Source organism: Ursus arctos, unplaced genomic scaffold (genome assembly GCF_023065955.2).
Source record: "Ursus arctos isolate Adak ecotype North America unplaced genomic scaffold, UrsArc2.0 scaffold_10, whole genome shotgun sequence".
NCBI classification, from domain to species: Eukaryota; Metazoa; Chordata; class Mammalia; order Carnivora; family Ursidae; genus Ursus; species Ursus arctos.
In genome coordinates, this window is record NW_026622764.1 from 58,396,074 (window position 1) to 58,540,252 (window position 144,179).

Here is a 144,179-nt window from a genome sequence, read left to right on the forward strand (position 1 = left end):
CAGACGGGCACAGACGCTCAGCACCCACACAGAAGCGCGCACCTACAAACATCCACCTACCGTCCACCTACATCACCACCACAACACAGGCGCACGCGACCTCGCGCACCTCGCCCACTCGTGCACTCAAACCACACACCGGCGCGCTACACACGAGCTAGCACATGCTCGCGCACAGCTCACTCCCCGCGCATACACCCTCTTGCGCGTCACCATGGCCCTGCTCACCGGCACGCGCGCGCGCGCACCCGCTCACGCCCCGTGCACACACCCTCTTGCGCGCGCCCATGCCCTGGCTCACGGGCGCACCCCGCGCGCACACGCACACGCACACGCTCACACCGCCGAGCGGCGAGGGGCGGGGCGGGGCGGGAGCGGCAGCCAGTGCCCGGCCGGGCGCGGCCAGGAGAGGGCGCGGCGCGGCGCGGGGGTGCGCGGCCGGCGCCCGGGCAGCGAGACGCTCCGAGGGAGCCCAGCCAGCTCGGGAGGGGCTGGGCTGGGCTGGGCGGGGCGGCCCTGAGGGAGCACGCCCCGGGTCACGCCAGCGCCCGCGAACTGAGCGCGGCAGGGAGCGCACCATGGACCCCAAAAAGGGCGGTGGCGAGGAGGATGACTGCGTGGACTCGGGCGCAGAGACCGGAGGGTGAGCCGCGCCGGGCCGGGCCGTGGGCGGGGGGCGCTCTCGGAGTTGCGCTGCGGCTGCTCCCCGGCCGGGACCTTCCTGGACCCCGCGGCGGAGCCGGAGCCGCTGTGGCCGGATGGGGCCGCGGGGGGCTCCCCCTCCTGCCGGGTACCCGGTGGAGGCAGAGGGGCTGTGGCGGACCGGCTCCCTCCTGGGCCGGCCCCGAGGGCAGAGCAGCGTGGCCCGTAGCTGCCCCGGGTGGGGCGGGCCCCATCCCCGGGGGGAGGAAAGTGGAAGGACTCAAGGTTCGGAGTAAACCCCGCACACCACCACACACCCCTTCTTACCCCCCCCCCCCCGTTATCACTGAGATGATGTGGAGTACCAGGTGAATGCAGTGTCCCCCTGAGATCATCGCTAGAGAGACAAGAGATGCTCTTGCACTTGTTTCAACCTTCCGCGAGGACTTTGTTCTTCTAGCCCCGCGGCTCCCTGGAGTCCCGGATGAGGGGTTGGGGATGAGAAAAGGATAGGACACCTGGCACCTAAAAGTCTTTTAGAAATCAGATAAGAGGATGACATTTTTTCATTTCATGCCTTTATTGTGCTTACTGAGACCCCCTCCTCAACTCCTATTTCTCCACCAAACTTCTCTGCGCACCTGTCCTTGGGTACAGGTGGGATGAAGTTGGTGCTATGATCTAGCCCAGCTGAAAGAAATGTCCTCATCGCTTCAACGGACTCAAACAATTAGCCCAAACCTTTACCCCTGGAGACTAATTAGCCTTCTCCCAGCGACACCATTTTCCTGAGTGGGACAAAAAATGGAGTATCTTGTAGAAGATGAATGTCATTGTAAATGCTTCCACCCAACTCCTATCTCTAGAGGATTTTCCTGTGCAGAGTCAGCAAACGTCCAGGATGCGGGTACTGATTCAGGAGGAAAGGGTGTCCTTTCCTCTCTGGAGAACCCTGGGGAGAGTCTGGAGCTTCCGAGATTACAGAAAGCCTCATTCCTGGAAAGTTGGGGAGATTTAGACTAATCTCGGGGCTTGGCAGCCTTGTGAGGACAGGATGGGAGTCCAAGGCCAGAATGGGCGCACGGGGCTGCCCTGGAGGAAAGCTCCCTACACAGTCACTTCTGCCCGCCCAACCCCACACTTCCTTGCAGCCTCCACGCATTCCTAGCCCGAATCTTGGACTTTACACCCTACGGCATGTTCTCTGCAATGGGCTTTCCCTGTTTTCCAAACTTGTGATCATTTATGGTTCACTGTAGAACCCAGTTACGTTCTGGAGAGGTAGCCTGATTTCCAAATACAGAACTCTTGTTTTTTTCCCCACACTTGGTGTACGTGGCATTTATCAACTGTAATTGAAGATCCTTGACTTTTTTTTTCCTGACTCTTGTTAGCTAGGCCATGAATAGAAGAAACAAAGCAAAATTAACCAGCTCATTTTCAGCTGCAGTAAATAAGGCACCGACTGGTCCATTCATTTTCAATTTGCAGAGCTCACCTAAAACAGGTATTTTTTTCCAAGGGTTCTGTCTTGGAGAAGTGGAGGGGAAGCCCTGACCAAGGAGCGATAGTACCCTGGGATCCCAACAAAAAGCATGACAGCTGCCAGCGTTGCTGGTAAGGGCTTGCTGAACACTCTGACACCAGAGCCGCTATTCACCGCCTTTGTCACTAAAGTGTGTAGTTGTGACAGAATAGAATTGTTTAAAGAATTCTTAGTGCCTCAGTAGCATCCTTAAGCTAAAGATGAAGGTAAAATGGCATGCACTTAAGGAGTTTCAGTGTATAGTTAATCTCGTATTTACCACATAGTCTCCTGAAGTTTGGTTTGGTTATCAAAAAGCTGCGCATAGTTTACTTGCTTTTCCAGAACTCACCCCCGGCTTCCATATAGCTATCTGTGGAGACTTAATACGTGTTTGCTATCATTATTATTTTTAAAATATAAATCTGATCACGTCTGTCTCCCAAACATTTAGTGGTTCTGTCATCACTAACATACGAAGAGCTTGGAGTGGCCTACAAGTCCCAGTGTTCTAAGGTCCCCTCTGTGTCTCTGCCTTTGTTTCTCAGCACGTCCACCCTTGCACCCTGCATCAGGCCACATCAGCAAGGTGTTTCCGATTCTTCGCCTTTGTCGAGCTGCCCTTTTCGCCAGCTCTGCCCTTCTCCACCTGGCATGCCTGTCCACCAGGTGAAACTCTATCTTCTTTCAGGATTCATCTCAGGTGACACGTGCTAGGGCAAGGAGCCTCAGTTTGAGGTCCATGAATGGCTTGAAGTCGTCTGCAAAATGACGTTCTTTGTGAATTTTTGTCAGAAGAGACTTATTTTTCATCAGATTCTTGAAGTAGCCCGTGATTCCCCTCCCAAGCAAGTCTGGGCAGGGTAGGAGAAGTTTCGTTTTCAACATGTTGTGTCCGAAGTATTGGGAGACAGCCAAGGAAGGATGAGGAGCCAGCGGTTGAGTCTGCCTGTCTAGAGGGAAGGTCAGAGAGGAGGTCGGCGTGATGACACTGCATTTGGGAACGGTCAGCCTAAAAATGGCAGTTGCAGCCCTAGGAGTAGATTAAATCAACCAAAGGCGATAAATAGTAAACACCTAGCATTTTACTCTGTGCCAGGACTGCCCTGAGCCTTTATGTATTTCGTTAACTCATTTCATCCTTCAGCTGTGAAGCAGGTACTGTTTAAGACCAGGCTTGAGAAATGACAACACTTAAATGCCAGGTGAAGGCAGAGGAGCTGATTAAGGGGCCTGAGGAAAATGAAACACGGCTACCAAGAGGAGGAATGTGGTGTTCCAGAAGCCAAGGCGAAGAAGGGAAAGGCACAGGCTGCGCCACTGGGAAACTCACTAAGATGAAGGAATGTGAAGTGCCCTTTTTTTCAAGTGGAGATAATGAAGGAAAGGCGGAGCCGTGGGCAGTGGCGGGGTGGAGGCAGAAGCCAGGTCCCCGTGGCTCCAGGAGGGAGTGGACGGTGTGGAAGAGGAGGTAGCTAGAGCCCTTTGTCTGAGAAAGAGAGGGGTGAGGGGAGGCAATAGCTGGAGGGGAAAGGGGGTGCAGGAAGGAGTCCCAAAACCTAGGCGATAATTAGGCTCCTATAAAGAGGTGCTTATAGAAGAGACTCTATAAAAAGGGAAAGGATAAACTGATGGTTTGTAATGTCCGCTTTCTGAGAAGGCGGAGGCAGATGGACTTCAGACCTCACAGTTCGATGGGCTTTGGATAGAAGGAGGGACATCTCTCTTCTTACACCTTAGCAGGGAAGATGGGTTTCGGTTCTGGGCAAATGCAGCCCCCTCCCCTAGGAAAATGGAGATTTGAAGTAGTTGCTTGGGCCATGTTGAGTGAGGATCCAACTGAGATTAGTGATTGTAAATGTACGAAGGTCCCAGTCTAGCTGGCTAGCTGTTTTCCTGCAGCAGTCCTCAGCGACCTTAGGGGCAGGCAGAGGGAGATGGCGAGGTGAGTGGTTGAGACCACCAGGGTTTGGGGGAGAGGGACTATTGCCAGGCAGGTGTGAACAAAATGTAGGAGCAAGGGATTTGTGGGTATGGGTGGAGCTATGATCCTTTCTCGGCAGTGTGATCAAAGAGAAGGTTCCAAGAACTTTTGGGTCCCACTGCCAGTGGGCAGATGGTGCTGATCGCTTTGAAAGTGACAGTCAGGAGAGTCAGGCTGTGGGGTTCAACTCTGTGCCCTGACTTTTCTGTAACATGGGATGCCAATCATAGTACCCACCTCACAGGGTGGTTGTGAGAATTAGTCTATACATTGAAAGCCTCTAGAACAGTGCCTGGCATAAGTGAACCCTCAGTACATTATTTCTCATCATACTATTAATATTGTTATGAAGAACACTCAAAATGATAAACTTAGAGTTTTGTGTAATAAAAATGTATATTTCCAGTTGCACTCAAGATCCTGTGTTCCTTATACTCATCATAGTAGATGCTCTGATGTTTTTAAATGCCCTAAGCAATTTGATCATCTTTCAGAACATCTGCGAGACGATAGGACTCGCCTCAATATTATTATTCTACAGATGAGGACATGGAAGTTCAGAGGTTGTACGACTAGTTAGTGGCCTAAATTGAAGCCTGAGCCTCCAGGGTCTTCCCACCTAGCAAAGTTGCCTCTCAAAGAGCCATTAATTGGCAATTCTTGATTCCTGCTCAAACATTTTCTTTTGCTTGAAGCGCCATCTTTGCTGTCTGACCCACCCAGTACAGGCCAAGCCAAAGCAAACTAGTATTCTTCTGTGGCAACCGATGTCATTTTGAAGCTCCCCTTTTCCAAATGCACTTGAAGGCAAGCTTCGTGCTTCTGCGTATTTTTCATTAGAAAAAAAAACTGGCAAGCCAGCTACTGACCATGGTAAACTATCTTAAACAGAATTCCTTAACAGAGGGACAGGCAGTGTTTTTGCAAACTAAAATAAAATGAATGCTTTTTAATGGGTGTTTCATTAGTGTTGTTTCCTAGATATGGCGTCTGAGCCGCTCTTTCAAATATGACCGTATCTGATGCATTATTTTAATTCAAAAGTTTGGCACTAATGAACCTCCACCCCCCTGTCAGCTGTCACTGAGCTTCTGAAAACAGTCATACCAGACCCTTTGGGTGACCTCCAATTGATACTTCACTGTGATTTAGAGATAGCAAACAATTCACAGGGCTAGAGTTTATAAGCAGGTGAGTGGGAAAGAATGGGAATAAATTTGAAGATGGGACAGGTTTAGAGAACAGTAGAAGGGGAAATCTTGCAGAGAAGACAGGGTGGTCTGTTAGGTACTCTATTATCTTTGGGTTCAAGGTGGAGCTAGTTAGCTCTAAATTACCTGGCATCTAATTCAATGGACTGAGAGTTAACAGATGAGGTCCATGATGCATTGAGCTGATGTTTTACAGAAACGTCAAGATCAATATTACCGAAATGCCAAGATCAATTCTTATGCCAAGATTTTCCCGGAAAAGAGAATTTAAGAAGGTATCCTATGTTTATATACAGGCAAGTAGGCTGCTGACAGTGATAAACTGTCTTAAGTGCAGACCCCTTTACACTTAACCCCTGTATGTATAATTGTAATTAAAATACAGTCAAGGGACTGCATCTTTCTGGTCATTATTGGAAGAGATACCAAATACATGTAATATTTGTAAATGTGTCTGCTCTATGTGTCAGGTGTGTGAAAATACATAATCCTTGCATCATTCTGCTTCTCCGTATCATGTGCCCATGCATTTTTCTTCCTAAAATTCATGGATTCACCTCTCATGCTTCATTCTCGCAGAGTTGAATGTCTTGTTCAGAGCTAGGTGGGTAGATTCTTAGGATGTAAGACGAATAAACAGGATTTACAAGACAGGCACCCCATTGCTGTTGCCTCCTATCCTAAAAAAGCTGGGGATAATGTACCCCTCCAGAGAACTATAGTCAATATCTGAAATCGTTTGAACCTGTTTAAGTACAAAATTGTTTTAAGCTTTACAGTTTGTCTTTCGCCAGTAATATTTCCAGTAAATAATCTTTTGGAGTTATTTAGAATGTATCTTATGGGCTATAAAAGTGTTTGTACCTGACTCAGTTCCTGTTTCCCCTCATGATCATTTTTCTAAGGAAAAGAAAGTAAATATCAAGCCAGATATAGATATAGATATAGATATAGATATATATCATCACTGTGTGGTTTGCAAAAGAGAAGAATCAGAAACAATCATATAGCAAACAAAAGGCAAATGGTTGAATAAATTGTAGTACTTCCCTTTATCTAAAATTATAATTTCAGGAACTATGTAGCAGCATGTTGTGATGGTGTGTAGTGAAAAGAGTAGCTTAAAATTGTATCTCCATCATTATGGCAACTGTTACAAATTACATAAACAGGATCAGAGGCTGGAAAGCAATGTGAGGTTTTAGGAAACTTTTCTTCCTATTTGATTTCTGTTTTGTTGGTGGACAGGGATGGAAGTTGGGGTGATGGATGAGACTGCAGAGACCATCATTCACGAAAAGAGGGGTTTATGTCGTGCTTGAACTTCATCCAGAGAGTGACATGATCAGATCTGTGCTTTGCAAAGATTGGCTGTTGTTTGGGGAAGGAACTGGAGTGGAGCAAGAGTGACAGTCAGGAGACTGACCAGCTGGCAGGCTTGACCCAGGCAGTGCCTTTAGTCACAAGAAATACATATGCAGAGATGCATGGCAGGGACATTCGCTTTGCTAGCACCTGTCCTAAAATACTACCGTTACACCTTAAGATTCTCAAAATAGGTTTCATGTGTAAATTTCATTCTACATTCATCTCCATCTGTATGCAGATCTTTAAAATATATGCGTTTGTGAAACCCATCTGCCTCATCGTAGCTGAAAATACTGACGGATTTCTAATAAAATGAATAGGGGCACCTGGGTGGCTCAGTCGGTTAAGCGTCTGCCTTTGGCTCAGGTCATGATCTCAGGGTCCTGGGATCAAGCCCCACGTTGGGCTCCCTGCTCAGCAGAGAGTCTGCTTCTCCCTCACCCTCTCCCTGCCTCTCCCCCTCCCTGCCTGCCCCCTGCTTGTGCTTGCTCGCTCTCTGTCAAATAACTAAAATCTTTTTTTAAAAAAATGAATACTCCAATCACACATTCCCAGCGAACATTTTATTTGAATTGTCATGAAATTTCTTTAAAGCCTGACCATCTTAAGATGATCGTATTGGAATGGGGTTGTTTTGTCGTTGTTTCTACCACAGTGGGTGTTCGTTGAGCATTTGTTGCATTCACACACAGTTACATTTCTAAGTTTCTTCCTAAAGTTAATTTACATCCTGCCTGGTTCCAGAAAGAATCGAATGCACCAACGCTGGGGGTGACTGATCCTGGCCATCCTCTCTTGCGTCTTCCTTAGCCAGCATGTCGCCATGCTCTAGGCAGTTCTCCCCTCCAGCTCCAGCCTTGCCATCACCCTGCACTCCTGCTTCAGGTCCACTGTTCACCTCCTGGGCTCCTCACCAATAGTTTCCCTTTAGTTTCCTAACCAATACCATGAAAAAGCAGATTAGATATAGGCGGATGCAGTTTGTAATACATAAAGGGATATGCAAATGTTAATAGTTACTATTCTCTCCAGCCTTAAGATTCAGTGATTCTGTAACTACTAAAGCGTTTCATTTGAAAAGAGAAAACTGCATGCTGTTTTTCTTCCATTTTGTTCCCCTGCCAATAAATCAGCGCATCATTTTGCGGGAGCGATGTAGGTTATTTTAACTAGTCAGAGGTGTGCTTTTTATGATTTTTTTTTTTTTGAAGTTTTGTATATACTTTTTTGGTGTGGTAACAAAGTCAATGGAGTGAAAATTGGGTGATTTAAGGAAGGCAACATGAGGCTAAGTAAATAAGAGGAGTGTATATGTGGGAAATTAAACATAATTAACTACTTTCTTTGCGTAACCGTGTCCCCTGACTACCACCTTGCAGAATAAATCCCTACCTGCCTGAGAGATGACTTCCCTACTGAGAATGACTTTGGGACAGTGCGGGGAGAAAACCAAGAGCTTCTATAACCAAATATGTTGCCAGAGACGGGAGGCTTCCCAGCCACACAAGTAGAGCAGAAACTTAGAAGACATTAAGCAGGCAGATCCTTGGCCAGGTGCCCATTCTCACAGGGGCTGCATGCCAGCAGCTGGTTTTTCAGCCTAGAAACTGATGGGTAATTTCACCCTGGCCCTAACCCTGCCTTTTCCCTTTCCCTATCACAGCCCACATCCTGTTACTGTAATGTGCAGCAGGATTTCTTCTCAGCTGGAACTGAAATCAGTCAAACAACATTGTGCCTTTGTGTTTCCTGATGGCCAGGCAGACCCCGCATGTGGAGGCAAGCCCTCACAAGCCAGGGTCCCCTCACACTGCCACCAAGGTCCATCAGCACTCTGCTTATGTCAGCACAGAGACATTTGCCCACGATGCAGTGCTAACTCGAAGGGTGCTCATTTGCAGTGATTTCACCTTTGGGGGATCTCATGAACCCCTTTGAGAATCTGTTGAAAACTTCAAGCCTTCTCCCCAGAAGAATTAGCTTCCATTCAAGAATTTGCCAATGAATTTAGGTGGTTCGGGACCCAGCTGGTTTCCCATCTTGGAGATTCACAGAGCCCATGTGAAGGACCCCCGATTTCTAAAGTGCCTTGAACGTGTTGCCTTCAGATTCAGACGTAACTTTATTTTGCACAAAAGCCCTCAGCACAACGGTTTTTAATTTGTGGCATGTCCTTACCATGTAAATGCTACTTACCGCTGTTTTTAAGATTTTAGCTTGAAGAACTCATTTGGATACAGAAAAATAGTGTCTAATCCTACTAATACTAAGGTTTTGTGTTTCAGGTCTGACTACAGCCACATGTCCTCCACCAGCAGTAAGTATGGTTTAAATGTCCTTCAGCCCTGGCTGCTCAGTCCCGTCTATGCGTAGAGCCCCTGCTTTAACGGAAGAATCACCCAAGGGATACTTGCCAAAGTGTGTGATACAGGATCCTCTGACCCTGAAAGTTGGGGCTTTTCCTGGAGAATTTAACTGTCCTTTGATTTCAGAACTAGCTATGCCACTACTTTCCCTTTGGAAATTGAACCTAGAGGATCTAGCCCGGGCTTTGTTAGGACAGAGGCTTCTAAAGCAGCTTCTCCAAATAATCGGAGGCAACTCATTCATTCACCAAACATTTATCAAATACCTGCTGCCCGAAGTCTGACAGCTCAGAGCACATTCCTTAGACCCCCGGGAGGCTCCAATTCATCTGTTGGGCCAATGTCCTCCCTTGTATTTCTGCATCGGTAGGCAGATATCACAGGCAATTATCAGATACAGTTAAAGGTGATCAGGAATATGTTTATATACATACTGTAAGCACAGAAAAAGATGTCTGTATTAAAAACTAATTGACAAGTAAATCTATGCATGGGAAATTAGGCCTTATATCTCGAAACAATGCAGCGATTAAGATCGCTAGGTAGATGACCAAAGCCATTCAGGTTAAACACCTATTTTAAAATAACAAGTTGTCTTACAATGAAAGCGCTGATTATGTGAATAAGTAAATACTGAATTGTTGTTTCTATCTTCCCGGTTAAACTGTCAATTCTAAATAGTACCCAAACGGAAAGACACTTAATTGGATTATTCTATTTATTGATGTTCTGGTTTAGTTTTCCTCTGCAGTAAGAGACTATGCAGAAAGCTGTATTTCTGGAATTGTAATTTAGTGTCGAATTATATGCAGTTATTAGTGTAACTGCAACGAGTAATCTCTGATCATTTCAGCCACCTGGAGACCCAACATTGCCCCTTAGTTATTAAGAACCATTAGTAATAATGAGAATAATGCTCCAGTGATTTGCATTCCCTCCCTGAAGCTTCTGCATTCCTAAAAATCAGGGAAAGCTCTCTTGAACTCTCTCTCTATGCTGCCATTTTCATCCTACTCAGTTTTGCCCAGAAGCTATATTTCTTTAAGAATGATTTTTATGAAATACTTGCCCAAAGCCTTTGCTCAATTTGTAGCTCTCAAATCAGTCCTCTGGGTCACAACAAAGCACCTCTCTTGTCAGCGAAACTGGTAATTTGGTTTGGGAGGCTTTCCTCTCCATTATTTTAATTGCGATCTCGGAGTTGGTATTTCTCTTAGTGCAACTGGGATCAATAGCCTTTTATTGCTCTTCCTTTTCTCTTTAAATATTTTGTGATTCCTGCATCAGTCTTCAGTGTTGGGACCTCTTGGTGAGGATGCATATGTGTTTCATATTTGAGTTAGGAAATGTATTTGGCTGTAAATAATAGAGGAAAAAATAATGATTTAAGTTGGCGTTTGTTTTCCTCTAACATTAAAAAAAAAAAAAAACTCAGAGAAGGCCATGCACGTCTGATGTGGAAGCTCCTTTCATCTTCTGCTTGGCTTTTGGCTTCTGTCCTTAGAGTTGCCTCAGAGTTACAAAATGGCTGCCTCGACCACAGGCATCACATCCTTGTTCTGGGCGGGGGGAAGGGGTGAGTGGGTACTGCTGGGCCCCTGGCTGTCTTTGCCTAGTGTTTACCTGGCCTGCCTCTCCTCCCAACCAGGAGCATAAACCCTGACCACACCCAGATGCAGGAGAAGGCCCCTGTAGCAGTCAGTAAAGGTAACAGAGTGGACCCTTTCTGAAAAAGAAAAAAAAAAAAAAACTTAAGTCTGAAGTCTTAAACCTATCCTTTAAAACAAAGGTTTGACAGTGCTACAGTCATAAAAAGTATTTTCCCAGTAGATTTTAGAAACAGCATTTCCCCACAAACTAGACAATCATACTCAGAGGAGTAAGTAGAGAGAAGGTTAATAAGCTTACGATCCATCCTGAATGATGCAGTTCCAGGGTCACTCTCCTTGTCACGTCCAGCTGTGCCAGCTCCCTCTGTGTGACCAGCAGGCCCCACAGAGCTGACTGGTCCCAGTTGCCCCTTGTGGGTCATCCCCTGCCCTTGGGCAGCTGCCCTGAATGGCTTGTTCCTGAATGCTTCCTGGATGGGATCTGAGCACTGGTTCTAACCACTTGCTGTCAGGAAATGGATTTTTCTGCCTATTAGTGGTTCCTGTTCAGCATTCCCATGATGCTCTTTTACCTGTTTGTGCCTGAGTTCACTGGGACATAAGCCCATCCTTGGGTTGAGCTGGGGTTGGAGTCTGTCCACGGCTGGAGTTTGTCACTGCTAGAGCAGGCAGGAAAGCTTCCTCCCCAAGCAAGAGTTGCTATTTAGGTGTCTTTTCCCTCAGAATGCAGGGGCTGCTTCCTCATGCTGCCTGCCCCTGTTGGGAGAAGAGAGGTCATCACCAAGAGAAAGTACAAGAGCAGCGGTGTGGGGATTAGGTCTCCTAGGTCCTAGTCCTGGTATGGAGTCCGGGACGGCATGGCGGTCCTTGGGCATTCTGGTTTTCCTTGACCTCCTGGGTCCCAGAATCACATTCCCAATGATTGTGTTTGATATCACTTTCAATTCCGGGGGAGGTGGCTGAGGGGGCTTCTTTAATGGATGGTTGTGTTCTATAAATTGGGTAAATGTAAATTTGGGTAAATTTTTTTTTTTTCTACTTGCCCTGAGTCTGTTTGCCTTTTTGAGATCGACAGGGCTGACAAGCTTTTCCCTTATTTTTTCTGCAAACCTCAATACACTGTCAACATTCAGTCTCAATAAATCATAATACTTCCTAAGAAAGATGAATTTAATTTATACTCTCAGAATTTTAGGTGGTTTTTCCAGAAACCTGCATAGAAGATTATCAAGGCACTATGTACAATTTGCATTCTTAAGTGATTTAAATAAAAAGGAGAAATCTTATAAACAGGATAAAAGAAAAACAATAATTATGCCAGGGGGAAGAAAATCAATTGTGCCACGTAATGATAATGAAATTCCCGTCATGTATGATTGAATATTTTCATTCAAATAGAGATTATAATCATACTTGGAGAATTTTTCTTGGAAGATGCTGAGAGCTTAAAAATGACATTTTTAGGACAGTGTCACATTCCTTGAGGGTCTCTAGCCCCAGGATAATGCCAGTAGGAGGGGGTCAGAGAATTAACTAGTTCTCTTTATTGGAGACTGTTCCTCTATTTGCCCTCCTAATTTGTGCCTTGAAACCGCGCCTTCTTGAAACTCAGGTACAATCGTTAACTCTTTACCTGGCCCTTACAGACAGCCAGTGGCAGCAGGAATGCCTCGCAGTTTTGTGCCCCTTCGTACTTTTCAAAATGCAAATGGTCAAAGATGAGTCAAAGTGATACAGGACCCTTGGCAACGCCCTGAGGAATTCCCCGTATCTGAAATTACAGAGAAATGGCCATGAGCAGTGTGTTCTGCTGATTCAAGCCCAGGACCGTGTACCAAGCTATGCAAAAGAGGGACACCTCCTGGTGGGCAGGGTCATGGAATCTGTTCTTTCACCCACCCAGGCCTCAGATTCCTGCCCTCCTCTTGTTTCCCTGGCCTTCTTTTCCTCACTTTGTGCTCTGTCCTTCCAGTGATTCTGGTAGCTTCCCGGTGTCCTGCCTGCATTCTCCTTGCTGGCCCCAAGCTCCCCCCAGGCTGTAAGGCCACTGGAGTTCTATCCCCTCAGCTTTCCTGGGGCCGCCATGTCTGTGACCTGCCCTTGAGGGCAGCCCCGAACAGGCCCAGCTGATGCTATGGGCCCCTGGACACCCTCTCTTCTTGAGAGAAAGGGGTCAAGTGGATTGCAGGTGTTTTTCAAATAGGAAAACAGGTGTCTTAGTTCATTGCAAGGCCTTGTGGCTGGTCTCGAGCCACCACAGGAGCTTCGGGTCCTGCCTCACTGCTGTGTGGGAGGACCTCTCATCCCTCCCCAGGGCTGCCTCGTCTCAGCGGTGTACCCTTCCACATAAATGCCGTCGTCTCCCCTTCCATTTCTCCACAGTCTCATCATTTCCTTGAAGTTTTAGGATATTGAAGCATCATACGCTTTTAATTTTGTCTTTGGCCACCTCTGTGCCTCCCCTCCGTGTGGAGGGAAAGGTAAGCTCCTTGTGGTTTAGTTAATAAACAATGGTGAGGAGCTCTGAAAGCAACACATTGAGAAGACATGACCGCGCTCTGTCGAACTCGTCGCTGATGGGGAATGTTTAAATAAAAATGACCTGTGTCTCCGTATCCAAGAGCTAAATTCAGACAGGATAAAGAAATATTCATTATTTTCTCTCTGTTTTCGTGAGACGAGATAACTTATTGACAGATTGACGTTTTAAGGCCAATTGTCCAAATAAGGAAGGTCGATATCTTGGAAGAGGTGGTAGTAGCCAATTTAACTTTGATCTGTTCATAAATTTCATAGTTTTCATCTTTTTTTTCTTCGGTGTACAATACTTTCTTCATTGTGATATTCGGAGTAAGTGTTCTTTTACGGCCTTATTTCATAAGATCTAGGCAAAACCCAGATCTATTCGTTAACCCTTATGAGGAACAATTTTAACCATTGCATGTGTATAATTCTGTGACCAGTATGTAGTTGGCAGTGTACACAGGTTTGCAAAAAAAACCAAAACACCCACCTATCCATCCCCAGCTTCACACTCCTATTGCAGTTAAAGCATCACAAGAGAAGTCACCAGTTTTCTCTAAATTAGAATACAGCCTTTTAGGCAAAGTTAGTTACGGATGGTAATATGGTCTGTGAGGCTGATCGAACAAATCTTAAGGAGCTCTGGTCAGGCCTGTCACTACTAACACCCATTTCCTACTTCCTTAGTTTCCAGAGGGCTCCTTAGTGATACTAAGGATGTTTGATATCCTTTCGTAAACCCAGCAGTTGACATAAAACAAATCAAAGCATGGGGAGACACTAATTTCCAAGTGGAGGAAGATCAGGGTTTCGAATTTCCGCTTGGTCACTGCATGAGCCAGGAACACTACATTTTGCAGCATCTAGCAAATGAAGCCCAAATAAGAACGACTTCCACTTTTAGTATGTTTAAGAGCATGTTCTGGCACAGCAGTCACGTTCATGTGTAGACCTGCCCTCAAAGGAGACTCAGGGTGACCTGTTGCACAGCTAGAATGAATCTGCAGCCCTGGGCAAGCTCTCCATGAGTGGCTCGTGTTGGACCACGTGCCCCTGATAACGCAGCCCTCCTCGATATGTGGTCATGGCTGCAGAGAGCAGCCAGAAATCATTGAGATGTTTTGCATGTGGAAAGATGAGTCTGATTTCATTGTCCATTCTGTCCTCCTTTTTGGCTCTGCCTTCCATAGTGACTGTAGGATTACAGCTTCGACTCAGAAGTCCCTATCATAGTCCCTGGAAATAGGCATCTGGTATACCTACTCCCTGGTACAGCCGCTGCTCCCATCGCTATGTGGGAAATAACCCTCAAGGCTTGTTCCCTCTTCCTTGGAATGCACTGGCCTCATGCCAGCTTGCCCTGACTATTAGAGAGAGGGCCTTGGTGCTGGTGGCTCTTCCCATGCCCCCAAGCATTGAGGCTTTCTGTGGCTAGTATGGCTTCAGGTCTGAGATAGTCATTATGTTCCTGGACTTTCCACTTAGAGCTGCAGCCACTTCGCATGTAACTTGTAGGTAACTCTAATAAAAGGCCACGGTTGGGGGTGTGTCATTTTTTGGCAAGTCTGGGTCTTGAAGCCACTCAGGTAGAGGCTTAGCCACGGCCTGAGAGCCACAGAATGCCAGCCGGTGCAGCTTGAGGTCCACTTACTCTGCATTTTGGCAGCTGCCCAGGGAAGGTATTCTGGGCCTGGCAGAGCACATAAATCACCAAACTAGAAAACTTGCTGCTCAGAGTATGGTCCACAGACCACTGTATCAGCATCACTGATACTTGTTAGAAATGCAGAATTCCAGGCCCCACCCAGACCTCCTGGCCCCACCCAGACCTCCTGAGTCATGTGAGCTGTTGCACTGAAGTTTTGAGGAGCACTAATCTAGCTCATCTCCCCCATCAGCAAAATTGCTCTTAAATCCCTAGTAGATATGTTCTATCCAAATTTCTTTTAGATTCTAATTTTTAAGGGCATAATCTGTAGGCCCTAGGGTTTGCATAATGTCTAGATGAGAAAAAAACTTCACTTGACAAATATTTAAATTATGAATTATTGATCATTTAAAAGAAGAAAACTGTGTTCCTCTACTGAATGGTTTATTTGAAAACACAGAATTTGTCCTTTATCAGGCAAGCTAGAGGTGTGTTTGGGGTTTTTTTGAGAAGCAGGCAGCAGCCTTATCTGTAAGATCACAGAGTAGTGAATGAAGTCTGAGATTAATGAGCTGAAAGCTAGTGTACTTAGACAGTTATTTGACAGTGTGGGTTCTGTATGGCCAGAATCCTCTGCACAGGAACCTGAAAGGGTGAGCGGTATTGGTATTTGGCAGTTGATAAGAAAAAAGCAATAACCAAGGATACACATCAGGAAATCAAAGGGTGAAGACATACCATACAGACAACTCCTTTGATGCTGTTACACTGGCATCCGTTCCCCAAAAAATATGGTGTAGTCCTACTGGTTCCAAAGATAAGTTTTAATTGTGTGATTTCAACTACATAGAGAGTGTCAATTTCTGTCCAGGATCCCAAAGAAAAATGAAGGCGGACTTCTCACAACCACATTTTCCCTGAGAAGCTGATGTGACACTTCAGGGACAGCTGGTCTACCAAGGTCATTGGGACACCTCCCACCACCACCACCACCACAACCACCAAAGGAAGAAACACAAGTGAATAGCTTCCATCCCACATTCCTGATGTGCTTGGTGCTTTTCCCAATTTTAAAATAATTATTATTACTCAAATAATATATAGTCATTGTAGAAAAATCAGAAAATACAGATTAGCAAAAAGAAGAAAACTCTGATTCCTGCCATCTAGAAACAGTCAGTAGTCATAATTTGTTTTCTGCCTTTGTAGATTTTTTCTGAGCATCTATATTACTGTAGATATATATTATTAGCAAAAATAGTATTGCATAGCTTTATAGTCTCATTTTCTAATTAAGCATATGTGAACTTCTTCAATATCAGTAAACTTACTTCTATAATAGTTTGAATCTACAGTATTCCGTTATATTCTGTATGTTCCCCAGTGCCCTGTTGTTGGTACTATTGGTTATATTCACTTTTTTACTAATATAAACAGCATTGCCAGGATTATTTTTATACCAAGTCCTTGTGTGTATATCTTTCATTATTTCCTTAGGATAAATTCCTTCAAGTGGAATTGGTACAGTAAAACAGGTTGTTTACTTTTTAAAGTTTCCGGTGCTTGCTGCCAGGTCATTCTCTAGAGGTACCATTTCACTCTCCCACTGGCATGGATGAGAGCACCAGCGTCTCATAAAAATGGTGATCTTTGTGAACGGAAAACAGTATGGATGGATATGCACACACACACACACACACACACACAATAACAATGGGCAAAAGTGCTCTGAAAAGTAGGTGATAGACAGGGAGACTCTCAGGTTTTGGAGACCCACAACTTGAAGTTTTGTTTGTGTTTCTCATTAAAAGTGTGGTATCGGTTATACTCCTACTGTGACCTTAGGCAGCGGTACTCTGCACAGGCTTTATGGAAAGTATTTCCCACTCCGGTGGACATTCTCTATCTTTATTCAACCTCAGTACTGTTGCCATTAACTTCTGATGAGGTAACAAGTTGGAACTATTTGGGGAATAATCTGCAAAAAGCCAGGTCGTACCCACTAAACGTTACAATATTCAGAATTAATTAGAAAAGCAAAGAGGATCCCACCAGTCTTCCTTCCATCCTTCCTTCCTTGTAATCTTCTCTCCTTCCTCCGTGTCAATCAAACTTCTGCTTTGTACAACACACTGGTTATGGAAGAGAAGGAATATTCCGCCCGCCCGCACTCCCCCCTGTGTTTTTATGTCACCTGGCATCTTCTGACGTTACTGTTAGCGTTGTTAGTGCCGCCAAGCTATGCAGCCTGTGCCCAGAAGGCTCCTCTGTCCTTTGTAACAAGAGCAGTTGTGAGAAGTCTTCCCTTTGTCCATTATGGAGAGAGCTGGGCCTCCTCTGTGATTCATTTTTACTGTTTTACAGCCTCGAGCTGGAGCCCAGTGAGGCTAAAATGTGTGTGGGTCACAGATAAGCTGGACTCAGAAGTTGGACGCGTCTTTCTATGAGCTGGCATGCTTACGGAGTCTAACACTCTCTACTATCTCTGGAGAACTCTGTGGGAACCTCCTATTATAGTAGGAATTTTCCCAGTCGCATGCTCAGGCCTAACAGTAGAACTGCTGTATTTATGATCAAGCCGAACATCACTCCTGAGCTGCCCTCACGCCCAGCGAGTGAAGGCCCAGGTGTGTTCTGCTCTGGGACCCCCGTCGCTGCGGCGCTCAGCCCAGGACTGTTGGAACATGATCCTTTCTTGGGAACCTTCTGGCACTCAGACTTTGGTCAGGTCCCTTCTAGTCTTCTTCCTTCCACCAGAAGCCCAAGCTTGGCATCTTCCGAGCTGGAAAGGCCATCCCGCAGCATCACACGTTCTTCTGTACTGTGATTCATGGGGCAAGCCCTCTGCTTTAAGTTTTTAGCTTTTCTTAGCTCAGAAAGCCTTTTCTGTCTCCAAAACCCCAGCCCTTGCAATGGAGAGCCTTGTCCTTCAAGACTCTTTTCTCTGCTGTGATCTGAAAAATATATATGAATTCAGAAACTTGATTAGTGGATCTGTCTGTCCCCACCCTCCCTGAAGCAGTGAACAGCCCAGACTGCAGGTGAAGGGCCGCAAGGCAGTAAGAAAATTGTGGGAACGGGGAACTTTGGCTGTCCTCTCTGAAATTCATCTGCTATGTCATTTAGTACATATCTCCCACTTCATGTTTTTCTTCTATCTGTCATGTGTGAACACCTTGCTACCTCAGTTAGGTTGTGAGCTCTGGAAGGGACCATGTCTCCTGCTTTGCAGTCCTCGGGGCTGTTAGCAAGAGGAGGCACGTCAGAGGTAAGGGAGAGCCCCAAATGGGGCATTTGGGAGATGTTTGTTCTCGTTCTAGATCTGCCATTGAGTCGCAGGTTGACTAGGGCAAGTCGCCGGACCTCATCTGTGACATGAGGAGGCTGGGCTAAATGCCTCAGCCATCTCTAATTTTCTAGTCATGTCCACTAAGCTTGCTCTTCAAAGGGCTATAAGGTACATAATTTCTAAGGAAACAGAAACAAGGACCAGGAATGTGTCAGTGTCCTATTCAGATTGGTCAAGCGTTTGAATATCTTATTGACTTTAAGCCAAAAAAGAGTCCATAGGCTCCATTTCCTGCATTGCTAGTTTGATCATGAGCAAAACCAGCGCCAGATCTCATCATTGGCTTTTCCACTGTGGCATTCAGGATATATTTAATAAGCACATATGTAGTGCTTTTTCCTAGAACGGTTGTTAATAGCTAGTTGCTGTTTGATTTCTCAACATCCTGCCAGAATAAATCCCTTTGTAAAATAAGTGTTAATTACTATAATTGGGAGGAGTCCTCCCACCAGCTCCAGTGGTGTCAGAGGTCGGGGGTTCATGGATGAACACATCCTTGGGATAGCTTTTGGTTACCATCCTCCTCTTTTGTCTGTTTTGTTTTGATCGATATATTTTATGTCTCACAACAAGATGAATATTCTAATCCTGTTGTTTGCAAGCCCTGCTGCCTCATCTCCAAATCTGTAGAATTTTATTGAAGTCCTGGCATGGCTTTGCTACTGGTGAAAATGACAAGATATGTATGAAGTGGTTGAGAAAGCATGGAAATTACTGAGTAGAAGAAAGGATTTTGTGTGAAATGCTAGCATCTCTTCTGCCATTTTGAGCCCTTTAACTTTATAAAAGTTGTTATTCTTACATACTTAAGCATTGGCCTTTGGTGTTCATCAGCCCTATGTTACCTTCTCATAAACTTCCAAAATCATTACAGTCCTAAGGACTTTGATAACTATGCTAGATATGTTAAGCCTTTCTAGCTGCTTTTATACCTTCTAATTACATATCAACCTTCTGGTCCCCTTCCAGAATTTATGTCAAGCTGTGTCCTTCCTCTCCAGCTAGTGGCTGGCCTTGCCTTCCCCCTCCTCTTCCCACCTGGAGGTTGTTTCAGAATGAAACTTAGAAAGACATACAAAATAAAATGAATGTCGCATTTTCAAGTGGAAATAAAAATGCAGGCTATCTCAAGAATCTGCCTTCCTTTCTCTATTATTTCTTTCTCAATAGTGTCCTGGTTTCAAATGAGCTCAAGAGTATGTATCACACATCCAGATCCCCGACAGTGTCTCTGCCACAGATGGTGAGAATGGAGCGAGCAGTCGAACAACTATAGTTAGAGCTGTAAAAGGCCTAAGGATCAGAAAGAGTCCGCACTGTTTTCCTCTGCCAAATGAAAATAGAGGTTTTGGCTTAACCGCGTCAGCCTGTATTCCGTTCTTCAATTATAAGAAAGTACTGTGGATTCGGGCCGAGAGAGGAGAAGCTTTTTATTTATATTATGAACGCAGTTTGGATCCCCTGCGTTAAAACTCCACCTGTCACCCGTGTTGCCATCAGAGTGTCACTACGCCCACCCCACATCTACTTTTGGCTTTAGCTGGGGCTGGCGCTGGGACCAGCCTTGCCACTTCACAGCCCAGAGCAGCAGGTCAGCCGAAAGCCTTGTCAAAATCATAAAATCACCAAGAACTGAGAAAGTCTGAGATCTTGGGTGTGGGCAGGGGCAAAGGGAGTTGCTTCAATTTGCTCATCAGTTCAGAGGTTCGAGGAACTAGCTTTAAAAAAAAAAAAACTGTAAAAAAAAAAAAAAGAGAGAGAGATGAAGGCAGGTTATTCATTACATTCTGTGTGAATAGACTCTGGAGAAGGAATTTGGAAGCCCCTGTCTGAGAGCATTTACTTCAGGCATTCTGGGAAGACCGGCAGCTTAATGACGGTTGTTGGCCCTTTTGTGGCATTTCACAATGCTGTGGGGTTTGTGTTCACCACTCTGGAGCCTCTTTTCCTCCTGCTCGCTGCCCTAATTTTTCTTCACAGCGGCAGCCTGTGCCTGGCACGTCTGTGTGGCATACCCGACCCACCACCTCACCTGGCTGTTCTGCCACTTGGTCATGAGGGCCGCTTGACCAGACCTAGTATGCAAGTTCCTGAATTGCTCCATGCCAGACCGCGGGGCTTTAGAAATGCAAATAAGGAGTCTATTCAGCCTCGTGCATGTGCAGTTAGAGAATCTCAAGCCAAGCTCCAGGGCCAAATTCCCTACACCAAGCGCCTACCGCAGCTGGGGATGCCCTTGGTCTGACTCCCTTAGCCTCCCAGGGGCTGATGGGGGCACTGGTGCTGGCAGCGCTCACTGCCCTGGAGTGGTGCCTAGCAGTTTATCTGATGGTCAATGGTTATGGCTGCCGCCTTGGAAATCTGTTATCTACCACATTCAATACGGGTTTGGTCAGTGAGGTGTCTTGCACTACCTGACTTTCTTAGATATTTGCCTATCCTCTGACTCCCCCACTAGATTATAAGTTCTAGGAAGGCAAAGATTCTTTTATTCTGCACTGTATCCTACAGTGCCCAACACAGAGTAGGTGTTCAATAAACACTGCTTGATCGAGTAAATGATTGCAATTGAATTACAGATTGTCTGGGATACATTGTGAATAAAATGGCAGAGACGTCAGCCATTGCCCAGAACTTCTAGAAAGAGGTCTCAGAACTTGTGGTATCCTAAGAGTTGGCCGGCATTCCATTTGAAATGAGAGATCCAGACTTTCAAGAGGACATACCTGCTGCTGGGGAGCAAGTGTTCTGGAGACACGCACTAGTTTGCCAGTTCTGGGAGGGCCAGCCTGACAGGCATCGGGCAGTGGGAGACCGCACAGGAAGGCTGGTGTGAAGCCTGGGGGTGCAGAGAGCGGCGGTGAGGAGTCCCGGCTCAGGCAGCTTTGAGACAGCCAGTGGGAGGTCTGGCAACCGGATGTCTGTCCACAGGCAGAAGCACCTCAGTCCCCACCCACACCTTTACCAGATGGAAGCTTCGATGTCCCTGCAGATCAGGGATTGCCAGAAGCTGCCCCAGCATATTGGTCATCCACTCACAGTAGACGCTCCTGCCCACATGGGCTGAAGGAGCTGAGCCACAGTGTCAGAGCCCAGCCACGCAAACCAAGGATGGCGGGCTAGAGAGCAGGAAGGCGGACTGTGGAGACCCCACTCTCCTCGAGCTCCTTGGCCCTTGTCAGATCTGCTAATATTTCCCCTGCTACATGGGGCGAATACACCTTTATCACAGTGTTGTTTAAAATTAAACGAGGTAATATCTGTTGAGCTTTTAGGACAGTGTCTGGCAAATAATAAGTGCTTAACACATGATTATTAGTGTCTAAATTGTTTTCTTTTAAACTTAAGAGACCAAAAGAGGGCTATACAGGAGAGGCAACACTGGGGAGAAATGTAACAAATATTCAGGTTCATGGTACACCTGTCTCAGAGAAGGCCTGACTCATGCAGTGCTTTACTTGAAGTTGGTTTTTGTTTTACATTATCAAAGGAAAAATCTAGTTGTCTCTAATCCCATGGGAAAGAATCTTCCTTCTCAGGAAGCACAAAGTAATCTTGAGAGCTTTGTTAATCCTCGTAAATTTGTGAACAGCTCCCCTCTTATAACCAGCCCTGGGGAAGTCTGTCTGTTGCCCGGTTCGTTTTTGGTCTGTGTCTTGCCCTAAGGGAACAGGTGCTCTCTGAGGTCCTTCGAGAAGGCGTGTAATAGATATGATAAAGGCAGAGCACATCCCACAGTCACGGCGTCTCTGCTTCTCCGGGTAGACAGAGAGGCTTTCCATGACAATTAATTATTCACATTTTCTCTCCTTCCCGTCAAATACTTGGTTTCCTAGCTAGCTCCAGGAGGCACATTTTCTTTGGGGTGTGTATAAGCCTAGCACCCAGTGATGGCTTGGAGCTGCATGCTGGGGTTCTTTGAGCCTGTTGATTTTAGGGCCTCGTGCAGTGGGCACATGCCGGCGATGGCTGGAGCATATTAATGCCACCACTTATTCTCCTTATTCTTCTCAGTGTCGGATTTTAGCCACTTTGATCGCCCCGGTTCAAGCGGTGCAAACAGAGCTCAGGGGTCGAGTCTTCCTCTTCCTTCCTTGCTTGCTCTTGGCTGCATCCCAAGCTGCCCGGGCGAGCTGTGCTTGGTCAGACGCCTTTCTCCGTGTCCACCCCCTGCGCGGAGGCTGGGCGTCTTGCCTGTCTGCAAAGCTGTACACGTTCACTCATCCACACAGGCTTCAGCCTGGCCTTTGTTACTGCTCTCTGGGAAACCTTTGTGTGGCTGATAGAGGTGTCCTGACACCAAGCACCCTGACGACTCTGTCTTAGAGACTCAGAAGCTACCTCGCCTGGGACCTCTCCGCACCAGGTCTCTCACGCTTGTCGGTGAGCATGAGAGGGCAGCGCTCCCATAGAAAGGCCTGGGCATGTGCCGTCGGGGAGGCGGTTTCCGGGTTATTCTTCCTCAGATGCCCAGGGCCAGGCCAAAGAGATGTAAAAGGGTGTCCAAGACAGGGAGCTATCAGCTGGTGGCTGAGAAGCTAGACGGGAGGAGGCAGGAGAGCAGCAGCGAGCGGTGAGGTAGTAGCAGCCTGGCCAGAAATGATGGGCTGGGGCAGCTGCTCGTTCCGCCCAGAAATAACTAGAGACGAGAGGGTTAGCACACTTCTCTGCAGAACCATGGTGATTGTGCACACAGACCTCAGAGGCCGTGTGACCTCGGCAGATTACTTCCCCTTTTTGTGCCTCGATTTTCTGCTCTCTAAAATGGGAACAATCATAGCACCCCTTCCCCAGGGTGGTTCTAAGGATTCAATGAGTTCTTACATGTAGAACATGGAGAAAGTGCCAGGCCACAGAGAACATCATGCACATGTTAGCTGATGTCTCTCCTTGTACACGGCCACACGCACACCCCGAGAGCAGGTGCAGGGTCTTAACGGACTGCCTCGCTGCTCTGACAATGTCTTTTCCCAAACATTCTTTTGACTCTGTATGTCCTTTTTTCCTCTTACAGAAATCATCTATAATTTTCTCAAGTGAATTTCTTCATCCCCCAAGTCCTTCAAAGCCTTTCTACCTCTTTCCATTTGTACTGAACTTTCCTTAATGTTTAGTAAAGTCACACGTCCCCACTGTTGGAAGATCAGGCTACCATGAAAGAGTGAAATACGCATTTTATTTGATTGTGGTACTTTCTCCTACCTTTCCTGGAGTTACTGACTGGTGGAAAAACTGCATTGGTTTGCCTTGTCGCTATTTTTCTTTCAACTGCACTTCTGCTGATAATGGGGCTAATGTTCAATGAAACAGAAAGTAGTAAGGTGAGCAGAAGAGCAAACAAAGGACCACAAGCGTCTGTGAATTCCGATTGTTTATTTAAGCCATCGTGATGAATTTTCCCTGATTCGAATTGTGTGGGGGCACACATGTATTAGATAACCACGTAAAAGCAAGGATACAGTCTAAAGGTAACGATCCATCCTTAAATTCAGCTCATGAGCTCAGCAGGGCACAGGTCCCATTGCTAACAGGACATCCCTCCTGGAAGTCATTCCGGCATGTCACGCCAACATGGCCAAAGTGGAACTCCTTATCTTTACCCACAAATCTGCCCTTCTCCCTCTATTCCGTATCTCTTACTTAAGCATCGGTATCTGACCAGAAACATCAAGGTACCCTCTTCTCCTGCTTTTCCTGCTCCCCACCCCAGGCCGGTGGGCTCCGAGGCCAGTCGCCGGTGGCTCCTACATAGCTGGTGAATCCATGCCTTTTCTATATGTCCCCTAACTCCTCCTGCACCCGTACGTATTGCTGTGTAACAACCACGCCCAAACAGTGGCTTTAAACAACAGCCATTTCTTATTTCTCACATGTCTTGGGTCAGCTGATCTAGACCAGGCAGAGCCCGGTGGCCCGTACCGTGTTTCTGTGGGTGTCTGAGATCGGCTGATACAGGCTGGGCTCAGCCCGGGCGGCCGTGATCCGTGCAGCTCTCCTCCTGCTTCCTGGCACCAATGGCCTAGCTTCTCAGGGACACATCAGGAGCACAAGAAGGCAGAGGCCCAAACACGCGTCACCACTGTGTCTCTCTGTTGGCCACAGCTAGCCGTGTGGTCAGATCTGAAGTCCGAGGGTGGGGAAATGCACTTCGGCCATTCTGTGGAAGGAACTATAAAGTCCCATGGAAAGAGCAAGGAGACAGGACAAGGGAAAGAACGAGGGCCGATAATGCAGTCTCCTGCCGTGCCCAGTCCTCGGGATCTCTCGTCTGGACTGTTCACTCATCCTCTGACTTCCTACTTTGCCTCCCCGACTAGCTCCGCACATCCCTCTATGAAAACTTGCCACTGCCCCTCATCACTACCAAATCGAGCTGAAGCCCCGTGTAACCTGGCGCTAGGCCATTTTTCCCACTGCATCTGTTGCCATGTTTCAGAATGACTCACCGCCCCCTTCCAAATGTGCTTGTTTTTTGGCACAGTGCTGTGCCTTCACAAACCATCTCCCTTCTCCCTGCCGTGATCTCACCCACGTTTGAGGTGATTATGAGTGAGAGGTTGTTTACCCTTCAACGCCCCGTTCACATGGCGCCTCCTCCAGAAGGCCTCCCCAGAAGCACTCTGGAGGAAACGTTGCTCCTTCCTTTGTCCAATTTGTAGTAAATTGGAATTACATCATGCTCATCTTTCACTCGTGTAAATTCAAGACTACGTGCTCAGCCAGAGAGGGCAGGGGGCTGAACAATGCCACCCACCATTCTAGTCCACGATCCTGGAAGTACTGAGACTTGCCTTTGCCCTTACCTTGGTCATCCTTACGTTTCAGAAGCCTCTTGCAGGGTGAAAGGCCCAGCCTGCTGCGGGGGGTCTGGTGCTTACTGATACAAGACTATTCTTTTATAACACAAGGCCTGCAGCAAGCCTGCTGTTTCGTCTGCTGTTCAGCCAGAGGAACACCTATCTGGCTGCGTTGTCTTGCTGCGAGTAGGACCGTCAGTAGTACTATATTGGAAATTCAAGGGACTTTCAGTGGTAACATTGTCTCTAGGTAATTTTTACCTCGGGGTGACTTTAGAATCTAAGCCCTGCCTAAAATGCTACTCTACTGTATTTCCTATAGGCACATATCAGATGGAATTTTAATTTTTTATGACTGTGTTTATGAAGTTATTTGTGGCTTATGGTTCTTGAGAGGGCTACTGCTGTGGGTGTGTAGGTTGTACACTGCACAATTCTAAGGGAGCAGCACTATTCACACCAGAGTCTATGTAAACAGACTCCCATAATACTCGATGATACCAGCTTCCTTAGATCTCCAGTGCCTGATACATATTGATTGCTCAACAAATGTGTAAATAAATGAGTAAATAAGAAAGGCAACAACAAACTGAATTAACTATTTCCGAGTGAAATAATTCAACAGAGTTGGGTTGAAAATTCAGACAGGTTTTGATCCAACAAAATTGAAACAATGTTATCGCAGATGAATGTGATGAAATATACCTGCAAGCCTATTTGGCATGTCTTGCAAAGCTAGAAAAATAATTATTTTTCATTCTGTAAATTGATTGAGGTTATTGTTCCTAAAAGCACATCGCACTTCTCAAACGCTATTGACTGCGAGATTGACTTCTACCTAATGCCCTAGTGGACATTGCGAGGCATGTGTGTGATGACAGATCTACATTCTAGATGAATCTAGCCCCCCAAGTCACAGTAGACTTAAAGATTTCTTGGTTTCCCGTGCCTGAGTCATAAAATATTGCAAACAGGGCCATCCTTTAAAAGAGCAAGTCTTTTACCAGGTTATCTGAGAAAATACGCTGAATATTTCTGAATTAGAAATACACCAGTGTGGCCAGCAAGCCGTTCCCTGTGGGATAGTGTTGCCAACTTAAATGGTCAACTTCACCCTCGGAATTCAGTGCTTCCAGATGCTCTTTCTGCCAGAGACATTGGCAGGGTAAACGACCCATTCAGGGTGTGTGGGCTTCTGAGTGGACGTGGCTTGAGGAGAAGCCCAAAGACAGCATTACCACAGGCAGCAGTGGTCCCACCGTGCTCCCCCAGCCCTAGCCACAGCCCCAGCAGGCAGCCTCAGCTAGAACGCTGTGCTTCCTGCCTCCCCCACCGCCATGTTCCTCCCTATCATTCTTTCCAGCAGCAAGGTGGTCATGACCAGGCCACCCCAGCGTCAGTCCAGTGCCCATCCATATGCCTTCCCAGCCAGGCCTTTATCTGTCAGCTGGAGAGTGCCTGGCACAGCACCTAGCATGAAACATGAAGAAAGGATTCCATAAATGTTAAGTGAATGAACAAGATGAACCAATGAAATAAGCAAATCTGAGGAATGTAGTGGTAGAGGGACCATTTGTAGTGTTAGGCACTGCAGTTGCTTCGGGAAATATTAAGTGGTCTACACTGAACCCGACAGCATCTTTTCTGATGGCCGTGTTATCCCTTCCAGATCAGTGGAGATTTGGCTTTCCGCTGTGTACTAGGAAGTACACTTGACCTGATGCAGTGCGGGGTTCTCCTAGCCCTGCCCAGTTCGGGGGCTATTCCTAGCAATACTTCGCTAGTGTTTGGGCTGCCAGGGTTTTGTGGGCGAACTTGGGAATGGGAAAATCCTAATGATCACAGAGCCAGTTCAGTTAACCCTCAGCTTCTCTTCCTGTCACGGCTTTGCCTGTCATCACAGGACACTTTCAATGACGTAGTCACCGTTTTTTGGTTTCATTTTGTTTTTCGTGCTGTGCCCCCAGGTGAGCTCTCCGTGGAGGAGGCGCAGGACCCCTTCCTGGTTAGCATCCACATCATCGCGGACCCGGGGGAATCGCAGCCGCTGCAGGAGGCCATCGACAAGGTCTTGGCTTGGATCCACCCAGACCTGCAGCTGTTCCGGGTGTCGGAGAGGAGGGCGTCCCGGCGGCGGCGGAAGCCCTGGAAGGTGGCGCAGCCGGCGCTGGCCGTCGTGCTCTTCCTTCAGGAGGAGTACGGCGAGGAGCAGATCCTGCGGCTGCACCGCACGCTGCAGCGGCCGCCCTGGCGCCACCACCACACGGAGCGCGTGCCGGGCAGGTTCCTGCCCTACCTGCCGTGCAGCCAGGACTTCTTCACGCTGGCCCCTGGGACGCCGCTGTGGGCCATCCGGCCCGTGCACTACGGCAAGGAGATCGTGCGCTTCACCATCTACTGTCGCCACGACAACTACGCCGACATCCTCAAGTTCTACGAGCTGATCCTCAGGCGCAGCCCCAGTCAGAGGAAGACGGACTTCTGCATCTTCCCCATCTTCTCCAATCTGGATGTGGACATCCAGTTCTCCCTGAAAAGACTGCCCTGCGACCAGACCCCCGTCCCCACCGACTCCTCGGTGCTGGAGTTCCGGGTCAAGGACATCGGTGAGCTCGTGCCTCTCTTGCCCAACCCCTGCAGCCCCATCAGTGAGGGGCGCTGGCAGACGGAGGACCTCGACGGGAACAAGATCCTTCTGCAGGTACCCAGGGGGTGGAGGGCAGTCTGTCTGTCTGTGTCTACCTCCCTGTCCGTTGGAGGGAACAGAGAAACAAGTGGGTTGGCTCTGCCAGAAACCCCAGTTACCCCAGTACCTGGTCAAGAGCAATGAGTTAAGAAAAAGGAGGGATCAGTGGCCCCCTGTCTGGCTCTTAGACAAAGTCAAGGTGTCCCTTCGCTGCCTAAACAGGAGAGGAGGCATCGAGGGCTCTCTGTATTGGCTGTTTTCTCTTGGCTACCTTGGCTGTGTGCCTCAGCAAGCAGCTGCCAGTTCCTCTGCGTGCCTCTTCGCCTGCTGTTTGAGCCTCCGCTAAATGTTAGTGGCTCCTGGGGAGTTCAGATCAGCTTCTATCCCAGGGACCTTGTTACTGATGATTCCTGAATCTACTCCCTCACGCTTACGGAGTTTTTGCCAGTGTATTCTTCACTTCCGCAAAGGACCTTCAGGAAAGCCCAGCTCTTAGAAAACTGTAAAATCTATTGACATTGCAAAGAGAAGATAGCTGTCTCCTCTTTCCCTCTCAGGCCTCCCCACCGTCCACGCATGCACCCTTCCGCTAGGCAGTGAGTGGGTTGTTAAAAATCCAGTGATCACTTAAAAAATTACTTTCTCATAAATATTTTAAGAAGTAAGCGATGCCTTTGAAGTTTTGGGTTTCAGCAAGCTTGGGAAGAGGTGAGCGGATACATTTTAAGGGAATGGATGCAGTAGGCTGTCCTCTTCCTCTGTAGTTAATCCTTCACTCAGTTCCCAGACCCCTTTTTCCTCCCATCCTTCCAGTGGTTGCTTGACACTCTTTTAGGATCATTAATTATTATTTTCGAGAATTCAAAATTCAGCACGTAGACTTAATACCCTACACCTGGCCCAACCTGATAAACGCTTTCTAAACCCAGGCTTTCTGGAATTAACATGTAAATCAGTTCCAAGCATATAGGACCTTGTTTTTCAGAAAAACCTCTGGCTTGGGCATCTCCATTTTCCCCTTTGGCTACCTGAAAGGAGAAGGCTGAGAGTGCATTAGAGGCCATTATCTTGATAGGTGCAGATCGTAGTTACTCGAATCACAGGCGAATCTCCATGGTTTTTCTTAATTTTGACATCAAACATCAGAATTGTAATCCATGTATCACAAAGCAAAGTGAGAATTGGGCACATGTCAGAAAACTGGTTAAAACTACAGCTGGGCCACTTGGCTCAAGTCAGAAAGGTCACCTCTGAGACATTTACTGTTTATAGGACACAGATAATTTTCTGATTTTCCTTTGAACTATACAAATAAGAAACTAAATATCGCTTTATTATTCAGTGAACTGAATGCTGGCTAGCATTTGCTCTGGAGTCTCTTTCGAAATGTGAGAACAGAATTGTTCTGTGTTTGAAGACTGCCAATGCCGGATGCAAAATATAATGCAGTTGAATAAGAAAACGTAAATGGAAGGATCTTGTTTACACTAAAAGACCAAAATGAGTGTGATTGTTTTGAAGGGACTTCTTCCTTTTTTGCAGTAATTAGAATACTTCTTCTCTCGATGCCTGTAATAACGTAAGTGAGAGAACAAAGTATAAAAGGTTGGCCCGGACCATGCTCAAAGGAACCATTGAAAGAATATTTCAGAGAAGATTCACACATTTAAATGGTTATAAAATCGGTACAGGTGCAGGCTTTTGAAGTTAGAGCCTCAAAGTGTGAAAAGAGTAAGAAAAAAGATTTGTATCTTGGGTCTCAGGAATGCAGGCCTTTGTTCAATATAGTACTATGTCGAGGCAGCAAATTAATGTGGACAGAAATGACTAAGAGTCCCCTCATAATGCTTGATGATGGCCATTTGTACAGGTTGCTGGGACGGAATCACTGCAGAGAGCAACCTTCTGCTCTAGCATGAACTATGCACCTGCCTGGCTCTTCACTTACTTTTAAGTAAATATTTATGTCTCAGTCTTTAGCAAAATTACGATATGAAGTCATGGAGAGGGACCCCGTTGAGCGAATGCCTTTTATATACACATCGTCCTCAGCAGTGTATGTTTTCCAAGTTATAGTTTCAATTATAAGTTTTAATATAAATGCTTTTGTTCAGTTGGGTGGAGTTACATGCTGGAACAAATCTTGATTGAATAGTTTGTAGTTGCTTGCTTAAAATATAGATTGAATTTTATTTCCTCATCCTGCCCCATTAACATTCCATATTCCAGAGATCTCCTCCTCTGATGTAATTCCTCTGGAAGACAAAAGATGAAAGGTTTTTCTCTAGGGACTACCCAGGCTTTTGTAAGAATTTGGAATGTTTTTGGCTAAGATCTGATAAGATCGAAAGAAGGACTTCCTCCTCCTGAAACTTACCTCCCCTTCTTTCTTTGCACTGCTGGATCCAGGGGGGAAAAGGCAGGGAAGGGGAGGGCGGGGAGTTGCCAGCATCAGAAGTTGCCCAAGATCCCTCTGGAAAAATGCATCCTAGAAATTTGCATTAAAGCTCAATGATGCCAAAGTGCAGCTTTCTGGTGTCATGGTCCATGTTCTGTGAATCTTTCCATATCCCTAGAGCTAAACTAACATGGTACTTTGGACACAACGGGTTCTCTTTATATGTTTCCCTTCACTTTTTGTTGAAGAATTGTATGATATATGCCAAAGCGCATATATCCTAAGTACACAGCTCGGTGAATTTTTACAAATTGAACATTTGTGTAAGCAGCACCCAGCTGAAGAAACAGGACAGGAAAACAGAAGAGAAGGCCTCTCCCCAGCTCCTGTTGGGGATGCCCTTCCCGTAAATGAGCATAGTAATTACTCTATTTCGCACAAAAGGGGGAAGAAGTACCTAGTCAAAGAAATTGGGAATTTGTATGTTATCTTTTTTTTGTACTTATCAGTAGATCTCACATTTTAAAAAGATTTAAGATAGCTGGCAAGAAGATTAATAACAATAATTAGACAGCAAAGGGACTTGAAATAGTTGGAATATATTGATAAGAAAGTCAGATAAACCAATGGTGACATCCAAAACACGTGCATTTCCCATATGGCGTCTAGAGCTAACTGGTAGCCATGAGCCATGTGTGGCCATTTAAATTTAATATTTGAAACATATTGCATGGTGCACAGGGTGTTATATGCAAATAATGAATCACGGAACACTACATCAAAAACTAAGGATACTCTGGTGACTAACATAATAAAAAATTATTTTAAAAAAAATAAAATAAAATTTGAATCAGTTAGAATGTAAAATTCAGTTTCTCTGTTGTACTAAATCCATTTCTCTGTCTTACTAAATACAAAAGACATTTTCTCTGTCTTCCTGAACCACATGTGGCTAGTGGCTACCATATTGGATCGCACAGATATAGAAAATTTCCATCATCACAGAAAGTTCTGTTGGGGAACATTCTTCCAGAAGTAGTCCTCATATTTGACTTAAAATTCTCTAGCAGCAGAAACAAAGTGTGAAATCATTTGTGACGGGATTTAGATTCCATGAGGTGAAAATACACCATGTTTAAGATGCACGAGTACTCCTGGTTCTGAGTCCTGGGAGCAGTGCCCCCCACCTTCTTGTGTCCACAGTGGAGTCAACAGCCCACCTTCAACTGTACCGCTAGAATAACTGCACCAAAGCCTTACAAACCTCTTTCTTACATGGCTCCTGCAGAGTGGGCCTGGGTGCCTGGCCAAGCAGAGTGCAGAGAAACCACTGCACAGAGGAAGGGTGGGCAAAACAAAGTGGTCCCCACCACTTCTGGACACTTGGCTTAATCCCAGAGGGAGGGATAATGCTTCAGATAATCTCCCCAAATTTGTTTCTCTTAGGCAGGTTTTTGGTACACAGTGACTAACAGTGAGCTTGGCTTTCTTATTCCCAGCCAATTGCCTATAGTATGCCTGCACCATGTAGCTGGTCAAGCACAGGGTCATAGGTCCTGCCCCTCAGCCAATCTGAGCTGTGTGCTGACGTCTTCTCAGAGAGCTCCCAGGAACCTGATAAGGGCACAGGCCTTGATGGAAGGCTACCTGCCTCCTTTGGAGACCTGCCGTGGGAATGCCATGGGTAGGGCCAAAGCTCTCCTTAAGAAATTGTTTGGAGCCCCCCCCCCCCACCAAATACACAGACAAAAGCCCAGCGGAGGGCCCAACGCTCAGTTCCACCAAGAGAATGTGACTGTAGCGTTAGGCTGGGCGGTGTCGAAGGCAGGTGTCTCTGCATTGTCAAAGAAGCAAGGTAATTTAACAATGGCGTCTAAGTCTTTGGAAGTCTCTTTCCATAGAGGATGGTCTTTGTGTCTGCGTAAGGCAAAAGAGGAAATCAGTTTAAAACCAAAGGATTGAAGTAAGATTTAAAAGGCAAGAAATCTGACAGAGAATTGTGAAGCGTTGCCGGGCTCAGCCCCTGGGGCTTTCTTCGCTGGGGAGCTTCTACGGTCTCGTCATGGGCCGGCTACTTTGTTGTCTTCACATAACGAGGGGATTGCCTAGACAATCCGTCTTGGGATGCCGGGGACACCGGTGCTGTGGAGGGTGGGGAGACAGGTGCTGATGAGGATGCAGTTGAGGGACTGAGTGGGCTCCAGAGACTTCGTAAAAATGTTTCATTGTGGTATAATACACGTAACAATAAAACTTAGCATCGTAGCCATTTTCAAATGTACAGTGAAGTACATTCACACCGTTGTGCCAACGTCACCGCCACCGTCTCCAGGCTCCTGTACTCTTCCCATCTCGCAAAACTGAAACTCTACCCGTTAAACAACCCCCACTGGCAACCAGCACTCCACTTGCTGTCTCAGTGAAAATTCGACTACTCTGGGTAGCTCACATAAGTGGGATCATACAGTATTTGTCTTTTCATAACTGGCTTGTTTCACTTAGCATAACGTCTTCAAGGGCCTTCCATGTTGTAGCCCGCGTCAGGATTTCCTTCCTTCCTAAGTCTAATAGTCCATTAAGAACATGCCGTGTTTTGTTTATCCACTCATCCGTTGATGGACACTGGAGCTGCTTCCCCCTTTGGGCTGTTGTGAACAATGCTGCTGTGAACATGGGTGTACAAATATCTGTTGGAGTTCCTACTTTTACTTCTTTCGGGCGTATACCCGGAAGTACAGCTGCCGGGTCCTGTGGTAATTTCATGTTTAATTTTTTGTGGGGAGGGACCACCATACTGCTTTCCATAGTGACTATAGTATTTTCTATTTCCACCAACAATGCACAGGGTGAGACTTATTTTTTAAGAAAGCAGAAAAAGACTTGCTCTGTGGGAGGCCACAGCAGATCATTTTTCTACTCAAGGAGGTTGGAAAGAATAGAGCAGACATTGAAGTGAGGCTTGCTTTATCGTGATTCACCCCATGCACTCCAGAACTAGACTCTACAGCAGGAATTCTGAACCTGCCGTCCTTGGACCCAAGCACAGTTTGTGTGCGTGTGTTTCTGTGCGTCATTGGAAAAGGTGCATCGGGTCTGTCTCTTTCAAGATTAAGACTCTCCAGAGGCTTCTCGTGGCCCTTGCAGTCCCTTCCAGATCTTCACCAAGGCCTTCACCTTTACATCAGCTGGTTACTACTTACCTCGCAAGCCTTGTCTCCCACGTTTCTCCCCCCTTGCTCCCTTAGGCCGTCCACATTGGCCTGCTTTCTGTTCCTCAGATGTAGCAAGCTCCTGCCTCACGACCTTTGCACCTAGTGTTCTGTCCACCTGGAACGATCTCCTCCAAGATGTTCACATGGCAGGTTCCTTCTTATCATTCATGTTTCAGAGACGCCTTCCCTGCCTGCCCCACATAAAGTAGCTCCCTTTCTCTGGCCCCAGCACTCTCTATTATATTTTTTTTACGGTTACTACTATCTAAAATTATTTTATATATCTGTTTTCTTGTATATTATCTGTCTCTACTACTAGATTGTCAAATGAATGAATGACTCTGAGGTTGGGAAAGAGGGCCTAGAGCAATGCATCTCAAATGGGTGTGTGACCACCCAATAGCCTCTTACGTCTGGGTTGTGATCCCATGTTGAAGGAAGGAACCTTGGCCGACATTTATTGGACAACCCCTCTGTACCAACACTGTCCCTCTCTCCTCCCTTCAGTAGCTCACCCTCCAGTGGAAGCAGCAGTCATGCAAACCAAAATATCCAGCAGAATGTTCCAGGTGCTGTGGTTTAAAATACTCCTACAGGGCAGCGTATGGCATAGGCTTTGTGGTCAGATGTATTGGGGTTGGACCCTAACTCGTTTACTTACTAGCGGAGTGACGCCAGACATGTGACGTGACATTGCTAAGACTCTGTTTTCTAATCTGAACATTTAGGATACTAATTCTTACCTTGCAGAGTTACTCAGACACTTAGAGTGCCTTTGAGGTGCCACTCAGCACCCATGGACCCGTGAACAGTAGCTGTCGTTACACAAAGGGTGGGTTGGTTGATGCTAGCCAGGGGTCAGAGGGTCACGAGAGGCTTCTTAGCAGAACCGATGCCTGAGCCGAGCTGAGCTGAGCTGAGGGTGGCCGAGGGTCCAGGGTATCCAGGGGAGCCCCAGGGCAGCAACAGGCACAAAGGCCCAGGGAGGGCTGCTGGACCCCGGGGCAGTGGTCAGGGTCCTGAGCTGCCATCAGAGGGCAGGTGGCATTTCGGGAGAAACCAGCACAAGAAAAGGCAAACCATTCTTCAGATGCTCAGGACAGAAATGCCAGAGTCATTTTGAGGTTTTCCCTTTCAGGGGTCCCTGTTTATTCCACTTGCAGAATACACGCCGAATCTGCCTGCTTCTCAGCTCCGCCATCGGCCTTGCCCCAGGAGCCCCTGAGTGGCTCTTTATTTCTGCAGCCCATTCTCCACTGCACAGCCAGAGGGCCCTTCAAAACATAAGCGAGACCCACGACTCCTCTGCTTAGAGCCCCCAGGGGCTGCCCATTCTGTCCCACGTGGAATACAAGCCCCTTCCCCCAAGGGCCCAGCAGGCCCGATGCTGCCCCCCCTTCCACTGTTCTCACCTCTCTCGCCTCACTCTGTCCAGCCACCTGCCTCAGGGTCCACCCTTCAGAACAGCTTGGGCCTCTCTGTCCCCTCTGCCTGGAGCCACCACCGCCCTCCCCGCCAACCCCAGTGGCCGTGTGGCTGCTCCCTCAGCCCCCTTGGGTCTCCACTCCATGTGCCCGCGTGAGCAAGGCCTGCCCGGCCACCTGATGGAAAACCTTCCCTGCCCCCTGTGCCTCACACACACACTCCAGCAGGCCTGCTCCCGGCCCTGCTGGCTTTCCCTCCTTTTAACACGCTCTGTGTTGGCTCAACATAAGCACCTTGAGGCAGCGACTTTATCTGATTTGCCCACTGGTGTATCCCTCGTGCCCCAAGTAGTATCTGGCACAGATTCCACGCTCGGTGTTCAAATGAACAAGAGAAGGAAAGACAGACGGGAGGAGAAGTGGGAGACTTGGGGCTGTTTCGGGCCTGCTGGTGAAGGCAGACTGAGCGGTGGAAAACCTGGGCACAGCTGTTTGGAGGAGACGGGGGACAAGGGGGGAACGCAGAGTGACGAGGGCCCAGAGGAGGAGGCTGGGCTGGGAGGCACAGGGGAGCCCTCGCTGGTTCGTGGTGTGTGCCAGCCGACTCCAGTGGGACACGAGCCACGGAACACTGGACAGAGGGCAAAGAGGAAGTGTGGGTGGCCTCGCCTGGCCTCTCCCTGCCCTTCATGTCAGGACCCGCTTCTCTTCCACGCAGAGAACAGTGGCCATGCTGACAGGAGCCCTTCTGCCCCACTGCCCCTCCATCAGGCCAGGGGGAGCCTGGAAGAGGAAGGGAGGGCCCAGCCAGCATCTCTGGGAAAGTCAAAAGTAGTCCATCCTCCTAGCTGCCAGAAACAGTGGCAGACCACCTGCGGTTGGTCAGCTTTTTGCCTGGGTACGAGCTGACGCAGGGAAGAATTTAGCCAAGAAGTAGTCATGATGTGATCATGAATATTAATTGCTTGCTTAGAAGGTCCTGCGCTTTGGGGGCTAACTGTACTCCAGTGCCTTACTTTACCCTCTCGGTATTTCTACCCACAGGGGCCATTCGTACCCCGACCCTGCAGATGCACACCCTGAGATTTAGGTCCGGTAACTGCTGCTCCCAGTTGTTACCAACAGCAGATGGGGGTGGGGGCAGGGGCTGGCAATTGTCCTAGGCACATCTGACTCATGAGCCCACGTTGGTTGTGCTGTTCCTGTCCTTTTCCGAGGGACCCAATAGGGGCCTGGACGTTCCCTCTGCCAGTGCTTCTCAAACGTCAGCAGGCATGAAAATCACAGGTTCCTGGGGCCTGCCTGCGGAGACGCTGGTCCAGGAGGTGCAGGGCGGGGCCTGAGAGCCTGCCTTTCCCGCCAGCTCCCGGGTGCTGCTGTGGGTAGCACTCCCTCTGCACGGTCACCAGGCACAGGGTATCCTCAGGCGGGACTGCCCAGTTGTTGCTTCGCCTTTGATTACTGCTGCTCAGGGCATGTTCACCTTTTAAAGTGTATTTATAATTATACTTAAGAGCAGGTTTGAGATAGAACACCAAGAGCACAAGTTGCAAGTTGGTGGTGATCATTTCCCAGTACACATGTAGTGAATCATTCATTATGTCATACAACTGAAATTAACATATGTCAGCTATATAGCAATTTTTTTTTAAAAGGGGGAAAAAAGCCAAGTCACAAGAAGAGTCTGGAAGGTGAGCAGAGCTTCCTAAAACTGTTTTCATTTTGTTTTGTGTTCATCAGAATGGAATTGCTATCCTACTTTTTTTCTCTTTAAAAAAAATTATTTTTTTCCTCCCCCCAGTGACTAGAAACTCATTGGAGCCCATTTGTTTGTTGAAGGTATTTCCTTTTTAATTTTTTTTATTTTATTGAAGTGTAGTTGATGTATTAGTTTCAGGTGTACAACATAATGATTCAACATTCATACACATTATGAAGTGATCCCCAGGATAAATCTAGCTACCATCTATCACCACACAGAGCTGTTATAATATTATTAACTATATTCCCTGTGCATGCCCGTGTTTTATTAATTTTATAATTGGAAGCTTGTACCTTTTAATCCTCTTCCGCGATTTCAACCAATCCCTACTTCCCTTCCCTCTGACGACCACCAGATTGTTTTCTGTATCTGTGAGTCCATTTCTGTTTTGTTTTGCTTTTTAGATTCCATATCTAAGTGAAATCATACAGCATTTGTCTTTCTTTATCTGATTTATTTACCATAATACCCTCTAGGCCCATCCGTGTTGTTGCAAATGGCAAGATTGCATTCTTTCTCTATGGCTGAGTAATATTTGAGTGTGTGTGTGTGTGTGTTTACGTATGTATACACATTTATATCCATTCATCTATTGACGCACACTTGGGCTGTTTCCATATCTTGGCTACTGTGAAAACTGTTGGCAGTAAACATAGGGGTGAATACATCTTTTGGAATTAGTGTTTTTCTTTCTTCAGATGAACACCTAGAAGTGTAATTGCTGGATCATAGGGTAGCTCTATTTTTAATTATTTGAGGAACCTTCATACTGTTTTCCACAGCGGCTACACCAGTTTGCATTCCCACCAACAGTGGGTTTCCTTTTCTCTACATCCTCATTAGCACTTATGATTTCTTGTCTTTTTGAAAATAGCCATTCTGACAGGTGTGACGTGGTGTCTCACTGTGGTTTGGGTTTGCATTTCCCTGATGATGAGTGATGTTGAGCATCTTTTCACGTGTCTGTTGGCCATCGGGATGTCTTCTTTGGAGAAATGTTCATTCAGTCCTTTGCCCATTTTTTAAATTGGATTGTTGTTTTGATGCCGAGTTGTACAAGTTATTTATATATTTGGGGTATTAATCCTTTGTCAGACATATGATTTGAAAGGTCATCCCCCATTTAGTAGGTTGCCTTTTTGTTTTGTGGATGGTCTCCTCCCCTGTGCAAAACCTAAAACTTTTTATCCTGTTCTGAGCGCTAAGCCTGATGTCCAGTACACGGCAGCTACTCAGTAGACTAGTTTGTCCCTCCTCCCCCTTGGTCTCTAATATTCTCAGGGTAAGAGTGCAGTGACCCAAGGGGCGGGGCACCTGCTCACAGAAGCAGGAAGACACCATGTAAACAGGAGGCCATTGGGCATGCCAGTTTGCTCTACCTGCAAGGTTTGTGGCTCCCAGTCCAGGCTCTGAAGAAAATCTCTGTTTTCAGTCAACCACAGTGCCTATACTGGATTATTTTATTTGCACAGACTATGCAGAGTGGTGGAAAGTCTCCCCCAGAAAATCCTCTCCCAGAGCATCGTCTGGGTTTGGCAGTCCTGAAGAATGTGTAAGTGATATCATAGCTCTTTCAGGCCTGGAAGGAAGAGTAAATCTGGGGGGGGGGGGGAGGGAAGAAGCGAACTGTGATTATAGGTCCTGGCAAGACTTGGAATCAGATCTTTGAGGCAGAGGAAGGAAAATGAGGCATCTTAAGCATGTCTTCTGCTCTTAATCTCGGAGCAGCTTTCCCCTTGGCCTCGCCTCCCTGTCTCAATTTATGTAGTGGTCTGCCCACAGCTCTGCTACCAAAGGAGTCGGATTTGGTGGTAGATCTGCAAGGAAGTGCTCCTGTACCCGCATGTGACAAGGGGCTCCCAGTAGGCAGGGCTGGTCCCCTGCAGGTCAACTACATTGTGTCTGGAAGTAAACTGCAACAGAAGTGGACAGTCCCGCACTCTCGGGAGCTGAGTCAGCGAACGCTTTGAATGTCTCCTCTCAACTACATATGGTACTGGAAATGGACAAGATGACCAGGAGAGTCCCTGTGCACCAAGTCCACCAGCTGGTCCAGACCATTCTATGGAGTGTGACATGTGCAGGCATGGTGCAGCCAAGTGGGGTGTGGCAGGCGTGCTCCAGAGGCAGCACCTCCCTCCGGTCCGGGGCAGGGACAGCAGGACCATAGCCAGTGCCTTCGGGGAGCCAGCAGCTAGGCACCTGAGCTGTAGATCTCACAGATCTAGACCAAATCCTGTCTGCCTGGTGATCTGACAGCTCTATCAGATTGGCCTAACCTTGAAACACCTACTTTAGTCTCCAGTGAATTTTCCTCCTGTATTAATATATTTTTTGATATCTTCCAATTAGCCATTCTTTGATGTTTTCACATTTTCTAATTTTTTTTTGCATGCAAAGAGGAGGATTTGCTCCTTGTTTTTTATTTTATTTTTTAATTTTTTTATAGTAATTTTTTTATTATATTATTAGTCACCATACAGTACATCCCTGGTTTTTGATGTGAAGTTCGTTGATTCATTAGTTGCGTATAACACCCAGTGCACCATGCAATATGTGCCCTCCTTACTACCCATCACTAGCCTGTCCCATTCCCCCCCCCCAAGCCCTCAGTTTGTTTAGAAAGTAATGAAACCAAATCACCCAAATTTTGCTTTGGAAATTAGAATTTTTAATTTAAATTTTAGTTATTGAACATAGAGGGCAATATTGGTTTCTGGAGGAGAATTCAGTGATTCGTCACTTACATACAACACCCAGTGCTCATCACAACAAATGTCCTCCTTAATACCCATCACCCATCTAGCCCATCCCCCACCCCCCCATCAACCCTCAGTTTGTTCTCTATCGTTAAGAGTCTCTTACGGCTTGTTTCCCTCTCTTTTTTTCTTTTTCCCCTTCCTGTATGTTCATCTGTTTTCTTTCTTAAATTCCACATATGAGTGTGATCTTAATGGTGTTTGTCTTTCTCTGACTTAGTTCACTTCGCATAATACACTTTAGTTCCATCCACGTCATTGCAAATGGCAAGATTTCATTCTTTTTGATGGCTGAGTAATATTCCATTGTGCGTATGTAGCACATTGTTATCCATTCATCAGTCATTGGGCATTTGGGCTCTTGCCATAGTTTGCCTGTTGTTGGTAATGCTGCTATAAACATCGGGGTGCATGTGCCCCTTCACATCTGTACTTTTGTATTCTTTGGGTGAACTAGTGTACTAGTGCAATTGCTGGATCATAGAGAAGTTCTGTTTTAACTTTTTGGGGAATCTCCATACTGTTTTCCAGAGTGGCTGCACCAATTTGCATTCCCACCAACAGTGTAAGAGGGTTCCCCTTTCTCCGCATCCTCGCCAACACCTGTTATTTCTTGTGCTGTTAATTTTAACCATTCTCACAGGCGTGAGGTAATATCTCACTGTGGTTTTGATTTGCATTTCCCTGATGCTGAGTGATGTTGAGCATTTTTCCATGGGTCTGTTAGCCATCTGGTTGTCTTCTTTGGAAAAGTGTCTATTCATGTCTTCTGCCTGTTTCTTAACTGGATTATTTGTTTTTTGAGCGTTGAGTTTGATAAGTTCTTTATAGATTTCGGATATGGAAATTAGAATTTTTTTAATGACCCTGTTACTGCTACCATAACAGAGCATTTTAGTACATTTCCTTTCAGTTTTTGGTTTTTGGTTTTTGTTTTGTTTTGTTCTTTGGTCATGTAAGCGGTATATGTCAGTTTTCTTTAAAAACATGTTCTGTTTACTTTTTCTTTCTCATCTGTCCCCAAAAAATGTCAGAAAAGAACCTTTTGCTAAAAGGCTTCAGACCTTTTGGCTAGTTTTCTCTTTCTCACCTCCAACCTTTTATCCAACAAGATGGAAATTCAAACATTACTTTGAGTTTAAGGAACTTTCTCCCTGATTCTTGGCTTCATGCCAAGAGAATGAGCCCCTGGACCCTCCGAAACTTTATGCTAAGGGAATTTCTGTCCCCTTCTCTGTACTCACGTGCTGCTTCGTCACCCAAGATGCCTTGGTTCCCCTAGCTTGGGTTTTTGTCACCTCAGAGGAGTCCCTTTCTTCCTGGGGTGGTCTGGAAGGGGATTCTATGAGGATCCAGTTAATACATACTGGTATAGCTGTCATAGAACCCACTTACAGCAGGCTCTCGGTCAACACCTGCTTTCAAAAAATAGTCCCACATCACCAGCACCACCTGGCCTGAAGTTTAGAATCACCCGCCCAGGCCACGGGAAAGTAGAGAGGGCTCCTGGACCCACCACAGCCCTTGCTGTTGTCAGTGGGAGCCCGAAAGCTGCGGCCCTCAGGCGAGAGCCCTCACCTTCCCCACAGAATGACTTCTCCCTCTGCTATGTGAACAAGGTGGGGGGCAGGGTCAACAGTAGGCCATGAAGGGAGGCAGAAAGGAGCAGAGGGTTTCAGTTGTGGGGAGGGGCAGTGGCAGTGGGAGGCACAGAGCCTGGACCACCTCCAGTCCTGGCCCGTGGGGCTCTCTGTCCATCTGCTGCTGAAAGCTGTTGGCCTGTGTGCCTCAGTGCCAGCCCTGCTCCCAGGACACCGAGTGTGACTCCGTATCAGGTGGAGTGCTTTCTGTGTGGGTGCTCTGCAGCGCAGGAAGGGAACGCCTGGATTTGACAGTCCTACTCTGCCCAAACAGGATCTGAATATTTCCCGGCCTCTCTGCCCACTCCCTGCCCTCTGGATCTCGGTGTATCCCTGAAGAGGCCCCTTCACCAAGCCCTTGCCCTGCCAAATATGAGGGCATCGTGCACACCCTGGCTGAAGAATCACTGTGATTAACGAGTGAGAGAGCCACATCGCCACAGGGTCTCACAGTATAAGGCTCTTGCTCAGCCAAGTGAGCCTTTTCTAAATGGGCTTCAGACTCAATGACTTGTAAGTCCTTGTAGGTCGGGGGGAACCTGGTTAATACCAGCGCAGCATTCCACCTGGGCACACAGATCTCTCCAATGCACTGTGGGAAGGAGGCAAGTCAACAGTATCCCTCATTTCACTTCTACTTACTGAGAATGTTGTATAATGCTGTTTAGTTTTATTCTCTTATTTCTTCAGTACTGCTTAATGTCTGTATTTGGCATTTATAAATTATGTACTGCCTTACTTCTAGAAATAGTTTAAGTAAATATATATCTATATATGTATTTGTGTGTGTATAAAATTGCAGAATAGTTGTCCTGAGTAAAAGATCAGAAAGCATATTGATAGAGAAGGACAGACTAAAAGGACTTGGGGATTAAGTGTTGAGCTCCCCGGAACTGAAAGCAGAAAGAGAAACACAATTTTTATTGTTAGATTTAAAAAATAATCTAGATCCAAGACCATGAATGGTCCTGGGTGCTAAATCTTAGTAGGTTCCGGGGCGCCTGGGTAGCGCAGTCGTTAAAGCGTCTGCCTTCGGCTCAGGGTGTGATCCCGGCGTTCCGGGATCGAGTCCCACATCAGGCTCCTCTGCTGGGGGCCTGCTTCTTCCTCTCTCACTCGCCTGCTCTGTTCCCTCTCTCGCTGGCTGTCTCTCTGTCACATAAATAAATAAAATCTTTAAAAATAAATAAATAAATAAATCTTAGTAGGTTCCTTTTATAAGAATCACTCCAGGTAACAGTGGATGGCCTTCAACTATGACTTTTGGAAGATGCAGAAATGTTTTTTGTGTGGCCATGGATAAAGTCAGGGGTGACTGATGACTTCAATAGCTATGACCACTCATGTCTTTAGGTGAGAGATTCTGTCCTGTTTGCTCTGGAACAGTAGTCTAATGCCTGTGATTATTTGTCAAAGACTCAGGAAGAGGAAATAAATTAGAAATGGCATAAATAAAACCTTATGGTGGCAGGAGGGGAGCAACCATTTGGGGAACCCACGAAGCACCTTCTCTCCCTGCCAGTTGTCCTAGCTCCTGATCTCATAGGGTCCCTCAAGAGCCAAGCCGATGTCTGCTGCTGCATGCTTTGGTACCAGTCTGCACTCCTACCCAGAACCCAGCACCCCCAGCTCCTGCATATCAGTCCCTCTGTGTCGCTGGGCTTAGTGGCTCATGCTTTGAGATGTCTCTCGACTGCAACTGAATAGACCTTTAGAATTACATATACCGTGTCATCTTCCATGGCAATCGCTTCCACTTCTTAAGCACATATCTGTGTCTCTCATGGTCCATTTAATTTATTTATTTATATGTGATATACTGCACATTACATATGATATCTATGATTTATATATGTGTGTGTATGTATGTATATATCATCACCTTTAATCCCCAAAAGCTAAAAATCCTTTTTTACCATTTTGCATATTACAAAAATGATGATCACAAGTTTGGCCTCTGAGCCAGCGTTTGCATTTGTATCCCATCTCTTCCAGATACTTAGCTCTATGACAACCCTGGGCAAGTTATGCTCCCTCTCTGTGCCTCAGTTTCTGTATCTGTCAAAGGAGGGTAATAAAAATAAGTACTTCATAGGACTGCTGTATCAGCCAGGGCTCACGCGGGCTTATGCGTGATCTAGAGTAAGGACTGTACACCATCATGGGAGCGGGCAGAGAAGGCTGTGCCCCCAGTGTGGGACCTGAGACCTCCCCAGATCTGATCAACAGTTAGGAGGAAAAGCCGATGGGAAGTCGAGGAGATCAAGGATGTGCTGGGATGAACCTAAGATGCACTTGACCAGTCCCAGCAGCGGCTGAAAATGGAGGAGCAGTGGGAGCTGGAGGCTGCGGGCCTGTGAGCAGCTGCATGCCCACCAGGGGAGCCAGCAGCTGGGCGCTGCACGTACATGCTGCCACGGAACCTGGCACCCTGCTCCAACCTGCAGAGCATGAGAACTGGCCACTGCTTCCTTTCCACTTCACATCCTAAGCACATTTCTCCTGTGACCAACCTTAAACAGAATCATGTAGAAAAGGGAATTCTGGGAAATGTAGTTTCGGTGTAGTTCAGTTGACACAGTGCGAAGCCCTGATGGCTGGTTATGGGATGAAGTCAATAAAATCTAGGGAAAGGATTTATTTTTAAGTTTTTTCTAGTTTTATTGAGATATAATTAACAGACAATACTGTAGAACTTTAAGGTGTACAGCATAATTATTTGACCTGCATATATCCTGAAATGATTGCCACAGGAATTTAGTGACCACCAGTCATTTCATATAGTTACCAAAACTAAAAGAAGTTTTTTCCTTGTAGTGAGGATTCTTTGGACTTAACACTTCACGACTTTCAAACATACCATGTAGCCATGGTAACTATAGTCATCATGTTGTATGTTACATCCTTAGTACTTATTTATCTTATAACTGCAAGTTAGCGCTTTTTGACCAGTTTCATCCAATTCCCACAGCTCCCATCCAACCTCTGGTAACCACAAATCTGATTTTTTTTTCTATGAGCTTGCTTTTTTCCTTAGGTTCCACATATAGGTGAGATCACATGGTATTTGTCTCTCTCTGATTTACTTCAGGTAGCATAATGCCCTCGGGATTTACCAATGTTGTTGCAAATGGCAGGACTGCCTTCTTTTTAATGGCTCAGTAATATTCCATTGTGTATATACCACAGCTTCTTTACTCAAACACTGGTGGACACTTAGGTTGTTTCCATGTCTCAGCTATTGCAAATAATACAGCTATGAACATGGGGGTTCGCATATCTCCTTAACATAGTGATTTTTTTGTTTCTTTATATACCCAGAAGTGGAGTTGGTAGATCATATGGCAATTCTATTTTTAATTTTTTGAGGAGCTGCCACACTATTTTCCATAGTTGCTGCGCCAATTCACAATCCCACCGACAGTGCATAAGGGTTTCCTTTTCTCCACATCCGTACCAGCATTTGTTATCTCTTGTCTTTTTGATGATGGGCATTCTCACAGGTGTGAAGCGATACCTCATTGTAGTTTTGATTTGCATTTCCCTATTGATTAGTGATGTTGAATACCTTTTCATGTACCTGTTAGCCATGTGTATACCTTCTTGGAAAAATTACTATTCAGATCCTTTACCCACTTTTTAAAAGATTTTTTTTTTTTTAAAGATTTTATTTATTTATTTAACAGAGAGACAGCCAGCGAGAGAGGGAACACAGCAGGGGGAGTGGGAGAGGAAGAAGCAGGCTCATAGCGGAGGAGCCCGATGTGGGACTCGATCCCGGTACGCCAGGATCACGCCCTGAGCCGAAGGCAGACGCTTTAACGACTGCGCTACCCAGGCGCCCCTTTAAAAGATTTTTTAAAGAATTTATGTATTTATCTATTTGAGAGAGCAGGAGCACAAGCAGGGGGAGGATTGGAGGGAGAGAGACAAGCAGACTCTTCACTGAGCACAGAGCCCCACATGGGATCCTGAGATCATGACCTGAGCTGAAATCAAGAGTAGGATGCTTAGGGGCGCCTGGGTGGCTCAGTCGTTAAGCGTCTGCCTTCGGCTCAGGGCGTGATCCCAGCGTTCTGGGATCGAGCCCCACATCAGGCTCCTCCGCTGGGAGCCTGCTTCTTCCTCTCCCACTCCCCCTGCTTGTGTTCCCTCTCTCTCTGGCTGTCTCTCTGTCTGTCAAATGAATAAATAAAATCTTAAAAAAAAAATTTTTTTTTAAAGAGTAGGATGCTTAACTGTCTGAGCCACCCGGGTGCCCCCTTCACCTGTTTTTAAATTGGATTATTTGGTTTTTTGCTATTTTGTAATGAGGTCTTTATGTATCTATGTAATATTTTTATGTAATATGTAAACATTTTATATTTTATATAAAAACAGTACACATAATATATAAGTCATCAGGTACGTGGTTTTCAATTTTTTTCCCATTCCATAGGTGTTCTTTTCATTTTGTTGATTTTTTTTCCTGCAAAAAAGCTTTTTAGTTTGATATAATCCCACTTGCTTATTTTTTATTTTGTTGCTCATGCTTTAGGGAATCATATCCAAAAGTTTAGTGCCAAACCCCTTGTCAAGGAGGTTTTTTTCCTATGCTTTCATCTAGGAATTTTATGGTTTCTAATTTTACATTGAAGTCTTTGGTCCATTTTGAGTTACTTTTGTAAGTGGTAAAATAAGGGTCTAATTTCTTTCTTTTACAAGTGAATATCCAATTTCTCAAGCAGCATTAATTAAAGAAATTGTCTTTTCTCCATTGGCGTATTCTTAGCCCCCTTGTCAAATACTCATTGACCACATATGGGTTTATTTCTGATCTCTCAGGTGTGTTCTGTTGGTGTATGTATCTATTTTATGCCAGTACCATACTGTTTTGATTATTATAGCTTTATAAAATAGCTTCAGATCTAGAAGTGCGATGCCTGTAACTTCATTCCTCTTTTTCAAGATTGCTTTGGAAATTCAGGGTTTTTTGTGGTTCGATGTAAACTTAAGGATTGTTTTTTCTACTTCTATAATAAATGCCATCAGAATCTTGACAGGGGATTGCATTGAATCTACACAAGTCTTGAGGTGGTATGGACATTTTAGTATTCTTCTATCCATGCACATTGAACCCCTTTTTATTTGTGTCTTCATCAGTTTCTTTCATCATTGTCTTATAGTTTTCAGTGTAGAGAACTTTAACTTCTTTGGTTAAATTTATTCCTAATTATTTTATTGGTTTTGATGTTATTGTAAAATGGCATCATTTACTTTATTTCTTTTTCAGATAATTTGCCATTATGGAAATGATACAGATTTTTGTATATTAATTTCATATCCTGCAACTTTACTGAATTCATTGATTAGGTCTAACAGTTTTTTGGGATTTTCTATATGTAAAATCATGTCATCTGAGAATAGAGACCATTTTATTTCTTCCTTTCCAGTGCTGATGCTTTTTATCTTTTTAAAAATTTTTTAAAAATTATTTATTTTTATTTATTTTTTTTGCCTGATTATTCTGGCTCAAACTTCCAGTACAAAGTTGAATAGGAGTGATGAGAGTGGGCACCATGGTCTTGTTCCTATTTTATAGGAAAAGCTTTCAGTTTTTCACCATTGAATGTGATGTTCACTGTGGGCTTGTCACAGAAGGCCTTTATCATGTTGAGATATGGTCCCTCTATACCTCATTTGTTAAGAATTTTTATCATGAAAGGATGTTGAGTTTTGTCAAATGCTTCTGCATCTATTGAGATGATCATATGATTTTTCTTTCATTCTATTAATGTATCACATTTATTGATTTGCATATGCTGAAACATCTTGTATCCCAAGGATAAATCTCACTTGATCACGGCAAATAATCCTTTTAATGTGCCACTGAATTTGGTTTGCTACTATTTTATTGAGAATTTTTGCATCTGTATTTATCAGGGATGGATCTGTAGTTTTCTCATAGTGTCCTTTTCTGGCTTTGTATCAGGATAATACTTGCCTTGTAAAATGAGTTTGGGAGTGTTCCTTTCTCTTCGATGTTTTGGAAGCATTAAGGAATTCATGTTAATTCTTCTGTAAATGTTTGGTAAAATTCACCCATGAAGCCGTATGGTGCTAGGGTTTTCTTTGTGGGGAGATTTTTGATTAGTGATTCAGTATCCTTACTAGTAATTGGTCTTTTTAGATTTTCTAATTCTTAATAATCCAGTCTTAGTAGGTTGTATGTTTCTAAGGTTTTTTTCATTTCTTCTAGATTGTCCAATTTGTAGTGTTCATAGTAGCTTCTTATGATCTTTTAAATTTCTGTAATATCAGTTGTAATATAACCTCTTTCATTTATAATTTTGTTTATTTGGATCCTTTCTCTTTTTTCCTTGGTGTGTCTAGCTCAAGTTTTGACTATTTTGTTTATCTTTTTAAAGAACCACGACTAATTTTTTAAATTTTCCTATTGCTTTCCTTCTCTCTATTTCATATATTTCTGTTCTAGCCTTTACTATTGCCTTCCTTCAACTGAAGGGCTTAGTTTGCTCTTCTTTGAGGCATAGAGTTAAGTTTTCTTGATATCTTTCTTGTTGTTTAGGTATTTATTGCTATGAACTTCCCTCTTATAACTGCTTTGGTTGCATCCCATAAGTTTTGGTATGTTGTATTTTCATTTGGCTAAAGATACTTATAAATTTCTTCTTTTATTTATTCTTTGATCCATTGGTTGTTCAAGACAGCATTGTTTGATTTCCATGTATTAGTGAGTTTTGTAATTTTCTTCATTATTTTTTAGTTTCATACCATTGTGTTCAGTGAAGATATTGGTATGATTTCAGTCTTCTGGAATTTGCTAAGACTTGTTTAGTGACCTAATATATGGTCTATCCTAGAAAATGTTTCATGTGTGCTTGAGAAGAGTATGTATTCTGCTTTATTGGCTAGGTTGTTCTGTACATGTCTGTTAGGTCCATTTTATCTATAATATTGCTCAAAACTGCTGTTTCCTTGTTGATTCTCTATCTAGATGATCAATCCATTGTTGAGAGTGTTTTACAAAGACCCTAACTATTATTTACTGGTGTTTATTTCTGTTAGGTTTTGCTTTATATATTTAGGTGGACCAATGATGGGGAGTATAAATATTCAAAACGTTCTATTTTCTTGAAGGATTGACCCCTTTATCATTACATACTGGCCATTTTTGTATCTTCTTTCCATTATTTGTTTAATGTCTGTTTTGTCTGATATAAATATAGGTGTCCTTGCTTTTTTTTTATTAACATTGCTTGATTATCTTTTTTCATTCTTTTACTCTCAGTCTACATGTATGTTTAAGGTTAAAGTCAGTCTCTTGTAGGCAACATATCACTAGATCTTGGTGTTTTTCTTAATACATTCAGTCATTCTCTATCTTTTGATTAAAAAATTAATTTATTTACATTTACAATAATTATTGATAAGTACTTAATATTGGCATTTTGTTCATTGTTTTCTGGCTGTTTTGTAGAGCCATCATTCCTTGCTTCTTATGCTTTTATATATATTTTATGTATGTATTATATATATTTTTTTATGTTCATTATTTTATATATTTTTATATGTATATATACATATGTATTTAAATATATTGATGTCTTTCAGGATCAGTATGCCTTGACTTCTGTATCATGTTCTTTTGTGTAATTAATACAGGTCTTTCCCTTATGGTTACCATGAGGCATTCATAAAATATCTGAAAATTATAACACCTTATTTTTTTTTTAAGTAATCTCTACCCCTATCATGGGGCTCAAACACACAACCCTGAGATCAAGAGTCACATGTTCCACCTACTGAGCCAACCAGGCACCCCATAACACCCTATTTTAAACTGATAACTTCCATAGCATTCCTAAACTTTACACTTTTACTTCTCCTCCCACTCACATTTTAGACTTTTGATGTTACATTTTACATATTTTTATACTTTGTATCCCATAACAGATTATTGCAGTTGTGGTTATTAATTTACTATGCTTGTTTTTTGAACTTTTAAACTAAATTGTAAATGAATTACACACCATCATTACCATATTATAGACTCTAAGTTTGACTATATATTTACCATACTAGTGAATTTCACACTATCTTCTTACATTTTTATGATGTTAAATAGTGTTAACTTCCACTTAAACAACTTCTTTAGCTTCTTGTAGAACAGGTCTAGCAGTGATGAACTCCCTAGGCTTTTCTTTGTTTGTGAAACCCTATCTCTCCATTTCTGAAAGGCAGCTTTGCTAGGTATACAATTCTTGGTTGAGAGTTTTTCTTTTAAATATTTTGTATATATCGTCCCATTCACTCCTGGCCTGAAAAGTTTCTGTTGAGAAACCTACCGATAGTGTGCTGGGAGTGACCTTGCATGGAACTTGTCTCTTCTCTCTTGCTGCTTTCAGAATTCTTTGTCTTCAACTTTTGAAATTTTAATTAAAATGTGTGGTGATATAGTCCTATTTAGGTTCATCCTATCTGGAGTCCTTTGGGCTTCATGTTTCTGGATGTTCATTTCTCTCCACAAGTTTAGGAAGTTTTCAGCTATTACTGCTTTAAATCTACTTTCTGTCCTTTTCTCTTTCTCTTCTGGAATTCCCATAATGTGGATATTGTTTCTTTTTTTGTGTCACATACATCCTGTAGGCTTTCTTCACTTTTTTCATTCTTTTTTCTTTTTGCTCCTCTGACTGGATAATTTCCAGTGTCCTATCTGCTAGATCATTCGTTCTTTCTTCTGCATGGTCAAGTCTGCTTTTGAAGCTCTCTATTGAGTTCTCCAGTTCAGTCATTGTATTTTTTAGCTTTAGGATTTCTGTTCATTTTGTTGATTTTTTTTTTTTTTTGATGACTTCAATTTCTTCATTGAATTCATTTTGCTCATGAGTTGTTTTCCTAATTTCATTTAGTTGTCTGTGTGTTGTAGTTCATTAAACATCTTTATGAGGATTATTCTGAATTATTTGTCTGACAGTTCATAGATTTCATATATCTCCATTTCTTTAAGTCAATTATTGGAGCGTTATTAATTTCCTTTGGGTGTCATTTTTACCCAGTTTTTCATGATCCTTGATTCCTTACATTAGTATGGATTCCTTACATTGAGTCAGCTATTTCCTTTTCCAGACTTTGTACGTTCACTTTGGCAGGCAGTCCTTCACCAGTCTGCTCAGCTTGGGGTTTAGGACATGTCAGCTGATGATATACTTGAGCAGGCAGAGCTTGCTACCAGGGTCTGTTTTTGGATGAGGCCACTGACCAGGCTCTGAGGTCATGACAGGCGTCTGGGAGGGCTGCTGATAACACTCGATAGGACTGTTTTTGGTTCCCTGTTCATGCAAGGTTGTAGGATGGGTTCTATGGCTGCCTGAGTTCTCTGGTCAGGCTTCCCAGGCTTTGGAACTGGGTACTATACTCTGTAATAGGCAGGGCTGTGAATTAGCTTCCCTGTCCTGGTGGGGTAGCAGAATAGGCTTTAAGGCCTGCACTGCTCATTATTTGAGGACTGAATCAGGATAGACTTTGCACTGAATATCCTGGTCAGACAGGGCTACCAGTTTTGCTCTGCAGATGGGGAAAGCCCTGTGCTGTGCTCTCCATTCATGTGCCACTGTAAGCAGGGTTGTAGGGTGAACTATACAGCTTCTCATGTGCTCTGTTTAGGTCCCCTAGCCAGGTGGGCTAAAAACTGTATTCAACAGCAGATGGGGCTATGAATTAGTTTCTCTACCCAGGCAGGGCCCCATATAGGACCCACGGCTGGCAAGGCTCTTGTTTGGGGATCAAATTAGTCAGAATGAACTATGCACCAAGTTCCCTGGCCTGACAGGGCACTATCCTAGCTCTCTAGACGGGTGGGCCACTGACTGGGTTCTCCATTCAGTGCTTCCATAATAGGAGTTGCAAAACGGGCCATACAGATTCCTGGGAGCTCTGGTTAGGTTTCCAGGTCAGGTGAGGCTGGAGATTCTTTTCTGCTTTGGGTGTGGCAATAAATTACCTTCCCTGCATGGTTGGGGCTGGAGAACAGTCCCCAGGTCTGGCAAGGCTTTTTGGGAATCAAATCACACAGACCTACATGCTAAGCTCCTTGGACACATAGGGTCACCATCTTGACTCTGTGGATGCAGAGCCACTAGTTGAACTTTCTGTTCTAATATCACAGTAATCAGGGCTGTGGGGTGAGCTGCTGAGATTACCGGGAGCGCTGGTTAGGTTTCCTTGTGAGCATGGCTGGAGGCTGTATTCAGCACTGGGTAGGGCTACAGGTTAGCTTCCCTGTCCCAGAGGGGTAACAGGGTTGGGTGCACACACCCCAAGGCTGATAAGACTCTTGTTTGGGGAGCTAATCAGGCAAACTTGTGTACCCACCTGTGTCTAGACTGGGTCACCAGGTTGCCTCTGAAAACAGGCAGAGCTACTGGCTGGGGTTTCTGCTCTAGTGCTACTGAGCCAAACTATTACCGGGTGCTCAGGCCAGGCTTCCCTGTCAGGCAGGGCCCAAAGCTACCCTCAGCAGTGAGTAAAGCTATGAACTAGCTCCCCCTTCCAGACAGAGCAGGAGAGATGACTTCATATAACTTACCAGGTGTTCTGGAAGGCTCTCTGGCTGGGTGGGGCTGAGAGCTATACTCACCAGTGGATGGAACTATGAATTAACTCCCTTGCCTGGGTGGAACAGAGAACTGGCTCCAAGCCTGGCAAGGCTCTTTGTGGTCTTGACTCAAGTCAACTCACACCTCAAGTACCCTGGCTAAATGGTGCCACTGGTTTTGTTCTGCTTTTTAAACTCCACTCAGGTGTTGCCGGGCTATGCAGTTTTCAGGTGTTCCAGCCTGGCTTCCTGGTTAGGCAGGGCCAGGAGCTATACTTGGTAGTGGGCAGAACTATGACTCAGCTCCTTGCCTGGATGAGGGGACAGACCAGACTCCAGGGCTGGGAGGCTTTTCATTTGAAGTCCTGACTCAGGAAGACCTGTGTTCTAGTGCCCTGGTCAGATTGTGCCACCATCGTGGCTCCGTAGATGAGCAGAGTTGGTTAGGACTACTACTTGGGTGCTGCAAGTAGAAACTCAGTGTGCCAAGATCCAAGTGCTGGTTGTTGCAAGCCCCTCCCACTTTCTCCATCACCATCAGATTTCCAGTCAAGCTTTACAGGTTCCTTCATGATCCTCATAGGGTGAAACAGGAGATGGGGGCTCCCCACAAGCAAGCCTCAATGCTGGGGGAGCTGGATGTCCATCTGAGGCTCTCTTTTCCCACCAGAGACTCCGGGGAGACCTCTCTGCATGGTGCTCTGCTGCCCTGGGGGAGGAGCAATGTGGTCAAGGTGTAGTTGCTTCTCTTACCCTTCTAATGAATCTGTCTTGGTTTCTGTAGTACGGGGGGTGCTTCAGCCTTACCCCCCAGTTCTAGGATTTTCTCAGTGGTGTGTTGTTCATGAATAGTTGTCAGTTCTTTTGAAGAGGAGCAAAGGCAGGAATAACCTCTGTCACCATCTTGGTGACGTCCCTCCTAGGAAAAAGATCTAGAATAGTGAGTCCTGGCCCATGGTAAAGTCTAGTAAGTGTTTGCTGGGCTACTATTATCATTATCACCACCAGCGCTATCGTCATCAGAGCTGGTAAGCCACTTGCCCCAAGCCACAGAGCTAATTAGTGGCCCACTCACTAAGGGTTCACATGCACGGGGGGGGGGGGCTGCCATTAGCTGAACTGGTGGCTGCCAGGACCTCCCAACTTCGGGGGCCTCTCTCCTGACTATAACAAAGCACCTTTCTGCCTGAGACAAGAATTCAAGATGCTTGATTGGTACATATGAACATGTGCTCATCTCATCCACGTACATGGGATGTGCCTAAGTTATTCTTAGGAGATGCAGGCTGAAATATGTAGGAGTAAAGTGTTACGAGAGCCACAAATTGCTTTCAGGGGGTTCAGCAAAAAGCTAGATATAGATTCTACTGCATATACATATTCTCATAAATATGTACGTATAGACAAATTGAAGGATAAAATACAGACGTATGAGATACATCCGTACACATGTGATAAAATAAGACAAAATAACTGTTGTACTAGGGTGTCCCTTGTACTATCCCTTCACCATTTTTTGTATATTTGGAAATAAGTAATAAACATTGGAGAAAAATACACATATGTTTAGCCATTTTTAGGGGAAAGTTTGGGGGGCCTTTCATTAGAGCCCACTGCATAGACATTGCAGGATTTGTATTTAGAATATTTAAAAGCTATAATGTACTAGGTAAAAATAAATAAATCCAGTGCTTCTTTACTCTTGAATTAGATATCTAAAGCAGCATTTTAATGTGCATTAGTACCAGGAATCGTCTTGTCTGACCCCAAAGCCAGTTGAGCTAGTGGGGCTCAGTAACACTTTAGTAAGCACCTGCAGTTTGCTTACGGCAGAACTTGGCAACTTAGCTAGAAAGAGGGCGATGAGGCCCATTATGGGCGACATAGATTAATGATTTACAATTGTGCGGTGATAGCCTTTATAAAAATGTCTATAAGGAATGGAAGTAGCAAAGGCAGCAACTTGAGTACCATCACACTAAAAGACAAGGCCACCGACCTAGGACGAGTATGGCCTGCTGCCTGTGTGGCCATGTTCCTTGATCTCTGCTCACACGTGGCCCTCTGGCTTCCACCGTGCGCTGCTGCTCTCATACTGGCACTTGGGAATCAGAAGCAGTCCTGCAACAGCATCTGCTACCATAATTAACCCTTACGGCAGTCTTTGGCATCAACACAGACCTGTAATCTTTAGGTTATGGGGAACTTACATCGTGCCTAAATTTAACCAATTGTTCGTTCAATTTATGTAATTTATAGAGTACCTTCTCTGTGCCAGGCACTGTGAGCTCAGAATACAGCAGTAAACAACGCAGAAATCCCTGTCCTTGTGAAATGTACATACTCGCAGGAAGAGACAGATAATAAACGTAACAAAAATTAGGGGTGCCTGGGTGGCTCAGTTGCTTAAGCGTATGACTTTGGCTCTGGTCATGAAATTGAGGTCCTGGGATCAAGCCCCGTGTCTCGCTCCCCACTGAATGGGGAGTCTGCTTGTCCCTCTCCCTTTTCTCTTCCCCCCACTTCTGCACTTTCTCTCTCTCTCTCTCAAATAAATAAATAAAATCTTTAAAAAAAATAAAAATGTAACAAAAATTATGTAGTATGTTAGGAGGTACTTTGTGGGGAGAAATGGATTCATGCTTTGTAAAACCTGTGACACAGGGCTGATTCTGTTTATCCAAACACTGTTTTATTAAACCTTCAAAGCCTAAGAATTTTTAATTACTTTAGTCAAGCAATACTTGTTCTCGTACATGCTAAGTTTCATTGGAACACAGACCAAAAACTACTAGAAACATGTAGATAAACTTCCTCTGAAGAAATGCCCATATTAGCTTTCAAATTCCCTTTTCTGCTTTATATATATACAATATATATTATATAAAATATATAGAGAAGTTATTTTTCTAAAGCACCTGCATCGAAGTCACCTAGAGTATTTGATAAAATGCATGTACCCCAGACTGGCTGAGGCTAGTGAATCTGTGCCAAGATGTTTTATTCTGTTCTGTACTTCAGGAACTTTGGGGTTTTTTTTAAGATTTTATTTATTCAAGAGAGAGAGCATGTGAAAGAGAAAGAAAGCGAGCATGGGCACATGAGCAGGGGGAGGGGCAGAAGGAGAGGGAGAAGCAGGCTCCCTGCTGAGTGGGGAGCCCAACACAGGGCTTGATCCCGGGACCCCCAAGATCATGACCTGAGCCAGAGTGAGACACTTAACTGACTGAGCCCCCCAAATATGCAATGGAGGATTGTGTAGCTGTAGTCACCATGCTGTACGGTATATCCCCATGACTTACTTATTTTCTGACTGAAAGTTTATACCTTTTGACCAGTTTCACCCATTTCTCCACCCCCCAACCTCCCACCACTGGCAGTTACCAGTGTGATCTCTGCATCCATTAGATTCCACATAGAAGAGAGGTCATATAGCATTTGTCTTTCCCTGTCTGACTTAATTTCACTTAGCATAATGCCCTCAAGGCCCATCCATGTTGTTCCAATTTATTTTCGTATTTTCTTTTCTTTTACGGCTGAGTAATGTGCCTGTGTGCGTGTGACTTTATCCGCTCATCCATCAGTGGACACTTGGGTTGTGTGCATGTCTCGGCTATTATAAATAACGCTGCAAAGAACATGGGAGTGCAGGGTTGTTTGGTTTTTTTTTTTTTTTTTTTTTGAGTTAATATTTTTGTTTCCTTCAGATAAATACCCGAAGGAATTGCTGGACGGTAGGGTAGTTCTATTGTTAACTTTTTGAGGAAGCTCCATACTGTTTTCCATAGTGGCTCTACCAATCTACCTTCCCACCAACAGTGCAAAAGGGTTTCCTCTTCTCCATGTCCTCGCTCACCAACACTTGCTATTTCTTGTCTTTTTGACAATAGCCGTCTGACTGGTGTGAGGTGATAGCTCATTGTGGGTTTGGTTTGCATTTCCGTGACAACGGGTGATGTTGAGTATCTTGTGTCTGTTGGCACACCTGTATCTCTTTGGGAAAAAATGTCTATTTAGATCTCTGCTCACTTTTAAATCAGATTGGGTTTTTTGCTGTTGAGTTGTAAAGTTCTTTATATATTTTGGATATTTTATCAGATAAATGATTTACAAATATTTTCTCCCATGCAGTAGGTTGCCTTTTTATTTTGTTGGTGGTTTCCTTTGCTGTGCAGAAGGTTTTTAGTTTGAGTAAGCCCTACTTGTTTATTTCTGCCTTTGTCGCTTTTGTATTTATTGTCAAATCCAAAAAGTCATCACCAAGACTGATGTCAAGAGCTTACCACCTATGTTTTCTTCCAGGAGTTTTAAGTTTCGGCTCCTACATTCTAGTCTTTACTCTATTCTGAGTTAATTTTTATGTATGCCTGTTTGTTAATCTTAGCTTTTGTTGCCTGTACTTTTGGTGACTGTCCAAGAGATTATCACTAAAACAATGTCAAAGATCTTTTTCCCTGTGTTTTCTTCTAGGAGTTTTATGGTTTCAAATCTTACATCTAAATCTTTGCTCTGTTTCAGGTTAATTTTTGTGAGTGGTATAAGATAGTGGTCCACTTTCATTCTTTTGCATGTAGCCGTCCTGTTTTTTCAACATCATTTATTAAAGAGACTGTCTTCCCATTCTTTTTTGTTCCTTTGTCATAAATTAATTGACCATATATGCATGTGTTTATTCCTGGGCACTCTATTCTGTTTCAATTGATCCATGTGTCTGTTTTATGCCAATACCACTGTTTTGATTACTATAGCTTTGTAATATAGTTTGAAATCAGGAAGTGTGGTGCCTCCAGCTTTATTCTTCTTTTTTCAAGATTGCTTTAGCTATTTGGGGTCTTTTGTGGTTCCATACAAATTTTGGGACCATTTGTTCTATTTCCATGAAAAATACCTTTGGGATTTTGATAGGGATTGCATTGAATCCAAGATTGCCTTGGATAGTATGGACATTTTAACAATATTAATTCTTCCAATCCATTAGCATGGAATACTTTTCCATTTATGTTATCTTCAATTTCTTTCATCAGTGTCTCATAATTTTCAGTGTACAAGTCTGTCATCTCCTTGCTTAAATTTCATCCTATTTTACTTTTTTGATGCAATTGTAAATGGGATTTTCTTAATTTCTCTTTCTGTTAGCTATTTGTGTATGTAAATGCAACAAATGTTTATATATTGATTTTGTATCTTGCAGCTTTACTGAATTTAGTTATTCTAACTGTTTTTTTTTTGGTGAAGTCTTCAGGGTTTTCTATATATGATATCATGTCATCTGCAAATAGGGGACAGTTTTACTTCTTCCTTTTTATTTGGATGCTTTTTATCTCTTTTTCTTGTCTAATGACTCTGACTAGGACTTCCAATACTATGTTGAATTAAAGTAGTGAGAGAGGCCATTCTTGTCGTGTTCCTGATCTTAGAGGAAAAGCTTGAGGTTTTTCACTATTGGGTAAGATGTTAGCTGTTGCCTTGTCACGTATGGCCTTTATTGTGCTGAGGTACATTCCCTCAATACCTAGTATGTTGAGAGTTTTTACCCTCATTTTGTTGACATGGTGTATTGCATTGATTAATGTTTAACCATTATAATCCTGGAATAAATCCCACTTGAACATGGTGTATGATCTTTTTAATATCTTGTGAATTCAGTTTGCTAATATATTGTTGAGCATTTTTGTATCTGTGTTCATCAGGGCTATTAGCCTGTAATTTCTTTTTCTTGTGGCACCCTTGTCTGGTTCTGGTATCAGGACAATGCTGAACTCATAAAATGTTTGGAAGTGTTCCCTCTCCTTCTATTTTTTAGAAGAGTTTAAGAAGGAATTGGCATAAATTCTTTACATGTTTGGTAGATTTCACCAGTGAAGCCATCTGGTCCTGGACTTTTTGTTGATTGGGAGGTTTTGATTATTAATTCAGTCTTCTTCCTAGTAACTGATCTGTTCAGATTTTCTTTCTCATGATTTAGTCTTGGTAGGTTGTATGTTTCTAGGAATTTATCCATTTTTTCTAGGCTGTTCAATTTATTGCCATATCATTGTTCATCCTAGTATCTTGATCCTTTGTATTTCTATGGTATCAGTTGTAACATTCATTTCTGATTTTGAGTCCTCTCTTTTTGGGTCTCTCTCTAAGGTTGTCAATTTTGTTTCTTCCTCAAAAAACCATCTCTTAATTGTTAAATTGCTATATTGTACACTCTAAGTGAATATAACATTGTATATTAACTACACTGATATTAAAATTAAAAAAGAATAACACCTTAGTTTCATAGATCTTCTTTATTTTCTTTTTAGTCTCTATTTCATATATTTCTGCTCTGATCTTTGTTATTTTCTTCCTCTACTAACTTTGGGTTTTGTTTGTTGTTTTTCTACTTCACTGAGGTGTAAAATGAGGCTATTTGAGATCTTTCTTATTTCTTGATATAGGGATTTATTGTTATGAAATTCTTAGAATGGCTTTTGCTACATCCCATAAGTTTGGTATGTTGTATTTACATTTGCATTTTTCTCAAGGTAATTTTTCAATTCTCTTTTGATTTCTTACTTCACCCTTCGGTTGTTCAATACCATGTTGTTTAATCTCCACGTATGTGTGAATTTTCCAATTTTCTTCTTGTAAGTAATTTTTAGTTTCATATCATTGTGGTCAGAAACATCGTTGATATGATTTCAAACTTCTTAAATTTATTAAGACTTGTGGCTTAACATATGATCTCTCCTGGAGAATCTTCCATGTGTACTTGACAATATATGTATATGACTTTGAAAATTCCAAAATGTATGTCATTTTGATCTGATCCTAATGTATTTCTTATCTGTAATATTTGTTGTTAGAAACTGCAAAAAGACTTTTCTCCCTTGGACCTCAAAAGAGGAGGACATCTTCCTAAAAATGAGATGTAAAGAAAATACCTAATACTGCATGGCTGAAATCACAGCCAAATCGTTAGGTTATTGACTACCTGTTCACTCTCTAGAAATTTCCAGGAAATTAGGTTTTGCAGTTTGTCACCTAACTTTAATATAAACAAGATTTTTTTTTTAAATGTTCTCCCTTTCTGATTCAAAAGACATTCAAACAATATAAATGAGAAATGTAATTTATTTAAGAGAAAGCCTAATGTTGAACCATCTAATGATAAGAAATATAAGGGGTTAAGATGTCCTTCTATTAATGTTTAGCACTGGTCATCTCCATATCGTGGCCAAGTAAGGTATTCCCTCCCTAGTACTCCACTGTTGAGAGCCTCCTCCCCCGTTCACACAGGTACATCCAAAGCCCCATGTTAGGATCACCAAATCCTGCCTCCCAGCTATAGTTGATGTATTTAGACTATCTGTGCACTGATGTCATTCTGGCATTGGGGAACTTGTATTTGTTGGGAAAGAAAAGTTAGTCTCCCTCCAGGGGGCTGAAGCTCTAACATGTAAAGCTTGGGAGCAGTTAGCAGCTGTTTTCCACCACAAAGAGAAAGCCACAAGGCCATGAGAGAAAAGAATGGTACTGACCTACAAGAAGAGGCCAGAAAAGAGAATGGTCCTTACTGTGTGTGAATCCTAAACTCCACTTATTCCTGTGACTCACTGCACTTCTGCAGCTGTGAGTATCTCCAGTATTCTTAGATTTTTCTTTGTTAAAAAGTGTGAGGTGCGTTTCTGTCCTTGACAAGTGAAAAAGTGATACATTCAGTCTTATAGGACAAAATTCAATTTTGATCACCCTCTTTTGAAAGGGCTGTGGAAAGGATCAATGAAAACTGTTAAAGAAATAGTAAACAGGATCGTGGAAGAAGCTTCCAGAGCTTGGTCATTGTTAAGTAAAGAAACAATTTTATAACCTTCTCCAATGCTATAAAAAGAAGGTCTTTAATCTCCTTTTCACTAGACTAAATGGGGTGAGGTCGAAACTAATAGTTTTTCTGTAAGACATAACTTCAGACTCCTGCTATGCCATTGGTGTGACCACCCTAGGCTGTGCGTATTTGTTCAGAAGTGAAATCAGTTGCTCAACCCAGTGTTTTGCTTCCTTTCCCTTAGGTCAGGTGTTCACTCTTGGCTCTGCCACCAAGGTGGGGGGAGCAGGATCATGTGGTATGAACATGCCGCAGTGGGGCCTCGGGAGGAGGCAGTCTCTAGAAGCCTGTGGGCCCACAAATGGCCACAAGAGGATGCCATGTTTTAGGGCCCTGGAAGCCAGTGCATCCCATTGTTTTCCATGATTCCCTTAAGTTTTTATGATGTTGATAGTTGAGTTATGAGCAGCTTAGCATCTTTCTTTTCTGACCTTACCTCTCTCTTCAGGTCCCAGCTGCTCTGGGGTCATCCCTTTAACACCAGATTCACACGGGACATTTCAGATAGCTGGGCCTTCCAGGCTCAACTAGCTCTTCTACCCACGAACCCAAGAACATTTGGCTATCAGAGGATGGTAGAGGCAGCAAAGCCTTGAGAAATGTAGAATTCAGTGGGATAACATGTAAATATTTTCAGAGAAACAGAGACATGCAGCCCTAAGGAAGCAGTGATAGAAGTTAGCCACAATATGAGAGAAGGTTGCAGAAGTCTGTTAGTGGAGAGGATTTACATAATGATTTGACTTAGCCTGGGAGATGGGCCCTTTCAGTCCTAGAATCCCTGTTATAGCAACCATAAAAGAGGGTCCTAATTGTCCGTCCTTGTTGGGACAACTCCTGGCCATGTAGCTCTCCATGTGTAACCTCAGTCAGCTAGAAAAGCTAACCCAAATTGTTTGGACTAACATAGTTATCCTGTTAGTGGGTATTTATGTTTTAATCCCAGAAAAAAATTAGAATTAAGTACAGAAATAATAAAACCTATAATGTTAAACTTTCTATTTTAGGTTCAGAAACAATTTCATGTTTGCTATTTTAAGAATTTGTTGTGTTTTAGAGAATTTGGTCTATTAATAAGAGATCAACTTTGTGATTCCATTTTAAAATTTAGTTTAAGATTTTATTTATTCATTTGAGAGAGAGAGAGACAGCCAGTGAGAGAGGGAACACAAGCAGGGGGAGTGGGAGAGGAAGAAGCAGGCTCCCAGCAGAGGAGCCCGATGCAGGGCTCAATCCCAGAACACCGGGATCACGCCCTGAGCCGAAGGCAGACGCTTAACGACTGAGCCACCCAGGTGCCCCTTAAAATGTAGTTTAGAGGGGCACATGAGTGGCTCAGTTGGTTAAGCATCTGAGTCTTGATTTCGGCTCAGGTCATGATCTCAGGGTCTTGAGATCAAGCCCCGAGTCAGGCTCTGTGCTCAGCAGGGAGTCTGCTTGGGATTCTCTCTCTCCTTCCCCCTCTGCCTCTCCCCCTCACCATGCTCACATGCCCATGAACACTTTCTCTAAAATCGATCTCTACAAAATAAAATAAAATGTAGTTTAGAACTGATTTGTATTTGCAGTTATAAGTGTTGAGGGGTATAGGGTGAAGTTTTAGTAAATTTATAAAATTGAAACATTTAAGAGATTTAATATTCACTATGTTTGTTTAATTGATCAGATTTACAAGAATTTTTAAAGTTTTTAAAGGTTTTGGTAACCAAATCAGCAGTCACTGAACGACTTATAAAATCATTACATTAAATGTATAAATGCAGTTTAAGATGTTAAAGGAAATTAGTTAATTAAGCTGCAAGAGCCCTTTTAAAAATAAGTGTTAATTGTTAACATTTGATGGATTAGAATAATAAGATTTGGGAGTTGAACTCAAATCAGTAAGTTAAAAAATTAGGCTTGAAATTGGTAACTTTAATTGGATATTAATTTTTCAAAAGTAGTTTTTGGTTTTTCTGTACACAGAAGCAGATAAGAAAACCTACAGTGAAATTTCAGAATTTTAAGTGAATAACTAATGGAAAATTAGTTTAATCCCAGCCAGAACTAGTCTATATACAGCTGGGATTGATCCCCAAGACTGTAGAAAGTCCAAGGACCCAACTACTGAACTGGGTGAGTTTAGGACCAATGACACAGTTCTGGGAACCACTCTCACTCATGGCATTCTGGGAGTGGTTCTGTTTACTTAGGGCTCTCCCAGATCCCATGGAAATTGGGATCTGGCCCATCCCCTTGATGATCCTCTGCAACTGCAGGGTGGGCCCAACCTGGAGCAATGACCCCAGACCGATATTCGTCCTCCAGCCCTGATATTTCAGCAGGTTAAAGTGGCTGGTACTTCTTCAGGCAAACAGCCAACTGAATACGTGTCAGGCTGTTGCCATATCTGAAAATACAAGCCTGAAATGACTCATCGTTTACAACATATGAAGATACTTGTATCCCATCTTATCTTCAGTAAAAATGGTTATTTAATTGACGTATTTGTTGCATATCTATCAAGTTGTTCCATCTTTAGGTCCTTCTGTTTCTGCATCTGTGCAGAATAGCAAGCTCTTCAAAGACAGGATTTTTTTTAAGTTAATATTTTTGCTTGCTTTTCATCACCCAGGAAAGCCCACACACCATTCTAGCCAGGGGAGTACCTAAGGACATAATGAGTACTGCTGCTTTTCAAATAATAGTGAGTTCTAGACATATGACTAACCCATGAAACTTGAAGGTACTGTCCTAAATTCTGTTTGCTGAGTGGAGGCATTGTTATTACAAGAGTAATCTCGACAATCAACATTTGTCCCCAGTGAGGCAGATTTATGGAAAAGATTAGATCCATCTTTGCTCTTTAGAATGTACGATGACAATGACGTCTGTGTGTTCTGGGGAAGGCTTGATGGAGCTTTTGTGCAGCCTCGGTCTTTGTTCTGTGAGGCCCTTAGCTCAGCTCTTCTGATGTAGGCAGCCTTGTGTTTCTGGCGTAAGCATTCCAGGTGCATTCAACAGTTCTGTCTGTTTTAAGTGAGTTAACAGATAATACTGCAAGAAGAAACTTAGGTGAGTCGCAGCAATGATTGGAACTGATGAGGATTCAAGGCTAAAAAGCACATTTTGTTATTAAAACAGATTTTCAGATAACAAAGTAAAAAATTATTGAGAGGGAAACAGGGTAGTGGAAAGTTATTCTTCAGGATTTCCATTAGTCATATCATTTTCCAGACAAAGGTTAATTGAGAGGACACATTCAGTATACTTTAGCCAAAATAATTGTATAAAATGAGGAAAAAGTGAATGCTATTCTGATTATTAATATGGGAGGGGATAAAGCAAAGAGAAAAGAATATTCCTTTGTGCTAATTCTGCCTCTCCCACTAGCTTTCTCAGTGCAGATTCTATAAGGCCCAATTTGCTGGGTCTTGGTTACCATGCCTTTTTAGAATCATAGATTTGGGCGGGCGGGGGGGAGGTGGTGCTGGAAGGTTGTAAGAGTTTATTTCACAGAAAGTATGAAGGAGAGTTTTGGGGTTTTTTAAAATTCTGGTATAGTTAACATACGCTGTTATGTTAGTTTCAGGTTTACAATATAATGATTCAACAATTCTACACATTCCTCAGTGCTCATCACAATGAATGTCCTCTTAATCCCCTTCACCTATTTTACCCACCTCCCCTCTGGTAACTATCAGTTTGTTCTCTATAGTTAAGAGTCTGTTTTTTGGATTGTCTGTTTCCTTTGTTTGTTTCCTTTGTTATGTTTCTTAAATTCCACATATGAGCAAAATCATATGGTATTTGTTTACTCTGATTGACTTATTTCTCCTAGCCTTACAACATCTAGATCCATCACTGTTGTTACAAATGGCAAGATTTCATTCTTTGTTATGGCTGAATAATCTTCCATTGTAGGTATATGCTACCTCTTCTTGTCCATTTTTCTGTTGATGGATACTTGAGCTGCTTCCATCATATGGCTATTCTAAATAATGCTGTAATAAACATAGGGTGCATATGCCCCCTTTGAATTAGTCTTTTCATAGTCTTTAGGTAAATACCCAGAAGTGTGATTACTGAATCATACAGTTGTACTATTTTTAACTTTTTGAGGAAACTCCATATTATTTTCCAAGGTGGTGTACCAGTTTGCATTCCCACCAGCAGTGCAAGAAGGTTCCTTTATCCCTACATCCTTGCCAACACTTGTTGTTTCTTGTGTTGTTGATTTTAGCCATTCTGATAGGTGTGATGTGATATCTGATTGTGGTTCTGATTTGCATTTCCCTGATGATGAGTGATGTTGAGCATATTTTCATGTGTCTGTTGGCCATCTGGATGTCTTCTTTCAAGAAATGTCTGTTCATTTCTTCTGCCCATTTTTAAATTGGATTATTTGGGTTTTTTGGTGTTAAGTTGCATAAGTTCTTCATATATTTTGAGTGCTAACCCTTTATCAGATATGTCATTTGCAAATATCTTTTCCCACTTAGTAGGTTGTCTTTGAGTTTTGTTGATAGTTTCCTTCACTGTGCAGAAACTTTTTATTTTATGTAATCCCAATAGTTTATTTTTGCTTTTGTGTCCCTTGCCTCAGGAGACATACCTAGAAAGAAGTCGCTTCAGCCAATGTCAAAGAAGTTCCTGCCTGTGTTCTCTTCTAGGATTTTTATGGTTTCAGGTGTCACATTTAGGTCCTTAATCCATTTTGAGTTTCTTTTTGGTGTATTGTGTAAGAAAGTGGTCCTGTTTCATTCTTTTGCAGGTAGCTGTCCAATATTCCCAACATCATTTGTTGAAGAGACTTTTTCCCATTGCATATTCTTGCCTCCTTTGTCAAAGATTAATTGACCAAATAATCATGGGGCTATATCTGGGCTTTCTATTCTGCTCCATTGATCTATGTTTCTATTTTTGTGCCAGTACCATACTGTTTTGATTACTACAGCTTTATGGTATCTTCAGATTGGAAATTGTGATACCTCCAGCTTTGTTTTTCTTTTTCAAGACTAATTTGGCTCTTCAGGGTCTTCCGTGATTCCATACAAATTTTAGGATTGTTTATTCTAGTTCTGTGAAAAATGCTGTTGGTATTTTGATAGGGATTGCATTAAAGCTGTAAATTGCTTTGGGTAGTATGGACATTTTAACAATATTTATTCTTTGAATCCATAAACATGGAATATCTTTCCATTTGTGTCATCTTCAATTTCTTTCATCAGTGTTTTATAGTTTTCAGAGTGCAGGTGTTTCAGCTCCTTGGTTAAGTTTATTCCTAGGTATTTGGGGGGGGGGCTGCAATTGTAAATGGGATTGTTTTCTTAATTTCTCTTTCTGCTGCTTCATTATTAGTGTACAGAAATGCAACAGATTTCTGTACATTGATTTTGTATTCTGTGACCTTACTGACTTAATTCATCAGGTTGAGCAACTTTTTGGTAGAGCCCTTTGGGTTTTATATGTATAGTATCATCTCTTCCGAAAACAGTGTAAGTTTTACTCCTTCCTTACTAATTTGGATGCCTTTTATTCCCGCTTCTTGTCTGACTGCTGCGCCTCGGACTTCCAGTAGTATGTTTAATAAAAGTGGTGAGAGTGAACATCCTTGTCTTGTTCCTGACCTTAGGGGAAAAGTTCTCAGTTTTCCACCATTGACTATAATGTTCTACATATAATGGGTTTTTCAAAAATGGCCTTTATTATGTTGAGGTATGTTCCCTCTAAATCTACTTTGTTGAGGGTTTTTATCATGAATGGATATCATACTTTGTCAAATGCTTTTTCTGTGTCTGTTGAAATGATCATACGGTTTTTACTTTTTCTCTTATCGATGTGATGTATCACATTGATTTGCAAATATTGAACCACCTTGCAACCTGGGAATAAATCCCTCTTGATTCTTGCGAATGATTCTCTTCATGTATTGTTGGATTCAGTTTGCGGATATTTGGTTGAGGATTTTTGCGTTTATGTTCATCAGGGATATTGGCCTGTAGTTCTCCTTCTTTGTCTTGTATTTATCTGGTTTTGATATCAGGGTAATGCTGGCCTCATACAATGAACTTGGTAGTTTTCCTTTTATATTTTTTGGAATAGTTTGAGCTCTTCTTTAAATGTTTTGGTAGAATTTGCCTGTGAATCCATCTGGTCCTGGACTTTTGTTGGTTGGGAGTTTTTCGATTATGGATTCAATCTCCTTGATGGTAATCAATCAGTTCAAATTTTGTCTTTTTTCCTGATTCAGCTTTAGGAGGTTTATGTTTTTAGGAATTTATCCATTTTTTTCTAGGTTGTCCAATTTGTTGGCATATAGTTTTTACAATCCTTTGTATTTCTGTGGTGTTTGTTGTTATTTCTTGTCTTTCATTTCTGATTTTGCTTGAGCATGTTCTCTCCCCCCCCTTCTGATAAGTCTGGCTAAAAGTTTATCAATTTTGTTGATCTTTTCAAATAACCAGTTCCTGATTTCATTGATCTGTTCTATTGTTTTTTTAGTTTCTATTCCATTTATTTCTGCTCTAATTTTATTTTTTAAAAATTTTATATTTAAATTCAGTTGACATATAGTGTATCATTAGTTTCAGAGGTAGAGTTCAGTTATTCATCTGTTGCATATAACACCCAGTGCTCATTACATCATGTGCCCTCCTTAATGCCCATCACCCAGTTGCCCCATCCCACCCACCCACCACCCTCCAGCAACCCTCAGTGTTTCCTGTAGTTAAGAGTCTCTTATGGTTTGTCTTCCTCTCTGATTTCATCATACTTTATTTTTCCTTTCTGTTTTGTTTAATTTCCACATGTGAGTGAAATCATATGATAATTGTCTTTCTCTGATTGACTTATTTCACCTAGCATAATACCGTCTTGTTCCATCCACGTCATTGCAAATGGTAAGATTTCATTTTTTTGATGGCTGAGTAATATTCCATTGTATATATACCACATCTTTATCTGTTCATCTGTCAATGGACATCAGGGTTCTTTCTTTGTTTTGGCTATTGTGGACATTGCTGCTATAAACATTAGGGTGCAGTTGCCCCTTCAGATCACTATGTTTGCATCCTGTGGGTAAATACCTGGTAGTGCAATTACTGGGTCATAGGGTAGCTCTATTTTTAACTGTTTGAGGAACCTCCATACAGTTTTCCAGAGTAGCTGTACTTGCTTGCATTTCCACCAACAGTGTAAGAGGGCTCCCTTTTCTCCACATCCTCACCAACATTTGTTGTTTCCTGACTTGTTAATTTTCACCATTCTGACTGGTGTGAGGTGGTATATCATTGTGGTTTTGATTTGTATTTCCCTGATGCCAAGTGATGTTGAGCATTTTTTCATGTGTCTGTTTTGTGTGTCTTCTTTGGAGAAATGTCTGTTCATGTCTTCTGCCCATTTCTTGACTAGATTATTTGTTTTTTGGGTATTGAGTTTGATAAGTTCTTCATAGATTTTGGATACTAGCCCTTTATCTGATAAGACATTTGCAAATATCTTCCCCATTCTGTGGGTAGTCTTTTGGTTTTGTCAGTTGTTTCCTTTGCTGTGCAAAATCTTTTTATCTTGATGAAGTCCTAATAGTTCATTTTTGCTTTTGTTTCCTTTGCCTTTGGAGACGTGTCTAGCAAGAAGTAGCTGTCACCAAGGTCAAAGAGGTTGCTGCCTATGTTCTCTAGGATTTTGATGGATTTCTGTTTCACATTTAGGTCTTTCATCCATTTTGAGTTTATTTCTATGTATGGTGTAAGAAAATTGTCCCATTTCATTCTTTTACATGTGGCTGTCCAATTTTCCCAACACCATTTGTTGAGGAGACTTTTTTACATTGGATATTCTTTCCTGCTTTGTCAAAGATTAGGTGACCATAGAATTGAGGGTCCATTTCTGGGTCTCTATTCTGTTCCATTGATCTATGTTTCTGGTTATTTGTGCCAGTGCCATACTGGCTTGATGTACAGATCCTTTACCCCTTTGGTTAGGTTTATTCCTAGGTATCTTATGGTTTTGGGTGCAATTGTAAATGGGATCAATTCCTTAATTTCTCTTTCTTCTGTTTCGTTGTTAGTGTATAGAAATGCAGTTTATTTCTGTGCATTGATTTTATATCCTGCCACTTTGCTGAATTCCTATATGAATTCTAGCAATTTTGGGGTGGAGTCTTTCGGGTTTACCACATAGAGTATCATGTCATCTGCAAAGAGTGAGAGGTAAGAGTTTGACTTCTTTGCCAATTTGGATGCCTTTTATTTCTTTTTGTTGTCTGATTGCTGAGGCTAGGAATTTTAGTAGTATTTGAACAACAGTGGTGAGAGTGGACATCCCTGTGTTTTCCTAAATTCATATATTTCAATAGTTACTCTGAATATAAATGGACTAAATGCTCCAATCAAAAGACACAGGGTATCAGATTGGATAGTAAAACAAGACCCATTGATATGCTGTCTACAGGAGACTCATTTTAGACTCCAAGACACCTCCAGATTGAAAGTGAGGGGGTGGAAAACATTTCAAAAGAAAGCTGGGGTAGCAATCCTTATATCACACAAATTAGATTTTAAACCAAAGACTGTAATAAGAGATGAAGAGGGACACTATATCATAATTAAAGGGTCTATCCAACAAGAAGATCTCACAATTGTAAATATTTATGCCCCTAGCTTGGGAGCAGCCAATTATATAAACAAAGTAATAACAAAATTAAAGAAACACATTGATAATAACACAATAAGAGTAGGGACTTTAACACCCCACTCACAGTGATGGACAAATCATCTAAGCAGAAGATCAACAAGGAGACAAGGGCTTTGAATGACACACCGGACCAGATGGACTTCACAGATATATTCAGAGTATTTCATCCTAAAGCAACAGAATGAACCTTCTTCTCAAGTGTACATGGAACATTCTCCAGAACAGATCACGTATTGGGTCACAAACCAGGCCTCAACCGGTATCTAATATTTTTATTTCCTTTCTACTGGTTTTGGGTTTTGATTGTTCTTTTTCTAATTCCTTTAGGTATAAGTTTAGGTTATTTATTTGAGATTTTTCTTGCTTCTTGAAGTAGGCTTGTACTGCTATAAACTTCCCTCTTAGAATAACTTTTGCTGCATCCCAAAGATTTTGGACCATTGTGTTTTCCTTTGGTTCCATGTATTTTTTTAAATTTCTTCCTTGAGTACTTGGTTGACCCATTCATTGTTTAACAGCATGTCATTTAACTTCCATGTATTTGTGCTCCTTCCAGATTTATTCTTGTGGTTGATTTCTAGATTCATAGCATTACGGTCAGAGAAGATACATGATATGACTTCGATCTTTTTTTAATTTGTTGAGACTTATTTGTGGCCTAATATGTGATCTGTTCTGGAGAATGTTCCATACACACTTTTAAAGAATGTGTATTCTGCTGTTTTAGGATGGAATGTTCTGAATGTATCTGTTAGATTCATCTGGTCCAAGTTGTCATTCAAAGCCACTGTTTGTTGATTTTATATTTGGATGATCTGTACATTGATGTAAGGGGGGTGTTAAAGTCCACTCCTGTTATTGTGGATTACTACCATTGATTACTTCCTTTATGTTTTTTATTAACTGCTTTATGTATGTGGGCTCCCATGTTGGGTGCATAAATATTTACAATTGTTATATCTTCTTGTTGGAACATCCACTTTATGATAATATCCTTCTTTGTCTCTTGTTACAGTCTTTGTTTCACAGTCTGTTTTGTCCAATATAAGTATTGCTACCCTGGCTTTCTTTTCACATCCATTCACAAGATTAATGTTTCTCCATCCCCTCACTTTCAATCTGCAGATGTCTTTAGATTTGAACAGGCAGCATACAGATGAGTCTCGTGTTTTGTTTTGTTTTTTTAATCCATTCCATTACCCTGTGTCTTTTGATTAGTGTTTAGTCCATTTGCATTCAAAGTAATTATTGATAGGTATGTATTTATTACCATTTTGTTACTTGTTTTATGGTTGATTTTGTAGTTCTTTGTTCCTTTTTTCCCTGTCTCTCCTCTCTCATGATTAGTTGGCGTTTTGGGGGACATATTTGGATTCCTTTCTCTTTATTTTTTGCATATCTATTACTGGTTTTTTTATTTGTGGTTACCATTAGGTTTGTATATAACATCTGTATATAGCAGAAGTTGACAGTTGCTTAAATTTCAACCCATTTTTTCTCTCTCTCTCCCACCCCCACATTTTAGGTATATGGTATCAGACTTCACATCTTTTTATTTTGTGGGTCCCTTGACTGACTTTTACAGATATACTTATGTTCACTGCTTGTGTGCTTCCTACTTTTCTTACTGTTATTTATGGTCTTTCCTTTCTACTCAAAGAGTCCCCTTTAACATTTTTTGTAGGACTGGTTTAGTGGTCATGAATTCCTTTCACTTTTGTTTGTCTGGGAAACTATCGCTCCTCTTATAGCCTTGCTGAATGGAGTATTCTTGGCTGCAGATTTTTTCCTTCTAGCACTTTGGTTGTATCACGCCACTCTCTTCTGGCCTGCAAAGGTTCTTCTGAAAACTCCAACGGTAGCCTTATGGGGTTTCCCTTGTGTGTAACTGTCTTCTTTTCTCTTGCTTCTTTTAAATTCTTTATCACAAATTTTTGCTGTTTTAATTACTGGGTATCTTGGTGTGGATCTGCATGGGTTGATTTTGTTGGAGGAGCTCTGTGCCTTCTGGATCTGGGTTTTTATTTCCTTCCCCAGATTCAGGAAGTGTTCAGCTATGATTTCTTCAAGTAAATTTTCTGCCCCTTTCATCTCTCTCCTCCTTCTGAAATCCCTATAATGTGAATGTTATTACACTTGGTGGTGTAACAGAGTTCCGGAAATCTATTCTCAGTTTGCCTGTTTTTTTTCTTTCATCTGCTCAGCTTCGTGACTTTCAGATACTTGTCCTCCAGGTCACTAATCCATTCTCCTGCTTCCTTTAGTCTATCCCATCTAGTGTGTTTTTTATTTCATTTATTGTGTTCTTCCATCTCTGATTGGTTCTTTTTTTATGTCTTTTAAGGGTCTCACTGATGTCCTCCACTTTTCTCAAGTCCAGTGAGTATCATTACTTTAAATTCTCTGTCAGGCATATTACTTATCTGCATTTTATTTAGGTCTCTTGCTGTGATTTTGTTTTCTTTCATTTGGGACATATTTCTGTGTCTCCTTATTTGTCTAACTCTCTGTGTCTGTTTCTGTGTGTTAGGAAAGTCAGCTACGTCTCCTGCTCTTGAAAGTAGTGGCCTTATGAAGAAGTCCTGTAGTGCCCTGCAGTGCAGTGTCCTCTGTTCCCCAGAACCTGGTGCTTCAGGGGTGTCTCCTCTGTGTGTTGCTTGTGCCCTGCTCTTGTGGCTGAGCCACTCTAGCCATCTGTCCAATCATCTGTAATGGCTCTCTTTGCCTTGTTGTGGGCAGGGTTTGGTGTCTGTGTTGTTAGCGGGCCAGTCTGGGGCCACCTTTGGCTTGAGTTGAGTCAGACCAGGCATTTGTCAGAGATGCAGTAACACCAAACTTCAGGGCACTTTCCTTGGGTTGTCCCTTGAGAAACTTTGGTTGGTGAGTGGGGCCTGCAGTCAGACCAGCTGTCTGCCCTCCACCCACTGCTGGGGCCACAGTCTGACTGGTGTGTGTGATAATCTTTCCCTCTCCCTGGGGTAAGAGTCACTTGGGAGCGGTGCTAGCCTCTATCGGGGCTGCTTGCACACTGCTAAACTTGTGGCATTGCTTTGGATGGGCTCCAACTAGGAGTCTATGGGAGAGGACAGATCCCCAACGTGTGCGAGGGCAGGATACACAGTGGTAGCAAGGTTTGCACTGGTCTTCTGGGGCAGGGGAACCTGCAGCACTAGGACTGAAGCAGGCCTGGCTAGAGGGGGCGGATGCACTGAAGCATAGGGAGTAAAGTAGGGTGTGTGGTGTTAGCAAGTCAGGTAGCAAGTGTCAGTGCCACACTGGTTCCTGGAGGCGGCCATTTGTTTATGCTGGGGGGCTGAGGAGGAAAACGGCACCTGCCAGCTCCTTCGTTCTTGGAGGAGTCTCCCAGTGATCTCTGGCCCTCCAGGACAGGCTCTGAAATTAGTAAACTACTTCCCCTCTCATATGCCCCAGGTGTTCTTCAAACTGCCGCTTCTATGCTGTATCTCCACAGGCTGGTTTTTGTGCTGTTTCCTCTTGCCTTACCAGTTCTCCCAGAGCTGAGCCTGCCGATTTTTAAAAATTCCAGTTTTTAATTCTAAGAACTCCTTAATTCAGCCCTTCTGGTGTTCAGAGCCAAATGTCATGGGTATTCATCCTCCTGGCACAGGCTCCCTGGTGAGACGGTTTCTCTCTCCGATTGGAGTCCATGGGTCCCCCCCTCCCGTAGCACTGCAGTTCATTGCGCTCCCCAGGGCGCCTCCCACCCTCCCTACCTCTTCAGTGTGGCCTCTTGTCTACATTTCGTTGAGGAGTTAGTTCTGCCAGTCTTCAGGTCGCTTTCCGGGTTACTTACACCGATGCGGGTGCTAATTGTGTACGTGGACAAGACGAGCTTGGGGTCCTCCAACTGTCCAGCAACAGAAAAAGGGTTTTTAAAGTTTTGAAAAGTACAGAATCCTGAAAATGTAGACTTTCAGTAGCCATAAAAATAAGTCTGGGTACCGGGCATAAGAAACGTAAAGCTAGGCCTAGGAGTAAATCAGAAAGTTGGCCTAAAACAGTGTTGCCTGTTCTGGGTTCACACTAAAATCACCTAGGAAGTTTTCAACTGATACCCACCCGAGAGGTTGTTTCAATTGCTCCGGAGTGGGATTTTTTTTTTAAAAGCTTCCCGGGTAATTCTTTTGTGCAGCCAGGATTATAAACTGCCCTTTGTAATACAGTAAATTCTGCTTTCATTTCTGCTGCTCGCAGCATGATTTCAAGACAGCCTGGGTTTTGAGGACTCTGTTCTGGCAACCTTTCTGGCAAGTAAGTGTATTAAAAAATCTGTGCTGGAAAACACATGTATTCAGTGATCCTGATGGTGGTGGTTGGGGCGGGGGCAGGGAGTTGTGCAAAGTTGAGACTGGCCAGGAGGGGACCATCATGACCAGCAATAATGTATACTGGCCAAATCCGCTGGAAGGTTTTGAAGATGGTTTGTAGACATGACTCCATGTTGCCTTATTTTAGGTGTGGTTCCTTGTCAGACACGGGCAGCTAACTCAGACTTGAAAATACCACTGCCTTTGAGTTTTGATAATTCATTCTTATTTATGTTAGACATTGGTGAGGAGCCCACAGTTATCCATGAATTAGTGATTGGAGTCCAGGCCAAAAACAAAGGTGATAAGTACCCCAAACTTTAAGTTCAGAGAAACTTCAACTGTGAGACCAGCCATTTCCCTCTTTTAAAAAGGCTGGGTGGCCCAGTTCAGCAGAACTAGAATTCCTTCCACCCCCATCTCCATATAGGAGCACTGGGGGCATGTCAGGTCAATAGGGGACAACACATTCCCCCTGTTCCCTACCAGATCAAGGGTCCCCAAACCATACTCCCTACCTGCCTAGTGGACTATTCAGAGTCTCTTGTCTTTATCATTCTGAGCCACTGAATGGCCAAGACTTGATGTTTCAGGCCCAGTGTTGCCAGGACCCTGAGGAAGGAGGCAGGAGGAGGATGACCAAGGGAGATGGGCCCGAGTGTTTGCAGTGTTTCTGGCCTTGGTGACGGGGTGGTAAAATTGGGTAATTGGCTTAAAAGTTTGTATGAAACACTTTTTTTTTTACTTTTAGCATATTTTTTAATGTTTTCTTATTATGTTAGTCACCATACAGTACATCCCCGGTTTCCGATGTAAAGTTCAATGATTCATTAGTTGCATATAACACCCAGTGCACCATGCAACACGTGCCCTCCTTACTACCCATCACCGGTCTATCACATTCCCCCACCCCCCCTCCCCTCTGAGGCCCTCAGTTTGTTTCTCAGAGTCCATAGTCTCTCATGGTTCATTCCCCCTTCTGATTACCCCCTCTTTCTTTATCCCTTTCTTCCCCTACCGATCTTCCTAGTTCTTATGTTCCATAGATGAGAGAAATCATATGATAATTGTCTTTCTCTGCTTGACTTATTTCACTTAGCATTATCTCTTCCAGTGCCATCCATGTTGCAGCAAATGTTGAGAATTCGTTCTTTCTGATAGCTGAGTAATATTCCATTGTATATATGGACCACAGCTTCTTAATCCAGTCATCTGTTGAAGGGCATCTTGGTTCCTTCCATGCTTTGGCTATTGTGGACAATGCTGCTATGAACATTGGGATGCATATGGCCCTTCTCTTCACTGCATCTGTATCTTTGGGATGAAACACTTTGTTGATAGGACTCAACAAAACCGAACCATAGGCCAAATCTGGCGTGCTGCCTATTTTTGTAAATAAAGTTTTATTTCCACACACACAGCATTTGAACCCCAAATCAGCCGCCTCTTCTTCATTCCATCAGAATATTGAAGTTTATTCTCTGGAAAGTTGGACCATCAAACCTTGATGTGAGGATAACAAACATAGTTGAGGGTAGGAGTGCTACACTGAACCCAGAAAAAAGAAGTGGAATTCTGTATTCCTGACAGCAATACCATCAGCCCAACACTCTCCCTGACTGGCTTCAGGAATATGGGTTACTGGGTTTCTAGCACCCTTTATCAGATATATGATTTACAAATATTTACAAAGATCTTCTCTCGTTTCATAGGTCACCTTTTATTTATTTTGTTGTTAAATATATTTTGCTGTGTAGAAGCCTTGTGGTTTGATGTGTTCTCATTTATTTTTGCCTTTGTTGTCTCTGCTTTTGATGTCAAATTAAAAGATTATCAGCAGGACTGATATTAGGGAGCTTACCTCCTGTGTTTTCTCTAGGAGTCTTGAACCCATGTTGAGCTTATTTTTGTGTATGGATGATGTAATGGTCCAGTTTAATTCTCTGCATGTGGCTATCCAGTTTGCCAGCACTATTTATTGAAGAGACTGTCCTTTCCGCATTGTATATTCTTGGCTGTTTTGTCATAAGTTGACCTTATATGGATGGGTCTATTTCTGGACTATTCCATTGATCTACATGTCTTTATGCCATGCCACACTGTTTTGGTTACTGTAGCTTTGTAATGTAATTTGAAATCAGGAAGCATATCCTTCCAACTTTGTTCTTCCTCAAGTATTCAGGGTCTTCTATGATTCCATACTAATTTTAGAATTAGTCCATTTTGGTGGAAAAGTGCCATTGGAGGTTTGATGGGGATTGCATTGAATCCGTAGATTGCTCTGCATAGTATGAACATTTGAAGAATATTCTTCCAATCCATGAGCACAGAATATCTTTCTGTTATGCATGTCTTTATCAATCCCTTCAATCAATGTCTTCTAGCTTTTATTATACAGCTCTTTCATCTCCTTGGCTAATTTATTCCTAGGTATTCTTTTTGATGTACTTACAAATGGGATTGTTTTCTTAATTTTTCTGATAGGTTATTATTCAGATGAAACAATTTTTATATCTTGCAACTTTACTAAATTTGTTTTTTGGTGGAGTCTTTAGGGTTTTTATTATATCTGCATAGTGTGACAAATTTGCTTCTTCCTTTCTGATTTGGATGCCCTTTATTTCTTTTTCTTGCCTAACTTCTCTGGCTAGGACCATGCTGAGCAGAAGTGGGCAAAGTAGATACTTTTGTCCCCAGTCTTAGAGGAAATGTGTTCAGCTTTTAACCATGGAGTATAATGTTAGCTGTGGTCTTTTCATATGTGGCCTTTATTATGTCAAGTTATTATTGCGAATAGATGTTGTATTTTGTTAAATGTTTTTTGCATCTAATGAGATGATTGTATATTCTCATTTTGTTAATGTGGTGTGTCATATTGACTGGTGAATGTCGAACCAGCCTTGCTATTCTGTAATAAATCCCATTTGATTGTGGTATATGAATCTTTCAATGTACTGTTGGATTCAGTTTTGAGGAATATCCCATCCATGTTCATTAGGGATGCTGCTTTTAGTGCCCTTATCTGGTTTGGTAGCAGGGTAATGCTGGCCTCATAAAATGGAAGTGTTCCCACATCTCCTCTTTTCTGAAAGAGTTTGATATTAAATATTTTGTAGAATTTACTAGTGAAGCCATCTGGTCCTGGACTTTTTGTTTGAATCAGTAATCAGTCTTTTCAGATTTTATTTCTTCATGATTCAGTCTTGGTAGATTGGATATTTCTAGGAACATACCATTTTTTCTAAGTTGTCCAGTTTGTTGTATAATTGTTCATAGTGGTCTCCTATGTTACTCTCTACTTCAGCATCTCTCGAGTCCTTTCTGTGGTGAGTCTAGCCAAAGGTTTGTCAATTTTGTGTATCTTACAAAAAGTACTCTTGGTTTCTTTGATCTTTCCTATTAACTTTTCAGTCACTAACTTTGGTGTTAGCTTGTTGTTTTTCCAGTTCTTGAGGTTAAAGGAAGATTGGTTGAGATTTTTGTTTCTTGGTGTAGGTATTTATTGCTCTGAACTTTCAGTACTGCTTTTGCTGCATTCCATAAGTTTTGATATGTTGTAGTTCCATATATTTTTACTTCTCTTTTGATTTCTTATTGGTTTTTCATGAGTATGTTAATCTCTACAATTGTGAGTTTTCCATCTTCCCTCCTATTACTGTTTTCTAGTTTTATACCATTATGGTCAGAAAAGATGCTTGGTATCATTCCCTCTTAAATTTACTAAGACATTTTTTGTGACCTGTCATGTGATCTGTTCTAAAGAATGTTTTGTGTGCACTTGAGAAGAATGTATTCTGCTGCTGTTGGGTGGAATGTTCTGTATATATCTATTGTGTCTGGGTGATCTGTCCATTGTTGAAAGTGGCATATTGAAGTCCTCTACTATTATTGCATTGCTAGATTCTCCCTTCAGATCTGTTATTTTTTAGGTGCTCGCATATTGGGTGCATATGTATTTAGAATTGTTATATCTTCCTGATGAATTGACCCCTTTACCATAATGACATTGTTACAATTTTTGACTTAATGTTTGTCTTGTATAACTACCTCTGCTCTCTTTTGGTTTCCATTTGTTTAAAATAACTTTTTCCATCCCTTTACATTCAGCCTGTGAGTGTCCTTACTGCTTGAGTCCTATGTAGATGGCAGCATACAGATGGGTCTTGGTTTCAATGAAACCATTCAGCCAGTCTGTGTTAATTAAAGTAATTATCAATAAATAAGGATGTACTATAGCCATTTTGTTAATTGCTTTCCGGTTGTCTTACAGTTCCTTTCTTGTGGTCATTTTTTGTAGTGCTTTGCTTTAATTCTCTCTCAGTTGTGTATCTATTATAGGCTTTTGCTCTATAGTTGCCATAAGCTTTCATAATATGTTTATAGTTATAACCATCTATTTTAGCATGAGAAAGTTCTACCCATTTACTTGTCCCTCCCCCCAATTTATGTTGATGTCCCAGTCTACTTTTTATATTGTGTCCATTAACACAATAATGTAGCTGTGGTTATTTTCAGCACTTCTGTCTCTAACCAATATGCTAGATTTCAAAGGGATTTTCATACCACCATTGCGTTATTAGAGTATTTGAATTTTAATATACACCTTTACCAGTAAATTTTATACTTTAATATATTTTCATGTTACTAATTAGCCTCTTTTGTTCCAGTTTGAAGACTCATTTAGCATTACTTGTAGGGCAGGTCTGGTGGTGATAAATCCCCTCAGCTTTTGTTTAAGAATGTCTTTATCTCTCCATTATTTCTGAATGACAGCTTTGCTGGGTAAAGTATTTTTTTCTTTGAGCACTTTGAATGTATCACCCCACTCTCACCTCACCTGTAAGGTTTCTGCTGAAAAATCTGCTGAAAGCCTTGTTGGTATTTCTTTGTATGTAATGGTTCTTTTTCTTCTTGCTGGTTTCAAGTTTGTCTTTGAGCCTCCTGTGCCTGGATGACCATCTCTCTCCCCAGATTTGGGGAGTTCCAGCCATCAAGTTTTCTATTCCTTTCTCCCTCTCTTAGCATTATTTTGGAAGCCCCAGAAAGAGATTGGTTTTTTGGTTTTGTTTATCATGCTCTGCAGTTCAAGTAGGATTTCTTTACCCTTTTTCATTCTAATTTTGGAAATGGGGTTTTTGCTTATTACTAATCATTTCGGCCAGCTACTTCTAAGATCTGTTCAGTCTACCCTTTTATTTTATAGCCAATGGTAGAGTAATACATAAGTCATACCGAAAAATAATCAGGGAAAAATACAGAACTTGGGGAAAAATTTGCATTTGGGCATGATATGCTCCTTTCATGAATTGTTCCGATTTACAGATTCTGTCATTAAATTTATCAGCCTCAGCTCCCAGTCCTCAGATCTAGGACTTTGATTTTCTCTGCTGTTCCTCAAATGGAGAGCTTTTTAATATACACCAGATAAATCAGAACAGTTCCATGTGCTCATAGCCCCTTTTTATTTAGCATCTCTGTGATACTTGTCACACTTTCCCAAGAGCTGCTGCTATTAAACAAAGTTGTTCCCTAAGGCACTTAACTTGAAAAATCGTTTTTTACCATAGCTCTTGTTGCCATTTTCTCATACCAGAGTCCTTGTGATTTTTTCCTATAAAAACCATTTGTGATTTATAGATATTTGTACATCCTTAAAATTCCCTTGATAATAAGCACTTTTAGAAGATATTTACATATTGCTTCATTCAGTAGGAATTTATTGAGTGTATGAACATTTGTGCAGGTATTAGAAGTCATTCAGCTGGGGTGCTAGAAGCCTTACAGCAGCAAGTAAAGATTTTTACAGTTAATCCAATTCCTCTATTTAATGTTCATTTCTGCAAAATGTCTGTTTTGGTGATCTGTGAGGTCAGGTTCATGAAAGGACACATAGCGGCTTTATTAGATACATGCTTATTTCTCTGTCTCATATATGGCAGCCCTCAGTGTTCTAAGCTTTTTTCTGTTTGGTCCCCCACCCTGTGATTTAAAATAGCTGCTAGATAGGTAGCAATAATTTAATACATAGCACAGTACCAGCCTTAAAAGATGAATGATGGTATTTACATCTGAAAAGAGAATTGAATCCAGAATATATGTAAAGAACAGGCACTTCACTAAAGAGGATATCCAAATAAGAAGATACATCATCAGTCATCTGGGAAATGCGAAATCGTATCAGGATGAAATACCATCACCCACCAGAATGGCAAAAACTTTAACACCAAATGTTGGTGGGGATGTGAAGCAACTGAAACACAGATACTTCCAGTACCTTCTAAAGCTTAAAAAAAAAAAAAACCTACCTTGTGCCCCAGCAATTCCACTCTTAGATATGTGCACATTGTTCACAAAAGAAGGGAGATGCCCAGATGAGGCTTCACAGCATCACCCTGAGTCTGGTCTCTGAAGATAGGCAGGTATTCTCTAAGCAGACAAGCATTTAGAAGAACATGAAGTCACGGAGGTGTAAGCCTGATGTGTTGAGGAACAATGTCAGTTCCACACAGCTGCAACACATAGACTACAGGGCTGAAGGAGGAGGGTGTTGTAGCGCTTGCCAGGGAGTCTGTTCTGCCCAGGGACATGGTCAGATTCGTACTCACCAGGATCACTCACATCGGTGTGTTGGAGTGAAGTTAGGGAGGCTGTGTAACTGTTAGCAGGAGGTCAGATGGTTGGTTATCACTTTGCTGCCATTTTGCCAATTCTGGAGAATAAGTACTTTTCTTATATTCTGTATTATCCTGTGTGTCATTCGATAAGAAATGAATGGTTAAGCAAATCTTTGCTAGATGTGGTATGAGCCTGGGGTATTCCAGGTTTGCAAACATTTGCTTAAACCATTCTGACAATTTTCAAGTGTCCTATCTAGAAATGTCACTGATTTCACCAAGTGTATACAGGTTTTTACTTTTACAGTGAAACTTGCATTTTTCCTCTAAATCTTCATTTCTAATATGACCAAAAAAAAAAAAGTTTGTTTGAGATGTGACATAAGAGGATCCCAAATTCACCTCCTTCCATGGACACACTGCATCTATGGCTACATATAAAAAAATAATTTCTTCTGAAGGAAACCCAAAAACTAGTTAAGCAAATCCTACAAATCAGGCAAATGAGAAAAACACCCACATCAAAGTGTGGTGGGGTCTGACCCAAGACGGCAATGTAGGAAGACCCTGAACTCCCCCTCCTCCATGGGCCCACCGAATCTGCACACATTTCTAGAGCAATTCCTCCTGAACAACTGAGGACTGGATGAACAGCTTCTATACAACAGAAGACAGAGAACATCAGGTGAGTTGGAGGCAGGAAACCCCCAGCTTTGATACTGTCCTACCTCTCCCACTGGAGTTCACAAAGAGGCTGGGAGCAGATTCTTCTGTCCTGGGGCACAGGAAGAAGACGACTACAGATTAACAGAGCAACTGGAATATAAAGGAACTAGCCCTAGAACCCAGCCAGATTCCAGGGGAGCTGCTGGAACTCTCCCTGCGTCCAAGGAGCAGACAAGCTCTATGGTTTAAGTTCCCTACCCCCAAGCTTGACAGTGTGGATGGAAACGGGTCAGGTGCCCTACCCAGCCTCCCTCCCCAGGAACCTCCTGGTTGCTAGCCCACACCCAGCGGTCCCACCGAGGTGGCCTCAGCACAGTGCTGCTCACACCAGGACACCCCTGCTCAGCACCCACTACACCTCCAGTCATTGCAGGAAGGTGACACAAGCAACCTGGAATACCCCAGACTCCTACCACTTCAGCTTCTGATGGCTTGCTAAGGTACCCCCAGCACAGGGTGCTCTGGAACCGCTCCTGCTTGCCTCAGTTCTAGCCACACTGCCAGAGCACCCCATGTGTGGAGCAGCCCAGGACCCCCCGGCCTGTACGATGCCTCAGATCCAGAGCAGGTGCCCCACCACGGTGCCGTCCATGTGGAGAGCCTCAGGACACCCTGGCTTGCACCCACTTCACCTTCAACCATTCCACCAGGGCAGCGCCATCACAGAGTACCCTGGGAACCCAGCCCACACAAACCACAGCTCCAGCCAGCCAAAGTTACCGGGCCCACATCATCTACACAGGGGATGACTATACACAAGACCATTCCTTTGAGTTTCAAAGTAGCTGTCCTACCTCATTCATGGAAACCAATGCAGGAAGTCAAGCAATATGAGGAGACAGAAGAATAGGCTTCAAATTAAAAAAAAAAAAAAGCAAAATCTCAGAAAAAGAACCAAATGAACTGGAGGTAAGCAATATGCCTCATAGTTTAAAGTAATGATACATGAAGAGAGAGACTCCCTGGACTGGAGAGAAAAGTGGAAGAAGTCAATGAGAATTTCAACAAAGAGATAGAACCTGTCAGAGTGAAAGAATACAATAAATGAAATGAAAAATACACTGGAGGGAATCAATAGCAGCTGCAGAAGAATGGGAATGGATCAGTGATCTGGAAGGGTAATGGAAAACACCCAAGCTGAACAGCAAAAAGGTTAAGAGATTTCTTAGACATCAAGCAAACATTCGATTTATAGGGGGTCCCAGAAGATTGAGAGAAAGGTGTAGAAAACTTATCTGAAGAAATCATTGAAATAAACAACACAGAGATGAACCCAAAGCATTCCACACCATGACACACAATAAAGTGCCAAAGGTTAAAGATGGAGAATTTTAAAAGTAGCAAGAAAGAAGCAAAAAGTTACATAAAAGGGAGACCCCATAAGACCATTAGCTGATTTTTTTAGCAGAAACTGAATAGATCATGTTATTCCCTTCTGGCTTGCAAAGTGCTGAAAGAAAAAACTTACAACCAAAAATATTCTACCTGGCATAGTCATCATTCAGAATTAAAGGGGAAATCATGGGTTTCCCAGATTAACAAAAGTTAAAGGAGTTTATCATCACTAAACTAGCCTTAAAACATTAAAGGGGCTTCTTTAAGTGGAAAAGAAAAGGCCATAATTAGAAGAAAATTATAAAATATGACAACATATACATAAAATGTGGAGGGGGGAGTAAAAAAGTTATTTTAGGATGTGTTCAAACTTAAGGGACCACCCACTTGACATAGACTACTGTCTACTTAGAATGATGTCTATGAAGCTCACAGTAACAATAAACCAAAAACCTGTAATACACACAAAAAAAAGAGAGGGGCGCCTGGGTGGCACAGCGGTTAGGCGTCTGCCTTTGGCTCAGGGCGTGATCCCTGTGCTCTGGGATCGAGCCCCACATCAGGCTCCTCCACTAGGAGCCTGCTTCTTCCTCTCCCACTCCCCCTGCCTGTGTTCCCTCTCTCGCTGGCTGTCTCTATCTCTGTTGAATGAATAAATAAAATCTTTAAAAAAAAAAAAGCCAATCATAACACTGCAGAAAGTCATCAATCACAAGGAAAGAGACCAAAAGAAGGGAACAGAGAAGAACTACAAAAACAACCAGAAAACAATTAGCAAAATGGTAATAAGAACATATGTATCAATTATTACCTTAAATGTAAATAGCCTAAATGCTCCAATCAAAAAACATAATAAATTTAAAAAATAAAAGACCCATCTATAGGCTACCTACAAGAGACTCTCCTCAGATCTACAGCCACCTAAAGACTAAAAGTGAAAGGATGGAAAAAGATTCCATTCCAATAGCAGCAAAGAAACCAGGGTAGCAATGCTTATATCAGACAAAATACATTTTAAAACAAACACTGTAACAAAAGATAAGAGCATAACATAATTATAAAGGGGCCAATCCAACAGGAGGATATAACAACTGTGAATATCTATGTACCCAACACTGGAGCACCTAAATACATTAAGCATCTATTAACAGACGTAAAGAGAAGAACTGACACAAATACAATAGTAGAGGACTTTACCACTCCACATACATCAATGGATCGACCATGCAGGCAGAAAATAGGGAAACAGTGTCTTTGAATGACACATTAGACCAAATGATCTTAATAGATATATACAGAACACTACGTCTAAAAACAATAGAGTAACATTCTTTTCAAGTGCACGTGGAACATTCTCCAGGATAGATCATATTATAAGCCACAAAACAAGTTTCAATAAATGAAAAGATGCTGCCAAGCATCTTTTTCAGCCATAAAAGTAGAAATCAATCACAAGGAGAAAAAAAAAAAACTGGAGGGGGGCACCTGCGTGGCTCAGTCAGTTAAGTTCTGTCTTCAGCTCAGGTCATGATCTCAGCGTCCTGGGATCGAGTCCTGCATCAGGCTCCCTGCTCAGCAGGAATTCTGCTTCTTCCTCCCTCTCTCCCAATCTCTCCAAATCTTAGGAAAAAAACACAAACTTGGAAGTTAAACAACATGCTACTAAACAACCAATGAATGGGTCAATGAAGAAGTAAAGAGGAAGTCAAAAAATACGTGGAAACAAATGAAAACACAATGATACAAAATCTTTGGGACATGGCGATGGCACTTCTATGAGAGGATTTTATAGTGATACAGGTCTACCTCAAAAAAATAAAAATCTCATCAAAAACGAATTATGTACTATATGTCGGCTAATTGAACATAACTATCGAACCTTACAACTAAGGCAACAAGAAAAAGAACAAAGCCCAAGGTTAGCAGAAAGAAGGAAATAATAAAGACCAGAGCAGAAATAAATGAAATAGGAACTGAAAACAATTGAAAAGATCAATGAAACCAAGAGCTGGTTCCTTAAAATATAAATAAAATTGATAAGCCTTTAGCCAGACTCAAGAAAAAGTGAGAGATCCCAAATAGAAACAAAAGAGAAGTAAAAATCAACACCACAGAAATACAAAAGGTTATACAAGACTCCCACAAAAAAATTATACGCAAACAAATTGGACAACCCCCAGAGAAATGGATAAATTTCTGGAAACATACTATCTTCCAAAACTGAATTAGGAAAATCAGAAAATCTGAAGAGACCAATTTATAGTAACAAAATTGAATTGGTGATGAAAAAACGCTCAAAAAAAGTCTAGTACCAGATGGATTCACAGGTGAATCTACCAAACAAAGAAGAGTTAATACCTATTCTCAAGCTATTCCAAAAATAGAAGAGGAAGGCAAATTTCCAAATATGCTCTACAAGGTCAGTACCAAAACCAGACAAAGACACTACAAAAAACAAACAAAAACTACACGCCAATATCCATGATAAGCACAGATGTAAAAATCCTCGACAAAATACCAGCACACTGCATTCAGTAGTACATTAAAAAGGATCATTCACCTCAATCAAGTAGGATTCATTCCCCGATGCATGGGTGGTTTGCCAGTCACATATCAAACAACATGGTATACACCACATTAACAACACTAAGGATAAACATCATATGATCATCCCAATAGATGCAGAAAAGGCCTTTGACAAAAGTCAACATTCATTCATTATAAAAGCTCAACGAAGTGGGTTTAGAGCAAACATACCTCAGATAATACTGGCCATTTATGACAAACCCACAGCTAACATCATACTCAGTGGTGAAAACCTGAGAGCTTCTCCTCTGAGATTGGCGGTGGAGAAGACAAGGATGTCCACTCTTGGCACTCTTATTTATCATAGTACTAGAAGTCCTAGCCACAGCAATAAGAAATAAAGGGCATCCAAACTGGTAAGGAAGAAGTTAAACTGTCACTATTTGCAGATGACATGATACTATGCATAGAAAACCCTAAAGACTCCACCAAAAAAAACTATTAGAAGTAATAAATGAATTCAGTGAAGTTGTAAAATGCAAAATAGACAAACTGGTTGTGTTTCTATACACTAATAACAAGTAACAGAGAAATTAAGAAAACAGTTTTATTTATAACTTCACCAAAAAAAAAGTATACCTAGAAACAAACTTATCCAAGGAGGTGAAAGTCCTATACTCTGAAAACTATAAAACATTGATGAAAGAAGTTGAAGATGACATGAACAAATGGCAAGACATTCCATGCTGCTGGATTGGAAGAATGTTGTTAAAATGTCTGTACTACCCAAAGCAACCTACAGATTCAATGCAATCCCTACGCGAACACCAGTAGCATTTTCCACAAAACCAGAAGAAATGACCCTAAAATTTGTATGCAATCACAAAAGACCTCAATAGCCAAAGCGATCTTGAGAAAAAACAAAGCTATAGTGATCAAAACAGGATGGTACTGGCAAGAAAAATAGAACGCACAGATCAATGGAACAGAATAGAAAGCCCAGAAATAAGCCCATGCATATATGGTCAATTAATCTCAACAAGAAAGGCAAGAATATACAACAGGGGAAAGACAGTCTCTTCAACAAATGGTTCTGGGAAGACTGGACAGCTGCATGTAAGAGAATAAAACTGGACCACTTTTTTACACCATACACAAAAACTCAAAATGGATTATGAAGCTAAATATGAGGGGGCACCTGGGTGGCTCAGTTGGTTGAGCAGGTGACTCTTGATTTTGGTCCAGGTCATGATCTGAGGGTAGTGGGATTAGCCCCACGTTGGGTTCCATGCTCAGCAGGGAGTCTGCTTGAGATTCTCTCTCTCCCTCCCCATGCTCATGCTCATTCTCTCTCTCTCTCTCCCCCCCCACCTCCAAATTTAAAAAATAAATTTTTTTTAAAGGAGCCTAACTGTGTGAGACCTGAAACCATAAAACTTCTAGAAGAAAACATAGGCAGTAATCTCTTGAACATGGGCCTTAGCAACATTTTTCTAGATATGTCTCCTAAGACAAGGGCAACAAAAGCAAAAATAAACTATTGGGACTACACCAAAAAATAAAAGCTTTTGCACAGCAAATGAAACTATCGACAAAACAAAAAGGCAAACTACTGAATGAGAGAAGATATTTGCAAATGGTATATCTGATAAGGAGTTAATATCCAAAATACATCAAGAACTTTCAACACCAAAAAAAATAATCTAAGTTAAAAAATGGGCAAAGGGGGGCGCCTGGGTGGCGCAGTCGTCAAGTGTCTGCCTTCAGCTCAGGGCGTGATCCCGGCATTCTGGGATTGAGCCCCACATCAGGCTCCTCCGCTGGGAGCGTGCTTCTTCCTCTCCCACTCCCCCTGCTTGTGTTCCCTCTCTCGCTGGCTGTCTCTGTCAAATAAATAAATAAAATCTTTAAAAAAAAAAAAGGGCAGAGGATCTGAATAGACATTTCTCCAAAGAAAACATGAAGATGGCCAATAGACACACGAAAAGATGCTCAACATCACCCATCATCAGGGAAATGTAAGTCAAAACCACAAGGAGGTACCAACACCTATCAGAATGGCTAGTATCAAAAAGATAAACAAGCGCTGGCAAGAATATAGAGAAAAAGGAACCCTTGTGGACTATTGTTGGGAATGTAAATTGGTACAGACACTGTGGAAAACAGTATGGAAGTGCCTCAAAAAATTAAAAACAAATACCATATGATCCAGTAATTCCAGTACTAGGTATTTAGCCAAAGAAAACAAAAACACAAATTCAAAAAGATATTATAATGTTTAGTGTAGCGTTAGCCAAGATATGGAAGCATGTCTTGAGATTCATTCATATCTTGAGAGATGAATGGATAAAGGTGTGTGTACACACACACACATACACGTACACAATGGAATATTAGCCATAAGAAAGGATAAGATATTGCCATTTGCAACAACATGGATAGATCTAGAGGGTATTATGATAAGTGAAATAAAAGGAAGACAAACCAGAAACAAACACATTAATACAGAGAACAAACTGATGATTGCTAGAGGGAAAGGGAGTGGGAGAAACAGGCTTCCTGTTATGGAGTAAGTCATGTGGGTGAAAGTACAGCATAGGGAATCTAGTTGATGTTGTTGTAATAGTGTTGGATGGTGACAGATGGGAGCTACATTTGTGGCGAGCATAGCATAACATTTAGACTTGTTGAATCACTATGTTGTACACCTATAATTAATGAAACATTGTGTATCAACTCTACTTCAATTTAAAAAAAAAAAATTGGTAGGAGAGGCTGAGACACAGTCTCACAATGAATCCCAGCCCTGGCTAAGTAACCCACCATCAGGAGGAATAAAGGGTTTGAACTCCTCTTGTAGTACTGCAACTGGTTAAGGCCTGTACCTGAGAGAGAAGTCCCCAGAACATCTAGCTTTGAAAACCCGTGGGGCTCATGTCCAAGAGCCCAAAAGGCTATCAGAATCTGAGTAGTAGTTCTTAAAGGGCTATCCAGAATTACTCACCCTCAGGGCCCAGCACAGAGAGAGCCAACTAAAAAGCACCAAGTCTTTCTGTGGAAAAACAACAAAACAAAACAAAAACCCTGTTTGCCCATCTTAAAGCTTCACCTGAGGGGCAGGCATCTAATTTAACACACATCCGGGGACCTACTGAAATACTTTACAAAACAGATGCAGGTGGGTGCTATTTTTGTGCTCTCCCCTCTGCCTCATTCCAGGTCACCAGTATCTCCCAGAAAGGAGTTTGTGCATTTGTCTTGTGCCCTATTTTTGCAGCTGCCATCCAGGGGAGGCTGCTTGGCTCTGGTGGCCAGCAGGCCTTAACTTTTGCAGGCTCCACAGGACTATAACAAACAGAAAGAGTTCTTATCCAACTATCCCACAGGGCACAGCAAAGAGGCATCAGACTGAAATACCCTCTCTATATATAAATAGAGAGAGCTTATTAATGTATCTTTATAGCTGTGGCCTATGGGGCATGCTTTTATTTGAATACTTGTATAGGGGCTGACTATAATCCTCTCCAGAGACTGGGAAGGCTGGTGGACACCATCCTGATGCTCTCCATCTTCACGCTTTTCCTCTTCCTAGCCCCAGGTTGCCAGTGTCTCCAAGAAAAGAGGTGCTTATATACTTTTTTGGTGTCCCACCTTTTGTGTCTGCCACCCTGAGAAAACACTCCTTGATAGCTTGACCCTGGTGTCCAGCAGGGCTTGTGTTCACAGATTTAATGGGATGGTAGCAAACAAAGAAATGGTTCTTAATTGGCCGTCGTCCCAGGGCTCAGTGCAGAGGGAGCAGACAACACCTGTCTCCCAGTTTTCCCCTGGAAGAGGTACTTTAAACTCTGCGGCCTGAGGTTCTTGCTTTCAGTCAGCCTGAATCTAGGTGCTGATTGAGATCCTCCCTTTGACACTCACAGGTCTTAGAGCAGCCTCAAGTATTTGGTGCCACTAGGAATAAAATAGGCTGTTTGGACAAACACAAAGTTCTGAGATACAATGAAGAGCGAGAGCAAGATTGAATAATAGTTTCATCTCCTTCATGGTCCCACTCCTTCAGGCTGGAAGATGTGGCTGTTTTCTCTAGCACATAGCAACCAACACAGAGAATGAAAGAAAATGGAGTAACAAAGGAACATGTTCCAAATGAAAGAACAAGATAAAATCTCAGAAAAAGACCTTAATGAAACAGAGGTAAGTAATTTACCTGATAAAGATGCTCACTAAGCTCAGGAGAAAATGGATGAACAAAAAGAAAATATAAGCACCACATAAGAAGTCATAGAGCTGAAGAAACAACAATTGAACTGAAAAATGCACTGGAGGTGTTCAACAACAGACTAGACGAAGCAGAAGAAAGGATCAGGAAACTCCAAGACAAGGCATCAGAACTCCTCCAATTAGACCAGCAAAAAGAAAAAAGAACAAGAGTGAAGATAGCTCAGGAACTCATGGGACAACACCAAGCAGACGAACATTCACATTTTGAGGGTCCCCAGAAGGAGAAGAGAGAGAGAAAGGAGTAGAAAATTTGACAAAATAATGGATGAAAACACTCCTAACCTGGGGAAGGAAACAGACATGCAGATCTAAGAAGTCCAGAGAGTTTCAAAAGGATGAAACACCATGATCAAGTGGGATTTATTCCAGGGATGCAAGGATGGTTCAACAGCCACATATCAGTGTTACACACATTATCAAAGGAAGGATAAAAATTGTACGATCATCTAAATAGATGCAAAAAAAGCATTTGACAAAATTCAATATTTACAATAAAAACTCTGGATAGGTTGGGTATAGAAGAAACACACCTCAACATAATAAAGGGCATATATAACAGACCCACAGCTTACATCATACACAATTGTGAAAAAGCAGAAAACTTTTTCTTTAAGACCAGAAATAAGACCAAGATTCCCACCCTCACCACTTTTATTCAACATAAGACTGCAAATCTTAGAGCAATTAGGCAAGAAAAAGAAATTTGAAAGGAAGAAGTAAAACTGTCACTATTTGCAGATGATATGACACTACATATAGAAAACCCTTAAACCTATACTAAAACAAAACAAAAAAACTGTCAGAACTAATAAACGAATTCAGTAATGTTGCAGGATATGATATCAATATATAAAAATTTGTTGCATTTCTATACAGTAATAACCATAAGAGAAATTAAGAAAACAGTCCCATTTATAATTTTATCAAAAGAATAAAATACCTAAGAATGAATTAACCAAGGTGAAAGGCCTGTACATTGAAAACTGTAAGACACTGATGAAGGAAACCCAAGAAGATACAAATAATGGAAAGGCATTTCCTGCTGATGGATTGGAAGGATCAATATTGTAAAAGTGTCCATACAATCTAAAGCAATCTACATATTCAGTGCAATCCTTATCAAAAATCTCAATGGTATTTTTTTAAAGACCTAGAACAAATAATCCTAAAATTGGTATGCAACCACAAAAGATTCTGAATAGCCAAAGCAATCTTAATTAAGAAAGAACAAAGCTGGAGGCATCACACTTCCTGATTTTAAACTAAAGCTCTAAAGCTTTCAACAAAGCTCTAGCCATATAATATGATATTGGCATAAAAACAGACACATAGACCCATGGAACAGAATAGAGAGCCCAGAAATAAACTCACACGTGTATGATTGGTTAATTTACAACAGTGGAGCCAAGAACATACAATGTGGAAAGGACAGTTTCTTTAGTAAATGGTATTGGGGAAACTGGATGGCCACATACAAAAGAATGAAACTGGACCACTGTTTCGTACCATAAACAAAAACAAACTCAAAGTGGATTAAACACTTGGACATAAGAACTGAAACAATGAAATCCCTAGAAGAAAACAGGTAAGCTGCATGACATCAGTCTTGATGATGATTCTTTTTTTTTTTTTATTTGACACCAAAGGAAAAGCAGCAAAAGCAAAAATAAGTAGTGGGTCTGCATCAAACTGGAAGGCTTCTGCACAGCAAAGGAAACCATCAACAAAATGAAAAGGCTATCTACTGAGTGGGAGAAAATATTTGCTAATATTTATCTGATAAGGGGTTAATATCCAACTATATAAAGAATTCACATAACTCAGTAACAAAAAATCTGATTAAAAAGATGGGCAGAGAATCTGAATAGAGATTTTTCTGTAGATGACATTCAGATGGCCAGCAGGTACATAAAATGGTGTCCAACATCACTAATCATCAGGGAAATGCAAATCTAAACCACCCATCGGAGTGGCTAGTATCAAACAGACAAGAAACACCACATTGTCAGCGATGTGCAGTAAAGGCTGTTGGTGGGAATGGAAATTGCTGCAGCCACTGTGAAAAACATTACGGAGATTCCTCAAAAACGAAGAACAGAATTCCCATATGATCCAGCAATTCCACTTCTGAGTATTCATCCAAAGAAAACGAAAACACTAACCCAAAAAGATATTTGCAACCCGCATGGACACTGCTGCACTATTTACAAGAGCCAAGATCTGGAAGCCACCTGCGTGCCCATCAGTGGATGAATGTATAAAGAAAAATATATTTTTTCAGCCATAAAAAAGGAAATCCCACCATTTGCAACAACATAGATAGACTTCAAAGGCAGTATGCTAAGCAAAACAAGTCAGAGAAAGGCACCATATAATCTTACTTATATGTGTAATTAAAACAAACTCACAGATACAGAGAACAGATTGGTGGTTGCCAGCATTGGGGGATGGGAGTGAAGCTGTTCAAAAGGTGTGCTTCCAGTTATAAAAGAAATAAGCACAGCGTAATGGCTGGTTAACAATACTGGCTTGTATATTGAAAGCTGCTAAGAGAGCAGATTAAGAGTTCACATTACAAGAAAAAAAATTTTTTAGCTTAAAACCAGAAACAGCTGGCAGAGGACGGACACCTGGTGGCTTTGCAGAGATTTTCACCACTGGGCTTGTTTAATGGAAACCTACCTGTGCTCTCTTATTTTGACTCCATCATGAAGGTAAGAGTTCAGATAAACACTAAATTATGCTGCTTTGAAGAGAGGAGGCGCCTGGGGTTGGTCACGGCCGGGCAGGGGGGCGGGGGGCAGGTACACCGTGGAAGTGCCAGCCGGGCAGCTGGGGTTCCAGCTGGACCAGCACTGGCTGGTGGTAATGCCAGGGCCCCAGGGGTCGGGAGTTGCAGGAAGGTGGCCACGAACCTCCACCCTCCAGCCCCCACGTCGAACACATGGGGGATGTGTAGTGATTAACTAGGTTTATTATGGTGATCATTTCACAATATATAATATTAGTACAACATAACGATTCTATTTTTTACGTATCAACTACATTTCAATAAGAATTACTTTAAATAATTTTTAGGGACACCTGGGTGGCCCTAGTCTGTTAAGCATCTGCCTTCAGCTCAGGGCATGATCTCAGGGGCCTGGGATCCAGCCCCACATCGGGCTCCCTGCTCAGCAGGGAGTCTGCTTCTCCCTCTCCCTCTGCCCCTTCCCACCCCACCCCCCGGCTCATGCCCTAATAAAATCTTTAAGAGTAATAATTTTTATATTTTAAAAATAATTTCAAAGACAACATAGGCTATATGAAAACTTCCCAGAAGACAGTGAAAGGAGCAGCAAGGTGTGTTTTCCGTTAGAAGAAAAATCTGATTTCTCATGTGAACCCACTGCCCAATTTCCTTGAGTTGCCCCTAATTTTTTATTAGTCCCTGGATTAAAAGTTCTATTGCTGTCTCATTACGCAGCAGACAGTGCTACGCGGGTTGTGTTTGTGCCGAGGACATGAGAGGAAATGGCCCTTCTCAGAAACGGATGTGTGAGGAGGAGAGAGAACTCCAGTGTGACACCACCCGGAGTTACTGGGTCAGGGGCAGAGTCCCTTCACCAGGGATTCTACCCATGGGCCAGGAATGAGCCTCCTGACACCAAGATCCTTGAAAAAGATGCTGCAGCTCAGACTTCTTTACATCCCTGACTGCAAGGTGCCTGTGCTTAAAGTTGCAGGAGAAGCTTCTGGGTGATCGCCGCATTTCACTGTTTTGGTGATTTCAGAGACACACCCAGATCTCCCTGGCTAGTTGCCTTAAGCAGATTCATTTATCTAGTGCTGTTCTGTTCCATAAATAGCAAAGCGGGGAACCACTGGCTTCCAGTGAGTCAGCAAGCCTGCACCGCTTCAGAGAGGAAGGGGACTCCAAGGTACGTGGCCGCTGTCCCAGAAGGCGGCCCCGAGAGCCCAAGCCGGGTGGAGAAGCACTTCCATGGAAGGAGGGCCCACAGGGCGAGGTTTTACTCTGGAAAGGTCACCTCGGGAAGAGATCCAGAAAACATCCACAATGATTCATTCTCAGCCTGTAGTGTTCCTGGTCAAGTCAGACAGGCAGACAAGCGAGGCCAGAAACAGCGCCACCGCCAGGAGAGGGCACAGAAAGAAGCTCTATCCATTGTCTACACAAGTTGTCTTTATTTTTTTTAATAGTTAAAATTTTTTTTAATGTTTTTTTATTATATTATGTTAGTCACCATACAGTACATCCCCGGTTTCCGATGTAAGGCTCGATGATTCATTAGTTGTGTATAACACCCAGTGCTCCATGCAACACGTGCCCTCCTTACTACCCATCACCGGTCTCTCCCATTCCCCCACCCCCCTCCCCTCTGAAGCCCTCAGTTTGTTTCTCAGAGTCCATAGTCTCTCATGCTTCATTCACCCTTCTGATTACCCCCCCTTTCTTTATCCCTTTCTTCTCCTACCGATCTTCCTAGTTCTTATGTTCCACAGATGAGAGAAATCATATGATAATTGTCTTTCTCTGCTTGACTTATTTCACTTAGCATTATCTCACAGGACCAGACCCTCCTTTTTTAATTTTTTTTTTAATTTTTTAATTTTTTTTTTATTTATTCGACAGGATAGAGACAGCCAGCGAGAGAGGGAACACAAGCAGGGGGAGTGGGAGAGGAAGAAGCAGGCTCATAGCAGAGGAGCCTGATGTGGGGCTCGATCCCATAACGCCGGGATCACGCCCTGAGCCGAAGGCAGACGCTTAACCGCTGTGCCACCCAGGCGCCCCCAGACCCTCCTTTTTGAAGCTGACTTTTCTGCGTCTATGCAGAGCTGGAGAACACCACCAGATCTGCTGCAAACGCATCCCCCGTGCGCCCAACATGACCACCTTCCTGCAACTCCCAACCCCCGGGCCCTGGCATTACCACCAGCCAGCGCTGGTCCAGCTGGAACCCCAGCTGCCCGGCTGGCACTTCCACAGTGCACCTGCCCCCCCACCCGGCCGTGACCAACCCCAGGCGCCTCCTCTCTTCAAAGCAGCATAATTTAGGGTTTATCTGAACTCTTGCCTTCACGAGGGAGTCAAAATAAGAGAGCACAGGTAGGTTTCCATTAAACAAGCCCAGTGGTGAAAATCTCTGCAAAGCCACCAGGTGTCCGTCCTCTGCCAGCCGTTCCTGGTTTTAAGTCAAATGTAACACCGCTCTGCCCCTGACAGTGGGAAGATTTAGATGTCCCCCTAGCAGTTTCTTTCATGGCAGCCTTGGCCTTTTGCTTCTCACGAAGCAATACTCACCAGAGGCTTCCTTTTTTGGGCAGATTCAGAATTCAAACATGCGCACCAAGAGCGTGCTCCTTGCATAAGGCTCCCAAGAAGGAAGTTAGAGGCTGATGTGCACTGATCAAGTAAGAAAATACACTGGGGCGCCCAGGGGAGTGGGCCCTCAGGGAACATCCTAGATAGGCCTCTTGATTAATAAACATTGCCTCTCCCCTCCCGAAGCATCCTCCATACCCAAGGACTTCCTTCTCTCAGGAGCTTCATGATTTATTTTTTCTTGTTTGGCCTAACTCAAATGATTGAGACCACCGGTTTGTCTCTCCAACAGCCAGCTAGCTGTGACACCTCTTGGGCATAGCTGTGCCTTCGGAGGCTGCTCCTCACCCCACCCCAAAGGTAGGACTCCTCCTGCTTACGCGCCTCGTACGTGTCAGGCACTGGACATGGCAGGTGCTGAGCGGGATCGCCCTCACGGAGCAGGGAGCCTTGCAGAGAAAATAAACCACATACTGGAGCAGTACAGCGGGGTCAGAGGGCTGGGCTGGGCATCGAGGCGTTGCTGCAGCACCGAGCGGCAAGGCCCGAGGAGTGGATCAACCCCAGCAGGAGCCAGCTCGGCCCGGAGGCTTCCCTACCACGTTCAGCCAGGTCCCTCGTGCACATAAGAGCAGGGGCTGCTCCACACCGAAGCGCCACCGTGAGAATGGCCTTGTGCGGTGTTATCTTTAGAAGAAACCATACCGTACCCACTTACAGCCTGTACCAAAAGCATTTTGCATCATGCTCTGCAAGTGTCTATAACTCGGACCATCAGAAATCCCCTTAATTGCTGCTTTCACCTTCAGCTCCTTAAGCCACCCTTGGCAGAACGACGCGGGAATTTGAAGAGCTATACAGAGTCCTGAAAGGGCAAGACTAGAATCAGCAGGTCATGGGGACACGCACCACCGAATGCAGAGGCTGAGAAGTAAGGAGAGGATCCGGAAGGTTGCACAGATAATCCGTACAAAGTCCTGAATATCCAAACTGATGTTGGAGAAGAAACTCACGCAAGCAACTGAGAACATAGCTTGTCACGAGTCTTACGAAGTGAAAGACTACAGCAGCATTTTCTAAAATGCTTTCTACCACCGTCTTCCTCTGTCCAGTCCTTTCTCCTTAACCCCACTGCCGCAGACTTCGCCTTGTCACCATCTTGCTTCAAGGCTTCAGGTTTTGAAGCACAGGGGCCTTATGTGGACACGTGATTTGGGGCCTCCCCTGACGAGGCTCCCTCTCACCTCCTCAGGGCTCACCTCCTGCTTTGGTTCATGCCTCCAGCCTCTGATCGGGCTGCTCTGTGCCTGAGGGTGCTTCCATGCCACACCTGTTGCTCTCCAGTTGGCAAACCCCTCTTGCACCTCCGAGATCTTGTCCAAGTAGGACTGCCAAGGCAAGCTTTTTCTACCCTGTCCCCATGCTGCCTCACCTCTCTGCAAACCAACCTGTCCCTCCTTTGTGCCCTGACATGGCCCACACATTGCCACTCACTTTCTCATCACGGCTCAGTTTATTACACCTGACACTGTGTTGTTCGTTGTTAGGAGCTAAGATTATGTCTTATTCAAAATTATCTGTGCCTGCCCTCCAGACCTTTTTCACATCAAAGAGCGCATAGAAAATGATAATTAGAATATTTATGTGGTGCAAGAGGCCGCAGGCAAAAGAGATCAATATCTTGGCGCCCCCTTAATAACCTATTCAAAACTTAAACACTCCCGTGGAGAAGCTCTGCCTAAAAGACCCTCAGTTAGTGCTGGTTGAAAGAATGAGTCAATCAGACTGTTCATAAGATTAGGAGAGATCTGCAATTAGGCAAAGACCTAGAAATCAATGAAAGGAATGGTCATACAGAAAAAAACAGAATGAAGACTCCAACATAAGGATGAGTATGGAGATTTCTCACTTAGTCAAGGTCTCCTTGGCCACAATGGCACTAGACTCCATTCCCAACGTGAACTTCATCACTGCTCTTCCTCATGCACCTTGACTCTAATCAAGCCAACTGCGCGCTACACACGCCCCGCACGTTCTTTGCTTACCTGCCAACGGTCAGCCTCTGTTTGGGTTGGCCTCTCTCCAGCACAGCCTCCTCTCCACCCCTGCCGTCCAGCGGGAGGACAGCTGCCCATCTCAAAGGCTCGCCTGTAGGGCCACCTCCACTGGAGATCCCTCTGCTCCCACCAGACAGGCATGTGTGGTCTCTCCTTCACAGCCCTGCTGTTGTGCCTCTTGTCAGGCTCTCGTCCGAGCGATTTCTTTCTGTCTCCTATCCTGTCAATGAAATGTAAGTTTCATGTGGTCAAAGACTGAGTCTCGTTGTAGTTTCCGCTCCTTCACCTGTAATAGATACACGATAAATGTATCTTCCATTCACCTAGATCTCCCAAGGGCCTGTGGGAAAACCTGGTTCCTGTTTAATAAGGAAGCAAGAGTGTCTGTTGTATAGGGAAGGGCCTGCTGGGTGCCAGGAAAGATCCCTGATAGTAAACCAGGAATCAGAACCCTTATTTCAAGGATTCATAAATTAGATGATCCTATGCTAAATAGAGCCAGACCCACTGTCCCCAAATCCATCATTTAATGGAAACTTTGCATAGTAAGTTTGGCCGTAGGCTTGGGCACTGAGCTAGCCCAGAGGGAGACGCTAAGAGCAGCAGCCCCAGGGGGGACCGTGTGTCGTATAGGGGTCCCCAGTTCCATACAACGGAAGCAGTTTCCCAGTGCGCCACAGGGAGGGTGGGGGGCATAGTCGAACAGGGTGAGGTCTTAGAGGGAGACACTGCTTGCCCAAGCCCTAAGGGGCATCTGTGGGGTCCAGGAGTAGTCAGCAGCCCCCCTTCCTGTCCAGTCCCTGAAGGGTAGAGTGTATGGAGGAGTCAGTGGCTCCAGATAGCAAGTAAATTAGATGCTAATTTCCTGATAGGCCCTCACTCATCAAAGATTTACCGCCCTGAGCCATGGGCCACCGCAGCCCTAGGATATGTCCTGGCAATCACACACAAACTGGGATCGAGTCCGTGTTGATCTGATCGGAGACTGTGATATGCCACGCTGATCACCCCCATCTTCCCATCAGTTACATCGAACAGTGGTGCTCTGGTTGGACAGAAACACACCCTTCAAGTGTCTTTTTTGCATTTACTGGTAATCCTTATCTCCCTTGTCATGCTCAGCCAGGCCCTCATTCTTGTGGGAATCCATGGGGCAAGTACCCCTCCCTACATCCTCGAAATAGTGGAAGTTTCTATGGTGACCAGGGGCTGCATCTCCTAGGTTCAGAGAGGTCTCCTCAGGCTGAGAAGTCCGATCCACACTCCCCCCCCCCCCAAGCTCTGCTACCTCTTTGCTTTAGAGTTTGGAGAATGAAATGTCTGGCAATGTTTTCTTGCCACGACACTGCTGGAAGTTTCGAGTTATCAGTGTGTTTCGTGGTGTATGTAACGTCCTCCTCCCCCGATGCCCCCAGTCCCACGCTAACGAGATGTGCCCTCCTCCCCACAGGCGCAAAGGGTGCACAGGAGGCTCCCTAAGGCCGGCAGAAGCCACCGCCCGTCAGAGCAGAGACCTCCTTCCATGCCTTCCCCGAGCACCACCACAACGAGCTGGGCGCTAGGCAGCAGGCAGCAGCCCCTCCTGGATGGGTCACACCCGGGGCCCCAGCAGGAATCGTCCAGACGAGCCAGCAGCCCTCCCAGCCTCCCCTGGTCCTTCCAGAGAAGCAAGTCTTTGTTTTGTTTGCCTACAGGAGACCCCTCTCCGGACTCCTCCGCTCTCCCACAGTGGTTTTCAAACACAGACACCCCAGGGCACAGGGCGTCGGAGTGGAGGCACGGCCACCTCCTCTCCATCGATGACTTGGAGGGGGCCCAGGAGACCGACGTGGACACGGGCCTCCGGCTGTCCTCCTCGGACCTCTCTGTTGTCTCTGCCTATTCGGCGCCCAGCAGGTTCTGCAGCACCGTGGAAACAACCCTCCCCCCTGAAAGCTGCCGCAGCCACTGGTCGAAGCCCAAGGGTTTCAGAGAAGGGCCGCTGCCCACTGGGAGCGGGGTGAGCACGGGGTCCGCCTGGGCTTCCCTCCCTTTCTTCACCAAAGGGTCTTCCAGCTCCTCAGCCACAGCTGCTGCCGCTCCCCCCGCTCCTGGCACCTCCTCCCTGGGAGAGTCCTCCCCAGAGCCTCCCCGTGAGGCTCCCAGCACAGAGGAGACCGCGGTCAGGGACACCCCGCCACCCCCAGTGCCAGCCGGACCTGTGGACAATGACATGGAGGAATTCTACATCTGAACACCCTCTCCTCCTGTGTTTCAGACGCACAGGCTCAGGTCCCTACGGCCCCTCTGGGCTCTGACCACCACCCGGGCTCTCAGCCGGCTCCCGGGTCTGCCGGGAATCTGTCCGTCTCACCGGTTCGTTCGCACATCTGCCACACCACCCATTCTTACCTGAGAGGTGGCATAGTTTAGAGACTTGCTGGAAAAATCCTCGCATCTTTATACAAATAAATTCTCAAGCTTAAGTTGTAAAAAATTTTTTTGAATACCCAATTCCTTTTGAGATACGGTTTTAGTGCACTTGATACAATTTAAATGCCTCATATAATTATTTGAAATGAAAAGAAAACCTAGTCAGCCAGAGCTGATTTGGCAATTTTTCATGCTGTGAAGGAAAAACAATTAAAGCCAAAATGTTGAGTGTGGGAAAGATACTAAGTGACCTGTATGAGAGATCGGTGCACAATAGCGTCACGTACGGCTTACTGGATTCTGCATACATATTTGCATTACCAGGCAACGGTGGCCCCAAGAATTTCCAGGGAGTGCTTACAGTGAAAGAAGTCAGCTCGATGAACGGTAAACATATATCAGGCTACAGTAATGCCTCGCTGGCATGCCACGCCCACCTGAAAATCCCGATTTATGCCAAGGTAGCTAATGTACTTTATAAGGATTTATCCTAACAGACTCTGGGTGGAATCAAAATATGATTTGAGTTCCAAAAACCAGATGTGCATCCACGTTTCAGCAACACCTTCACTGTAACAAGCGGAGACTACAGAAGACCACTCCGCTCCCGGGATTTATTTGGATCGCGGAAGAACCTCCCATTGGAGTTACAGGATAAGAGGATATTGGTCATGGGGGGGGAGGGTAGGCAGTCTTAAGATTCTTCCATTTTAAAAACCACCATCTAAGGGCTATGTATATATGTACCCATATAAATGACAGGAGTCACACTTTATACCACTTTCTCCAGGAAACATGCATTGTCACACACCCTGATCTCACTTTCAAATAATTTGTAACCGTTTTAAGTGGCACTTGGATGGCACAGATTAATAAATGCCCCCATCTTCTCCAACTGGGAAGCTTTTTACAAAACGCCGTCCGGGACAAACACTGTTTCATCGGCAGCCTTTCCCGAGTGCACAGAAGCCTTAATTAAAGCTGGAGCTCTAGCCCAACCTTAACCTTTTCTGCCTGTTGTCTGCTTCTGTCGAAGCGTGAATGATATTTAAATAGCACCTCTCTCCCACTGGGAAAGGGTGTGTTTACAGTTCCAACCTCAGCAGTGCCAAGTGCCGGCCCGGGGGGCGATGCCGAGACGCGCCTGGCTGCTAGTTACCTTGGCAAAGAGCAGCGCGGACTCCCTGGCCTTGCTCATTGCCTAGTCTGGTGCTCCTTGCCTCCACCACTTCTGGCCCAGCTTCCACCTCTCTGGAAGCGTCCACACCAGTCCGGACACAGCTCAGGATCCTTCTCAACACTGTCCTCCAGGCAGCCGTGAAGCCTTTGCCATCCCTGTAATGCCATCCCTTAGGTCCTGCCCCAAACGTCCAAATTATAATATTCGCCATGTTAGGTAAATAAAAACACGCTCTCTTAAAATTCTAGGGCCAGGAGGGAGCAAACTTTTCCTAGAAAGGGCTAGATAATAAATATGGTAGTTTTGCCAGCCATTTGGTTTCTGTGGCGACTGCTCCGCTCTGTCGTCACAGCGCGAAAACAGCCAAGGGAGGTGTGTAAGTGCATGGGAGCAGCCGAGTTCCAATAAAACTTTATTTACAAGAACAGGCCTAACCCTTGTGCTAGACGGAGGTTGAGTTAGGACCCTGGGCACAGTCAACAATAAAGAATCTAAGTCTGCAGCCCTCAGCTGCCACAGGGTCCTCTTGTCCTACCGGTGACCGCAGAAGCCCGGGGCTCAGAGCCGTGGGGGACTGCTCTCTGCAGAGATGGTCCCCAGCAAGCCACTAGCTGTCCACCTCCTCTCGGGAAACGTGACTCATGGCAGCAGAGGATGGACAACGACAGGTTAACGTGAGGAAGGAGAAAAATAACTCAGAGGTGTTGACGCAAGCTCGTGAGTAGCAAAGGTCAAAGAGGCATAAACAAGCGGACCAACTGTCAAGTGATGGCTCCTCCTGGCTTCGCCCCATCAGTACCCTTAGTTTAGGTTCATATGCTTGCATGCACCCCTAGGACTGCTTTGGAGCCCTAACCCTGACACTCTCCGGTCCCACTCCTTCTTAGGAACCCACCCTCCGCACAGTCCAGTCTACCCAACTGAGGGACCCCCAAAGGATGTCAGCAACACCATTCAAAAGCTGGAAATGTGAGATGCCCCTGTAACATGAGGGGAGAATGAAGGGAAGTCCACCACAGACCACATTCAATCCCCCCTCCTTCCTCCCAAAGCTGTGGTCGGAAGTGGCAGTACCCTCCGTGCAGAAGAATGTCACGGAGACACATTAACAAAGGCCTACTTCCACTGCTGGCCATGCACTAGCGTTTTCCTCATCCAGCAAGGCTCCTGACACCCACTGGGGGATCCTGACTCTTGGATTACTGTGGCGGTGATAGAGGCTGGCATACTGGAAGTGCTCAATAAATCTGTTCAATTACAAAAACATGAGGCTGTCTCAAATTATTTCTCTCCTGGATTAGGCCCTGAGGTACAGGAAATCTAGATTTTAGCCCTGGTTTTTTGTCATTTAATGGAACCCACTCTCTTGTCTTCCTGACGTTCTACTTCCCCCCAGCACTGCCCAAGGTAGGGGGAAGGGTGCTAAGTGTCCTACTCTAGTTCACCACCCACCCCTTACTTGTCTCTTTTCCAAAAAGACTCCCCAAATTACTGTTCACAGTCCCACCATGGCACCTAACCACCACCTAGGACACACTATAAAGATCAAATGTTTCTTAGACAGTTCCTAACTGACCTGCCAAGCCCTACAGAAATCATCTTGGGTCAGCCATGGGGGTGGAGTGGTGAGCTACCCAAGATACTTCTGTGCTGGGAGAGCTGACAGGTGGTTGTACAAAATGGGTTATAGTACTGGGTGTTCCTTGAGCCCTGTGGCCCGAGGACAGGGAAATAGTCACATGGAAGTCAGTTAGACTCACTGTCTCATATGTTCCCCATGAGACCAAATGTTTACTTTTCTTGGGAAGACCTTTGAACACATGGCTGATATGTTCAGCCCCATGTGGATCAGGAGAAATCTATCCTTCTCCCGGGCTTTCTGTAGATGAATGAATTTTCCAGTGCATCAGGTAAACACCTAAATAGACTCAGAATTCCTGGAAGAGATTTTTAAGGGCAAATATAACTGTGGGGAGCTTCTCCCTCCCAAACCCCTAGAATGTTATCAATGAGCAGTTATGGTCAATGATCTCATGTCTGCATTTCAGGAGAACAGTGGGAATAGCCTTCTTTCCCTCCCTGCCCACCACATCACTCCATGTTCCTGGTCTGAACATCAATGTCTCTTAGGATTTATAGGATTCTGTTTCTCTTTAATTCTCTGGAAATACAATTGATCATATACAGCAGAGGTTTGAGAAAATAACATGAGAAATTGACATATTATAAAAATGGATTCATGAGGGATAAAGAACCTGAATTTAAAGATTTTTATATAGTCATGCTCTGCCAACTCTTACTGAAGGTTTTTTCTCTAAGCTTTGGGAACAGAAGTCTAAACACAAAATGTTTTTAAATTCCATAATTTGAATAACGGAAGCAAACATTAATGGTAATGTCGGCACACTTGGGTCTTTTTAACAACTTCTATTTTAGAAATGTGATAACCATTATCCAATTGTATGCCCAAAATTAAGATCAATATATCCATTTAAGACAAAAATCACCAGAATATTTGGTGAAGCTGAAAAGGCCCCCTTTCTGTGCCCCTCTGACATGCTCCCTAAACTCTCCACTTGTGACGGGGGTCCCACCTCCAGTTGCCTAAGATGGTACAGAAAAAAATGTTTCCACGGATGCGGCACTGCCCCCAACTGGCCTGGTCTGCTTGAGAATCGCTGTAACCACCCCATTGGACACATTTGTCTTATAAGCTGAACGTCTGAAAGCAGCCAGCCAGTCTCCCTTAGATCAGCCCTGCCCAATCTCTAGAACAAAACCCAGAGCCCTTTGGACAGAAGCAACTCCACATGTTTGCGGCACAGTCCAAAAAAGGGCCTGATGAACAGAAATACTTTCAGGCCAAGTCACCTCTCTGGCTGGCTGCGGGAAAGCTTTGGCGCCACCTGGTGGCCATCCTATCCACGAGGGTCAGCAGCACCCTTTTCACGGAAGACGGCTCCACCCAGATGAAGAAGGAAGCACTTCTCTTCCATTTATTACTCTGCCTTTAATTATTCTATTTCTACAAGGTATTGAGGCAACTGAAATCACAAGGACTTAAGACAATGCAGATAGAAGTAGAAAATCGGGGCTAAGGAAAAAAAGAGTCCGTAAATAGGCCAACCATACAGGAAAACGTTTCACTGCTCTGGATGGCTCTCCCAGAAGCCAAAGCAAAAAGGGAAACATGACTAGCTTCGTTCTCATGCGGGATTTGCAAATCTAGTGACATGGTCTTATCTTCATTAATTTACACTGTCTCAAGTTTATTCCTCCATGGGAACCAAGTTTTTCTTAGCACAGATTTCGAAAATCACTTTCTCAGAAGGCGATTTCCATGAAGGATTTTTTTTTTCTTTTTTTATTTCAATGACTTCATTTATTTTTTTAATAATTATTTATTATGTTATGTTAGTCACCATACAGTACATCCTTAGTTTTTGATGTTGTGTTCCATGATTCATTATTTGCATATAACACCCAGTGCTCCATGCAATACGTGCCCTCCTTAATACCCATCACCAGCCTATCTCAATAAGGGAAGAATGAAGGGGGGGTAAACAGAAGGGGGAATGAACCATGAGAGACTGTGGACTCTGGGAAACAAACTGAGGGCTCCATGAGGGATTTTGTCTCAAGGTTACTAAGTTTGGTCCAAGCTGGTAGCTTTCTTGACTGAAGGGCAGAATTTACAAGACCTAGAGGAGTAGACATGGCCACAGGCCTCAGGTGAGCCTCCCCAGACCTCTCCGGCCACACTGCGGGGGGAGGGAAATTTGGCCCTCGCCAGAAAGTCTAAAAGCCTGGCTTCCTCCAGGCTCTTGAGACTCAATCTATAGTTTGGCAAGCAGAGGGGAGGGGATGAGGCTGAGATCCTCCTGAGAAACCAGAGGGTCCCACCCACGGTGACAGCCTGCGTGCAGTCTCCACATCTACTGGAGGGCCCACCGCAACCACGCCCTCGACCCGTCGTTCCAAGTCCTCTCCGTTCTCTACCCTCTCCCTGTGAGCAGAGGCTTCTGGCGCTGAGAAGCCCTTCCGGGTAAGTTATAAACCCCCTCAGCACCCCTCCCTGAGCTTCCTGAGAATCGATAGGGATCCAGGTCCCCACACCTCTTTCTTCATTGCTCTGCATGGATTCACTTATTCATTCAACAAGCATTTACCGAGTTCCACTAGGTGTCAGGCTGGGTGCTGGGGACCTAGGACTGACTGGGTCCACTTGCTCTGTGAACCGATGGCAAGTTATTTCACTTTCCTGAGCTCCCATTTGACCACGTGTAAAACACGGACAAGAATGCCTACCTTGGAGGATAACGAGACTTAAATTGTGTCGTTTGCACGAAAGGCCCTGTGTTGCCTACAACACAGCCGGTATCGAACGAAGGCTGAGGTTCTCTTCCTTCCCTCGGGCTGCAGACTGGCACCTGCTCCACCCGCCAGGCTCCAGGCTGCCCGCTCCTCGGCGCACGGGAGCACAGACAAGGGCTGGCTTCCAGGTGCTTCTCACAAGTTCTACTTGTGTCTCTGGACAGAACTCCACCCGACGGGAAAGCGTCTTTCCATCATCGCACACTCCGCCTCCTGGCTCTTTTTCCTCCATCTCAAGCCGCTGCCGGCAAGGCCAGACCTTGTGCTCTTACCAACCGACTCCCTTCCCTAGCCCCCCACCCCTTAAGCCTGTGACACCCATTCTCCCTTCCTGCCTCCTCTCTCCGTCGGTTCCAGACCCACCCACCCGGGCTGGCCCACAGCCGACCGCTGCACCCCAGGCCTGTGTGGCGTCTACACGCTCCCCTGCCCCGTCACGTGCAGTCCTAGCCACCCCGCGGTAGCTCCCTCCCATCCCCTTGCTGCCGGACTGCTCTGCGGTGGCTCACCCCCTCCATTCCACCATCCTCGCTGCTTGGCCAACCTCCACGCAACTTACAGGCTCCAACAGTCCCCACCTGCTCGGACTCCCCACATGCCCTAACCTGCCCAGGTCTGGCCTGCTCTCAGCAGCTAGCCCACCCCCCATCCAGCCAGGACCAGAACTGACCGCCACCCCTCAGCCCCCCTCCTCACCACGTAAGATGTGTCCAACTCCAAGGAGGGAAGACACAAGACGACAGTAACGGATAGAATGGATCGATGGCCAGGTCCTCCACCATTGGAAGTTGTCTGAGGACTGGCAGTGCAACCCGGCACAACAGAGGAAGCCGATCTGTGCAGCAGGGAGAGCCCTCATCCTATTCCACTCCACGAGTTATGTTCTGCTTCCTGCAAAATGAGCCTCCTGTGCCCAATACAAGTGAATCACCCCATGCCAGTGGCTCTGGAATTCTCCTTGGCCATAAAGCTCAGCAACAATCTGGGCCCTAGGATTACCACCTGAGCTGGCTGTGCAGACCTGCAGGGACCCCTTTGCTCCTTTGGGCAGTGTCTGAGAGCGCGGCCCTGCCCCGGACTGCGCAGGAGTGATTCCCTGCCCAGCTTTGCCTTTGTGCCTTCGCCGGATGCAGTGAACTGGCTGTAGCTACGGAGGCAGGCACTTGGGGCGCCTGGCAGCAAGCTCCGGATTGTGACCCAACCCCCTGTGATCACCCCCAGGAACCCTGCCTGGTCACAGTGCTGCTTGCCAAACCTTGCCTCTCTCGCTCATTCAGACACACGCTTTCCTACGGGCCAGACCTGAACCTTCAGCTGCCTGCTACATACCCGCCGTGCAGGCGTCAGGTTCCCAAATCAACGTGACCCACAGCAAACGAGCACCACCCTGACCCACTGGGCAAGACCAGCTCCTTCCGCCCCGGGCTGCTTCCCTCTCATCACTCACATTCAAAATCCCAGATTTGAATGTCATCCCTGAGACTTACTGGCTGTGTGACCCTCATCACAATACTTCATTTCTTGGCTGTGCAGAAGTTTTTATCTTGATGAAGTCCCACAAGTGCATTTTTTCTTTTGTTTCTCTTGCCTTTGGAGATGTGTCATGAAAGAAGTTGCTGTGGCCGATGTTGTAGAGGTTGCAGCCTATGTTCTCCTCTACGATTTTGACGGATTCCTGTCTCACATCGAGGCCTTTCAACCATTTGGAGTTTATCTTTGTGTATGGTCTGAGAGAGTGGAATAAAAAGTTTCTGCACAGCCAAGGAAACAGTCAAAAAAACTAAGAGGCAGCTCACGGAATGGGAGAAGATATTTGCAAATGACCCGACAGATAAAAGGCTGGTATCCAAGATCTACAAAGAACTTCTCAAACTCAATACACGAGAAACAAATAAATCAAAAAATGGGCAGAAGATATGAACAGACACTTTTCCAATGAAGACACACAAATGGCTAACAGACACATGAAAAAATGTTCAAAATCATTAGCCATCAGGGAAATTCAAATCAAAACCACACTGAGATACCACCTTATGCCAATTAGAATGGCAAAAATTGATAATACAAGAAACAACAAAATTGGAGAGGATGTAGAGAAAGGGGATGCCTCTTACACTGTTGGTGGGAATGCAAGTTGGTACAGCCACTCTGGAAAACCGTGTGGAGGTCCCTTAAAAAGTTAAAAATTGAGCTACCCTATGATCCAGCAATTGCACTACTGGGTATTTACCCCAAAGATACAGACGTAGTGAAGAGAAGGGCCATATGCACCCCAATGTTCATAGCAGCATTGTCCACAATAGCTAAATCGTGGAAGGAGCAGAGATGCCCTTCAACAGATGACTGGATTAAGAAGATGTGGTCCATATATACAATGGAATATTACTCAGCCATCAGAAAGAACGATTACCCAACATTTGCTTCAACATGGACGGGACTGGAGGAGATAATGCTAAGTGAAATAAGTCAAGCAGAGAAAGCCAATTATCATATGGTTTCACTCATTTATGGAACATAAGAAATAGCAGGGAGATCGGTAGGAGAAGGAAGGGAAGAATGAAGGGGGGTAAACAGAAGCGGGAATGAACCAGGAGAGACTATGGACTCTGAGAAACAAACTGAGGGCTTCAAAGGGGAGGAGGGTGGGGGAATGGGATAGACTGGTGATGGGTAGTAAGGAGGGCACGTATTGCATGGTGCACTGGGTGTTATACGCAACTAATGAATCATCGAACTTTACATCAAAAACTAAGGATGCACTGTATGGAGACTAACATAACATAATAAATAATTATTATTAAAAAAATACTTCATTTCTCACCCTGGGTTTCTTCATTGGCAAAGTAGAGCAAATCAGAGCTGGGTGCAGGGCCATTGCCTCAGGGGCAAAATTTAAGAGGATACGGAAATAGTTAGCAAGGTTAATAATATTTTAAGAAAAGAGGCCTTCTTCATAGGGTCATTCTAAGGAACAAATGACATCAAGAGGCAAAGTCTGGCACGGTGAGAGGTCATTTCCACCTTTCAAGTTAGCAAAAGTCCTTAAAATAATATTCAATTTATGTTATACATGGCTCTTAGCAGTCATTGGCCCAACCTTTTTAGAGAGAAGTGCGGCAATAGAATTATCAGATACTTATTCCTTGTAATTCAACTTCCAGGACTCTATCGCTGGATAGATGAGGAAATTACCCAAAACACAGGGAAAGCCTCATGTGTCTGCTTGTCGCAGTGTAATTTAGGATAGTAAGCCACTAGCAAACACCCAGAATATGTGTATAGATTGCCCTTGACCACATAAAACAGTGCAGAGAAAAACAGACTGCAAAGGAGCAGGTCAAAATATAACAGCTTCTGCTTCCAGGTAGAATAATCATGGGTGGTATTTTTTTTCTGTTTCATTTTCCTTTTTGCACTTGACATATTTTCTATGATAAGCATTTATTAGTTATATAATTAAAAATAAGGATAATAAAACTAGAAAAACCCAGCCACCTTTGAGTGTTCTCAATGTTCACGTCAAATCTGTCCCCATTCCTGCTTACTCATCCTCTCCAGGTTTGATGGACTTCTGTTCCGTTCCTTTCCCTCCAACCCTAGCTACACAGGTGGTAGACTAATGATTAGAACAAGGGTCTTCTAATCCTGGCTCCTTCCTTACTAGCCGTGAAACCTTGGACAAGTGCTATGATCTTCTGTGACTCTGTTTCCTCATCTGTAAAGTGAGGGCGTTCAGATACTTCACCTCTCAGGAAATCTGTCTGTACGATACAGAAATCGGCTTCATGGACCAGCCCCCCATGGGGTCAGCAGGGACGGCAAGAGACCAGAGGACCTTTCCCATTTCACCTACCAGACGGCAAGACAGCAGTAGGACCACAAGAGACCAGAGCCCTTCCCCATTTCACCTACCATATAATCCTCCTAGACTCTAATAGGTCCCCATTCGGGGGAGGGCAGCCCTCAATTATAACTATAGGGGAACTTCCCTAGGACATACAGGATGATGGCTGTAAGTCAGAATTAGTTTGATTTAAAGAAAAAGTAGTATTTCTACATCCCCAATTTTGTTGCCTGAGAGCCATGCCCACTATCCAGTGTCTTTATAAACTGTGTTATCACTGTCCTAGGCAACGGCCATAGACTCCCAATTGGCTCCTGTGGCTCCAACATCAGCCCACTCTTGCCAATTTTTTTTTTTTTTTTGAAGTGCTTTGCACACTCTCCTGCTCAAAACCCTGCCATGGCTCCCTCTTGCCCACCAAGCAGAAGTACCCTCTCCCTCAAGACTTTCACCACTTGGCTCCCATCACCTTTTCCATATCAGCACTTACTATTCTATGCGCCAAACAGGCTCTTGACTCTCCACTAAATATAGCCCGTGCTTTCCCACCCACAGGCCAAAGCTCAGGTTATTCCTCCGACTCTGCCCATCTAAATCCTACCATCCACCAAAGCCCAGTGCACACGGCGCCTCCTTCAGGAACCTGTCTGGATCTCACTGCCAGAGCACGCTGCCAGGTCCTAAGTTGGGCAATTGCTCAGTTGTCCCTAACTCAGGACAAATCACAGGGTGCTCAGTCTTGCAGCTGTTAGGCACAAAGCGGATTGCCCAGGCAAATTATGTACGAGTCCTTGGTCCAACGCAGTACCTCGGTAAGTAAGATTCAAAGGAGTGAGCAGGTGAGAGCGGTATTCACGTTGGGCACAGGCCTGCAGCGGGCCCGGCTGGAGCTCCTTCCATCATAAATCCCCATGCTCGCATTCCCAAGCCAAGGCCCCTGACCCTGATCGTGACTATTCCACCCAAGTGTCCTGCAGGGTGGAGAGGGAGAAATTGTATGCAGCGAGGAAACTCCTGAGGCCATGCTGAGCAAATCCAGATCTACCCAAACCTCCGCCATTTACTTTGGTTTTTGTTTCCAATCCCATCTGCCCCCAGACTAAAAACTCCTGGCTTTTCTATCTGTTGTATGGAATTCTCTCTCTTCCCCCCCCGCAACCTTTTTCAATTTTAATTATTCTTTTTCTGAGCCCTTCCTTCTCCCCATTACGTATTTCTGAGTCACTCTATCTACACCCACGTTTGGATCCAGACACACCCTGGTTTGGACCAAGAGTAAGAGTTGTTCGTCTGACCTCTAAAATGTTTCTTGTCTTTACAAACATCGAGGGCTAAACACTGAGGGCACTTGCTCAGAGAACCTTTTTCCAACCTAGAATTTATCCACATTTCCCTACAGACGTCCTATGTGTACACAGTTATTTTTAAACTTTACACCCACAAAACTCTTGGCAAAAACACAAACTGAACGGATTTCAAACCCAACTGGCTTAAACCCACATGTTTGAAGAACAACACAGAAGTGGCATGAACGCACTTACGCTCTCTTTAATGTTTGTCAGGTTAGAACTGGAGCCTTTCAGGGGAAGGCCAGGGGTTTAGGTATTTGAGCTGTTTCTTTGCCTCAGGCTGAGAATCATTTCCACGGTCACCTTCCCAGATTTCCCGCAGGGCAGACCAGCGCAAGCCCTTGGAGGCTTTGTACCCTCAAAGCCGCACATGTAACATACAACAGCCCATGGGGTCCCCTTGGATGGAGCGGTGCATCGAGGACCTCACTCAGAGCCACAGCCGCCCCCTGGAGCTGGGGGTCCCGTTTGCTCTGCATCGTCACCATGCCGCATACTTACCGAGCAATTATTCAATTATTTCTAAAATCCAGGGGACAAGGAGCAGACTCTCCAACACTAGCTTACTGGGCAAAGTGGTCAAGAACCCAGCAGCGTGAGGCAAACCATGACTGTGGAAAAGGGAGCCACCAATCTCTTTCAAGGGGTGTGGCTCGGAGCTGTGGTCTTCCACGCAGCGCTCAACAGCCTGGAGGCCACCTTCCTCGGAAATGGGTCAGACCTCAGGAGGACCGGCACGTCCCAATCGATCCTGGGAGAAGAGGCGGCAGAAGACCGCCTAAGAGCCTGCGGCCAAGGACCTCCCGGCATAAGACACTGTGGGTGCCTTCACAGCCCAGGAGAAAAACTCAGAGGAGAGAGTGATGGAATCTGTGTGCTGGACCACAGCACTGTCCTGTTTCAAGTCCTCCGTGGCCGCTCATTGCCTTTGGACTAAACATCCAAGTGGCTGTCCCCGGGCCACAAAGGCCTTCACGCTCTCATCTCTCGCAACCTTCCCTCCCATCCCCTCCCTCCCTGCCTGGCTCGCTCTGCCGATCTGACCCACTTCGTGCAGTTCCCCACGCTCCATACGATGCGCACGGGAAGCGCCCTCTGCCCGGGATGCTCGTCTCCCGCCGCTTTGCTCCTGGATTGCCTTATTCTTTCAGGCTCAGTTTAAATGGCATCTCTTCTAAAAGGCCTTCCTTGACCATTTGTCTCCGTCTACCCGCCCCCTCGTGATGTACACACACGTGCATTCCCTTCCCTCCGTTCCTTTTACTCTCCAGCCAGCCTCTGGCCTGTTTTTCTCACAGCTACCACAATGTTTAAGCATCTTTTTCTGTATATTGCATTATTTTTCATTTGGCGCCCTGACTAGGAGACCCTCTAGGATGGCGAAGGCCAAAGGATAAACGAATGAACGCCTGCACGAATGAGGAGCACCTGCCAGGTGTTTGCATGATTTTAGTCCACGAGCCTAGAGGACATGATCTATCAGATTCCTTTGTTTCTATAGATCAAACGTTCTCTTCTGAAGCACTGAGCTACTATCCCCACGTCACCATAGGAAATTCGATCCTTGCCCTCACTGGGGCTCCCATCCCGTCCAGGAATGACATAATAATGTGGGCTTGTCCAGTGCTGGGAAATCAGGAGAGGGGCTGGGGCTGGTCCATGGCAGTGGCCGTCATGACCACTGAAGTAGTACTCTGGTCACAAGTATGACAGGCGTTTTGCCCCAGGCAGGCTCAAAGAAGACCTCATAACTGTCCATCTCACTGTCCCCAAACCTTTCTGTTACAATGTAGAGACAGAAACAAACCCATATTGTTTAGGGGTTCATAGTCTACCAGTAGAAACAAGCCTTTAAACATACACTTGCCCTACAATAAGATAATAGTGAAATCAGAACCATTCTGTTGCCCAGAGAGAGGACAAATATCTCTTCCTGGGGAACAAGGAAAGCTTCCTGGAGGAGGTGAATGTTTGTGTTTGGCCTGGGAAAATGAGTGAAAGCTCATGATGCCAGAGGAAAGGGGTGCAGAGTAGCTTTGGTGTAATTGGGAAAGTTGGAGAACATGAAGGAAAGAAATGCTGGATCTAGCTCTTTGAAAAAAGAATCTCTTGTGAAAGAAACAGCCTCAGCCTCGTTGTGCAGAGATATTGGCCAAACCTGCGCTGGCTGTCGATCTGACAGTCACAGACTGCAAAGGTCTCTGCTTCCTATAGGAGAATGAATGCAGAGAGAAATAAAGTGTTAATTTAACCTTCCTTGGAGAGTCCTGTTAAAAGAGCAGGGCTGCTCAAAATACCACCAAAGGCACGCTGTGTCACGGGGAGACCAGCGTAAAACAGGCGCTCGCTTGATAATGGACATGATTATCCCGGCTGTAGATCACATTTATGATGAGACTGAGTTGTATTTTTATGTGCTGAATGTATGCTTGAGAGTACATTGGGCCCTTCTGGAAACCTGCCCATTACCGTACCGAGAACTCGGAGCATCATCTTACCAGTTGAGATCACTCTGGCTTTATCACTGTTACTTGGCTTTTATGAGATCCTGTTGATCGCATCTATCCGTCATTTACCACGAAGCCCTTGGTCAGCAAAGAAACCATCTTATCTCAAGGTACCCACTGAAGAATACATCCCATATTAATAGTGATCAAACAGTTGACATGTATGGAGAATTCAGTGTGCCGCGCCTTGTGCTGAGGACTTTATACACAGGATCTCATTTACTTTTAGATGGATACGGTTGTACTTTTCACCATTTTACTCATGAGGAAACAAGCACAGAGATGACAGGAAATTGCCTTTGACCACACATCTAGCAAATAATCCATTCTCATCACTCCCTCACTCGTTCATTCTGTTAAATAGACACACTGAGTGTTGACTAGTTGCTTCCGCACACGTAAAGCTGTACGTAACATGAACTCTGCCCTGGGGAGCTCACCGTAAAGCAGGTGAAGCGAAACAACACAGACAACCCAGAAGGAAGAGTGAGGTGCCTGGCAAGGGACGGGAGCATTCCGTCCTCGTGAAGAAGTGAGGAATCACTACTGTGAGAGCGAGTAACAACTCTGCTGGGTCTTGAAGAAGGGTAAAATTTTAAGAATAAAACGTGAGAAAGTCCTTCGAAGCAGAAACAGGTCTTAAGGTGGGATTCCCCAAAACAGGAATAATTAAACCAGCAACACCCAGTATAGCATATATTATTTTGTCATTATTTTGTTAACAAAATATTAATGCATTTCATTTGCTTATTTGCATATTTCATTGCAAGCAGAACTCACAGTATGGTTCTTCGCAGAGAAGACACGTGACGGTGAAAACCTGGTAGGAGTAGCACCGAGTTGTCTGAGGCTAAATTCAGGTTTCAAAAGTTCCAAGCAGATTCTATTAAAATTCTATCCCTAGGACTTAATTATGGTCATTAGTAAGATTAACTGTAGAGAAAACTGTCTCCTTTTAAATAGGAAGGCCCTGCTTGTATCGGAGAGAAGTAGAGTACGCCTGGTTAAGAGTCTGCCCCTGCCCACGGAAAGTCATCAGGAATACCCAGGTATAACACATGAAAGATATGGTTCAATGAAAGTCAAATATACAAAATTTCAAGCCCACCCGTAGTCAGTCAGTGCACTGAGGACCACACAGTCCCATTTGAACTGTCTGCCACATTTGTGATTCGACAGGAAGACCAGCTTTTCCCTCTGCAACCACGGGGGCCTAAGGAGGAAGACGAGTCTCTGCCTTCCCTCCACCCCCCAAGCAAAGCCAAATTCTTCCCACCACTTAGATGCTTGGAGCAGAAGAGAAGGGAAGTAACTAGAGGGTAAGAAGAGCAAGGATGGAAAATATGAAAGCTCCCACAGAGTTCCTCACTGCTGTGGTCTTGGGGGTCAAGGGAGGTGGGGAGGCCTTACAGGGTACCCAGGTGTTCCCAGGAGGTCCTGACTCAACCGTGTACATCAGCACGATTAAAGCACTCTGCACCCTCTTCCCTTCAAAGGGTGGGGAGCGAGAATTTGCATCTCTATGGTGCCCTGTGGTGGCCCTGGAAGGCAGGTGTTCTAAAACTCTAATCACAAATAAGGACCATCAGGCACAGAAAGGCATAATAATGTATGCGCGATCACATAGTTTATACAAGTCAGATCTGTGACATTTTCACTTAGGTCAATAGAGGTCACGAAATTTTCAAAACAAAACTCATATTCATTCGCTCTATTTGGGAAGTTGTGACGTTCCTTCTGGAATTAGGAGTGGAGCAGGGAGGGCTGGGAGGATGTAGTCGAGCCCAGGGGTCATCAGAACAAATGAAGCGGCGAGGAGGCAGCGTCTGAAGCATGCAGGCAAAAGAGTCCCGTGGTCCCACACACGGATCTCATTCTTCAGTGAGGGCCATTTGCACAGTCAAAGCCTGTCACCGAGTTCCCTCAAATCATCAGAGTTCATCCAGCTTTTCCCCAGCTAAGTATAATCCATTCGGGAATGTATCTGATTTTCATATAACAAATATGGGGGCTTCAAAGCCTGTCTGAAATTTTTGTCTGTTCATTTAATTACACTGTCTAAAATTCCTGCAGCAGAAAGATGGCACCGTAGTTAAGACCATTCTGCTGAATTGCAAATGTCTTCCATTGCATCTGGCAGCTCCCTCCCTACCACATATCCTTAGCAAGGCGCCATAAATCAGCATGTTCTAAACAGCTGAACCAGAAAGAACCGAAGAGGATGTTTGGACCAAATGGACAGGGAGGCCAGGATGAAAGATTTTAACACTAAGGAAAAATGCATGATGAAGGAACAAAGAGATAGGAATTAAGCAGAAGCTGTTTTTATAGTCCACAAATAAAACGATATCTTTGCAAAAAGCTTGATGAAGTCATGACTGATGCTAATTTGTTTGTTCTCCCCTCCTCTGACTCATCCAAATTACTATCCTCGGGGTCACTGTAGCATTAGCCTAATTAGAGCCAGTGACAAAACTGATGTGTAGTGTAGAAAGACCAAACCGCATTCTAGAGAGAGAGTGCCTGATCCCACTGCTGGCTTCCAAAGGACTCTAAATGTCCCATGGAACAGAACAGGTGGGAAAATTGCCTCTACAGGGGGCAAAATGAAGAGCTGTTACTTCCAGCCGTTTCCAACCTTTCGCTTTTCGTTGTTATGACTGAAAAATTCTAGAATAATCTGATGGGTTAAAAGAGAAAATACATGCATAGCTCACTGGAAGAGCTCCCCCTTCTTTCACCGAGCATCAACTACATGCCAGGCACTGGGCTAAAAGCTATTTATAAGCATTCTGCTTTACTCCTCAGAACAACCCAGTGGGATACGTTTTATTTTAGCTGTGAGAGGACAGGGACTCAGCGGGATTTAGTGGCTGTCCAGTGGCATACAGCTAGTTAACAGCTGGGTCAATATCAGACCCAGGTCTGTCTGATTCCAAAGACCAGGCTCTTCATCACGACACGTACTGCCTCCCCACCACTTGGTGAAAGTGATTCTTAGCTGTAAACAACAGAATCCAGTCTCCTAGTTGAATCTAGAAAGAAATTTCTTCAAGGATGCTGGGCAGATCACAGAGTCTCCGGAAGGGGCAGAGACCCAGGCTTGAGTGCCACACGGCCAGGAATAATGTAGCCAGGAATGACGCTGCCCTGCTCTGTGGAATTCTTCCAGCAGAAACGCCACTGCTGCTCGGACCCATGACTGGCACAGACCGTACCTGGGAATGGACATCAGATTCTCAACTGAAACTGCCCCAGAAGAGCCAGAGGCCTCTGCCACCGAGCTGGCCAGCAGCTCAGACTCCCTATGTTGCCTGCCATTACTCACTTTCCATTCTAATTAGGGGACTTTGAATCACCTGGCCACACCTGGTGGAAAAGGGAATCTGGGAGCTGTAGTCTGGGGGTGCTCTTCTTGGGAAGGTGAGACTCACAGTATGGAAACCATGAAAATAAGGAGAACGTAAACAAAAAGATTTAGGTCCACTAAAAATAGCACTAAATAAGCAGTTACTGAGGGCCTACTATGTGCAGAACAGGACACTAGACTCGAGGCTTTCAAGTATGAAGAAATATGGTCCGAAATGCGGTCCTTAGAGGAATGGAATCTGATCAGTTACCCTAAGTGACTGACCACCCAAGGCGGCCACCCATGAAAGAGCCAACTGGGCGGAGCTGTGTGCAATTTCTGTGAGCTGGGGCATCAAGACGCAACAGGTGAAAAGATACCTCCAGAGGATTTTAACTTGAAAGTCATAGATGTCGTCCACAAAGAGGAGAAATGGGTAAAGATATTGGCCCTCTCCTCCATGCTAGCCTCAAGGTGTGTGGGGCAGGGAAGAATGACCACGGCCCCTGTCCAGGGCAGGGGATCTAAGATCTCACTTCAGCTAGACAGTGGTGGATCCAAGATGCAGGAACTTACTTATCGTGGAGTATTTCTTTAGGGATCACCAAGCAGGGTAGCGAGGGAAGGAGGCGGCCACCAACGGGCAGAGAAAACAACACTGATCATGCCGGCATGGAAGACAACCAAGGTCCAAAGGGTCCTGCATTTGGGACAGTCGCTTAAGGATGGCAGGTTGTAAGACTGCCCAGGCAGGGTAGTGAATGACAAACAATAGTGCCCACTCCGGCTCGTGTACATAGCCAGGATTTGTGCAGGAAGTTAGTCTGCTCACTGTCTCTGGGAGCACGAAACGATCAGGTTGGAGGTTATGCAGCCGGGAACCGAGCCCAGACTCCAACCTGAGACAGTTTCTGCAAAGACCCTCCGTTGCTGTTGCTGAGAGACAACCTCACAGCCCCCTCCATGTTTACAGCGCTGCCTCCACAGCCAGACCGCTTTCTTTCCAGAAACTGGATTCCACGAATGCCATCTTCCTCACAAGCTCGGATTCAGGAACATCTCTCTGTCGGTGCCTTTTTCACACGCTACGCCCTTGTTTCTAGGCTGGGGCAATGAGTTCTGCCTTCTCCCTTGGGGAAGAATTATTGTTCAAGGATATGGGAGGCCACATTCATAACAAATGTCCGTGACAAAGGCACAGTGGGAGCTGGCCTCTTGTGTCCGTGGAGGGCACAGCAACACTAGACTTGGCTTTGTCTCTCCTGACCAGGAGGCAGCATCTCCTCCAGCCACAGACAGAGTTCAAGGGTCTTGGACTCCAACTGTGGTACTTCTGGGCAATCAGACTTTGGGGAAAACTAAAAACCTATAATAAGTTTGCTCACCCTGAAATATCAATGTCCAAGAATGCTTATTTGCTACCTTCCCAAAGATTCTGCTTTTTTAATAGAAAATACTACTTTAGGGGCGCCTGGGTGGCACAGCGGTTAAGCATCTGCCTTCGGCTCAGGGCGTGATCCCGGCATTCTGGGATCGAGTCCCACATCAGGCTCCTCCGCTAAGAGCCTGCTTCTTCCTCTCCCACTCCCCCTGCTTGTGTTCCCTCTCTTGCTGGCTGTCTCTATCTCTGTTGAATAAATAAATAAAATCTTTAAAAAAGAAGAAAAAAGAAAATACTACTTTAAGTAAAAAGGACAATACACTAATAGGCCAATTTTTGGTAGCAGGCAGCCAGTGAGTGGGGCAAATATTTCCTAGCTGGCGAGAGGGGAGGCTGCGGCAAACACCTGCACTAGGTGACTGGATATTGGATAGGCAATCCAATACCCAGCTCTCATTTTTTTCTTAACAGTCTTGCAGTTTTGGTGGGAGAAGGGGCTCTTTAAACCTAGTCACCACCACCAACAAATTATCTAAAAAGGATATCAATAAAACAATCCCACTGACAATAGGATCAAAAATAATAAAGTGCTTAGGGATGAATTTGACCAAGTAGTCGAAAGATCTCTATACTGAAAACTACTAGATATTGACGAAAAAAATTGAAGACACAAATAAATGGAAAGATATCCTATTTTCATGAATTGAAAGACATAATATTGTTAAAATGTCCATATTTCCCAAAGCCATCTATAGATTCAATGCAATCCCTAGCAAGATTCCAATGGCATTTTTACAGAAGTAGATTAAAAAACAAAACAAAACAAAAACAAAATAACTTGAATAGCCAAAGAAATTCTGAAAAAGTACAAATGGAGGCATCATAACTTCTGATTGCAAAGGATAAATCCATAGTAATCAAAATAGTATGTTACTGACATAAAAACATACCAATTGAATAGACTCAAGAGCCCCTTAAAAGTTAAAAATTGAGCTACCCTGGAGCACTGCTAAGAAAAAAAAGCTTCAATTAAGACCACACTTTCTGGAGGAGGAGGAGTTAAGACGGCGGAGGAGTAGGGGACCCCTTTTTCAGCTGGTCCCCTGAGTCCAGCTGGATAGGTAACAGACCAGCCTGAACATCCACGGAATCAGCCTGAGACGCAGGAAGATGCATCTGGATCTCTACAAATGAACATCTCCAGCGCTGAGTATTGAGGTACGAAGCGGGGAGCCATGAAGCCGTGCACAGATATCGGAAGATAAACGGAAGGGGGAGGGAGCCGCCGTGTTCGGGCGCCGGGAAGCGGTAGCCACTTGCACAGGGGAGCAGGCAGACTCGCAGACGGCACCCGCAAAACAGCAGACTGAGACCGTGAGCCGGGTGCGCGCGCCACCAGGCATCTCACGGAACACCGGAATCCCGGTGCGCTCACCGGATCCAGACTGAGACCGGGAGATCCGGGAGCGCGCGCGGGGCGGCCGGTGGCTGGCGGTGTTAGAAACACAAAGGACAGAGACGCGCCGGCCCTGGAAGTGAGGGCTGGGACGCCGGGTGTGGGGCGCACATCCCGGGACGCTGCAGGGTTGAGCAGCACCAACAGTAACGGAGTTAAAGTGGCCAGAACATCAGTGGAGAACGGTCCGCGATCCCTCTGTTCTGAGACAGAGGCTGAGATTCGGCCGCTGCTGCTCTGACTCTCAGAAGAGGCACAGCAAACCGCCAGGGAAAGCCGCCAGAGAACAAAAGCCTGGAAATACTGGCTCAGAGAGTGCCCATCCCCATCCCCCCCTCGCAGGGGACACGGAGACTCTACCCAAACAGGGTTGCCTGAGTATCGGTGCGGCAGGCGCCTCCCCCAGAAGGCAGACTGAAAAATCAAAAAGCCACATCCCTAAGATCCCTATAAAACAAGGGCGCACGGCCTGGGTCCCGGCCAATAATTTGGGCTCTGGACAACCCTGCAACCTCTCATCAGAATGACAAGAAGGAGAAATCCCCCCCAGCAAAGACAAGACAATGAGTCTGTGGCCTCTGCCATAGATCTAATGGATATGGATATAACCAAATTATCAGAAATGAAATTCAGAGTAACAATGGTCAAGATGATGTGTAGACTTGAAAAAAGTATTAATGAAAATGTTAATGAGATTGTAGAATCTCTAAGGGCAGAAATGAAAGTGAATCTGGCAGAAATTTAAAATTCTATGAGCCAAATGCAGTCAAAACTAGAGGCTCTGATGGCTAGGGTGAATGAGGCAGAAGAACGTATCAGCGAATTGGAGGATGGATTAGTAGAAGAGAAAGCTAAAATAGAATCTGGACTCAAAAAAATCCATGCTCAGGAATGTAGGTTATGGGAGATTACTGACTCAATGAAATGTTCCAATGTCAGAATGATCGACATCCCCAAGGGGGTGGAGAAAAACAGAGGACTAGAAGAGATATTTGAACAAATTGTAGCTGAAAACTTCCCTAATCTAGCAAGGGAAACAAACATTCGTGTCCAAGAGTCAGAGAGGACCCCTCCCAAGCTCAACCATGACAAACCTACACCACGTCACGTCACAGTGCAATTCACAAATATTAGATCCAAGGATACAGTATTGAAAGTGGCCAGGGCAAAGAAATTTCTCATGTCCCAAAGCAAAGGTATCAGAATTACGTCAGACCTGTCTACACAGACCTGGAATGAGAGAAAGGGTTGGGGGGGGGGCATTTTTAAAGCTCTTTCAGAGAAAAACATGCAGCCAAGGATCCTTTATCCAGCAAGGCTGTCATTCAGAATTGATGGAGAAATAAATACCTTCCAGAATTGCCAGTCATTGACCAATTTCGTAACCACAAAACCAGCCCTACAGGAGATATTAAGGGGGGTTCTATAAAAGTAAAAAGGCCCCAAGAGTGATACAGAACAGAAAGTCACAGCCAATACAAACAAAGACTTTACTGGCAAGATGGCATCATTAAAATCATATCTCTCAATAATCAGTCTCAATGTAAATGGCCTAAATGCTCCCATAAATGGCACAGGGTTACAAATTGGATAAAAAGACATGACCCATCCATTTGCTGTCTACAAGAGACTCATTTTGAACCTAAAGATACATTCAGACTGAAAGTAAAGGGATGGAATACCATCTTTCACACCAAAGGATCTCAAAAGAAAGCTGGGGTAGCAATTCTCATATCAGACAGATTGGATTTTAAACTAAAGACTATAGTTAGAGACACAGAAGGGCACTATATTACTCTTAAAGGATGTATCCAACAAGTGGATATGACAATTATAAATATATATGCCCCCAGCAGGGGAGCATCAAGATACACAAGCCAACTCTTAACCACAATAAAGAGACATATAGATAAAAATATGTTAATAGTAGGGGACCTCAACACTCCACTATCAGAAATAGACAGAACACCCATAAGAAAATTGACAAAGAAACAAGGGCTTTGAATGCCATACTCAACGAGTTAGACCTCATAGATATATATAGAACACTACACCCCAGAACCAAAGAATACTCATTCTATTCTAATGCCCATGGAACATTCTCAAGAATAGACCCTGTTCTGGGACACAAAACAGGTATCAACTGATACCAAAAGATTGAAATTATCCCCTGCATATTCTCAGACCACAACGCTTTGAAATTGGAATTCAACCACAAGGAAAAATTTGGAAGAAACTCAAACACTTGGAGACTAAGAACCATCCTGCTCAGGAATGATTCGATAAACCAGGAAATCAAAAATCAACTTAAACAATTTATGGAGACCAATGAGAATGAAAACACAACGGTCCAAAACCTATGGGATACTGCAAAGGCAGTCCTAAGGGGAAAATACACAGCCATCCAAGCCTCACTCAAAAGAATAGAAAAATCTAAAATGCAGTTTTTATATTCTCACCTCAAGAAGCTGGAACAGCAACAGAGGGACAGGTCTAATCCATGCATGAGCAAGCAGTTGACCAAGATTAGAGGAGAAATCAATGAATTAGAAACCAGAAGTACAGTAGAGCAGATCAACAGAACTAGAAGCTGGTTCTTTGAGAGAATCAATAAAATTGACAGACCACTGGCAAGACTTATCCAAAAGGAAAGAGAAAGGACCCAAATCAATAAAATTATGAATGAAAAGGGAGAGGTCACGACCAACACCAATGAAATTGGAAGGATTATTAGAAACTTTTATCAATAGCTTTATGCCAATAAATTAAGCAATCTGGAAGAGATGGAGGACTTCCCGGAAACCTATAAACTACCAAGACTGAAAAAGGAAGAAATTGATTTCTTAAACAGGCTAATTAATTATGAAGAGATTGAGTCAGTGATAAACAACCTTCCAAATAACAAAACTCCAGGCCCGGACGGTTTTCCTGGGGAAGTCTACCAAACATTCAAAGAAGAAATAATACCTATTCTACTAAAGCTATTTCAAAAAATAGAAACAGAAGGAAAGCTACCAAACTCATTCTATGAGGCCAATATTACCTTGATCCCCAAACCAGGCAAAGACCCCATCAAAAAGGAGAATTACAGACCAATTTCCCTAATGAATATGGACACCAAAATCCTCAACAAGATCCTGGCTAATAGAATCCAACAGTACATTAAAAGGATTATCCATCATGACCAAGTGGGATTCATACCTGGGATGCAAGGGTGGTTCAACATTCGCAAATCAGTGTCATAGATTATATCCAGAAAGAAAAATTCAAAAATCATATGATTCTCTCAATAGATGCAGAAAAAGCATTTGACAAAATACAGCATCCTTTCCTGATTAAAACCCTTCAGAGTGTAGGAATAGAGGGTACATTTCTCAATCTCATAAAAGCCATCTATGAAAAGCCTACAGCAAATATCATTCTCAATGGGGAAAAGCTAGAAGCCGTTCCCTTAAGATCAGGAACACGACAAGGATGCCCACTCTCACCACTATTATTCACCATAGTACTAGAAGTCCTTGCAACAGCAATCAGACAACAAAAAGGGATAAAAGGCAGCCAAATCGGCAAGGAAGAAGTCAAAATGTCTCTCTTCGCAGATGACATGATACTCTATGTGGAAAACCCAAAAGAATCCACTCCCGAACTATTAGAAGTTATAGAGCAATTCAGTAATGTGGCGGGATACAAAATCAATGCTCAGAAATCAGTTGCATTTCTATACACGAATAATGAGACTGAAGAAAGAGAAATTAGGGAATCCATCCCATTTACAATAGCACCAAAAACCATACGTTACCTTGGAATTAACTTAACCAGAGACGCAAAGGATCTATATTCTAGAAACTATAAATCACTCTTGAAAGACATTGAGGAAGACATAAAAAGATGGAAAAATATTCCATGCTCATGGATCGGAAGAATTAACATAGTTAAAATGTCCATGCTACCCAGAGCAATCTACACTTTCAATGCTATCCCGATCAAAATACCAAGGACATTTTTTAAAGAACTGGAACAAATAGTCCTTAAATTTGTATGGAACCAGAAAAGGCCCCGAATTGCCAAGGAACTGTTGAAAAGGAAAAACAAAGCTGGGGGCATCACAATGCCGGATTTCGAGCTGCACTACAAAGCTGTGATCACAAAGACAGCATGGTACTGGCACAAAAACAGACACACAGACCAATGGAACAGAATAGAGAACCCAGAAATGGACCCTCGGCTCCTTGGGCAACTAATCTTTCATAAAGCAGGAAAAAACATCCGGTGGAAAAAGGACAGTCTCTTCAAAATGGTGTTGGGAAAATTGGACAGCTATATACAAAAGAATGAAACTTGACCAAACTCTCACACCATACACAAAAATAAACTCCAAATGGATGGAAGACCTCGATGTGAGACAGGAATCCGTCAAAATTCTAGAGGAGAACATAGGCAGCAACCTCTACGACATCGGCCAAAGCAATCTTTTTCATGACACATCTCCAAAAGCAAGAGAAACAAAAGATAAAATGAACTTATGGGACTTCATCAAGATAAAAAGCTTCTGCACAGCCAAGGAAACTGTCAAGAAAACTAAGAGGCAGCCCACGGAATGGGAGAATATATTTGCAAATGACACTACAGATAAAAGACTGGTATCCAAGATCTACAAAGAACTTCTCAAACTCAATACATGAGAAGCAAATAAATAAAAAAATGGGCAGAAGATATGAACAGATACTTTTCCAATGAAGACATACAAATGGCTAACAGACACATGAAAAAATGTTCAAAATCATTAGCCATCAGGGAAATTCAAATCAAAACCACACTGAGATAACACCTTACGCCAGTTAGAAAGGCAAAAATAGACAACGCAAGAAACAACAATTGTTGGAGAGGATGTGGAGAAAGGGGATCCCTCCTACATTGTTGGTGGGAATGCAAGTTGGTACAGCCACTCTGGAAAACAGTGTGGAGGTCCCTTAAAAAGTTAAAAATGAAGCTACCCTATGACCCAGCCATTGCACTACTGGGTATTTACCCCAAATACAGACATAGTGAAGAGAAGGGCCATATGCACCCCAATGTTCATAGCACCATTGTCCACAATAGCTAAATCGTGGAAGGAGCTGAGATGCCCTTCAACAGATGACTGGATTAAGAAGTTGTGGTCCATATATACAATGGAATATTACTCAGCTATCAGAAAGAACGAATTCTCAACATTTGCTGCAACATGGACGGCACTGGAGGAGATAATGCTAAGTGAAGTAAGTCAAGCAGAGAAAAACAAATATCATATGATTTCTCTCATCTATGGAACATAAGAACTAGGATGATCGGTAGGGGAAGAAAGGGATAAAGAAAGGGGGGGTAATCAGAAGGGGGAATGAAACATGAAAGACTATGGACTCTGAGAAACAAACTGAGGGCCTCAGAGGGGAGGGAGGGGAGGGAATGGGATAGACCAGTGATGGGTAGTAAGGAGGGCACATATTGCATGGTGCACTGGGTGTTATACGCAACTAATGAGTCATCTAACTTTATATCGGAAACCGGGGATGTACTGTATGGTGACTAACATAATATAATAAAAAATCATTAAAAAAAGAAATCCTAGAGGAGAACATAGGCAGCAACCTCTACAACATCGGCCAAAGCAAACTTTTTCATGACACATCTCCAAAGGCAAGAGAAACAAAAGATAAAATGAACTTGTGGGACTTCATCAAGATAAAAAGCTTCTGTGCAGCCAAGGAAACAGTCAAAAAAAACGAAGAGGCAGCCCACAGAATGGGAGAAGATATTTGCAAATGATGCTACAGATAAAAGACTGGTATCCAAGATCTACAAAGAGCTTCTCAAACTCAATAAGCAAGAAACAAATAAACAAATCATAAAATGGGCAGAAGATATGAACAGATACTTTTCCAATGATGACATACAAATGGCTAATAGACACATGAAAAAATGTTCAAAATCATTAGCCATCAGGGAAATTCAAATCAAAACCACACTAAGATACCACCTTATGCCAGTTAGAATGGCAAAAACTGACAAGGCAAGAAACAACAACTGCTGGAGAGGATGTGGAGAAAGGGGATCCCTCCTACATTGTTGGTGGGAATGCAAGTTGGTACAGCCACTCTGGAAAACAGTGTGGAGGTCCCTTAAAAAGTTAAAAATGGAGCTACCCTATGATCCAGCCATTGCACTACTGGGTATTTACCCCAAAGATACAGACGTAGTGAAGAGAAGGGCCATATGCACCCCAATGTTCATAGCAGCATTGTCCACAATAGCTAAATTGTGGAAGGAACCAAGATGCCCTTCAACAGATGACTGGATTAAGAAGTTGTGGTCCATATATACAATGGAATATTACTCAGCTATCAGAAAGAACGAGTTCTCAACATTTGCTACAACATGGACGGCACTGGAGGAGATAATGCTAAGTGAAATAAGTCAAGCAGAGAAAGAATTATCATAAGATTTCTCTCATCTATGGAACATAAGAACTAGGGAGATCGGTAGGGGGAGAAAGGGATAAAGAAGGGGGGGTAATCAGAAGGGGGAATGAAGCATGAGAGACCATGGACTCTGAGAAACAAACTGAGGGCTTCAGAGGGGAAGAGGGTGGGGGAATGGGATAGGCTGGTGATGGGTAGTAAGGAGGGCATGTATTGCATGGTGCACTGGGTGTTATACGCAACTAATGAATCATCGAACTTTACATCAAAAACCAGGGATGTACTGTATGGTGACTAACATAATATAATAAAAAAAATTTAAAAAAAAGACCACACTTTCTGGAATCAAAAAATAATAATAATAATTGAGCTACCCTATGGTCCAGCCATTGCACTACTGGGTATTTACCCCAAAGATACAGACGTAGTGAAGGGAAGGGCCATATGCACCCCAATGTTCATAGCAGCATTGTCCACAATAGCTAAATTGTGGAAGGAGCTGAGATGTCCTTCAACAGATGACTGGATTAAGAAGATGTGGTCCATATATATAATGGAATATTACTCAGCCATCAAAAAGAACTATTTCTCAACAATTGCAGCAACACGGATGGTACCGGAGGAGATAATGCTAAGCGAAATAAGTCAAGCAGAGAAAGACAATTATCCTATGGTTTCACACATTTATGGAACATAAGTAGTAGGAAGATTGGTAGGAGAAGAAAGAGAAGAAGAAAAGGGGGGTAAACAGAAAGGGGAATGAACCATGAGAGACTATGGACTCTGGGAAACAAACTGAGGGCTTCAGAGGGGAGGGGGGTGGGGGAATGGGATAGGCCGGTGATGGGTATTAAGGAGGGCACGTATTGCATGGTGCACTGGGTGTTATAGGCAAGTAATGAATCATGGAACTTTACATCAAAAACTAGGGATGTACTCTATGGTGACTAACATACTATAATAAATTATTATATTAAAAAAAAGAGCCCAGAAATAAATCCATGCATATATGGTCAACTAATATTTGATAAGGGAGCCATGGATACACAATGGAAAAAAATACAGTCTCTTCAATAAATGGTGCTGGGGGAAAATTGGTTATTCAAATGTAAAAGAATAAAGCTAGACCTAGACCCCTGTTTTAAACCACTCACAAAACTAACTTGAAATGAATTAAAGATTTAAATATAAGAACTAAAACCATAAAACTCCTAGAAGAAAACATAGGGGGAAAGGCTTCTTGACATGAATTTTGGCAATGATTTTTTTGGCTATGACACCTAAATCATACGCAACAAAATCAAAAATAAACAAGTGGGAAGACATCAAACTAAAAAGCTTCTGCACAGCAAAAGAAATGACAAAATGAAAAGACAACCTACAGAATGAAAAAAAATATTTGCAAATCATACCTGGTAAGGGGTTAATATCTAACAAAGAACTTCTATAACTCAATAGCAAAAAAAAAATGAAACAACTCAATTTAAAAATGGGCAAAAGACCTAAAAAGACATTTTTCAAAAGAAGACATTCAAATGTCCAACAGGTGCATGAAAAGGTGCTCAACTTTGCTAATCAAGGAAATGCAAGTCAAAATCAGTGAGATATCACCTCCTAGCTGTTAGAATGACTATTACTGAAGAGATAAGAAACAAAAAGTGCTGGTAAGGATGTAGAGAAAAGGAACTCTTGTACCCTATTAATGGGAATGTAAATCAGTCCAGCCACTATGGAAACCAGTATGGAGGTTCCTCAAAAGTTAAAAATGAAACTACCATATGATCTAGCAATTCCACTTCTGGGTATATATCCAAAGGAAATGAAATCCCTATGCCAAAGAGATATCTGCATCCCCATGTTTACATAGCCAAGTCATGGAAACAACCAAAGTGTCCAACAACTAATGAATGGATAAAGCGATATATACATTGGAATACTTGTCAACCATAGAAAAGGAAGGAAATTCTGCCATCAGCCATAACATGGGTGTACCTCAAGGGTATTATGCTAAGTGAAATAAGTAAGAGAAAGAAGTACTGTACGGTCTCACTTACATGTGAAATCTTAAGAACAAAAAGAAAAGAAACTCAGAAAAAGAGGTCAGATTTGTGGTTACCAGAGGCAGGAAGGTGGGGGTGGGGGAGTTGGATGAAGGTGGTCCAAGGGTACGAACTTCCAGTAAATACGTACTGGGAATATAATATGCAACATGATGACTGTAACACTGCTGTATGGCATGTGTGAAAGTCGCTAAGAGTGTAAATACCAAAGGTTCTCAACACTAGGAAAAAAAATTTTTGTAACCACATGAGGAGATGGGTGTTAACTGACCATAATACGGTAATCATTTATAATATATTCGTATTGAGTCATTACGCAGTACACCTTAAACCTATACAGAGTTGTATGTCGATTAGATCTCAAAACTGGAAGGGGGAAAAAGTGCATTAATCGATTAATTCTAGAATAGTCACTCCCTTGCAACCTGGGATAGTCATGCGACCCAGTCTGGGCCAATGAGATACAAACAGAAGTCTACCGTGTGGGGTTTCTAGAGAAATTATTACTTTGTTGATGAAAAGGGACAGACTCAACTGGCCCATTCTTTTCTTTTTTTTAAGAAGATTTTATTTTTAGAGCTATTTTAGGTTCACAGCAAATTGAGCAGAAAGTACAGCTGTATTCGGGGCGCCTGGGTAGCGCAGTCGTTAAAGCGTCTGCCTTCAGCTCAGGGCGTGATCCCAGCGTTCTGGGATGGAGCCCCACATCAGGCACCTCTGCTAGGAGCCTGCTTCTTCCTCTCCCACTCCCCCTGCTGTGTTCCCTCTCTCGCTGGCTGTCTCTCTGTCACATAAATGAATAAAATCTTTAAAAAAGAAAAAGAAAAAGAAAAAGAAAAAAGAAAGTACAGCTGTCATTTACCCCCTGCCCTCACTCACGAACAGGTGCCCCAGAGTGGTACATTTGTTACAACTGATGAAGGGTCATGGATACCTTGTTACCATCTGAAGTCTATAGTTTACGTTAGGGTTCATCGCGATGTACACCCTATGGATTTCGGCAAATGTATAATAACGTGTATTCACCATTATCGTATCACACAGCATAGTTTCACTGCCCTGAAAATCTTACACTCTGCCTATTCATCCTTCCCGCCCCTCTATCCACCGGAAACCACTGCCCTTTGTACTGTCTCCATAGTTTTGCCTCTTCCAGAATATCATATAGCGGAGTCATACAGTATAAGCAGCCTTCTCAAATTGGCATCTTTCACTCGCTAATATGCATTTAAAGTTCCTCCGTGTCTTTCCATGGCTTGCTAGCTCCCTTCTTTCCGTCGTCTGGAGGTACCGCAGTCTGTTTACCCATTCACCTGCTGAAGGGCATCTTGGTTGCTTCCAATGGCAACTATGAATAAAGCTGCCATAAAAATTTGGATGCCTGTTTTTGTGTGAATATAGGTTTTTTAATTAATTTGAGTAAGATCAAGAAGCATAAAACCTGGACCGTGAGCCATCACTTTTGAACTTTGCCTGTTGCCCTTCTTCCCATCTGCAACTCGAGGGCAGTGCCCAGAGGAAGGGCAGCCATTGCTACACACAGGCCAAGCACAGGCGGTCCACGCTAAAGGAGCTGGAAGCTAGACAGACCTGGGTGCACAGGAGCTTTGTTGAGTAGCTACATCAGACCTGGAATGTCTACACCATACGTTTCGTTACATGAGAAAAACAGATCCCCTTTGGTTATGCTACCATGTCGGCCAAGCTCAGTCCTCACTAGTGCAGAAGGCTTCCCAATGTTCCTGAAATCACCTGGAATTGGCGGCCTATGGACAACAGGCTTGGTTCTTAAAATATTGTCAGCCGGGAAACAACTATGCAGCTTCCCTCCCCACCCCACCTTGATTTAAATTCCATCTCAATCCTGAATCTTTTACCTTTGTTTGAAATAGATTTTTCTCCTTTCAGGGACTCTCCAAGAACAGAGCAAGTGCCTTGCCAGTGTTCGTGGCAGGGAGAGGGGAACAAAGCTAGACCCTTTTCCTTCTTCATTAAATACCCAGTTGGGAATGTAAACACGCCATCTGGAATTCAGTCCCTGCCGGGCAGAAGATGGGCATTCTGAGCAGAGGATCCATTTGCTTTTATGAGAAAGGTTTCTTCTTCTCCTGTGAAAGTCCTATTATCAAAACACTTAGTCTCGTTCAAGGATTCTGTTCTGCCAAAGAACTAATTCTCTGCACAGCTGCTCACCCTTAGAAACGGCCTGGCCTCCGTACGGAGGGAGGCCGCCCCCGCCAGAGTCCGGCCGAGGCCTCTCGACCCATCAGGGCTGCTTCGTGGTCAAGAGGCCGCAGCAGCTAAACCTAAGGGGAGCAAAAGACTTGAGGCCAACTAGGTCATGTTGGGGAACAATTGTTTAAGACCTTAACCCTGTATCATGTTCAACGGCTCTTGATTTAAATGGGTCCTCCTGAGTACCCGTCGTTGTGTGGGACCTACAGCTCGACTGGGGAGCTTCGATTTATGAAATAGAGACATGACACAGATTATTTTTCTAATAGACCCTTCTTCTTTGCCAAAATCTATTCTTCTGCTGGGTACTAGTCTCTCTGGGGACCTTTTAGTCCCAGTAACAGCTTTTCAATCACTTTCTATCATTAAAATAGTCTCATTTGGGTCACTCAGCCTTGTCCATTTTTAAATCAGAATTTCATGTTTGACTTACATTCTTCCCTGCCACCCCATGCGAGGTTTCTGGTCCCAGAGACTTGGAGTCAGTGATGTGCTGCTGCTAGATATTAGATACCCTAACACAACACCCATCTCAACGTGGAAGAAAGGGGAGAAGCACTGACTTACAGCTTTTGCTGCTCTGATGCTGTAAATAGTCCCACCAGGTAGATTTGAAGCTACTAAGGTGAGGTCGCTGAATATGGAGTCCTTACAAGTTGAGCAGCGCCGAGTGGAGTTCACAGAGGGACTTGTGTGGCCTGCATTCCCATCCCCTTTGCTGAGCCTGCTTTCTTGGTGTTGGAGTAGGAAGGAGGGTAAGAGGACCAAAGGACATTTCCAACCTTAGCAATGGCTGGTGGTAGGACTGAGGTCACTCTCCACCTTTTACTGGTCATTATCACCAATCTAATTGGTGGTCGCCAACCCCTGCTGGCAGAAGACATACCCCCACACAGCTCCCCGCAGCAATTCACAGCAACGTGACCCTGTGGCCTGGTCGCCCCTAGTTGGCAACTTCACACTATCAGGTGAGCCCCTTTGTGCCACTCTGCAGCCTGGCAAACTTATAGACCCATTTTGTCTGGCCTCCGGGGTCAGAGCACCTGGACAGGTTACATCTTCTATATGCCCTAGAATGGGGACATCAAGAGGGTACCAGTGGCTCCCTCCAAGCTTCCTCCCTGTCACATAGACCAGACCTAATCAGCAGACACCATGGAAGAGCAGATATCCAGCCAGAGAACAAGGAGACACCTTCTCCCATGCACCTTCCCCGCCCTCCCCCATGGGCTCCAACCACACTCAGCACCCCCAGAAAAGGTGATCTCTCACTCCCTTCTTCCAACCTTCTTCTATCCTGGGGGTTGCTGGGGGTGGTTCTTAGCAATCCCAGTGGGGGAGCTGGCTTGCCTGATAGTGGGCGGCTTTCAAGACTTAGAACATGAAGTACTCGGAGCCTTTTCTCTTTTGTGGGCTGTAGCCACAATTTTGGAATAACAAAGCATGCAACAGGGAATATATTATTATTCATGTCACTTGTAACACGCTCTACAGCACACAAAAGGCTCTCATGTGCATTATCTCACTTGATCTTCACCATCAGTGGTCTTTAAACCAGAGTACACGTATCACTGGGAGGTCTCCAAAGACTTTCCAAGAAGAACACTGAGCACAGATGGTTTTAAGAGAATCGATTTTTAGCTCTCAACTTCCCCTGCCCTCTTCCAATAACTGATCTGCTGATAACTGATCTTTGGTGGAGTGATTAGGAGGGTCCCCTTTCTACCCGCCTTTCTCCTGCATCCTCACACCCACCTGGAACCTTGGATTTCGTTTTTGTTATAGATCACCAAGTGGATTTTAGCAGAGAACTCGGAAGTTTCCAAAGAACCATTTGAACTTGCAGTTATAAAATGCTTTCCATTTCCATCGACTCATTTAATGAGCAAGGTTACTCAACACCTAAATCCAAACATGAAAATTAGAATGCAGTTGAATCGAAACTCTATCCCATTCCAGAAATAAAGGATCCTCTTCTGCTGTGCGTGTTTTAATAGCATTAAGAAATACACTGCTAATAAAATCAAATCTATTTGTTTTATCTCATTATTTATCAAAATAAAAACTATACAAAACTATATGTTGTTCTGGTCAGTTGTATTCTGGCCAGTAAATCCTAACAATTCAAAAGAATGTTTGTAACCAGCCTTATGTCACAGGATATAAATTTTTTATATTTCGACTTACAGGGATATTTTTGCTTCAGGAGAGTACATGAGGCTCTGAGTAAACATTCAACTGCCTGCCCTCCAGTCATGCCTGCTCCCCCTTATGTATCATAAATAGTTTCTCTTCCACGACAGAGTCTCATGTTCCCAGGCAACTTTCAGCTGAGGCATAGGCATGTAATTCAGTCTGGCCAAGGAGACCTGAGGAAGGTCTGCCAGGGGGTTCTAGGAAAGATTTTCCTCCTAAGTTTTAAACAACAACAACAAAAACAAAAAGACCAAGAGAACTAAAGGGCAAGCCAGAGTCCTGACATCACTGAACTGCTAAACTAACACCAGAAACACCTTCCTCCAGATTTCCTTTTATGAGAGAAGACTAAAGCCCTAAATTTATTTTTTTTTAATTTTTAAAGTCTTTTAAATTACTTTTAATCGGGAATTCTATTTTCAGCCAAAACAAATACTGATATAGCTTCTTTTTTTAGTTTGTATTTATTTTTTTAATAATATTTTTTATTATATTATGTTAGTCACCATACAGTACATCCCTAGTTTTTGATGTACTGTTCCAGGATTCATTACTTGCATATAACACCCAGTGCGCCATGCAATACGTGCCCTCCTTACTACCCATCACCAGCCTATCCTTCTACCCTATGCTAAGGGTTTGGGATTTTAGGTATCTGGGAGCCGGCAGAAGATTTTAAGGTTTTAAACAACAGAGGGGCCTTTCCCTGACAGCCATGTGCAGAATGGATTGGTAAAAGGAGAGAATGAAGGCAAGAGACCAGTTACAATCACTAGTCACTATAATTTCTACCTCCACATAGAGACCTTTCACGGAAATTTAGCGTATTCTGTGATAAGGGTGCTCATTTTTAACATTTTTTATTAAAGAACAGCCCAAGCTGCTAGACCAAACAAAGACTACAGTCCACTGGTGAGTGGTCTGGGGGAACTGGAACGGGGCGTATAGGGTAGCTTCACCGCCCTGGGCATATGGCTTTCAAGGGTGCTCCTGTCTCTGCCTTTTCCCAGGTGGCAGGAAGAAGAAAGAGAAGCCAGAGCAGACATTTGTAAGGAGAAACCCGGAAGTGGCATACATTATTCCCACACAGATCCTATTGACCCAAACTCAGTCACATGCCATGCAGAACTGCAAAAGAGGCAATTACAGTTTAGAGCTGCAGGCCATCTCGTGTAGGACTGGAGCCAAAATTCACCTAGCTCCATTACTAAAAGAAGGCAGCAAAACGGATATCAAAGGACATTTTAAGACCATCCACAAGTATAATGTACGGTGTCTCTTGAGATTGGGCATCAGATTTCCTTGAAGTTAGTCTTCTAAGAAGAACGGATGATGTAAGGCTTTAAATACTTATTTGAAGTAATTCTCACTTCATTGAATAATTACTATTATCACTAATTCAACAACATAGATTGAATTGACCTCTGAATGTAAAGCAGGTGTCGCGAATAGAAAAAAAAAAAAAAGTGTGGTTCAGGGTCAGCACCCAAAATAAGGGACAAGAAATGCGAGAAGCCCCAGTGTCTGATGGTGTTTCAATCTCTACTAAACCATGATTTAAAAAAAAAAAAAAAAAAAGCCAGAAAAAAGATGTAACTTAACCCTAAGGAAAACCGCGGTCCCCAAATACAATGGAATTCAGAAATGGTGCGTGCGTGTGGAAGTCAACTGTCCTATGGCAGGCACATCCCTCCACCGGCATCTGACTCACCCTGTGCTCATTTGCATCTGAAATGAAAGGTCACTTACCTGAAGCTTAAAAATGAAAAAAGAGTAAGAAATTTGGGCAGGAAATCCCAAAGGCAGAGAAAGGACAGCTTGTGAAAGAGCTATCCCTTTAAGCTCTATTCTTCTAGCTGTGAGAAATCATGAGCCTATCGTGGGGAACCTCTGGAAGAGCTGATGAGTTGTCTTATATTAGCAAAATAATGCTGTGCTTCCCAGCACAAATCAGTGGTCCTCAGTGAAGCTAAAAGTGTGCTGGTGTCCAGGTTTTAAGTAAAGGATCCAATTTAACAGAGGAAGCAATCCTGGTGCTATTAAACCCAATTTAATATTTATTTATACCCCAAGGGAGCAGGAGCACTAAGTAGTTTCCTTTCCTTGAGAGGATATATTTGTAAGAGTGTTTTGTAAATTATAAATCATTCAAATGCTATAGAGATGTATGCACACATACATATTAATAGGTATTAATACTCCCCAGGAGCACTGAGCGGTTTCCTCTACTTGAAGGGTCTCTTGGAGATATTATATATAATGGTGCTTTGTAAATGCTAAAGCCCGACACACACGTAACAAACTGGTAGTGTTTTGTTTTTTTTTTTTAAGATTTTATTTATTTATTTGACAGAGATAGAGACAGCCAGCGAGAGAGGGAACACAGTAGGGGTAGTGGGAGAGGAAGAAGCAGGCTCATAGTGGAGGAGCCTGATGTGGGGCTCGATCCCATAACGCCGGGATCACGCCCTGAGCCGAAGGCAGACGCTCAACTGCTGTGCCACCCAGGCGCCCCAAACTGGTAGTGTTCTATTTGATTTTTTTTTTTAATCAAGGCAGTATATCCTACATCAGGCCTCTGCACCCAGATCTGCCCATCAGAGGCCCCATGCAAGAAAGGGGCAGAGATGTACCAATGGAAGCCAATGCCCACACACCAAGGACTCTGAGATCCTGATGAAAACCAGGGTCTTTTGCTCTTTGGGTAAATAAGGCTTTTAAATATAACTTAAGAAGCTGTGCGGGGCGCCTGGGTGGCACAGTCGTTAAGCATCTGCCTTCGGCTCAGGGCGTGATCCCAGAGTCCTGGGATCGAGCCCCACATCAGGCTCCTCCACTGGGAGCCTGCTTCTTCCTCTCTCACTCCCCCTGCCTGTGTTCCCTCTCGCTGGCTGTCTCTCTGTCAAATAAATAAATAAAAATCTTTAATAAAAAAAAAAAAAAACTTAAGAAGCTGTGATTTATTCCTTTTTGTGCCCTGACAGGCACAAGGAAAGCATAGTAAGGCTTTCTTTACTTGTTTAATGAGGTATTACATTTACCCCCAAATTTAAGTGAACAATTAATAAAGCATTTAGCATCTCATAGACTCCTGGATATCAACATTGAATAATCCAAGGTAATCACATTCAATTAAACTGACTTATTGTTTCTAAGTCCAGGGACCCCTGACCCTGCTACCAAAGCCATGAAATATAAGGACGAAAGTCTAGGAGACACCCAATGAAGCACTTAGAGCACACTGTCACCAGACTGTCTCAGAAGTGACAGATGTTGAGATGAAAAAAGGAGTATAGGTTCAAAGCATCATTGTAAACAGTCTTTCCCACAAAAATAATTACAATGAAAACTTCCAAGTAGCCAAAAAGATTAACACCAGCCAACAGTCCATTCACGTCAAGCAATTCAGGTGCAACCAAAAGTACAAACCATCCCTTAGAGTTTGATAGCCCTTGACCCTGAAGGCTATCACACTTCACCGTGGCAGGCTTTCTTTGTGAAGGGTCCACAAAGGCAGCTCCCTTGGGAGGCTCACTGAAGCCGGCCTGCCCCTTCACATTGCCTGACCACATGTGGCCAAATCACCAAAGGGTGAGGTCAGCTCCTCACCCTTCCCTCTGGGATCACGGAGACCCTGCCAGGCCCTCAACTTGTATATGTCTGAGTCTTACCCAAGTCAAACTCTTTCACACTATAATCTGAGACTCCTAAACTTGCCTCCCAGGTCTGGTTCGGCCTTTGAGTCACACTCGGAGCTTGTACCAGCAGTTCTGAGCCACAGCCATTCAACCCAGCCAAACATCACCTTGGCTCAACAGGCTGCATAATTACATGACATGTTTTTGCATTCTGCCTTTACCATATATAAATTACTGGAAAGTAAGAATTTAAATGTGGATATTAGTGCCGCAGGAATGATCTTCACCAATATTGATGTTGGAGACTTTTCCTTCAACACCACTGCCTGGGCACCCCCTAGTCATTAAGGAACCTATCTTTGTTTAGGGGTCCTGACAGTATCCTGGGTCATTAGAAAAGGGGTGGCCACATATGGAAGTCAAAATAGAGTATGGATCTCAGGGCCAGAGCAGGCATCACATCCACGTCACCCCAAATACTAATGGGAAGGACAATCATTACCTCTCAATTGGTACAGGGGACATGTCAGGCTCCCTCAAAAGTTGGTGGAGACTGTAAATGTATGGGGATAAATGTGAATTATCTGTACTTTCTGCCCAGTTTTGCTATAATTCGAAGATGCTCCAAAGAAATAAAGGTTGTTAATTTTTTTTTTTTTTTTTTAGGGTCACCGGTGGGTCTATAGGCATTGGCTTGGCTCATACGGTTTCCCACTGTGTGCAGTATACCAGACACGGGTCATCCCTCAATGCTAGCCACCTTCTCCACTCTTCTCTTGGTTCCCTCAGTTTTGGTTCCCTCCAGACTCCACGGCCCCCTAAAAGTATGCCACTGTTGGTAGGCTGAAAAATGATCCCCAAAGATATCCTAATCTCTGGACCCACTGAATATGTTGAGTTAAATGCAAAAGGGAATTAGGTTGAAGCCAGAGTTAATGTTGGAAACCAAATGAACTTGATACTGGGGTGGGCCCAATGCAGTTATAATGGGCCTTAAAAGTGGAAGAAGGAAGCAGAAGAGAATCAGAGAAAAAGTTGACGGCAGAAGCAGGGTCAGAGATATGCTATGTTACTGGCTTTGAAGACGAAGAAAGGGGACCCATGAGTCAAAAAAGGAACAAAGGGACAACACCTAGAAGCTAGAAAGAAACCAGGTTCTCTCCTAGAGACTCCAGAGAGGAATACGATCCCAACAACACCTTGACTCTAGCCCAGTGAGACCCATTTCAGAATTCCGAATCACAGAACTAGAAGAAAATAAGTTCGTTGTTCCAAGCTGCGAAATCTGTGGTGTTACAGCAGCAACAGGACACTGATACACCATCGTTCCGTCATCCTTTTGCTCCTTTGCAACCATTTCTTTCCCTTTGATAATAATCCTTCTGAGCAATGTGCATGCTTCTCACCAACTGGTTGGGAGAGGCAGGTCGGTCACAGTGAGTAATACATAGAGGGATTCTCTTGGTTCTCTAGTGATATGTAGTATTGGCATCTTAAGTTTAATAAACCTGGAAGGTTTGCCAAAACTGGTGAATGAAGATTCAATTCAAATCAGATGTCTCGATCAAATGCTTACTCACTCTAATACACAGCCAGACTGTATGTTTCATCAGTGCTTATTATTGATATAAAAGCTTCATTACTTAAAGTAATAGATGTACACTTCTTTAAGATAATAAAAGAATCCCTCCTTCTCCTTCCCCTTTCCCTAACTCCCTCCCTCAGTCTAAAAGCCAGCTTAATTAGGAAATACTAGAAGAATGCTCATAAAGGTCAGAAACAAGACAACAAGATCATCCATTATAACCCTGTTTATTTAGTTAACATGGTTCTGGGGTACTAGCTAATGCAATCAACCGGTAGAAAAAAAATTGGAGGTATAAAAATTGGAATGGAGATGATAACTATTTGCAGATTATAAGACTGTTCACATGAAAAAACTAAAAGAACCAAAACTATTATAAACAAAAAGAATTCAGAGGTTCCAGTCCAAGATGGCAACATAGAAAGCTCCTGAACTCACCCCCTCCCAAGGACACATCAAATCTACAGCTGCACATTGAGCAATTCCATCTATGAGAAATCCAGAAACTAGCTGACTGACTCCTACACACTCAATGAATGAGAAAAACCCAGACTGCCATGAGTAGGGAACACTGAGACACACTCTCACCATAAACCCCACTCCTGGCACAACAACATATAATTAGGAGGGAACCCACAACTCCCAGCTTCTTCCTGAGTGAAGGGTTTGGACCCACATTTAGTCCCTTCGCTTTTAAGATTTCCACCTGAGGGATGGGCCCCAAAAATGTCTAGCTCTGAAAGCCAACACAATCTGCATCCACAGGACCCATAGGACTGCAGCAAACAAACAGTTAATAAGCTTGAAGGAATGCACCATGCTTATCTCACACCCCAGGGCTCGGGACAGGGACAGTAGACAAAAATGCTCATCTCTGGTCTTTCCTGGAATAAGGCTATTTGTTTACTTTAAAAGCTGCTGCCTGAGGGTCAGGCATATATCCAGGGACAGTCTGTGATACTCCCCGGAAATTGAGGAGGCTGGCAGAAAACATCTTCATGCTCTCTCTCTGCCCAGTTCTAGATTGCTGGTGTCATCCTGAAAGGAACTTGTAAACACACTTGCTGTCCTTTTGGGGCTGCTGTCCAGAAGGCTCACTGCTTTATAGCCTGGCCCTGGTGGCCAGTGGGACCTGAGTTCCAGATCCAACAAAGTAGTAACAAACAAAGAAATACTTTTTAAGCAGCTACATGATGCTCACTGCAGAGGAAAAAGACATATACCCAACCTGTCTTTCCCTAAAAGAGGTCTATTTGCAAACTGTAAAAGTTGCTGCCTGAAGGTCTGGCTTCCAATCAGATTGCATCTAAGTGTTAACTGAGATCCTCCTCTTGGAATACTGACAAGCCTTAGAATACCCTCAACTGTTGGGAGTCGCTATGAACAAAGATGCAACTTGGACAACCACAAAGTTTTGAGGGGAAAAAAAAAAAAGATAAAGCCAGTTCACCTCCTATACCAGACCACTCCACCAAGACTGAGAAAGGTACTTCTTTTAAGTAACACAAAGAAACCAATAGAGAGAGTTAAGAAAAATGAAGAAACAGAATAGGTTACAAACAAAAGAAAAAATAAAACTCAAGAAACAGACCTTAATGAAATGGAGACGAGTGATTTACCTGATAAAGAGTTCAAAATAATGGTCATAAGAGAATGAGATCAGGAGAACAATGAATGAACAAAGTGAAAATTTCAACAAAGAGATAGAAAAGGCAAGCAATATCAACAGAAAATAAAGAGCTGAAGAATACAATAACTGAACCGAAAAAAATCAATGGAGAGTTTCAACAGCAGACTAGATCAAGTAAAAAAAAAAAAAAAAAGAATCAGTGAACTCAAAGATAGGACAGTAGAATCCATCCAATCAGGGGAGCAAAAAGAAAAAAGAATGAAAAAGAATGAAGATATGACCATCAAGTGGACCAATATTCTCATTAGAGGGAATCCCAAAAGGAGGGAGAGGGGAAAGGGCAAAAAGTTTATTTGAAGAAATAATGGCTAAATCATTCCTGACCTGGGGAAAGAAAGAGACATCCAGATACTAGAAAGCCAGAAAGCTCTAAATAAGATGAAACCAGAAATAGCCACACAATAAGCATTATAATTCAATTGTCAAAAGTTAAAGACAAAGAAAAAATATTAAAAGGTGCAAGAGAAAAACAATTTGTTACATACAAGGGAACCCCCATAAGATTATCAGATTTTCAGCAGAAACTTTGACTACATGGTGTTACTCTCTTCTGGCATGCAAAGTGTTGAAAGAAACACACTGCCAAACAGTAATACTGCACCCAGAAAAACTGTCCATCAGAATTGAAGGAGAGTTTTCAAGACAAGCAAAAGTTGAAGGAGTTTGTCACCACTATACCAGCCTTACTAGAAATGTTAAACGGATTTCAAGTTAATACAAAAGAATGCTGATTAGTAACAAAAAAAATATGGAAATATAAATCTCACTGGCAAAGGTAAATACATAGTTAAATTTGGAATACCCTAAGGTTGTAACGGTGGTGGGTAATTCACTTATAAATCTAGTATGAAGGATAAAAGAGTAGTTAAAATAAGCATAATTATGATAATTAAAGGATACACAAGGTAAAACAATGTAAAATGTGACACTGATGACATAAGACGTGGGGGGAGTAAATATATAGGCTTTAGGATGCATTTGAACTTAAGTTGTTATCAGCTTAATATATACTATTATAAATATAAGATGTTTAATGTAAGCTTTACAGCAACCACAAAGCAAAATCCTGTGATACACAAAAGAGAAAGAGAAAAGAAGTTAAGCACACCACTACAGAAAATAATGAAACCACAAAAGAAGATACAAAGAATAGAGGAGAAATGAAGAAATTACAAAATGGCCAGAAAGCAATTAACAAAATGGCAAAAGTAACTCCATACCTATCAATAATTATTTTAATTGTAAAATAGACTAAATTCTCCAACCAAAAGATACAGAGTGGCTGACTGGATTAAAAAAAAATTTTAAGGACGCATATAGACTGAAAGTGAAAGAATGGGAAAAGATATGCGATGAATATAGAAACCAAAAGAAAGCAGGATTGGGCATTTTTATATAAGACAAAATAAACGTTAAGACAGACTGTAATAAGAGACAAAGGTCATTATACAATGATAAAGGGGTCAAAGCCACATGAGGATAACATTCATAAATATTTAACACTCAAAAGAAGAGCACCTACATATATAAAGCCGATAATAACAGACAAGGAGGGAGACATAAACACCCATGCAATAATAGTAAAGGACTTCAGTACCCCATTTTTAACAATAGATAAATCATCCAAAGAAATAAGGAAACACTGGATTTAAACTATACTTTAGACCAGATGGACCTAGCAGAATGTTTATGAAACATTCCATCCAACTGCAGAATATTCATTCTTCTCAAGCGCACATGAAATATTCTCCAGGCTAGATCATATGTTAAGCCACAAAATAAGTCTCAATAAATATAGGAATCCTGAAATCCTATCAAGCATTTTTCCCAACCACAATGCTATGAAACTAGAAATCAATTACAAGAAAATTGAAAAATTCACAAATTAGCAGAGATGAAACAGCATGCTACTGAACAACCCATAAATCAAAGAAATAGTCAAACAGATAATTTTTAAAAATACCTTGAGACAAATGAAAATGGAAAAACATACCAAAATTACAGAAGACTGCAAAAGCAGTTCTAAGAGGAACGTTCATAGCAATAAACACCCACACTAAGTTAAGAAGAAAAAGCTCAAATAAAAAACCTAACTTTACAACTTTACACCTTAGTTACACCTTTATAGGACAAACTAACACCAAAGTTTCAAGGAAGGAAATAACAAAGATCAGAGCACAAATAAATGAGATACAGACTAAAGACAAAAGAAAAAAAATCACTGAAACTAAGAGCTTGTTTAAAAGATAAAATGAGACAAATCTTTAGCTAAATTTAAAAGGAGAGAAGACACACTCTGAAATTAGAGAGGAAACATCACAACTGGTACGCAGATACAAAGGATACATAAGAGACAAGGAAAAATTATATGCTAACAGTTAGGACAACCTAGAAGAAATGGATAAATTCCTAGAAATATAAAGTCTACCAAGACTGTATCAGAAAGAAACAGAAAATGTAAACAGACTGATTATTAGTAAAGCAATTGAATCAGTAATCAAAAACCTCCCCAAAAATAAAAATCCAGTACCACATAGTTTTACTGGTGAATTCTACCAAACATTGAAAGAAAAATTTTATAACAAAAATTTCCGAACCTCTTCTAAAAAGTAAAAGAGGAGGAAATACTCCCAAACTCATTTTAAGAGGCCAACATTACTCTGATTCCAAAACCAGAAAAGGACACTACAAAAAAGGAAAATTACAGATTAATATTTCTGATGAACACTGATGCAAAATCCTCAACAAAATATTAGCAAACCAATAAAAAATACATTAAAAGGATCATATATCATTATCAAATGGGATTTACTTTAGGAATGCAAGTATGGTTCAACACCCACAAAATCAATGTGATACATCATATTACTAGAACCATCATGATTTTATCTTTCATCTCAATAGATGGAGAAAAGGCATTAGATAAAACTCTATAAAAACTCTCAAACTAAGCACAAAGAAATGCACCTCAATGTAATAAAGGCCATATATGGCCAGCCCACAGCTAATAACTTAACAGGAAAAAGCTGAAAACTTTTCCTTTAAGATCAGGAATAAGACAAGGATGCCTACTCTTACTACTTTTATTTAACATAATACTGAAAGTCTTAGCTGGAACAATCAGGAAAGAAAAGGAAATAAAGACATCAGACTTGGAAAGAAAGAAGTAAAATTGTCACTATTTGCAGATGACATGATTTTATATACAGAAAATCCTAAAGACTCTACCAAAAAACTATTAGAGCTAATCAATGAATGCAGTAAAGTTGCAGGATACAAAATTAACATACAAAAATCAGTGGCATTTCTATATACTAACCACAAATTATCTGAAAAAGAAAATGATCCCATTTATAATATCAAAAAGAATAAAATATTTAGGAATAAATTTAGCCAAGGAGGTGAAAGATAACTATATTTAAAACTATAAAACATTGATGAAAGAAATTGAAAAAGACACAAATAAATGGAAAGGAATCCCATATTCATGGACTAGAAGAATTTTGTTAAAATATCAATACTACCAAAAGTCATCTATAAATTTGATGAAATCTCTATTAGGTTTCCAAAGGCATTTTTTACAGAAGTAGAAAAAAATCATAAAATTTGCATGGAACCATAAAATAACCCAAACAGCTAAAACAATCCTGAGAAACAAGAACAAACCTGGAGGCACCACACTTCCTCATTTCAAGGTAAACTATAAAGCTACAATAATCAAAACAGTATGCTAGTGTCATAAAACACATAACACTCATACACATACACATAGACACACACACACACACACACACACACACACACGCCCCAACAGAAGAGAACAAAGAGCCCAGAAATTGACCCAAGCATATACAGTCCACTAATGTTTGCCAAGGAAGCCAAGAATACTTCATGAAGAAAGGACAGTCTCTTCAATAAATGGGGCTGGGAAAATTTGGATATCCACTATAAAAGAATGATATTAGACTCCTATCTTACACCATTCAAAAAAAAATGACTCAATTTGGATTAAATTAAATAACTTAAATGTTAAGACCTAAAATCATAAAACTTCTGGAAGAAAACATAAGGAAAAAAAAGCTACTTGACATGGCCGTTGGCACTGATTTTTTGGGGATATGAAAATTAAACTACAAGCAACAGAAGCAAAAATAAACAAGTGGGTGGCTCAGTCGGTTAAACATCTCCCCTCAGCTCAGGGTTGCTGGCCTCATGATCACAGGGTTCCTGGATCAAACCCTGCATCGGGCTCCCTGCTCAGCAGGGAGTCTGCTTTTTCCTCTGGCTCTCCCCCTCCCCCAGCTCGTGCTCTCTCCCTCTGTCAAATAAATAAAATCTTTTTTTAAAAAAATGAAACAGGGGCATCTGGGTGGCTCAGCTGTTGAGCATCTGCCTTTGGCTCAGGTCATGATCCCAGGGTCCTGGGATCGAGCCCCACATTGGGCTTCCTGCTTGGCGGGAAGCCTGCTTCTCCCTCTCCCACTCCCCTGGCTTGTGTTCCCTCTCTCGCAATCTCTGTCAAATAAGTAAATAAAATCTTAAAAAAAAAAAAAGAAAAAGAAACAAGTGAGGCCACATCACACTAGAAAGCTTCTTCGCAGCAAAAGAAATGATCAACAAAAATGAAAAGACAACCTATAGAATGGAAAAAATATATTTGCAAGCCATTTATCTGGTAAGGGGTTAACATCCAAAGTATACAGAAAACTCCTACAACTCAATGGCGGGGGGGAAAAAAGAAAGAAAAAAAACCCCAAATAATGCAATTTAAAAATGGGCAAAGGGCCTAAAGAGACATTTGTCCAAAGAGGATGTATGAATAGCCAGCAGGTACATGAAAAGATGTCCAAGATCACCAATCACCACACAAATGCAAATCAAAACCACAATGAAACATCATCTCACACCTGTTAGTATGGCCATCATCAAAAAAATAAGGGATAATAAGTCCTGGTGTGGATGTGGAGGAAAGGGAACCCTTATAAACCACTGGTGGGATTTTAAATTTGTACAGGCACTATGGAAAACCATATTGAGGTTACTCAAAAAATTAAAGAAAACTACCAAATGATCCAACAATTCCACTTAAAAGAATATAGTCAAAGAAAACGAAAATACTATCAGAGATATCTACACTTCCATGTTCATAGCAGCATTATTTACAATAGCCAAGACATGGAAGCAAACTAAGTGTTCATCAATGAATGAATCGATCAAGAAGTTGTGGTATATATTAATATATACACACAATGGAATTTTATTCCACCATTTAAAAAAAAAAAGGAAATTCTGCCTTTGCGACAACATGGAGGGATCCTGAGGACATTGTGCTTAATGAAATAAGCCATACAGAGAAGACAAATACTGTATGATCTCACTTATACGTGGAATCTGAATTAAAAAACAGAACAAAACAAAAATCACAGAGATCAGATTTTTGGTTACCAGAGGCAGAGGGTGTAGGGAGGGGAAACTATGTGAAGGTCATCAAAATTTACGAACTTCCAGTTATAAGTACTAGTACTATACAACACGGTGGCTACAGTTAATGCTGCTTATGGTATATACGAAAGCTAAGAGAGTAGATCCTAAGAGTTCTCATCACAAGATAATTTTTTTCTTCCATCCATATCTGTGTAAGATGATAAATGTTAACTAAACTTATTGTGATAATCATTTCATGAGATATGTAAGTCAAATCATTCTGCTGTATACCTTAAAAACTTCTGCTATATGTTAATTATATCTCACTAAAACCAGGGGTGGGGGAGAGAACCACAGTGAGATATCACCTTACACCTTTGGAATGACTATTATCAAAAAGACAAGAGATAGTAAGTGCTAGCAGAGATACGGAGAAAGGGGAACCCTGGTGCACAATCAGTGGGAATATAAATTGATGCGGCTACTATGAAAACAATTTGGTGGTTGCTCAAAAAATTAAAAACAGGTTCTGGTTCAAGATGGTGAAGTAGGAAGACCCTAAACTCACCGCCTCCACCGACACACCAAATCTACACCTATTTATAGAGTAATTCCTTCTGAAGAACTGAAGGCTGACAACAGCGTCTGCACACCAAACGCTAGACTACCCAGAGATCAGCAAGAGAGTCAGAGACACAGTAATGAAGGGAACCTCCACCCCAACGCCATGGACTGAGGGACCACGAACAGATTAATCTGCCATGGGGCACAGAAAAAAAGCCACAGTTTAAAATAGCAAATATAGGGCACCTGGGTGGCTCAGTCAGTTAAGCATCCAACTCTTGATTTTGGCTCAGGTCATGATCTCAGGGTCATGAGATCAAACCCTGCACTGGGCTCCACACTCAGCAGGGAGTCTGCTTGAGATTCTTTCCCTCTCCCCCGCCTCTTTCTCACACCTGCACGTTACTCAAATGAGTAAATATTTAAAAGAGCAATTAAACCATAAAAGATCCAGCCCAAGAACCCAAATGGTGGGGGAGTTGCTTGTACTCTCTCCAGATCTGAGGGGCTGGTAAGTGCCATAATTTATGTTTCCTCTCCACCTTGATAGCATGCACAGAAGCAGGGTCTGGGTGCCCTAGTGGGCCTACCACCTCAGTGGGCCCCAAGCCCACAGCCCACACTAATCCCAAGGTGGCCCCAGTGCAGTGCACACCAGGACACCCCTGGTCAGCACTAACTACAGCTCCAGCAGTCTTCCCAATGTGACACAGGTTCAAAGCAGCTTGCAACACTCCAGGCCTGTACCACGTTAGCTCCAGATGGCTTGCCAGGGCACCCCGCAGTGCAGGCTGCCCCAAGACCTCCTGGCCAGCACCCACCCTGGCTCCAGTTGCCCCACCCAGGTGCCTCCTGCATGGACTGCTCTGGGACCTCCTACATGCCCACTCCAGCTTCAGCTGTCCAGCCAGGGTGTCCTCTGAATGGAGAGCCCCAGAACCTCCTCAGCCCATACCCACTTTGGCTTCAGCAGTCCTGCTAGGCCACCCTCTGCATAGAGAGACTGAGGACTCCCTGGTGCACCTATGTCAGCTTCAGCTGTCCTGCCAGGGTACTGTCTGTGCAGAGAGCCTTGGGACCACCCTGGCCCACATCCACTTCAGCTCCAGCCATCCCACCAGGGCAGCCCCAGCACACAATGCCCCAAGGCCCCCAGCCCACACCAGCCACAGCTCCAGCTCCCCAGTCAAAGCAACCAGATACACAGTGTACACAGGGGATGATTATACACAAGACTATTCCTTCCAGC

At 43.5% G+C, this 144,179-nt stretch overlaps 1 protein-coding gene across 3 annotated transcripts; it reads left to right on the forward strand.

Moving 5' to 3' along the window:
• Positions 1–450: 450 nt before the first annotated feature.
• On the forward strand, positions 451–100,084 carry FAM124A (family with sequence similarity 124 member A). 3 transcript variants are annotated; one of them, XM_057308908.1, is made up of 5 exons: positions 452–643; positions 9,016–9,047; positions 26,991–27,724; positions 70,377–70,411; positions 96,679–100,084. In XM_057308908.1, the coding sequence occupies exons 1-5, from the start codon at positions 579–581 to the stop codon at positions 96,788–96,790; spliced, it is 978 nt and encodes a 325-aa protein (XP_057164891.1). In that variant the 5' UTR covers positions 452–578; the 3' UTR covers positions 96,791–100,084. The 3 variants fall into 3 exon arrangements, with proteins under 3 accessions (XP_026348996.3, XP_057164891.1, XP_057164883.1); XM_057308900.1 differs by lacking the exon at positions 70,377–70,411 and adding an exon at positions 2,165–2,259 and having other exon boundaries at positions 556–643; XM_026493211.4 differs by lacking the exon at positions 70,377–70,411 and having other exon boundaries at positions 451–643.
• The last annotated feature ends 44,095 nt before the right edge of the window (positions 100,085–144,179 follow it).

Bases quoted from the DNA above. Each gene is read 5' to 3' on its own strand.
- FAM124A (XM_026493211.4), top strand. From the start codon at position 579: ATGGACCCCAAAAAGGGCGGTGGCGAGGAGGATGACTGCGTGGACTCG. The intron at 644-9,015 runs GTGAGCCGCGCC...TTTGTGTTTCAG, and splicing joins TCGGGCGCAGAGACCGGAGG to GTCTGACTACAGCCACATGT. The intron at 27,725-96,678 runs GTACCCAGGGGG...TCCTCCCCACAG, and splicing joins GGAACAAGATCCTTCTGCAG to GCGCAAAGGGTGCACAGGAG.